The sequence below is a fragment of the Elaeis guineensis genome, chromosome 6 (assembly GCF_000442705.2).
Source record: "Elaeis guineensis isolate ETL-2024a chromosome 6, EG11, whole genome shotgun sequence".
NCBI lineage: Eukaryota > Viridiplantae > Streptophyta > Magnoliopsida > Arecales > Arecaceae > Elaeis > Elaeis guineensis.
The window spans coordinates 7,447,722-7,550,221 of record NC_025998.2 but is presented as its reverse complement, the minus strand read 5'-3'; the positions used below and the strand labels follow the sequence as shown (position 1 = coordinate 7,550,221).

At 37.9% G+C, this 102,500-nt stretch overlaps 7 protein-coding genes and 1 pseudogene across 8 annotated transcripts in view; 5 read left to right on the top strand and 3 right to left on the bottom strand.

Annotated features, from left to right (window-relative positions):
* Nucleotides 1-1,359: 1,359 nt before the first annotated feature.
* LOC140858708 (uncharacterized) lies at nt 1,360-6,386 on the bottom strand (annotated as a pseudogene).
* Nucleotides 6,387-16,112: 9,726 nt separating this feature from the next.
* On the top strand, nt 16,113-19,304 carry LOC105047435 (CASP-like protein 3A1). Its single transcript, XM_010926355.4, has 3 exons — nt 16,113-16,471; nt 16,681-16,816; nt 18,949-19,304. The coding sequence occupies exons 1-3, from the start codon at nt 16,158-16,160 to the stop codon at nt 19,162-19,164; spliced, it is 666 nt and encodes a 221-aa protein (XP_010924657.2). The 5' UTR covers nt 16,113-16,157; the 3' UTR covers nt 19,165-19,304.
* Nucleotides 19,305-22,198: 2,894 nt separating this feature from the next.
* LOC105047434 (nuclear pore complex protein NUP85) lies at nt 22,199-33,570 on the top strand. Of its 2 annotated transcripts, XM_010926350.4 has the most exons (18): nt 22,200-22,703; nt 23,487-23,589; nt 23,816-23,926; nt 24,060-24,137; nt 25,127-25,201; nt 25,323-25,379; nt 25,843-25,962; nt 26,037-26,237; nt 28,093-28,203; nt 28,315-28,352; nt 28,473-28,629; nt 30,310-30,411; nt 30,539-30,595; nt 30,773-30,919; nt 31,088-31,158; nt 31,276-31,363; nt 32,558-32,614; nt 33,025-33,570. In XM_010926350.4, the coding sequence occupies exons 1-18, from the start codon at nt 22,315-22,317 to the stop codon at nt 33,220-33,222; spliced, it is 2,160 nt and encodes a 719-aa protein (XP_010924652.1). In that variant the 5' UTR covers nt 22,200-22,314; the 3' UTR covers nt 33,223-33,570. The 2 variants fall into 2 exon arrangements, with proteins under 2 accessions (XP_010924653.1, XP_010924652.1); XM_010926351.4 differs by lacking the exon at nt 30,539-30,595 and having other exon boundaries at nt 22,199-22,703; nt 33,025-33,439.
* A 2,830-nt stretch (nt 33,571-36,400) lies between these two features.
* LOC105047433 (dolichyl-diphosphooligosaccharide--protein glycosyltransferase subunit STT3A) lies at nt 36,401-52,716 on the top strand. Its single transcript, XM_010926349.4, is given in 24 exon segments — nt 36,401-36,642; nt 36,800-36,862; nt 37,615-37,670; nt 37,763-37,834; nt 37,912-38,017; nt 38,118-38,168; nt 39,892-39,987; nt 40,076-40,135; nt 40,210-40,323; nt 40,428-40,514; nt 41,601-41,704; nt 41,878-41,973; nt 42,953-43,073; nt 44,272-44,352; nt 44,448-44,576; nt 44,703-44,766; nt 44,769-44,959; nt 47,713-47,856; nt 50,978-51,164; nt 51,248-51,345; nt 51,719-51,798; nt 51,881-51,968; nt 52,229-52,318; nt 52,401-52,716. Coding segments are annotated over 24 exon segments (2,364 nt in total). The 5' UTR covers nt 36,401-36,522; the 3' UTR covers nt 52,467-52,716.
* A 1,412-nt stretch (nt 52,717-54,128) lies between these two features.
* LOC105047432 (protein unc-13 homolog) lies at nt 54,129-65,368 on the bottom strand. Its single transcript, XM_010926348.4, has 5 exons — nt 64,730-65,368; nt 60,631-61,500; nt 59,751-60,206; nt 55,742-55,931; nt 54,129-55,660 (listed from the first exon to the last, which is right to left on the bottom strand). The coding sequence occupies exons 1-5, from the start codon at nt 65,225-65,227 to the stop codon at nt 54,738-54,740; spliced, it is 2,937 nt and encodes a 978-aa protein (XP_010924650.1). The 5' UTR covers nt 65,228-65,368; the 3' UTR covers nt 54,129-54,737.
* Nucleotides 65,369-72,000: 6,632 nt separating this feature from the next.
* On the top strand, nt 72,001-76,206 carry LOC105047431 (chaperone protein ClpB1). The gene is given in 8 exon segments (XM_073259040.1): nt 72,001-72,479; nt 72,481-73,402; nt 73,773-73,954; nt 74,090-74,374; nt 74,460-74,800; nt 74,885-75,164; nt 75,262-75,459; nt 75,558-76,206. Coding segments are annotated over 8 exon segments (2,748 nt in total). The 5' UTR covers nt 72,001-72,242; the 3' UTR covers nt 75,861-76,206.
* An 834-nt stretch (nt 76,207-77,040) lies between these two features.
* Nucleotides 77,041-82,042, bottom strand: LOC105047448 (carotenoid cleavage dioxygenase 8 homolog B, chloroplastic). Its single transcript, XM_010926372.4, has 6 exons — nt 81,691-82,042; nt 79,799-80,542; nt 79,499-79,692; nt 78,260-78,449; nt 78,060-78,162; nt 77,041-77,934 (listed from the first exon to the last, which is right to left on the bottom strand). Exons 1-6 carry the CDS (start codon nt 81,985-81,987, stop codon nt 77,783-77,785), a joined length of 1,680 nt encoding a protein of 559 aa, XP_010924674.2. The 5' UTR covers nt 81,988-82,042; the 3' UTR covers nt 77,041-77,782.
* A 17,303-nt stretch (nt 82,043-99,345) lies between these two features.
* LOC105047430 (periodic tryptophan protein 2) overlaps nt 99,346-102,500 on the top strand; it is a gene marked incomplete in the record, with an annotated part of 7,259 nt that continues 4,104 nt past the window's right edge. Inside the window, 1 exon segment of the mRNA XM_073259039.1 lies at nt 99,346-100,752. Within this exon segment, the coding sequence (XP_073115140.1) occupies nt 99,532-100,752 (1,221 nt within the window).

Here is a 102,500-nt window from a genome sequence, read left to right as displayed (position 1 = left end):
ACTAATCGTTGAGAAATGAGACTTTTTGAACTAATTTTGAGAAATCAGACATTTTGCACCTTATTCCTGGATAAAATTTTTTGAAGATGCTCGACTGTTATGGGTTAACTAAATCTTTCAATTACTGACTAAACTAATATTTGACATATCTTATCATTTGAACTTTATATTGGATTTATGATACTCAATGCTGCTCTTTGTTATTCCCTTTCCAGATTCTCCCCTGGTGATACCAACTTGGTACAATGTGAGTTTGAGAAATGTGGTCCAATATTAAAACATGTCCCTGGTCCAAGGGATGCTAACTGGATGCACATTTTATTTCAGGTAATTCTACTTTGTTCTTTTTTATGTATGATACTTGTGATATGTAGATAATATTTCTTAATATAATTTGTTCTCCACTGCTTGAAACGATTAGCTAATAATAATTATGTTTTCATGCAAATTGCTGATCATTATAAGCCACTATTTTATACCTGCAAAGCTGCTTTATTGCAGCAAAATAGAGTGCATTTGTTTCTTCAACTTGATTTAGTCACACCAGATGCATAATTGCTTGAGTATGTATCCATCCATGTATGCGCATGTATATAGAGTTAGCATTGTTCCTTTTTTCTGTGCAAAAACATGAATTCTTTCTGTATCTCCACACATGTTAGTAAATCATGCTTAAAGGTGTCCATCATCAGATCATCATTAACACTTCTTGTTTCTCCTTACAAAAGCTATTGAAAGAAAGAAATGATGTGATTACAGTATCTTATTGGTGCATCCTTGGCCTTTCTCAGTTCTTCCACCTTTCTCAGGACTGTCTTATGTTATATCTGGTTCTGTTCTGCATCAAACAATTTGCCGTGCAACTGTAGAATCGTCTTCATGTCTCTCAGGGAACAAGTGTTCCCACTTGTGAACCAGGATGTTGCGGTGAGCTAGAATATAGCAGTTGTTTTGTACTGACACAATGTCGTGTTCTAATTTATCCTTATAGTAGTTGGAACTCCCGATTTAGGTAATTCTACCATTTGCAGAATTCCCGGGTAGATCATAGGTTATTGTTAACTTACCATTTTATAATATGTTGCTGGCTTTTTGTTGTCATTCTCAATAAGGATTATGTATCGAGTTCAGATTAGCGTTTCCAATGAAAACGCGAATTCTCTCAGGAGTACCATTTTCAACATTGATTAAGTTTTTTGCTGTTCCTTCCACTTTTTCTTTCAGGAGCAGAACCCATATGATGCTAGAAAAGCTCTTGGAAAGAGTGGGACACAAATAAACAGCATTCTCTTGACATGGGCTGAAACTTGTGGAACATATGCACCAACAATGTCTGACTGAGAAGTGCAACAACATAAATCATGGTGGTTTCATGGTTTCATTTCCCTCAAAGTTGCCCAGTACAAGGAGCTCAGCTGCACCGAGTTTATCAGGAGCTCTCTCTTGCTCCTATTATCCAAAGACCAGCACAAATGCTGTCACTGACAGTGGGGGGCACACAACAGGAAACATTGCTTCACCAGCAGAATCAGTTGTATCAAAAGTCATGGATTTGATGTTTGGTGTATGAGTTAGATGGTTGACAATCCTTTGTTGTGGTCTGTTGTCCTCTCCTTCCAGGTCTTTTTCTTAGTGCAGCTATCATATTTCTGATTTCCTGGCAGCTCACCAAAAATTCTCTGCTTCAGGATGGGGGATGAGGATCATATAATCAAATTGACTAACCTTGATTGTGGCCATGTTATTTATGCTTATGACTGTCTTTTTGGTGTTTATCGAGTTCTAAGGAGTGGGGAACACTACAGTGAAAATGGTAAAAGGCGACGCTATAAAAGGCATTTTATGACGCTAATAAGCATCGGAAATAAGCTTTACGATGCTTCAAAAAGCATCGCAAAAGCGTCGCCTATGTAAGAGTGGAGACGAAAAATGCTGACGCTTTTTAAAAGCATCGCAATATTTTCTAACGACGCTTTAAAGCATCATAAAATTAAATTTTATCGGTATTTTTAGCGTCGTTAATGACAACGCGTCCTCCACTCTACCAAGACGTTTTTTGAAGCGTCGGCAGTTAAGTCACTAGCGACGCTTATAAGCGTCGTTATTCAGTCTATTAACGATGCTTATAAGCATCGTTAATTTTTTAAACAGAAAAAAATATATATATTTTATATACAAAAAAAAAATACATACATTCCTGTACAAAATTATATCAATTATTCAAACATAAACCTGTACAATCACCACCATTCACACCAAAAGCAAACTTCAATAGCAAATTTAACCAAACCAAAAGATATTATTTTATATAAATAAAAATAAAGTACTAATCGTTCATTACAATCAAGAGGTCAACCTAATTAAAAGCATACAGAAAATATAAGACTATAATAAAAATAAAATGATGTCAATCTGCAGGCGGATGATCGTCGCTGTCTCCATGTGACGTGCCGCCGTCTCGACGGGTGCCTGATGTGCCAGGAGCCTACAAAAAATATGAAAAGCTTGATTTGCATATCTATAAATAAAAATATATAGATCATTAAATTAATACAAAAATATATATTTAATAATATATGTTTATCTGAGATGGGCCATACATCTCTAATAAAGATGTAAGCCGATCAATCTGTCCCCTCATGGCCTGCATCTAGGCACGGCTCTGTCGCATCTCCTCCATCTCGGCATACGACTCTGTCTAATTTTCTGTATCTCCGCCTCGAGTCTGCGGACGCGTGAATCCTGAGCATCTACTGCAGTATGCTGCATATATCTACTAACCTCAGATAACTGAGTGGGGGTGACTCCTACTCCATAACCCCTCACTCGACCGTAGCGCTCTGGTCCCATCAACTCTGTGAACACCTCGACCTCGATACGGCTCTACTGCGTAGATGCTGCGGACTCGTCGTCACGCTCCGCAATGAGAGACGTAGCCCTCTCCTGTATTTATTTTGAAAACAAGAGTTATACATTAATAGCTAACAAAATTAAATTAAAATCATTGTAAAAAATAAAATATTAATAATACGTACATATAAATCTCTCGACTCATCTCGAATAAAAGTACCATCCTGATGAGTATGAGTCATCCGGTAAAACTCCACTTTACCGGTTCCCTCCCATGCTCATCCACCTACACAAATAATTTTAATTTTAAGCAAACAGTTATAACAATTTAAAAAAATATATGAGTATCATGATACAGACATGGTCCACGATACATAATGATATTAGTTATATAAATATTTCAACATAAAAATTAGAAGTTAATTATGAAAGTTTAAGGAACATACAAACTCCTGTCAGAGTCGTGCATAACTCTTCGACCCTAATGTATGAGGAACAGATTGAGCTGCTCGTGCAGCTCTACCAATAGCAGAATAAGTCTGTAAAATAAAGTAAAGAACTTGTTATATGTATAATATATAATATACAATATAAATCAATATTTTTATAAAATATTTAAAAGAAAAGATAATGAGCAGATAATATACCTGTACCCTCTCGGAGAACAATAATGAACCAACTCCATCCACTGATGAGGGGGTACATCAGGAGGATAATTTTTAGCAACTTCCTCCTCTGTCATACCCTATCTCATATAGTCCCTCTTCAATTGTGCTCTATATTCTTTCCATTTGCAGTTGAGAGACTTCATTACAAAATCATGAGTGGATGGAGGGAGAACAAACTTGCTCTATAAAAAATAAAGTTAAATAAAATAAATTATATAAGTGATTAACAATTAATATATAGTATGAACATCAATTCATTATCTCTATAACTCGAAGGAGCTCAACTTTAACGTTGGAAGCATGTTATTCCATTTTGCATAGCCCAACGGACATAGTTGAGGCCTCCGAGCAACAGTCCCAAAAATGAAGTCAATAAGTAGGCAGCTTTCTTAATTGGCTGACCTAGCTTTCTTAAATGTCTGGAACATAGAGCAATCAAATGTTTTTCACTTTTGAGGATGGTTGTTTAACTGAACTATTTGTCTACCATGCTAACATGGTTTTCATGTCAGTATCCAATCTGAATATGCTATGTCCTAGCAAAATAATGTGCTATATATTGTATGTATATGTGTATGTTTGTTATGATAAGTTAGCTAAACTAGCCACATCTGGTGAAGTGATGAAACATAAAATAATGGTCAATTAATTGGGAGGCTATGAGCATTATTCTCCCTTCCAATCTGTACATTCATCTCTTGGAGCCCCATGAAAATTCAATAGGAACTTTTGTATTCATGATGTTTATTCAACTAATGTATCTTTGTTATTTATATAAGTGATTTATATAAAATAAATCACTTATAACTTGCTCTATAAAAAAAAAATTAAATAAAATAAATTATATAAGTGATTAACAATTAATATATAGTATGAACATCAATTCATTATCTCTATAACTCGAAGGAGCTCAACTTTGTACGTTGGAAGCATGTCATTCCATTTTGCATAGCCCAACGGACATAGTTGAGGCCTCCGAGCAACAGTCCCCAAAAATGAAGTCAATAAGTAGGCAGCTTTCTTAATTGGCTGACCTAGCTATACACTCCACAACAATTCTCTCGCCCTCATGCATCTGCCACATATCTCGTACTACTGTGGATCCGCATCTAGGACGTATTCTCCCGGATCCATTTGTAAAAAATACATAAAAATAACGATATCATAAATATACATAAAATAAAATAAAAATAAATTACATGAAAGACAATATATACCTTGCACGTGTATCTCATCATCTGGCTGATGAATAGGAGGATCATGCTGTACTGATGATGAAGAAGGATAGGGCTCGAAATGCTGTGCAGCTAAACTGGCCTCAGGCTGCTGTGCTGAAGAAGACGTACCGACCTCTGTCTGTGAAAATTGGAACTGCACACTAGCATATCGTCCCCTGTGATGCATGATGTCACCTAGCATTTATATAAATAAAAGGTAGAATCAGTTAATATATAGAGTAAAATAACATAATAATTAATGCAAATTATATACATCATAAATAATTATTATCAGTAACAATCAAGCAGTAGTGTTTCCTTCAAATTCTATCCGAACCAATATCGTCGTAGTATTTAAATCATCAACTGGTATAAAATTATAGGGCATACATTGTGTATAAGTGTCATCGCCATCATCCTCCACTTGGTTTCTCATATCATATAAGTCTCTAGGTTTTATTTTGATGACAGTAAATCAATCTTTATCTTTTGCGTCTTGTACACAAAATATTTGATGAGCTTGAGATGAAAAAATGAATGGGTCATCCTTCAATAACACACCAGTGTGTATCAACCTTGAAAAATTTACAAGTGTAAATCCATTTGCATCTTGTTTCAAATATCTTGGTGAGTTTATGTCTACCCAATCACATCTAAACAATATTACTTTAAATTTTTCATAATAATCCAACTCATAGATATCTTTAAATGCATCATAATAGGATTTTTCATCGCTTCTATCATAACACAGCTATTCTGTATTTTTCTAAATTTCTTCCGTTCTCTAGTATGAAATTTAAAGCCATTAATTATGAAACCATTATATCTATTCACAATCTTGTTAGGTCATCGAGCAAGAGCTATTAGTTCATTTGAATTATTTCTCTCCATCATCTTTGATACCTAAAAAAATGATATGAAGTACTGTTGAGTTATCTGATATTAAATATGTATCAAAAATTAATGTATCTCATAATTAAATATAAATCACACCTGATTCGAAAGCCACATAGGGAATAACTCGACCAACCATCGCGGTTGAATCCTTACATTAGGATGAATGTTATGATTGGCTCATCTCTGATAAATTAAAAATTTATTGTATAAAATATAAATATATCATTTAGAACATTATATCTAATATAAAATTTAAATCTTGATATCATGCCTTAAATATACTAACCTGCGATGGTCAGATATTATGTCACTATGAAGTAACACATAACGATGTGCTTGTGCTAAGGATTTTTGATCAAGTACAATACTTTCAGTGCTTCCCAAGAATTTTTCAGCAGTTGAGAACTTATACAGTTCTGCATTCTCCATAAAGTCATTATGCCGTTGAGGTCAACTAAAAATAATCTCTACACCTTGAAGATATCTTGAACAAAATATCAAACATTCATCAGCAATATATCCTTCAACAATCGAGCCCTCGGGATAGGCTCTATTTCACACATAATCTTTAAGACGCACAAGATACCTTCAAGAATTAAATATTTATTAAAATATCAGTATGTTGTTGTTTCTAATAACATTATCAAAAGCTTTAAGGTTTGCAATAATATCTCTCAATAGAATACATCCATCTATAATGTACCGGTCCACCAACTTTAACTTCTGAAGCTAGGTGAATGAGCAGATGTACCATAATAGTGAAAAATCCAGGAGAAAAAATCTTTTTCATCTAGCAAAGTATAATTGCAATATCGGACTCTAACTGATCAAGTTTTCGAGGATCAATAACTTTTGAACATAATGCCTTAAAAAATAATGATAATCGAAGTACAATTGCAATAACTTATTTCGCAATGACGATCTTAAAGCTATTGGAAAGATATCTTGCATCAATATGTGACCATCATGACTTTTAAGATTTGAAAGTTTTCGATCTTTTAGATGCACACATCATGAAATATTTGATGCATATCCATCAGGAACCTTGATACTTTTCAAAACTCTCAAAAAATTATCTTTTTCTCGAGCAGACATTGTGTAACATGCAGGAGGCACATAAATTCTATTATTAGCAAGTATTTTAGGATGAAGCTCCTATCGGATACCCATTCTTTTAAATCAAGATGCGCCTTCATGTTATCTTTTGCTCTTTCCATCAAGATTTAAAAATATTCCAAGTAAATTATCATAAATATTCTTCTCTATATGCATGACATCAAGATTGTACCGAATAAGATTATGTTTCCAATAAGGTAAGTCAAAAAAGATACTTCATTTTTTCATAAATATTTACTGGACTGTTGTGTAGATGCTATCTGTGTGTCTTCCTCATTTTCATCCTCGAAATAATTATCTGGATCTTGAAACACCTCTGCATCTATAGTACTGATACTAACTTCCTCTGGTAACCTTTCGTGCATTGAGCTTTCAACATCATCCCTTCCTCTTTTTTTAGAGAACTTTGAGCACTTACCATAGCTGTAATTAATGCCATCCATTTGTCTATGAACATCAGTTCCAGAAGGTGAAATAGGGGCACATCCCAATTTTATAGTACCATCAAACAAATCTTTCTGAAATCAAAAGGATGATTTGCTTCCAACCATCGACGATGTCCTATGTAACAAAATTTACTCCATGTTTTAACCAAATTGAATGTGTTGAATCTCCACAACAAGGACATGCGACCCGTCCTTTTGTACTCCAGCCAGATAAATTGGCATATACTAAAAAATCATTAATAGTCCATAACAAAGCTGCCTGTAGTTTAAATGTTTGGCTGTTGGAAGCATCAAATGCACCAATACCCGCCCACAACTGTTTCAATTCCTCTATTAAAGGCTGTAGGAAAATATCAATATCATTGCCTGGACCTTTATCTCCTGAAATAATCATTGATAAGATAAGTGATGATTGTTTTATGCACATCCACGGTGGCAAATTGTAAGGTATCAAAACGACTGGTCAAGTACTGTAGATAAAACTCAGGGTTCGAAATGGATTGAAGCCATCAAAAGCTAAGTCAAACCTAACACTGCGAACATCAGAGGCAAAATCAGGATATCTATCATCAAATATTTTTCATTGAAGACTATCTGCTGGATGTCTCAACATTCCATCCTTTGTACGTCCTTCATCATGCCATCTTATTGATGAAGCTATTTTTGATGATGCATAAATCATTTTCAATCTAGGTATAAGAGGAAAGTAACGCAATACCTTCATCGATTTCTTTTTACTCCATATTGCATCCAATTCATTCAGTACATCGTTTCAATCTTCTTTTTGTGTTATCCATCTTGAAGATCCACATACATTGCATGACTCTTGATTAGCATTTTCATCTCGATATAACATACAATCTTTCGGACAACTATGAATCTTTTCGTATCCAAAATCTAATTCATTTACTACTTTCTTGGCTTCATAATACGATGATGGTAAACGAGTGCTTTCTGGAAATGCATCCTTTAATAACTTGAGCAGCATGGTAAAACTCTTTCCAGACCATCCATTCAAATATTTTAAATGGAATAAATATACAAGAAAAGAAATCTTAAAAAATTTCGTACAACCCGGATATAATTCTTCATCTGCATCTTTCATTAAGGTGTGATAACGAGCTGTCTCATCATTAGATGTATGTATAGGCTCCTCAACATGCATACGTTCCGTATGCGTACATCCATCAAACATTCCAACTGTTTCTTGTATACTACTGGATTCTTCAAATTTTGAACACCAAGTCCAAAAGCATCTGTGATCAAACCCCTTATATCATCATCTCTTGCAGAATTATCTTGTAGGCTAGTGGATCCAAAATGAGTCAGGGGTTGGTTACATGATGATGGCAATATAGATTTTCCATGAAAAATTCAGTCGGTATAATCTCTTAAAAAATCATTCCATACCAAATGTTCTTCAATAATTTGTAGATCTAAAGAAGAACTATTTATACATTTCCGATATGGACATAAAATCTTTCCATTCAAATTACTTTTCTCCATACCAAATTTAATGAAGTCATGAACTCCATCTAAATATTCTTTACTATTTCTTGATTTATTTATCCAACTTTTGTCCATTGTAGGATAAAAATGACCGAACTTGCAACTTATCTAAAAATAAAAAAATTATACAATCTATATTAATCCAATGAGTAAAAAATATCAGTCATTTCATAAAATCTAAAAAAATAACAGCTATTGTAGTTCATTATATAACTTGAAGACTCAAAAATATATCTAGATATGATATGGTTTACATAATAAATGCTTGCTATCATCAACTAATAGGTAAAGAAGGTCCTATCCCATTCAGAAAATATATTAATTCTATAGGTCAATTACAGTAATCAAATGATATGCAACAAGAGTCAAAAAAAATTTCGACAGTATTTTCTTAGTTCTCCGTATAGGGAGAACAAAAGAAAAATATCGTTTGAAATTTTTTTCGAACCATCAGCATACCATTTGATTATTGTAATGACCTATAGAATTACTCACATTTTTCAAACTGTCCATACTGGACAATCAATTGACCAATATACATAATTCTTTTACCCGTACAAAAATAAATAAATTACGGATACAATAGAATATATACATTAATCAAAAAATGGATCTATGGTTCTATGCAATGTAATTTTTTTTAAAATTAATTCATAATTAACATTGCCTGGCATCTTTCATAATTTGATTTAGGTTGAACAAGCTCAAGAAATGGGCTCTAGCTTAATTTGAGTCAAGCCCATTCCATCCAAGTCGGGTTTATTAGATTTAGGATGGATCTTAAATTTTGGTTGGGTTTAGACTAAAATTAACATAATTTTTCAAGCTTAGACCTAATTGGAAGGCTTTAAAAAATTATTTCGTGCCCAAGCAACTAACTGGCTTGGCCCAACCAGACTCATTTCCAGCCTTTTGAGTTACCATCTGGTATATTTTCTATAAGAGAGAGCTTCAGCTTTCTTTTGTTCTCCTTTGTACACGTATGTTCATATATTCATTAATTACTAAAGCTTGAATAATCGTTTATTTTTTTGATGAAACTAAAATAAATATCATAAGTGCTAGGGATGCAGTCCGATACCTCCCCGCATTGAGCTGTAGGGCACGTATTTGAGAAAGTCCAAATGCTTATGGAAAAATGTAATTGAATCACTAAAGATGCCGGGCCAGACCTCGTCGGCCCTTTACCTACAGGAGCTGCCAAACTAGATTTCTGGTGGAATTCTGGGATTAATTCAAAGAGTATTTCTAAGTTATCATTATGAAAAATAAAGATGAGATACAAATTAATATCGAGCTACTAATGTATAGGGGTTTAATATATCGGTCACCTATAGTAGCATGGCTTTTCTGATGATCAAATCTAACATCCATCATGCTTAATATTATTCTTAGTTCCTACTGCTAACAATACTCCACTTGCTTTCAATATCACTCATCTAAAGTAACCAAAATTAGTAATTTACTCCTACATGGTTCTAACAGATTAAACCTTACGTGTTATCATGAAGCAAAGCAGGGGTACTCAAGCTTTGACATGTCAATTTCCAAAAAATCCAAAAATAGTACACTTGTATACAGGAAATCAGGAAGTAATATTATGAATCGACCTATATGCATTTAGTAAGTAAAGTGTTTAAATGTGATGTAAAGATGTATGTTATTGTTAGTTGTATCTATAATAGATATTGAAGGATTCTTAGTCTTGAATCTGCAACAAGTCCATCCAAAACCATTCCAAGCAATTATTTATAAGATTATCGCTCGTAAGAACACATTAACACACAAAAAAATAGTGTAATAAAAGGAACGGAACATTAGAAACAGAATCATCCTGCCATGCATTACATGCCCAAGCCTTTGAACAACTCAGTTGCCAAAAAATCCAGTATAGGGACACTTCTGTGCCAAAAGGGAATAGTATGAATAGAACAATATTCATAACTAACAACTAGGTGTGATTCCATGCCCTGCAAACACCCAATTGTCAACAAGAATCAATACTTTGAAATTCTCAATACATGAAGTGCTTGGTTAAAAACATGAAAAACAATCCTTTGCAATGAGAAGGCTCGACTTATCCAGCTGTCTAACCACCTGCTTTCATTGGCTATTCCAAGTAAATTTATAGAATATAATGTATGATGACTAGCAAGATTTAAACAGAGCATAGCATCAAATTGTTGGCATTTTGACACCCTTTATCCCACAAAATTTCAGAGCTGATGTTAATGATCATGTAGCACATATACACTATATCCTCATCCAGTCCTTGAATATTGCCCCAAGAGTCTCAAGCATATTTTCAAGAACATATTTGCCCACAAAAACACCACAACCCTGTAAAAAGTAATTCAGAACTCTGCAGCAGCAAACCAGCTACCCGTGCTATTCTATATGCAAATCTTTATGTAAGGTAGCAGGACTGTGATGGCCATGAAAGGCTTATGACTAAAGATGATTATTTGTGGACACATGATATTAGAAATCTCAAGGAGCCCTGCAATAGAGGCAAAAGTACTACAAAGTTCTACCAGATGACCACGTAAATCATTTTGCAAATAAGCTTCACCTTATGCTCTTGGATGGTAGCATCTAGAGTCAGCTTGGTTTTCTGATATGCTTAACCCTAATAATTTCTTATTTCTTGGTTAATCAACAAGTTCCCACAGATGATCCTTCACTGTCATTCTCATCACTTCTTCCATGGTTTTCACCAAAACAATGCTTTTCTACCTCATCAATGATTTTGCTTGTCAATGAAAAATATTATGTTTTATAATTTTGATGTATACATTAGTAGCTCAATTTGATTCCTAGCCAAATTCAAAAATCAAAAGAAAGTAGAAAACTACAGTCAGTGGTTGTCGGTGAAGCAAAGAAGAAGAGGAAAAAAAGCAGGGGAGACACTGTTCCCGAACATCCAGCAGCTTGCCAGTCCAAAGCACAGGGCTATAGGGGCGAAAAAAAGGGAAGAGAAGGAGGCAGAGGGCGAACACCTCAGTCTGGCGAAGCCAAAAGGCGATTCTACGAGCCTTTCCGATGTAGATCCAAAAGTGTACGGCATCGGGGAGGGGGATGGTGGGATGCGGCCAGGTCAGGAGGGGGACCGGGGGGTCTTTTGGGCCTGCGAAGACGGCCGCCGGGAGGAGGAGGGAGGAGAGCGATGGGGGGCTTCGAGGAGGGTGGATGGCATACGGCGTGGACGGCGCGGGTGCGGCGTGACGATGGCAGCAGAGGGGAGCGGCGGACAGCGGTGCGGCGTGGACGGCGGGTGCGGTGCTGGCGGCGGAGATGGGGGCGGGAGGGGATTAGGGCACGGGGAAACGAGAGGAATATGGGTGAGAAGGGCGGCGGCAAATAGATTAGGGTACGGGAGAATGGAGGTTTAGCGAACCTAACGACGCTTTTTAGGTCGTTAAATAATGACGTAAAAAAGCATCGGTATTTTCTTTATTTAACGATGCTTTTGCTAAAAGCGTCGGCGTTGACAATGCTGAAATTTTATGACGCTTCAAAGAATCGTTGAAAATACGATGCTTTTTAAAAAGTCGGTAGATCTGCGCAATCTGCCGACGCTTTCAAAAAGCATCGGCAAAAAATGATGGTTAACTCATCTTTTTACTGGAGTGGAATATTTTTAACTTACATTGTTATCTTGAAGAATTATTGATCCGGATATTATGCTGGCTGGCAAACTGACCTAGTCTTATTGATGATAAGTTTGCTGTACATGGTATCGCTTTCCTGAGACTTTCTAGCGTAGAGGCCGGTGGAAATAATTATATATATCTGCAATACGTTGGTGCATGCATGCCTGTTTGCGCATATCGGTTTAGCTTTTTAGGGCAAATTAATAGGATTATCTATGAGCAATTATCTATCTACTTCACTGTATTTAGTTATTATTGCGGGGCCTCCATGGCTGTCAGTATTTTAATGCAAGAGTCACCACATCACTATTCTTATCTCCGGGACTTGCATGAAGCCATATTAGTCAAACATCAAGAACCGGTGCATGTGCAAACTACTAGTAAATATAAATGCAGTTTCATCTTGGTTCACCTCCGTCCTTGCATTTGGAATTCAACCCCAACTATGATCCGATGTCAGTCTAATCTGATATAGTTCTTTAAGTAGGGTCCCAAGTCAACTTCGACAATCTCAATTTACCATTTAATTCATTTTACAGCAATGGCATTCCATATGATTCCCAATTCATTCCAAGTCTGCAGTTGGATCATTAGGTCCAGCACAGTGGGGGCTTATTTTTGAAAGTCTTATCAGAGTGGCTGCCAGTCCTTAGTTTGAGGGAAGTTAGTCAACAACCGATCTCTATTACTACATTTAGTTATTTTAAGAGGATGCTTGGCTTTCGATCGAATCGGAATGAGAATGAAATCGAAATCAGAATGGTCAAATTTTGAAACGTTTGGTTTGTGGCAGAATCAAAATGGGATTTTAATTATGTTTCAAGCCCCAGGTCTCTCCAACCAAGCGTCTCCAAAATACAGCATAAATTTTGGATTTTGGTGTTGGGATATACCGGCTGACCCCTATATGCCGACTTATCCTCGAAACGGTCCGACCACGTCCGACTCTACCCATCGGGCGGACAGATGATTCCGACAATAACTACCGACAATATCCGATCGAAGATAGCCGGCCGAACAGACCAATACTGTTTCAACCGACCGAACGGCCGAACCCATATCACTGACTCATTGTCGGGGATGGCGGCCGACGTCGACTTTCACAAAGCACCAGATCAGCCGATGGTATTTTGATCATCATCCGACGTTCCGACAGCCGAATACCGATATATAGTCGCCAGTCCGTCCAAACGTCATACAACTGCTATGGCTATTGTCCTGTCAAGGACATGCTGTGCGACCGCTCTGGGGCATTGTCCTGTCAAAGACATGGATTAATTCCAATAACTTGACAACCCATGATGATTTGATAGCTTTCGACAATTTGACATCTTCGGTTAGTGAGGATTTTTTTTGTAGATACGCGTTCCGGCGATCAGACGACAAGGGGATTGGCCGCAACAGGTCAGCTTGCAATTAATATGCTCGCTGTATTTGTTTGGTGGCGTGTTCTTCGAATAACTTCTTGATACTTCGAGGGAGCCAATGGTTTGGAGTTAGTATAATGGTTCCCCTATTAACTTCATGACGAGAAAGCCGTTGGTTCGGAGTTAGTATAATGGTTCCCTATTAACTATCATTACAACCTTCAACTAATAAAATTTTCTTTAAATTTTTAATGACTTGCTTTATAATTGATGATCAGTGGGATTGCCATCTAGCGTGCTTGTCAATACTGGACTGCAATTTTACTTGTATTTGAGGTGCCACTCTTTGCCGATCACAGGTTTGGGACCTAATCATTGAGGATCACTTGTTCGGTGAACCTCTCATGATAATGGCTTCAAGATCTTGAGGATTAGCGCCTTTGGCTGTTTGCAAACTAGAAGTGCTAAATGAAACAATAGTCTGGTTTAGCTACCCAAAAGGAAAAAGAAACGATAATTTCATTATGCCCCTAGTTAAGAACTAAGCTTTGTCCGCTTTTTTGCATCTTAATACCATGTCAACTATCATATACTGCAATTTTGGATGGGAAAATTCATATTAGATTGCCATAGAAATATGCGTTATACCGAGCCACAATAGGTAAAATTCTTGGCATAAAACAAAAACTAGTTAAAAGGTTCTAGTTGCCTCCTTCTAACGTTTCGGGTATCATATTAGTAACCAGTTATTGCATAATTGAAATATAACATGTCGCTATATGATAGATCTTTAGCTACCTAGATTTCTTTTTATCATTAAAAGAGATTTGTAGTGTTCTTCTGAAATTAGGAGTTTCTACAATTTCAAAACTTGTTTATCAGACTGCTCGGTTTACGGTGGGAACATTTTCCAATGGGATAAAAGCAGGAGGTTTTCTGAAGAGAAGGCCACAGAGTGGAAACCGGTAATGTTGCTCTCTGCCCATAAGCACCGGCAGAGACGCCGACACAAATAGCTCCCAGTTTGATGAATACTGCCACACGAATGAACCATCCATTGAATGGGCCAAACATGGGCCTTCCCATGACGCGAATGTATTGCAGAATGGTGAGCCAGAACTCCAAAAATATATTCTGTTTTGGTGTTTGGTTGACAAATAAGTGTAGAAAATGGATGGAGAAAATAAATAATACACACACACACATACAGAACTTCGTGATTGTCCGAATTTTATGACAAACAAATTATTTTTATTTTTTGAATATTTATAAATTAGATAAGATAAAATGATAATTAAAAATAATACAAGCCAGCCTATTTTATAGTACAACTTTATTATGGATAAATTAATGACATATATACAAGCTTCAATTCTTTTCTATTTGTCAAGAATTTAGAAAAGAAAATTCTTATTTTCAAAATATTTTTATTTATTTTGCAATCAAGCATAATTTTAAAATTTCAAAAAAGGTAGACAGATGAATAATTCAAATGCATAAATTCTTGGATGTCTCATTAAGATGATTTTTTAAGGGACGTGCGGAGGCTAAGTCATGAGGCTCAGAGATATGCAATCAATGCGAGCATTCATGGAGGATTTAATTCATACATGGTGCTGGTGATGGTTGTTTCAGAGTGTGGACAGAGGCTCAGTTGAAAACTTTGAGTAAAGGGCATTGCCACCGCGCCCTCCCACAAGTAAAGGCACAGTATTAGGGGTGATAGTTTAGTTGATAATTTAGTTTATAAATTAAGCATTTATATTTTCTATTATAACAAATTTTTACCAATTAACGGAACCAGTTAGTGCCCTCAAAAATTCTTATTTAACTCATCTTATAAATTCAGAATTTGTTTCATATTAAAACAATCCTTATAATAAAAATCTTTACCATAGTAATATAACAAAAAATAACACACAATAAAAATAATATTATTATCTGAATTATTTTTTTCGGATGGTAGTAACTTTTTTAGATAAAATTGACAAAATATTTAAATTTTATAAAAAAATCATTTTATTAAAAGAATTGGGTAATTGTCAGGCATGCTTATGATCTCACGCTGCTCCTGGTGTCAGACTTCACTCCCACAAGCAGTACGCGGGCAGAAGCTACCGGAGTCTCCACTCAGCTCTTGTCGGTCATGAGTCATGACCTCCAATGGTAAATTAGATCATTATAGTAATAGATAATTAGATCAAATCATCTATAACCCGCTAGTGTTAGGATAACCATAAATTAAAGCAGCATTCCCGGGGTTCCGGCCTTTATCGTGTCACAGATCGGTCGTCCTCCCACCACTCTCCTCTCGACACGCGTCCCTTTCGTACGACAGTGCGGTACGGTCGCTCTTCCCTACATTTTTTTAAGTACGTCCCATCCTACCTCCCTCACCTCCCCATTAGCCTCCAAGAACTAGATTGAGAGGGAGATGGACGCGGCGGTGAAAGGGCGGAAGGCGCCGGCGGAGGTGGGGATCCAGATGCCGGAGGTGGCGAAGGTGGCGGCAGCGGCGGACTCCGGGACAATGAGCGGGCCGCTGGTACCGGCGACGGGAGGGACAGACAGCGCCGCCGAGGGCGGGCGGCGGTGGGAGGTGGCCGGAGCGGTGGTGCGGGCGGTGACAGTGGTCTCGTCGCTGCTGGCGTTGGCGCTGATGGTCTCGGCGGAGCAGCGCGGGGAGCTCTCGCTCTTGGGCTTCCAGCTCCCACTCTACTCCAAGTGGTCCTTCTCCGACTCCCTCGAGTAAGAAGCGATGAATCTGCCACCCTCTGTGCCGTCCATCCTAGAATTCCCCCCTTTTCTTTTTAAATTATTTTGATCTCCCAAAATACGCCTCCATGGCCGAGAAAATGGAATGGACGGTCGTGATTGATGGATGTTGTAGCGGTATTAGATTTGAACTTGAGTCGGTGTACCGCATGGTGTGGTTATCATTTCTGGTGTTTGGTCAGGTATCTGGTGGGGATCTCGGCGGCGGTGGCGGCGCATTCGCTGTTACAGCTCCTACTCACCATGAGGAAGCTGCTGAAGAAAGCGCTGGTCATCCCATCTCGTCGTCATGCGTGGGTTATATTTGCCGGCGATCAGGTACGTATTCTTTAACTACTGCTCTTTATTTAGCTTTGATATTAGTGCAACGAAGATCTATTGTGCTTTTTTTTTTTTTTTTTTGCTTCCTTTTTCTTTTTTAAAAAAAAAAAAAAAAACAAGGTAGCACCATTATGATTCTATCTTTTATATATTGTTCTCATTGTTTAAACGATTTGGGTGTGATGAATGATATGTATCTCTTAAACTATAGATTGCTATCTGTTAGTTTAATTTCTAAATTTTAGCAGACGCAGGTGAATGATTGAATCTAGTATGTAGCTTGTAGGTAATGTTTGCAAAGGTGTAGTATCATGTAACATATATGTTCCCATCTTCTATAATGCATCATGGAAGTTAAGAGGTTTGGAATAGGAAATGTATCTGTTCCTGCCTTTGAATAGTTATTGAATAGTTATGGCCGAACCCAGCATTTATGTTGGCTCATAAAAACCGACACTGTTTCATTATAGGGATCAGAACATTAAATAGCTTTAGTAAAGGTGGTAGATACACCTAACTTTGATAGAACAGGATTCCACAGTAGATTGTTCAGAAGCAGTAACTAGTAGTCTAGCAACAACTGTATGTAAGGGGATAAAATGATGCCAGGATGGCTCTAGTTTTATTTTTAACTGTGAATCTAGATGCATTTTGGGTCTAGTCATATTCAAATGGTGTATGTTGTTGGCTGTGTTATATTGGTAAGCTTTGCGGACGTAGAGATACTATGCTTTTGGTGGCATATAATTTCAGATCTGAAAATTAATGTCAAATTCTAATCATCATTTTAATTAACATAAATCGTGTGAGGCATCGGTCTGCAAAGAACCATTTTTCAGAAAATGATGTGTGGTGCGCAAAGCATTGTGAAAATTTGAAAATGAGGTTAAGGAAAAGGCCATGGATGAAAGGGACTAGGAGATGAGGGGTACAGTGGTTGGTGTCAAGTATAACTTGCCCGCTAAGAAAAAAAAGGGTGCACCATTCAGCCCCTTACTATTTTGGCATAACCTCAATCTGGGTGTATGTGGGATGCATTGCAGTTTGTGACTCCAAGCTAAGGATATGAAAGCAAATTAGAGTTTGTATATGAGAAAAGATATTTGGCTCAATATAAATTGCATGTACATTGTTGTGACTGCTTTTTTAAAGTACTTTTTAATAAGAGAAGCTTGTCAGTTTGAGCCTAGATACTAGTGGCAGAACAAAACGTTTCATGTGCTCATGCGAAAAGAATCTTCATCGTTGCAATCTATCTTTGGGAATTTGATCAGATATTTTGAGATTTGATCATCAACTCTGCCTGGTAATCAGCTTCACAAAATATATCGGATGCCCCATTTGTTGGGCACCTTATGGAAGCAAGATGTATGAGCTTGCGGAGGTTTGTTTCACGAACGGCCAATTGCAGGCCTTCTTTTCATGACTTTCAGATGCTTATCTTCCTCCAGTCCTTTCTTATTTAGATGCATACCATTCTTGGTTGCAATCACATCAGCAGGCTCAGCATCCTTTATAGTTTAGATTCATGACTATATATATGGTTGTCCATGACACCTTTTCAGGTCTTAAAGATTCCAAGTGTAATAGCCATGCTGATTTTCTCGTGAATGGCTTTCATTTTTTCAGTCTATTTATTTTAGTTTATATATGTGATTTTGCTAAGCTCCCTTATATGTAAAAAAAACTTGAGTTTTTTTTTTACATACATGAGTTTTTATCTGTAACCAATAGGAACAACCAAGTATACCATGTGATCTGCAAATTTATATGGTACTCGATGTCTATGTACAAAAATTGATCTATAATTATTTGCCTATGCTTTTTCATTTGTATGTGAGCATATATAGTTGTGAAGTAAACAAAATTAGCTATGCATATGATGTTTAGAATGTGGTTGCATATGTGTCTTGACAGGAAAACTCTGCAAGGTTGCATGCTATGCCACAGGGTATTTGCCCATTCATGCAAAATTTTTAATGAAGAACACTAATTAGCTGCCTAATAATTGCTAACTGTATAGATATGTGACTAAACAAATATGACCACATTTGTTTCTACTTGATGAAAATGGCAAAAGATATATAAGCTATGGCAAGATATGATATCGAAACTTTTGCATATGTCAGGCTTTTGCATATGCTATGATGAGTGCGGGCTCAGCTGCAGCTGGTGTGACCAACTTGAACCGCACAGGGATCCGGCACACTGCACTTCCAGACTTCTGTAAGCCTCTGCACCGGTTCTGTGACCGCATGGCTATCTCAATTACATTTGCTTTTATTAGCTGCCTCCTTCTAGCTATCTCTGCAATTCTGGACGTGCTTTGGTTGTCCAGGTCCTGAGTGCTTTAAAATCCCACTTGCTACCATACTATGTTCCATGTAAAGATAAACTAAAAATTAGAGTACATGACTTTGGATATTTTGTTCAGAATGGATGATCTGAAATGCCTCGAGATTTGCTCTTGTATGTGATTGTGTTGCCGGCATCGATGTGGAAATTGAACAAATTGCATCTTCTTAGCTGTGAAAGTGCTCTCCACAACACATTGGATGGTGAATTAGAAAGAAATCATCTTGGTAATGGCCTATAGTAATAATAGTGGGAAAACTGCTGTTAATTTAGAAAGTGACCTACCATGGGCAATATTTTCAGCGGTAAGTCCAGGGAATGTCCGCTCCCACTGCCGAGAACTTGGCGAGGAGAGGTGGTGTGCATGATCACAAGTGCCATATAGGCATATCAAACATATTTGAGTTGTTTGCCATCTAAATACGGCACGTACCATCACTGTTTTAACTAAATTCTCAATTATAAGGATGCAATCTAACACATTGTAGAACTGTTTCTCTAACTGAAAACCCGTCATGATTCATGTAATGATGAAAATTCTATACATCCAGACAGCAAATCTGACACAATTTTGCGGTATCAGTTATCTTTTCCCCGGTGGGAGAACAAGCTTATTGTTTTTACTCAGTCTGCATTATTATTTTAAAGACAGCCCTACTTTGTGTCTGGAACTCTTTATAGCATGCTGCCCTAATCGAATAAAACTTCTGGATGTACCAATGTGTAACATGAGATCAAAACATGTATTATCGTGATCCTATCTAAAGCTAGAAAAATAAATGAAGAACTGCAGGAAAAGTAAATCCAATTAATCTGAATTTTGTTATGCAGGTTCGCTTATCTACTAGATTCTTAGCAAAATCTGGTGAGAATTGGGTCTAGATGCTCGGAGGACAGCGGAAAAAAAAAAAAAGGAAAATGAGAGAAAAACCATCGCATAGGCCATAGAGTGCTCATTGTGCCATGGCCCACGGTGAGACATGAATCTTGTAAAGCGGCAATCGCATGGCCCACGATGAGACCTCCACATGATAAGGACATATTTGTGTGATGGTTCTCCACGAATTTTAAGAGCTCTATTGCCTCCGTGTGATAAGGCCATGAATTGCCCATTCCAACAGAGGAAAAGGCTGCTTTATGCTCTTTGACCACACCGGTTTCTTTCTTAAGTTGTCCGTCAGTAAACGAGGTGTCGCCCAAAGCAACGTGACATCAATTATGGTGTGGCTTGTCCTGAAATGATTTAAGGTTCTTTCGTGCAGGCTTGACCATAAAATAGATGATGCAGCGTGGACAACTTATCATTAAGCAACCATGCGCCCGAAGGATTCGCCATCAGCAGAATATGTTATCCGAGAATAATCCGATTAAGACTTGGCCAAGAAACATAAACAAATCTGTGTCCGTGCTAAATCGTATAAAGAAATCCTTACCTAGGATCGAATCAATGGGACTTTTGATATATTTATATTGTATTTACTAACTGAATATAAAAACACGTAATAACCTTTTGATGTCGATGTGTCCAGAGAATAGCATTTTCTCCATCTACCCATAAGGCAGATCCCCCGTCCTAAACTTTTCAAGCTTCTTGATAAACTAGCTAAACTTTATATAATTTTTGTTTTTAATATTTTTATTATTTTAATTATCATGATAAATGAAGCTGGCTAAATCTAGCCAGCCAGCATGATCAGAAAAGAAGTAGCAGAGATAATATATAGTCATGGTATTCTGTAGGAGCGTGCTTAGGTCGACTCAGTTTGGAGCTAAATTTGAAATTAAATTAATTTATATCAATTTTTTAAAATTTAAATTAAAACCGGACCAATTATCTAAAAAAAGTGCTTAAAATTGATTTTAAAAAAATAATTTGGTTCTATTTGATTTATTAGATTGATATTCAATGAGCTAAGTCTAAATATAAAAAAAATTGTTTGATATAGGATTGATATTCAATGGACTTGACAAAATGTGTTGGATTAAATCTACATACAAAAAAATATATTTTACATAAAAGTATAAAAAAAATAAAAAATTGAAAATATACATAGACATTTATGTGTTGGGCCGATCGGTTTGAATCAGTTTTCTGAAAACTCAAACCAAATTTAAATTGAAATTTTTTGCTTCAAAACTTTTCAAATCGGAGCCAAACCAATTATTTTTTAAAAGAATAAGATATAAAATGAACTGAAAATGCTGATTTGGTTTGGGTTTGCAGTTTAGCTGTTTTTTTGTACACCGTTCATCACTACTTTATACTTGCTCTTATCATTAACACTTGGAGATCTGGATGATGTACACTCCACGCTTCCCCTTCAGAGCACCACAACAGCAGCGCCTCACAATTGCTGTTAGGGAAGCCCAGTCCCTTGCTTTAACAGATATCCCAAGTCCTTCTCATAATTGGGGCAGAAAATGAAAGCTTATAGATGGGAAATGTTTGGGCGATGTCTAATGGAAAAGAACCCTTCCACGTCATGACCTCAACCATATAATTAGCACCTCTCAAGATCACAAAAAACCACTATTTATACCACTATATTTATGTCATTATTGCCACTTCTGCCTTCACCACTATTATTACTGTTATTATTATTATTGCTATTTCATCACCACCTACATTACTACTATCTCTGTTATCTCTATTGGCTGCCTGCTATCATCATCTCTACATCTTCATCATCATATTTATATTTTAAAAAATATTTAATTATATTAAATATATTTATATTTTTAAAAAAATTAAAAATTAAATTAAAAATAAATATGAAATCCTTACCAAACGACAGCTAGATTTTGTATTTTTCTGGAATCACAACATGAATGATAGGCTGTTGGGAATTTTCCTTGCTAGCTAACCAGGGATTTTTTCAAACATGTATCCTGACGCATAATGACTGGAAGTTTGGCTTACAAGGCAGTCGCGGCAATAGCTTTCGACGGGAAAGACGAAACATGTGTTGGAGGTCCATCGTCACGTTGCTATTAGACCATTAGACGAGGCGGTGTTACAGCGTGCACCGGAGATAACACCGGATGGGTCCAAGTCCGTCTATTCACTAAACGCTTTCAAAAACCCTAGGCCCTCAAATACCGCCCCTTCCCAAAACCCTAGACCCCTCCCGTTGGCCGAGATGCCCGGCCTAGCGTCGGATCCCGGCGATTCCCTTGTCCCCTTCCTGCCGGATGTCCGCGACCCGGTCGTCTACCCTGTCCGTCACGGTGTCAATCCCCCGATCTTCCGCGTTTATGTCTCCTGGACGAGGGGGAACTTCCTTCAAGTCGCGTGCCTTCGTCCCCCGGCGGCGGAACCCGCCGGCGGCGAAGAGGACGGAGTTTCGGATGAAGAAATCGGCGGGAAAGTAGTGGAGGTCAAGCTTGGCGCCGGCGACGAGGAGATCAGTGAGGCCCAGAGGCGGAGAATCGCGTATGGCTCTGTTCCTGCCTTTGCGTTGCTCCAGAGTCGGAAGAATTCCCTCGCGGCCATGTCAAGAATGTCTGCATCTTCGATTCGCACGGAATGGTATCCTTTTCTATCCAATCCCCCCCTCTCTCTCTCTTTTTCTCTCTGTATATTATGTAGTGGTATGCTTTTTGGAGTTCTTCCGAACTAGGGTTTGTATCTGGAACTATGGTGTTCAAGAATTGGGCATCATTATCTGTCAGTCAACCATCGCGCTATTTTTTGTTGGGGGGTAAACTTCTTCATGGAGTTTTTATTTGCAAGAAGTCTCCGACGTCTAGTATGGTATGTATGGGAAACTTTGGGTTATTTGACTTTGCCATGTTCCCATTTATTTGAATTAGTTACAAGGTTTTTGTTGAAATGATTCAGAAATCATATTCAGCCAAATTGCTTCTTTAATTGCATAGTCAATATCAATGTCCAAAGAGGATGATTGTAAGAAAGAACAAGGCTCGGTGGTTTCTTGGGTCTAGTATTCACCATTTATTTGGCACTTCAATTGGGCTTTCGGTCTTGTTCTATTCTTTCCAGATATCATACTGTTGCATTTATCTTAGAATATTTAGAGAAACTTGATGAGCTTTTGGAAACAGAATCCACGCATGGGTTGGTTGGGATACCAGATTGGCATCATTCTTCTAACTTTTACTGTTTATACCTGCCAAGGATAGGTTCTTTCAGTTAGTTTCTTGGATTGATAAACCCTTTCTTTGGTAACAGGGGGAAGCAGCCTTCTAAGGACTGCTATAAACTTTATATTCGTTATTGTGCTTGCTGGTTTGCAGAAAAAGGATTTGGGCTGTAAGTTGTCCTCTAATATGATGTTTGTGGCACATGCAGGTGGGAACATGTTTTGGAGTACAGTCGTCATATAAGTGATCTTCTTGGTAATCCCATGCTTCCTTCTAGCACAGTGATTGAGGACCCTAAGATGATTATGCAGGTGAGCCTGTTCTGTAAGTTGCTAATAAAATCATGTTTGATGGGAAGCAGTTGCTTCCGACTCAAACCATTTTTTCTGGTCCTTGTTTATCATTTCTGCTCTTTGATTTTTATAGCCTTTCTCTAACATCATATGTTGGATTTCTATTGGTTTCCAAATCTTTTTTTTCCTTTTTTTTTCCCTTTCTAATTGCCTCTATTGAAGTTAATGGACTCTTTTCCTACAGCCTCACGAGGAACCTACCACATTAAAGGCTGCATGGCAGCTAATGGAAATATTTTATGTGGATAAGCTGTCATCAACTTGGCTTCCAGAGCGCCTTGTCGATTGGTTAGCAGTAATGCTCTTTCTTTTTATTCTTCATCTTCTTTTTATTCTCATTTGTTGTGTACTGACGCAGCAATTTTCATTCTCCATTATGGGCATTTAAATGCTTGCTTCTGTTTTTATTTTATATTTTCCTTTCCTAGGATTATGACAGCCTCCTGACAGAGACTACAATCCACTCAAAGGTTGAGGGCCTGCAAAAAAGGCTTTCCAGTTTAAAGGTTTGATTTTCTTTGCAATCTATCCACCATCATTTTCTCCTGTTCTTATATATATATTTTTTAGATGATTTTGTTTTTGATTTGGCCTGTCATCGTTATTTTTATCTTTCTGATTTGAATTTACTTTTTGTGTAGAATAATCTTGTTGTGAAGTGAAATGGCATTCTTAGTTGCTTTAGTTGGAGTATCGTTCCTTGAATCCCACTCAATCTGTCTTTTACTATCTCCATGATTTCCCTTTTTTGTTGGTTCAATTACTCTTGACCATTACATATTATGATGGTCGATCATTCAATATTAGAGTTCTATGTTTTTAAAGACCTCGATAATCAGCATTACACTTTTTAAGTTTGTCACAAGTTGAACCCTCAATATTAAAATATTATATTCTGATTAGTTATTTATGTAGTTGGGCTTGCAAGACCAGAGGTTGCAACAGAGAATTCACCTGTAAACTGTGATTGTGTCGGCCCCCACCATCCTTTTTCTGTCAAATATACTCTTAAGTGTTTGTATTAATTGGTGACTTGGAAACTTTGTTGGAGAAAAACTCTTGAGACACATGGTTCTTCTGAGCAATGTAATTGTTGATACCTCTTAATTTGATTGTGCATTTAAAAATTGACCATTGATGTGTTTCATTATTCTATATCTTCTTGTACACTAATAAGACTAGACGGTGAGCCCTGGTGCAATAGTAAAGTTGCTTTATTGTGATATGGATGTCACGGGTCTGACATACGGATAGAGCCTCTCTACATGCAGGGGTAAGGTTTCACATATCTGACCCTTTCAAACCTCACGGTGGTGGCAGCCTCGTCCATGAGGCTGCCCCTTTTGCAAATGATAAGGCTACCACCATTCGTTGAAATATATGGCTTGAGATATATTTGGATTGCTTTGTACAAAATACATTCACGGTGAGGTTTATACTTTTAGGTTATTTTATCGAAAGAAGCAAAACTTTTACTTAAGCATATGCAGAACAGGTGGTAGTTGAGGATGATCCTGAGTACTGGGAAGGAATGTCAGGAGCACTTGCAGCTGGGTGGCTTGACGCTGTGGTAGGATTTTTTGAAGTTTGTCTATCTCAATGTATGCTGGCATCTGCATGCTGTATCATTACCGCATGTTCAGATCTTGTAATCGCCTCATGAGCTGAGAGTATGCTATTCCTTTTTGCAGGTGAAATTGTTGAGATTACATGGATCTTATCAACTGGAGCAACTTGGCAGCCGTGAGGTTGGTAAGCATACCAATGAAAGGTTGATTTAAGTGCATTTTTTCATCACTAATATTTACATGAGAAATCATATGCTACCGAGAAAAGACACCAACTTTTGTGATTTGGAAATTATCAATGTTTCTTCTTCTAAACAAAGAGAGGCTTTTGGAAGTGCCAAGTCACTAAGCTTTTTTTTTTTTTTTTTTCCTTTAGTTTCTATTATAGCATACCTAACTTTGGGAGGGTCAGAGAGTATGGCATTTCAGCTATTTTTATGTGGTAGTTCTCAGCATCTTTTTCTTGCTCTTATGACATGTTTTTCAATACTCTGATTTGAAAGGAGCACTCTGCCATAGTCTGATTTTCCTGTTAAAACAAAAGGAACTCATATTCAGTATGTTGAGAAGTTGATATCAACATTTGAGAAGATGGACTAGGTATTGTTTCATGCATTGCTTTGACTCCATATGCATGGTACAGACAGAAAATGGGCTGGTAGAGGCAGTTGCTGTTCTTGTCTCCACAATGCCACGCATGCGTCCTCATCTACCAGCTGGAAGATTAGGTCAATGCTATAAAACTAAACCAGATTTTATCAAGGTATGACTTCATAATGCATAACATCATTGTTTGTGTCATTGATGAGAGGCTAAGCATGTTATCTCCACTGCCAGGCATGGGAGAAATGGCGGCTCCATATAAGTAGATTAGATTCTAGTACTTTTTGGGTTCAGTGCAGCCATCACCAAACTCGAGAAGGTTTGAGGAACTTGTTACAGATCATGCTGGGAAACATTAGCAATCTTAGAGCTGCAACTTGTCACTGGATGGAGCTGTTTATTTCTCACTTCCTCTACATAAGGCCACTTACAATGGTCAGTACATATATTTTGTTTTCTAATATGGACAATAATGCTCTGTAGTGGTTTTTAGTATGTTAGTTATTTATTCTGATGTCATTCCTTGGTTAACTACTTAGGATAATTTAGTCATAATTTCACGTAGTAAAATGATTGTCATGCTTTACACCTAGAATTGAATAATAGGTTTACTTATGTAAAGTTTTGTGAGGCTTGACAGCTTGTTTATGGAAATTAATTAATTTAATTAATATTTTATGTTCAGAGTGATAGATGTACTAGAGGAATGTGAGGCAGATTGCAGATGCATTCTTTATTTAATCATTGCGGTCATCTCCTTCCACACACAGAAATGTTTCACAAAATCAGGAAGGGTAATATTGCTCAGCATTGTGATCAATTCTATACTCTCTTGTGAATTGACTGGATGAAGAAGTTTAAATTTGGCTTAGAGGTGTTTATGCCACTTGATGCTCGAAGCTCCTGGGTATTGTCATCCAGTTCATTGGGCAGTCATTGCATTAATGAGTGGATTCACAAAGATCTTCTCTACACTCTGCTTATCAAAATATAGTGCAATATTGAAGGGGACAACCAATTCGGCCAAGGGTTGCAAAATCAACTCGATTCAGCTAGCTGCTGGGAGAGCATTGTTTCCATCTACTACCTGATAGACCATAGTGTGTTTGTGTTTTGAGATTTCTCAAGTAGTTGAAAATTCTAGAGAATGCTACTAATGGATATGGATTGTTAAGAATGAGGAATGCTATTGCAATCTTTACTGGAAAAGTTATTGAATGCCCTGTATCATGCTGAAGGTTGCCAAGAAGATAGAACAAATTCTATGCGCCATCTAAATATAATAGTAACTAGGATCTGAAGATGTTGATGGAGCTGCCTTGCCACACATGTGACACCACTTGAGTAAATGTTGATGCTAAAGAGCTTCAACAACACTATGATACATAAATGGTGTAGTGAACCTGACATGAAACTGCCCTTGGATTGTGTTTATGACAGGAAGTGTCTTCATCTTAAGGATGGTTGTTTTAAAATTTTTAATGCAGTTTTGATCTTGTTTGTGCTCTGTGTGGGTCATGTCACTCATTTGTATGGCAGATGCTTAAATGTCTGGAACATAGAGCAATCAAATGTTTTTCACTTTTGAGGATGGTTGTTTAACTGAACTATTTGTCTACCATGCTAACATGGTTTTCATGTCAGTATCCAATCTGAATATGCTATGTCCTAGCAAAATAATGTGCTATATATTGTATGTATATGTGTATGTTTGTTATGATAAGTTAGCTAAACTAGCCACATCTGGTGAAGTGATGAAACATAAAATAATGGTCAATTAATTGGGAGGCTATGAGCATTATTCTCCCTTCCAATCTGTACATTCATCTCTTGGAGCCCCATGAAAATTCAATAGGAACTTTTGTATTCATGATGTTTATTCAACTCAATGTATCTTTGTTATTTTTACTCAGTACCTAATGTTTTTAGTAGTTATGATAAAATTACATCACTTTATTATGTTGTGGTGTCGTTAATTTTAGATAATGTTTTAAGGATTAGAATCTCGCCATTGTATTGTTATCCTACCTTATGTAATATATCTCAATCTAACCCAAAATGTAATTCCTATTCGAGAAAGTTGAAGTATCCATTCATACCAAAAATTGATAGGATAATCTCCTTTCCTTATCTGGTTAGAAATTCTATGGGATTGACTGCAAAATTTGATTGGAAGTGTCCTTCAGCCAGCTATAATCGATTTTTTTATTACCCAGTCTTTTCTATATCCCCAACTTTTTTTAGCTTTTTTTTAATTTTATGTACCAAGGACTTTATTACCATGTCTCAGGGCCTAGACGAGTTCCATAGCTTAGCTCAGAAATGCATGCAATTGAAATCATCCTCCAGTTCTAACGGGCTGATGGGCCTCTTCATTGGTATTCTTGGAGAAAATCCTGAGGTGAGAAAAGGATTACATACTCGTAAATATTTGGGCTTAAAAAGATGACAATATTTTTCTACAAGAGATATATTTAGTTTAATTGTGTAAATTTCTTACTCATTTTTTTAGGTTGTGTTAGCAGAATGCTCAAAGACATTGGGACCATGGTAAGCCATAAGACCTCCATAGAACTGCTATTTGGTTTTTAGTTGCAACAACTGTGATAATTAGGTTTGGATCTGGTATGTATGTCATCTAACAAGTAGCTCATGCTTCTGTTTAAGCAGGATGGTTGCCCATGCCATGGAATTGTTGACGGTCGATAATGGTCATGCTGACATTCTATTGCATGAGGAGAGGTACAGCTTGGGAGATATCAGCATAGAAGAACTCCACCGACTTGTGTATGCTCAAGTTTTGTCTTCTCATCCTTTGACTTGGCAAGTGAGTTCCTATCTTTTTGTACTGAATTTATCAATTATAAAACCTGATTTATTGAGGAAAATCTTACTCTATGTTTGGTGGGGGTTATGAGAGGGAGGATGGATGGGGTTAGAACCTCCATCCACTATTTGGTTCAAAAAATTGTAGGATGGATGGATGAAAATGAAAGACTATCCATCGACTCTAGCCCACCAATTTGCATCCTCCCAATTTGAGAGGATGCAAGGAAGGATGGATGGAGCATATGAGGGGTGAAATTCTACATTGACAAAATTATCCCTCATTATTTTTTAACAAACCTATAACATTTCTTTACTTTTTAATTCATTTTATTAGTATGTATTTTTATATTATGTATACTATTAAATTTTACTACTAATTATTTTAATTTTAGTACATAAATTCCATGATTATAAATAAATAATTAGAATTATCTTTTGTTTTTCTATTTATATATACTGTTCTTTTGTTGATTATTTGTATAAAATTAATTAACTACTTGGATTAAATTATAAAATAATTAGTTATTTATATAATCAATATATATAAAAATTAATTTATATATTTAATTTATAAATTATTTATTAAATTAAATTTAAAAATTAAATATTTATTTATTTTTATATAATTATAAATTATAAAGACTACAAGTTTATATTTTGCCTTACTTCTTTAGTATAAATAAGTGTTATAAATTGATAATTATTTTTTTTTTTAGTATAAATAAGTGTTATAAATTGATAATAATGATATTTTTTATCAAAGGATGGTTTAGTAAAAATGTTATATAAATATCATCCATTCTCCCTTTTGTTTCTCTTATACCAAATAGAGGAGGAAATCATTCCCATCCATCTTTTTGTGCTTCACCAAACACATGGGACAATGGATGGAATCCATCCATCCTCTCCTTCATCTATCCTTCTTTATCTATCCTTTATACCAAACATAGGGTTAATCTATCAAAGAAAATCTTGCTTATTAGGAGAGTGTGCTTAACATGAGCTTTATGAGTCTAGAGAGGACCAAGGAAATGCAATCTTTCCATAGTATGCTTCTGGAGGTTTATAGATTGACTTCTGTGCCTACATGATTAATTGTCAAGTAGTTGTTTGTTAAAGTAAATATACTGTTCTTAAATTAAGTTGTTTTAGAGAATTTTCTAACTTTTGTATTTATAGTGTGATATAATATTTCACATAGACAAAAAAGTAAACTTCATGTCTTATCCAAGTTTTTGATGTAAATGAAAAGCTGAATTGATGGAAGGGTGAGGAGCATCCTCAGGGCTACACATTTTCATATTATCTATTTTTAATATATTGGGCTTTTGAAAGCTACATAATTCAAGTGGTATGTGTTGTAGTATAAGCAGGCCTCTGCTGCCTGCCAAGCTCCCTTTAAATTCTGAGTTTAGTTTTCTAGTATTTATTCCTAGCACCTCATATTCTTGCTCCATGCTCAGAATTTTGAATATGTTGTCATTATTTTCTTTTTTGTTACATCTTCTTCTATTATAACAAATTTCCACCAAATAAATGGCTGAAGATCAGTTTTTAATGTGCATTATAACTAGCAGTCCTTTTTTAATCTGTAATCCATTTAACCTGCCATCTTATTGTTTGTTCTTAAAGCACTTCTTTTTGACTATGTTGCTAATACTATGTCATCACTTGTCAGATTGCACCAACATATCTAGCATCATGCCCAAAGCAAGGTTTGGGTCTGTTAGAGATTTTACTGTACAAACAGCCTGTGCAACATTATCAAATGATACTTAAGGTGATTAGGCTTGTCATTTGATTTGGTGACATTAATTTCCTAATTGCTATTTCCTTCTATTTGAATATGCTGATTTTTGTTGGATATATGATTTATGACCCAGATATTCTGTTTTTTATTCTGACAGAATCTTGAGATTTGCCGTTTATATGAACTGGAAAACATCAGTTCAAGTATTATGAAGGTAGCACTAGTGATCCAAGAATCTGTCATCTAGTTGTTAAGTTAAATATCAAAAAGTTTGCGGTGATTGCTTCAAATGCATTGTAGTGGAAAAGGCCTGAAAATTTTATGTGCCGGAATACTCAGATCTTAAATGAATAGAAAATTATATCGATTTTATCTGTCTTTTACTGGACAGATTGCTGGCACATACCACTGGAAGCATGGTAGGAAGGGTTCTGGTGTTTACTGGCTCCAACAAGCACGTGATGAAGTTCGGCTCAACAAAATTGCTCAACAGCTATTTGAATGTATTGGGAAGTCAATCTCTGATGACAGTTTCAAGGTTTGTATTTCTTTTCCTTGTGAAATGGTTCACGCACATAAGAAGTCCTATGACATGGATGGAAGGAAATTTGCAATAGTCACTTTAAATAATGTGGTAATTGATCACATGGAAACAACTATGTTAACTGCTTTCCTTTTTTTTTTTTTTTGACTTATATTTTCACAGCAATGGGAGGGATTAATTGAACTTCTTGGTTCACAAGTTGGGACTGCAGGAGGCCTCGAATTTCTCCACAAGTACTACTTTGTGCTTTCACTTCCTTTTCTTGCCATTTTACCATTCTATTTAGTAGTTTTTTTTCCCTTTTCTGTTATTTTTGTTCCATATTTTTAAGGTATGTACTTGCACAACAGGTATCGGGATTTTAAGAGGTCCCTTCAGCAGGTGCAAGATGGAAGTCCTGTTGATGCTGCTCGGCAGACTATGGAATCACTTATGCAGGTGGCTACATCTGAATTTTGCTTTATCTGAGATATGATTTTGGCTTCATTATTACTCTTGGCAATGCGATTGCTTTGTTTGATATGATGTGCTTATTTAGTTGTTTGCCTTAGTCCTTCTGTGCAAATTTGCTGGGCACTGTAAATACCACATTTTATCTATCTGATTTCTAAAATCAAATTTAGCATTTGGTCAAATGAATTTGTGTTCACTGAGATGTACGTATACAGATTGTAGAGGCTCTTTTGAATCATTTTCCAGATCCAACATACATTCAGACTCAGAAAGGTAAAACAGAGAACTGGACAAAGGGGGAAAGCAAAGAAGTCAACAGACTATCATTTCTCTCCCTTTTTCATGTGGATTTACAATGCAGAAATCTTATTATTATGGTAGTGATGTAAAACTTCTCAGGTCTTATATGAGGCCGAAGATTCTGATTATACAAATTTCAGCATTTTTGTTGCAAGCTTAGTTAACTTCTCACTTCTCCAATCTGGTTATTGGCCAGAAAATTGTAAATAAAATTTAAATATTGAAGAATGATATGATTCAGTTGAGTGACAATTTCTTGATGGTTGAATTGTAACCTTCAAACTATAGTCTTTTACATGGACCTTAATTGCTTTACTTAGAACAAGACTAGATTCCGTGCATATTTCTAGTAAGTGTTGAATGCCGACATATTAAGATGATCTTATGATGCATTGGTTAAAAGAAATTGTTGAGTTTCGTTTCATAGCCTGAAAAGTATTGTCAGGTACTGCTGGATCTTCACATTGTAAAATATCACTTCTGTTTATCTCTTGTTGTGATGACGTTGGTTGGTGACAATTTTAATTAGAAAATTTACTGGCCTGGAAGAGGGTCTGCTGATTGTTGAAGGCAGTGTAGTCTTGCTATATGGATTACAAAGATATACTCTTTTCTCCAATTTCTGAATGATTTAGTCGATAGATCAGCTAGACTTGCAGATTTTAGGATAATTTTACCTGCTGAACTGGCTCTTCACATGGTTCTCATGTGCTAATATGACTGTGCGAAGTTCATCTGTTACAATCAAAGATGGTGCCTATGAATGCTGTGTAAATTGACTTTGTTTTTTTGTAAATAGACAGTTACGATGTTTTTATTTTGTGCATCTAGTATCTAAACAACAGCACTGATGGAAAATGTCTATTTTAATATCTACAGCTTATGAAAAATTCATCAACACCACAACGTTTCTGGCTTCCTCTGCTGCATGATTCAGTAAGTAATATACGTAGTTAATATATCATTATTGATGCCATTTTATGTCATGTTTCTCCATTGTTGATGAGTTGTTTCTTTATCCGAAAATACCCTTTTTTTTAATAAAAGGGGAATTTAGTTGCCTGTGCAAAATATCCAGCCCTTTTTGCCTGTCAAGGGGGGGAAAAAATTCTATGAGTAATCAGATTATGTCATCATTTAGAGAAGTGACTTAAAAATATTCTTTATTGAATTGCTTGGTTTGCCCAACCAATGAGTGAGGAGGTTTCACCCTCCTTGACTCCAATTAGATTGGATGTGTGCCTGTTTATTTGCATTTCTGTGCATAATTTGCTTGTGTACATGTATCCATGGGTCTCTGTGGTTGTTCTGGTTTTAGATCTGAGACTTTTCCCCATTGAATCCAGGTTAAGTTGCTAAACTGGAAGGCTCAGCCGCTATTGACTGTATCTGAAACGAATCTATTATTGAACAAACTGCAAGAATTATCCATGGTGAAGCTGCACCCAGATTTCTGTGAATCCAACTTGCCGCCTCAGGCCTTGAGCTCTGTCAGATTGGCCCTGGCTACAAATCTGGGGCGTGCTGTTCTTGAAGAATGCTGAAACATTGGTTACCATCGTGGGTCCTGTGTATTCTCGTTTTAAAGAATGACAATTTTCAATAATCTGTTCACCTTTTGAAGTCCCATCAATTGCATCCAAAGTCCAAACTACCATCTAGCAGTTTGTCGTGGGGCTTTTGGACTGACTACTGCTCTACTTTCATTCTTATTTGTAACTAGTCTTGAGCATGAGCTGTAAGGTATCAATTTTGTATTCCCACTGGAACTCTTTGTACATGGGTGACATATTTGTGGTCTGAGACATGGATCTGATTTCACCTTTTAAGTTTGTAACAGCTAAATAGACATGGAATGATGTCAAAGTAAAATTTCATGAGCGTTATGGATTTATGCAAGTACCAAACATGCTTTTTAAACAACATTGACAACCACCTTTGCAATAGATTACGGCTTGAAAGAATTTAAAGTGTACATAAAGTGGAAACAGACTCGAATATTTTCTTCATGCAGCATGTCTATATGTATGCTTTGGGGTATTTATACTCTAATAATGGCCATCCACTAGTTAAAGTTCGTAGTCATGGTGTGAGGATCCGGTGGTAAAAAAATAAATTTCATTCAGTAATTGGCTAATTATATTTAGCCTGTTGGGACTTGATCTTTTTTAGGTCTGAATTAAATAGGATTTATGTCCAAGGTGTGTGGTATTAATCATTGTGATGTAATTATGCCTAGTGCTATCCATTGTGGCTTTGGGTGATGAGGATGATGAGTGTCTTGTTGATGATCTAAGCTTTTCGATGTGATTATACTATTTATACATTAAAAGTTATATGTTGTGGACATTTATATTCTATGCATTAAATGGACAATTTTTTTAATATTACTTAAATCTGATGAATAAGTATATGAAAAATTGATCATGGGATATATAAAAATTTTCAAATCACATAAATTTGGGTATATATATAGGTTAGAGGTAATGTGTCACATTCACGAGCTTAAATTATCGATTTGGAACTTCCCTCGTACAATTCCAAAAAGGATGTATTTTCCTAAGAGTTATAATATATATAACACTTGATTTATGTAGGTCCTGAATTGTCATTGTGCATGTTTGCCTCAAGCGCTTGAGGTTTCCTTGTTACCGAAAAAGGGTGTTGAGATTAGTTTGTAACCGTAACAGACACCCCTTTTATATGATATTTGAAAAAAATCTTGGGCGTATATCTTTGTTAACATATGAACTGAGCAGTAGATGAGGGTTCACACCCTTTGCTTGCAGCAAGCAAGGAGCCTAAATTTTGGGTCTTGAGTTGCGCTGCTCTTCAAGTATTTCGATTTCTAGTACACTTTCATGAAAAACCAAGTTCAAATCTTTCATCCCAAAAAAAAGTGGTAGATGAGGGTTCACACCTCTTGCTTGGAAGCAAGGAGCCTAGATTTTGGGTCTTGAGTTGCGCTGGCCTTCAAATATTTTGATTTCTAGTACTGTTTCATAAATAACCTAAGTTCAAATCCTTAATCCCAAAAAAAAAGTTTGATATGAGCAAATAAATTTTGAAATCTTAGTTTATATGATGTAAAAATATCTAATCATAGTGATCGATGTTTTTCAATCAACTTATCATTTTTTGAATAAATTTTTTAATTAATGAATTGCAAGCCCAATGTCCTAACTGTTAGTTATTGATGAATTATAATACTTGAGATCTCAAAAAATCTAGCTTCCTTTCAAAATTTTCCTACTTTTTTCCACTTTTTAATAAATCTTGGTAATAACCTAATAATAATATAGTTTATATGACCTAAGGTTGAAAAAGTATTCTATTTGAATGGAATTTGGATAGAGATCCTTGGATTCGACTCAATTAGTACATATTTATAAATTTTATCAGATTTAGATTTTAAGAAATTTTTTGGATATAGTATTTGATAAAAAAATATCTAAAAAAATAAATATATAAATAGCTCTTATATCTTGGATCAAACCTGATCTTTTTACCTTGATAAGTATTATTTAATCATTTGAACAAAATTAATTTGACGATTTATTATATTTATTCATATTACTATATGGCATCTTTTTGATGTATGTTGTGATTGTGATGTTTTATATTTAATAATTAAATTTTTTCATAAAATCAATAAAATTTTCTTTATTAGACATAAAAGAAAATATATTTTATTTTATTCTTTATCATGTTTTTAAAATTCCTTTAAAATGTCAATAATTTTTAGATATTTCAAAATTTATACACATTTTTATTACAAGCTTTCTAAAAATTAAATAATTTATCACTATTTCAATTAAAGAGTATTGGCGTATCTAATATAAAGTTTTATTAATATTTATATGTTATATATTTTTAGTTTAAATAATTTTGTACTCATAATATTTTCAACATAAATTGATAAGATAATAGTTTGAACCCTTGATTTTGTCGGTCCTATTCAAGTTTAATATTTATATTTCTGCTTCTCTAGTTATTTATATGCCAAATGTTATGCGGATCTAGATAGTAGATTTCTAATTTTTATTATTAAATTTTGCTCATATCTAATTTATTTTTAAATAATATCCATATGTTTGTGCTTAGATAGAAAAAAATAAATATAATTAAATATCTGTCATGAATAGATTTAATATCTGATTTGATATCCGAATTCATTTAGAAAATACCGATATCTATTTAGGTACTATTTAATGTCTGGATCCATATTCATACTTACTGGAAAATGGATACAAATATGAATTAATCAATACTTAATCTATATGCCACCAATTTTCAGCCTTGATATGGAACCAAAAATAATATAATAATTTTCTTTTATTTTAGGTGATAGAATATTTTATTATAGACAAAGACAGATTATCTCTTTCTTGAGAGTGGCAACCTTTGTTTATATTCTGTTAGATTTTTGGTTGGATTTATGTCTAGCATAAACTTTGTTTTTATTTTTAACGAACGGTGATCCACAGCTGTAAAGTTTATATAACCTTGTTTTTTTTTTTTTTTTTCCCCAACACGCGCCTTCTTCGGATCCTTTGATTGGTTTGCTCTTTCGCAATGACGTCACCAGCTAATCATATTAGCACACCTAGTTAATCGATAAGTTTTTTTCCTGAAAGCTTTTATTCTCAACCAACCAGATAAATGGACGGTCAAGATTTTAGTCGTAGCAAGAAGGGAGTTTGGAATAAGACCTTGAGTCCGGAATTACGAATGAAAGAAGAATCCTGTCCGGAGTGGTCGCTCCTAAACCCCTTCCCACAAGTCCAGGTCTCCGCCCTCTTTCTGCGTCTCTCTCTTATCTCGTGTGTTTCCGACCGCCGGCAATGGCGGCGACCGCGGAGACCAAAGGGCCGAGCACTCTCAGGAACGCCTTCGGGGGCGTCCTTGGCGTCTTCATCCTCCTCCTCATCGGGGTTCTTGCCTTCTCGATCCGCCTCTTTTCCGTAAGTTCTTCGTGCTCTGGATCTCTCGAGGATGCCCTCGAAACCCTAGATCTAATCACCAGTTTTTCGCTGCGAACGGGAACGTGATTGGATCCTGGTATCTGGATCGGTGCCGATTCGTTGAGGCATTTTTTCTTTGGATTGATTGGCGTTTCAGGTTATCAAGTACGAGAGCGTGATCCACGAGTTCGATCCATACTTCAATTACCGAGTCACTCAGGTTTGATCCGTTTGATGATCTTTTCTCATTTTCCCTTTGTAATATTTTGTTTTAGTAACAAAGTGAGCTCCGGACAAGTTCCAGAATTAGGCTGTGTGCTGAACCCTTTCCTTTTGTTTTCTTGGTTTGGATGGTATGTTTACCTGTCTGTCATGATATTCTTGCAAGAAAATTGACTTTGATTTTTCTGCTAACCCTGTGAATGTATGAACCCCTCTTTTACTTGTCGCTAATTCTTTTCATATGGAGCAGGGTTGATCTTTAATGTCAAAGGAGAGAAATTGTTGCTCGGTATTTGATTAGCGGAGCAGTTAGTTTGAAATAGCATTTCAATATATGCAGATCTTTTTAACAAGATAAGACCTTTTTGTAACTTTCATATAACAAACTAACATGATTCAAAGAAAATTTGTTGCGTATTTAGAGCATAATGATGTGCTAAAAGGATAGGGTAAGATTATCAGGTGTCTTTTCTTGCCAAATGGTAGACCTGAGTCCCTTGGGCAATTCCATGTCATTTTTTTTCTCTTTCATTTCCTTTGAGCTAACCATAGTAATCTTTGGCGTTAGCAATGCAATAAATGAGATGAACAGACAGAATAAAACTGCAAAGTCACAAAGTTGATTTGTAGTTTACAATACTGGCTTGGGGATGCTCCGCTGGTTCAAATTTTATTTGGTTGTTTGAAAACCTTTCTTCTGCGTTCCACTTATGCTTACTGTATTCTTGCTGACTGAATCACTTGTTTCAGTATCTTACAAAGAATGGAATTTATGACTTCTGGAACTGGTTTGATGATCGAACCTGGTATTGGATCCACAAACTTATTTACTTATGCTACATCAGTAATATCTGATTCAATCTAAATTTGGAGTAATTCTCTTCTTACATGTCTCTAGGTATCCTCTTGGTCGTGTGATCGGTGGAACTGTTTATCCAGGGTTGACATTAACAGCAGGTTCCATGTGGTGGTATGTGCTTGATATGGATATTCTAATTTTGTATGTCTCAAATTGAACTACACAGAACACTTGCTTGTTGATTTCAGGTTACTGAATTCTCTGAACATTCCTCTATCAGTGGAGACTGTCTGTGTATTCACTGCTCCCATTTTCTCTGCTAATGCAGCTTGGGCTACATTCCTTCTTACAAAGGTAGTGTTTCTTGGAAAATTTAAAAGCATCTGGCATTCTGGTACTGTTGCGTTTATGCACATTCTCCATAGCCATTCCTTTACAATGGTTCTGTCTGCAGGAAGTTAAGGGCACTGGGGCTGGATTGACGGCAGCAGTTCTATTAGCAATGGTAACTTACATACTCTATTCTGCACTTATGGGGAGAGGGAAAAAAACCTGGTGGATATGGGAATCTGAGATTGCTGCTCTAGCTATAAAATTGGAAAAAAGTAGCTACAATTTTATATGAACAATACATTGACTTAATGGGGTTCTAAGTTCCTCTAAGTTATGGATTTTGAAAGTCAGTTGAAGTGTGGTCAGAACAAGAGCAGGAGTTTGAGTTTGTCTTTGTGCTGCATTTGTGTTCAGAAAGCTTAGAATTTCTTTGATCAATAAGTTTGTAACTTGGGCCATATATGTAGAATAGAACTAACACTTGGAATCTAGCAACTACCTTTTTTTGTAACCAATTTAATTATATTTTGATATTGAAATCTAGCTGGTCACAAACAGGTTGTTTAAATCAGATTCAAGTTGTTCAAACTCAAGCTTTATTGAAGGAAAATGAGATCCAAATTTTTGTCCTACATAAGTGGTTTAGGTCTCAAACCTAGCTTTGAAACTGACTAGTAATTAGCTCTAACTCTACTATTTGATTGTAAGCAAGGATTCAAGTATCATATTCATCATTATGGCCCATACCTGCTTGTGCATATTAACCTGCATCAACCCACATTGATGCCGATCCACAAAGTTCTAGAACATCTTACGGTCAGCTCTCAACATGATATCGACCTCTAAGTTTGTTTAAACTCCTGGCCAATGCAACTTCTTGCAGGAGACTGAAAAGCACAATCTAGATGGTCAGAAACCTACCTAGTTGGTTACTTTTCTTTCTTTCTTCTTCTTCTTCTTCTTCTTCCTTTTTTTTTATTTTTTATTTTTTTAAATCTCATGCAACTTGGAAGCCAGCCTCCAATTTTTTTCTTAGACATTGGAAAGAGTTTACATAAGGCTAGGCAAAGTCATTGCTTGATGTGGGGAATTGCATTCATATCTGAAAAAAGTATGAGCCAACAAGCCAAATTGACATGCAATCCCTATATAAATTATTAATGCAATAAGTGAAATTATTATTGAAGAGAAACCATCACAAATATTTCTAGGATGGATATATGTTCATTGGCATGTTAAAATGGCAGATGAATCTGATAGGTAAATCCTAAGAAAGGAAACTTAAATATCATAAAGAACATAAATTCCTCAGCTTAGGTGTTTCCTGCTTCCATAATCCTGTAAACCCAAAGTGTGAGGTGGCCTGAGGCTGTATGTTATCATTTTCAGTCATTATTAACAGACTAGTATTTTGTGTGTTTGACTGAATTGAATAGCATTTTGATTATGCTCGCCCATTATAACAATCTCTTTTGTCTGTTAATATGTCATGTGTCATGAAAAACATCTGGACTTTACAGGATTTTGTGTTTTTGCAGTGTGTATTTGGTTGCCTGTGAGTTTTACCAGAACAAATTCCTATAAAATGTAGTTCTTTGTAAAAACTGGTTCTATGAAAAAAGGGGAGACCTGTTTTTCTTAAAACTTGTTGTCCAAGTTCTACGACATTAATTTTGACAAAATGGATTGTGGAAAACATACATCCATTTTTACAAAACTAATCAATTTGTAGTGTTGCTTGGCCAATCAGGTTTCAGAATCATCTATGCATATGCATTTGTTATTCTTAGATGCTATATATGATTGTTGCTTTGATCATTAAATGTCTCATTGTGGCTTTCACTTGAAAATCTGCTATAATTTTAAGCACTCGTCCGTTGTTTCTCTACTTGCAGGTGCCTTCTTATATTTCAAGATCTGTGGCTGGCAGTTATGACAATGAAGCTGTAGCAATTTTTGCTCTAGTATTTACATTTTATCTTTATATAAAGGTAAAAGTTGAGCTGAATATCAACAAAGAAAAGATCTGTTTTATTCAGTATATTAACCAACCTGCTGCTTTCTTTAAATTATGTACAGACACTGAATACAGGATCACTCTTCTATGCTACCTTAAATGCTCTGTCATACTTCTACATGGTAAGCATAGTATGCTGAAGCTACAGGTTTCTTTCTTGTAAGTAAATCCATTGGTAAAAATTTACTTTTTCCAGGTGTGCTCTTGGGGAGGCTATACATTCATCATTAACCTTATTCCTATGCACGTTCTGCTGTGTATTTTGACTGGTCGCTACTCCTCACGATTGTACATTGCTTATGCCCCTCTTGTGAGTGTTTACATGTTACAGCAAGAGGATATGAATTCGGCAAGTTCCCTATTATAAGGATGGTTAGATTGTTAAATTTCCTACTGAAGTCTTGTTCAATGCAGGTTGTCTTGGGAACACTTCTAGCTTCCTTGGTGCCCGTGGTTGGTTTTAATGCAGTGATGACGTCAGAGCATTTTGCATCATTTTTGGTCTGTATGTTTATGTTAGTTGAGCTCATTAATGATGCATAGGTTTTTGTCATGCTAGCTCTCATTTCATAGTTAGAGATTCTTCCCATTTTCTAATCTTTTTGTCTGACTTATTAATTAGATGAGAAACTTTTCAAGCAGTCAATACTCGTATTTGTGATTTAAGTTTAATGCCCCAAGTTAGTACAGAAGGTGCCAACTCTGCACTTCTGGGGACTCTGTTATGCTGATACTCTTTCATTAAAAACTGATGGAGTCCTGCACATGATCCACATGGAGAAACATGGTTGGCTGAGATCTTCTGAATGTATAGAACCTCCCATCAAGGATCCATCAAAACTCTAATGAGAAAAGAAACTGCATAAGCAACAAAAGCAAGAAGAGAATGTTGTTATCTTGGGTCATGTTTAACCAAAATAATCCATTAAGAAGACACTGCTATCAGAATTATCCCCACTTTTAGAATCCAGAAGAGGATGAAAGAGCTTAGGAGGATGAGTCTTCTGCTTCCCCAACTGAATAGCTCCCCCAATTTTCATGCAAACTCCTCACCTCCTTAAATTGCAAGCCATATATAACTTAAAAATGGAAAATAGCAAACGTTACTGAGTCTGCCTACAAAAAGAGTCCAGTTACAAAGTGGTCAGTCCTATCATTGAAGGTTCTCCCATTAAATATGGTAGATATATTTATTTGCATCAGAACAGATGTGTTAGTCAATTGACAGGTTAGATTTGATGGATGCTTCTGGTGTGGAGGCTATATGATTCTCAAGGACCAGATGCAGTATGGTTGCCCAAATCTAGTAGAGGTCTAGTCATCTAGGAGATATTTTCAAACATTGGGCATGGTGTATCTTTACAATTTCCTGTTTGCTTTCGAAAGAACTAGTCAACTTGTAAATTATCCAAATTTACTCCGAAGTTTTACATATCATATTTACTATTTTGCTGAGTTTATCTGTACTGAATGTGAACTGCAAGGGAGAATTATTGTTATGTAATGTTATTTTATTGATTTGGCATGTTATTTTGCAATTTGTGTGCGTCATACTCTCCTTTTTCTGACTTTCAACTAAATTTGCAGGTTTTCATAATCATTCATGTGGTTGCTTTTATTTATTATATCAAAGGGATTCTATCTCCAAAGATGTTTAAAGTGGCTATGACACTTGTTGTAACAATTGGCTTGTAAGCTCTGGCCCTCCATAACATTTTGCATGTTTTGTGCTTGAAACCATGATTAAAATATTAGGTTTTCTAAAGCTTGTTTATTTTCAATTCTACCAAGTGAAGCATGTAAAAAATAGTTGCATGAATTACACAATATTTTCTGTTAATATACTAATAGTATTTTCTTTCAGGGCTGTTTCTTGTGCGGTTATAGCTATATTTATAGCATTGGTGGCTTCCAGCCCCACAAAAGGATGGAGTGGGCGTAGTTTGAGTCTTCTTGATCCGTAAGCACCTGTTCTTAAAGTTATGACTACTATAGTACCTTTTCCGTTGGTGTACATATTAAAGCTTTTAGGACTGTATAATGCAGCCAACTCCAAGATGTTATGTGATTGTTGTCATGGTTATGGACATATTCTGAAATCAAATGGTTGCAGTTATGGAAAATGCAATGTTAAAACACAACGATCATTACAATTTTGAGGAAGCATTTAGCTGGCATTATGTGCAATTGGAATGTTGTTTTAGGAGGCATGCCCTTTGACATGAGGTTAGCCAATGCCTTGAGACACTAGTTGCAGAACCCAGAAGAATTAGTTTACAACTTATTGATCCAAAGCACATGCCTTTATCTTTAGGAATGAGGTTGTGAAGAGGATCAAGCCTCTATACATTGGATCTGCACAAAAAGTAATTTATTAAAGAGTACATAATTCCAATGCTTGTACTTGCAAGCTTTATCAATCGTCATTTGTCTAGAGAAACCAATCAACTTTCTTTTGTAATGAATTCTTACAATCTGAAGCAAATTTGGAAAAAGAACTACCATACCATCATAATGAGTGGATTTACTCAAGTTATACAAAGAAATCACTTCCTTCTTATCCCTAAGCTTAATTCCAGAACTGCATTTTGTTCCTGGGCAACACGAACAAATAGATTGACTCCAAAGATTGTGAAGATCATGCATGCTACTGGAAAAGATACTAATAAGGAAGATGGGCATATGTTGGGGTTGTATGTGCCCCGGGAATCTAAGCACTGCGAAGGTGAATTTCTCTATGGATTAAAAAGTGCAGAGGGAGGGATGAAGATGCAGAGTCATTTCTAAAGCAACATAAAACTTGAACTTAAAATGTATTTTGCTTCACCGTGTAATCATTGATCTTAGAATGATTACATGCATTGAGAAGTCCTCTTTTTATTTGGGGTGGATTTATTACAATTTAGCATCTTGATCTTCCTCCTTTGTTGATGTGGCAGAACTTATGCAAGCAAGTACATACCCATCATCGCTAGTGTTAGTGAACATCAGCCACCAACATGGCCTTCATATTTTATGGACATCAATGTTTTGGCATTCTTGGTTCCAGCTGGTATCATAGTAAGTACTGGGCTTATCACCAAATTTTGAATGTTGATCTTCAATTCTGTACATGTTGATGTTTCCTTAAATTATATGTAATTTTGTGTTAAGATCATGACTAAGGGATTTGTTTTCCTTTGGGCAACAATGATCATGGGTGTTGCTTCTTACAAGGTGTCCAAGCAACTCTAGACCGAATTAAAGCTGAATGCCATATTCTTTGTTTATTTTATTTGGTATAATAATATATCCTCGACATTCTTTGATTATCTTAACCATTTTCAGATGAATAAGCTCAAGATCCTTCCCACATATATTGATTTTGTTGGCAACTTGAATATTAATCATTGAAGCTTTCTTTTTAAATCAACGCAGAGTCCATCCATAGGCCATAATAGCAACAAGGGTAACTGTAGTTGTCATGTTGGATACTAAGATTGAAGACTCCTGGTTAATATGCAACTTCTACGGGAAGAAGCGAGCAGCAGGACCTTGGCTTGAAGCACTTAATATTTTCAGCAACATGTATATTAACTTCACAGATGCACTTGTGGCCTAGCTAGAAGACTTGGTTAAGTCATAGATGCCAACTTGAGCTGTCTCGTAAGTTAATGACTGGGTACCATGGATTCTGTTATACAACTTCCTTTCTCATTCCTCTACCTTCTTCCTTTAGCAATAACAGCCATCACAAGTGGCAACTAAAGCACTTCTAGATGCAGTCTTTAAAATAAAAACATTGGGTGGGAGTGGAGGAGGAAGAGGAGATTGGGACAAATATGAAAACTAGAATGATCAAGAGGTTCTAAAGGGCCAACACTTATTTTTGGATATATTTTATTATCTTCTAAATTTTGTCATATATGTTTTTTTCTTATTTTATTGAATTTTCTCTGATTTTTGTTTTGCTAAATATATCCTTGTTGGCTTGTGGATTAAACCTTACTTTTGCAACCCAATGGACTGCTAAGAGTGCTTGCCTTTAAGAGCATTTGACTGCAATATTCCTGTTGATTTTATTTATTTTAAAATGAAAAGACTTACACATTCCATGATATCAAATCATCTCCCACTTTATGTTTAAATTTCAGTTGGGGACATTGATGGTTGAATATTGATATATTTCTCTTGTATTATGAGACCTATCACAGATCAGAAAATCTGCAAGAATTTGATATGGTTACGATAACTGACAACTTTCCTAAATGTTCTGCAGGCATGCTTTTTGCCTTTATCTGATGCTAGCTCATTTGTGGTCCTGTACTTAGTAACATCAGTCTATTTTTCTGGAGTAATGGTGAGGAAGTAGCAGAAAAATTCAACTTAGTCACCTTTTTACAAGCTACAATTTTTTTGTTACCCTTATGATCATAAGTGCATATCGATTCCCAGGTGCGTCTTATGCTTGTTTTGGCTCCAGCTGCATGCATCATGTCTGGAATTGCTCTTTCTGAAGCCTTTGATGTTTTTACACGGTCAATCAAACTTCAGCTGCCTAACATACTCGACAATCCACCTGATGTATGTGCTCCATGCATTTCCTTGTGTTTGTTCCCTCGGTTTCAGTTTTGTGATGTTATGCTTGTTATTTTATGCATGATCTTTGAGCATCCTACTAATGTTTGCTGTTATGATATAACTTTCAAGGCAGGAGATATGAATTCTGTGAGTTCAATAGCTCAAAATGATGCATCAAAGATTGATAGCCATGCACAACTAAATCTGAAACAGTATCAAAAGAAAGACCATCAAGGAAGAACCGGAAGAAGGAAAAGGAAAAAGAAAAAGAAAATGTGGAAAAAGTTCCTAGTCATTCTGAAAATAAAAAAAGGCTGCTGGTATTGCCCTTGGAAGCATCTGCAGTTGCCATTCTTCTCCTCATCGTACTTGGTGGTTTTTATGTGGTATGCCATTTATACTCATTCCAAATTTTGCCAAATATTGACTTCTTGAACTTATGTCATGTCTTTCACTTTAGTTAGTAGTGAAAACAGCTAAATATGCAAAGGGTACAGTTATATGTTGAAGCTTGATTGAGCATTGGTATCCATGTACAACCCAGATCATCCTCAATTTTGGTAGCTTCCTGAATGGGTCTCTCACTTGGAAAATAAATAATATCTGATCAAGTCTCCCTATGTGCAAAATTATTGGCTCCTTACGTGCCACATAACATGTTCAAGGGTCATGCTACTATGAAAAGAAAATATTCAGACACCCCTAGCACCATGAAAACATGTAAAAGCTTATTCAACGTATTGCATTTTGTACAATAATCTTGCAGTTCAGAATTACTTACATTTACTGGAAGTATCTTAGTTCCCCAAAATAGTGTACAACCCTCATCCTCATTAAATAACATATTCCACAAAATTCCTGAGTAAGTCTTCGCTTCGATTACCATCAGTGACTAGTAGTCATGAATTACATCCTCTATGACAGCTCTAGTGGTAGGCCTGGATTCCCTGACACTTCTAACAATCCAAGATTCTTTGGTGCATGTTATCTTGATTGTGAATCGCAAATATGACCACTAAATTGCCTATAAAGGTCAAATTGTCATAGTATTTCTATTCTATTGGCCTCTCTCATCAGTGTTGATTTCAATACAAGCATGAATTGTACACTGTTTTGCTTTATGCACCATTGTGATGTTTACTGGTGAACTTTCCAGTATGTAGTTGTCATTTATCTCTTCCAAGAAATCAAAGAAATAGGTCAATCTAAAGTGGTAATAGATAATCATTGATTTTTGACACTTTGAAGTTAAACCAATAAAAAAGATTTTTTTATCTGGACCACAGTGACACTTACATGAAAGGGAGATAAGGTGAATGCTCTTGAGCTATGCACTCAAGACCCAAAGGAAATGGCCTCTAACCTCATCCTTGACCCAGTCAAAGGTCTCTCTTTCTTCCCCTTGGACTAGAGCTGTTATGCACTTAAGACTGGAAAGAAATAGCATCTTAATAATTATAGAATACAGGTATATTGAGCCATATTCACCAACCAGGTGATACAGTGTTTTGAAGATAACAATGTATTTCTGATTTTTGAGGATATTTACAAGCTGTGGAATGAATCCTTGCTGTCATTTCACATGGTTAACTCTGATATGATCTAAGATGAAAAGTTTTGGAGCTTCACATTACTTTTGTTAATTTATCCAAACACGATGTCGGATACCTTCTTGATATTTGGCCTTCTCAACTCAAAAAAGAAATCTAAAAAATAGGTTTTTTTATTCAAAACACATATTGTCAATTATAACTGCTTGAATCTTGGTTTATGAATGCACATTAGATCCAAGTTGTAGGTTGTGCTACTTATGGCTTGGTTTATATCATTTTTTATTGTCCATATTTCATTTCAGATGGTACATTCTGTCTTTTAATATTCTGGGTCCCCATGTTACCTCAATTATGACAGCATTACTTGAACCAGTGTTCGTTGAACCATGAGTGCCAAACTATACCGGCCACCGACCAACACAGTTCCAATGTCAAAAATGGTATATTGGTGAGGAGGAAGAAGAAAAGAGAGGGGGGAGGGAAGGAGAAGAAATGCTAGAGAGGCCATTGGAGGCCCACTGAAGTCATCGGAGGGCTGCTGAGGCCTTCAGAGCTCTGTCCTCCTCCGTAGAGAGGAAAATACAGAGAGGAGGAGGGAAAGAGAGGAATGAAAGGAGGGAGAGTGGGCGGGGAGGCCAATGGTGGCCATTAGAGAGCTACGAAGGCACCGGATTTTCCTCCCTACCCTCCATCAGGTCGAAATAGGGGTGACCATCCTTGTTTCGATTGCAATCCGTTTTATTTTTTTCTGATCCATGGTGAAGCTAGCATCGCAATTAAAAAAAAAAATAGAATCGCGATCGAAATAGAGGCGGTTGCCCCTGTGGTCCACCCTGTTTCAACCCGACGGAGGGCTAGGAGGAAGATCCTGCCCTCCGAGGGCCTCCGCAGCCCTCCGATGGCCACTATCAGCCTCCCTCCCCATTCTCCTTCCTTCCATTCCTCTCTCTCTCGCTCTCTCTCTCCGGTTCTCCCTCCCTCGCTTACTTTGCCATGTTGGGTGGGCCCGGTACGGAGGCTACCGAACTATACTGCCGGCCAATTGGCATGGGGCCCAGTTCTGGCGTGGTGAACCTTGACCTTAACCAAAGAGTGATCACATCAATTTGCTGGAGGCTCTATGAATTGGGAAAAAGTTAAAGAGAAGATACATTAAAACGAATTCTTTTCCATACTCATGTAGAAACAATATAGTCATGTGAATTTGATGTCTATGAGTGTCAAAAAGCTAAGGCATGGATCTGCTATTTTGTGTTGGTTGTATATGGAGGCTTCCTTTAGTTGTTCAGTTTTACTTTCCACCAAAAATGATCTTAAAAGTTTATATATGATTAAAAGAATACTCTTCGTAAAAAGCTTGCATTCAGTAATGCCCCAGGCCCCAGCCCCTTTGCTTGGCTACCTCACAAAAGCCTGGTATTTAACTGAACTCAAAAGCTGATGACGATGTAGTGAATACTTGTAGGACATTTTTGTGTGCTTTTACAGGATTTGTGAGCTTGTTTCACACAATTTGTTGATAAAGTCATTTTATCTTATGGTTCGACTTGTAGACCATTCAAATTTCATGTATCTTCTTATTGTAGGTTCATTGTGTATGGGCAGCAGCAGAAGCTTACTCTGCCCCTTCAATTGTTCTAACATCGTATGCCCATGATGGGTTGCATGTGTTTGATGATTTTCGTGAAGCCTATGCATGGTTGCGGCATAATACTGATGTGGATGATAAGGTGAGTCCTCCTCTCCTTTTATGACTTCTTTTGTATGGTATGTACAATAACTTTGTTTGTATGCCAAGGTTTATATTTTTTGGAAAAATGATGGTCATTCTAGGCCTACTTCTATAAGAGACTAATTCTATTTGTGTCTATGTTGTTTAGCAGTTTGTTTTTTATTAGTTTTCTTTTACAGCTTTTAAAATGAAGATAGAGATGGTGACTTGCAATGGTGATGTTAATATTTTGATGAAGGAATAATTAGAGGGACTAGCCTTTTCTCAAAAACTCAGATTTTCTTTTATTTCTATTATAAGTTATGGAAACTGACCAACTATATACTTGCATGAGATTCTGTTTCTTCCCTTGATGTTTTGAATCATATTAAATATATCTTAATTCACTCAGTGATGATATAATCTTTCTTATTAGTAATTTTTGTATCAGTTCATCTTGTTCTGACATTCTTATTGTGATGACATAGCCTGAAAATACTTGAACCTGGCAAATGTCGTGCTACTAATTTGTAGGGAATATTTGATGGATAGTTCTGATCGTATGATTTAGTGATATGTTCAGAATTTTATTGAACTTGATTTGCATTTCTTCTTCTCATCTTTTTCTTTTTTCCTTTTCTTTTTTCCTCCTGCGGGAAGGGGGGGTTGCTGTGGGAGGGAGGGAGCATATAACCAAATAAGAAATGTGTATTTATCCCATTCTCTTTTTACCACACCAGTCAAATGGCTGCTGCAGAGAATGCCTGGACCTGAGTGTTTGTTTTACATATAAAAGATTGATCGAGATTCAATTGGCAAGCAACTTTTCATTTTGCTGGATGGGATGGTAAGAACCACAAGGTTTTTGTGGATACAATTATGTGAAAATACGAAGATAAGCTTGCTGGATATGGTATGTAATTTCCTCACAGCAAGTTAGTTCTCAATCAGTGCAACTGTTTTTGGACTATCATAGCAGAGGTTAATTATTCTAACTGGAGAGCCATCATATTCCTGGGACATCTCCATTACTGATCTTGTTTCATTTTAAGTGAATAGAAATGTCCCTGCTACTTTGTATTTGTTTAAGCAAAGCGTTCACTATGTGAAGGTTTCTTCATCATCTGCTAAACAGTCTGATATTTTGAAGTTTTCCTTCAAAATTTCCTGGTTCATATGGTTATTCTAACAGAGATAGGATTCTTGAATTGTTATTCCTTGTAATTAGAATAGTAAGTGGATAGGTTTTTCTCTGGGATTGCCATCTAGACTCAAGTTATTGACCAAGTTAAAATAATTTTATTCTTTTTATTTTATTTTTAATGTGTTTCAGGGTCTAAAGTTTTGTTCAAAAAAATTCCTTATATTTAGCTATTTCAACCTCTTACTAGCAAAACTGAAATTGGGCAACAAAATGTGAATTTGCATATGAGCTGTATGAAGGGTGGGAAATTATGTCCCAGCCCACAACCAACTCAACTTAAGCAGGTTTAAGTTTGGCAGAAATGGATCCACATCATGTAAATGTTTCACCCAATGTAACCTATTTATTAAACTGGTCAGGTTTAGGTTTAAGGTCTGTTTGGGTTGCTGTAGTTTTTAGCCAAAAAGTAATTTTGATAAAAGCGGCATCTTGATATCAAAACTTGCTTTGGGATAAAGCAGTACTTTGTTTGGTCGTCAATATCCTAAAGCTATTCGGGAGCTGTAGAAGTAATTTGCTGTTTGTTTGATTAACAAGTCCAAAAGCCACTTTTGAATGATAAAATGATCAAAATAGATAAATATCTAAAATGATTTTAAAATTCTTTAGAATTTTATATCTAAAGAATTTTATTTTTCTCATCTTTCTTTCTATACTTTTTTTAATCTTAATAAATATAGGGTGGGTCTCCCCTCCATTTTCATCAAAAAAACATAATGTCTATTATATTTTTGCCTAAAAGTTATCCATTGACTTTTATTTCTTTGGAACTTGCCTTCGTGTTGTTAGGCGGGAATGGAGATGAGAGGAGGTTAATCTAAAGAAAGAAAGAGTTCTGATATACAAGTCGGGAAAAAGGGGATGTAGATGGAGATTTGAGGAGATTAATGTGATGAAATAAAGAGTCAAAGTTGGGAAAAAGGGGATGTGGATAGAGATGAGAGGAGATTGATGTGAAGAAAAAGAGTCACGATACACAAAAAAGTTGAACAAAAGGGGACATACATGGAGATGAGAGGAGATTAATAATTCTAAAAGTCAAAAAAAAAAAGGGATGTGGATGGAGATGAGAAGAGATTAATCAGCGATGTGGATGGAGATGAGAGGAGATTAATCTGAAGAAAGAAACAGTCCTGATGGATAAGGAAGTGGAAAAATGGATATGTGAATGGTATTGAGAGAGTAACATATATAATTTTTCTTAAAAAAACTAACTTCTCATAAATGTGATATTTAGCTTGCGGTGCTGCATCCATGGGAAGTGGGAGGAGGTTAGCTTTACCTAAACCATAGTTTGAGAGATCTTAAACGTGATCCAAAATTACTTTTGCAATTGTAATCAAAAGCTCAAAATTCTGTTTTTAGATCTGGAATCACTTTTGACATGTACAAATGCACCCCCAAACATGCACTTAGAGTCTTTATCCATTTAACCTGCTTTTGATTTGTTTAATTAGTGGGTTGGGGTCATGACTCAACACATTTAAGACCCATTTAACTTGTTTATCCAACCTGTTGAAGCTTGTTTAAGCCATTTTAAAACTTATGTAACTTGATCCAACCTGTTTATTGAATAGGTTATGCAATAAGGTCGGACTCAGTTTTGGATATTTATTTTGTTCAATAAACTTGTCATTTCAAGTTGATAAATATTTGATCCGGCCCATATCTGACCCAAATCAAACCCGACCTGATTGCCACCCCTGGCCGTATATCGCCCCATTTCATACAGAATTAGTTTGAACTTTGAAGCATATTGTTTTGAGCTAATTCCACTTGAATCTCTGTTCAAAATCTATGTGGTGTTACTAAACATGCTCTAATGCTTTCTCCCCATCCGTAGAAAGATTGTCAAAGAGCTATCTTTTGTTTTGCTTGCTTGGCCTGAGTCTCACATCATCATAAATTTCTTTAATGAGAAGATCACATCTTGCAGGTGGCATCTTGGTGGGACTATGGTTACCAAACAACTGCAATGGCTAATCGTACTGTCATAGTTGATAATAATACCTGGAATAACACTCATATTGCAACTGTTGGTACTGCCATGTCATCCCCAGAGAAAGCAGCTTGGGAGATTTTTAACTCCTTGGATGTCAAATATGTCTTGGTTGTCTTTGGAGGTTGGCACTCATAAGAAATCACTATTACACCTCTAATTTGGGAACTGATTGTTTGACTTTCTAAATTTTCTTTCAATTTTCAGGTCTTGTTGGCTACCCAAGTGATGATATCAATAAGTTCCTGTGGATGGTTCGCATTGGCGGTGGTGTATTTCCACACATCAGGGAACCTGATTATCTTGTGAGTTCTCTAAATCAATTACTGCATTTAAGGCTTTGGCTATTTCTAACTGTTGGTATGCTTTCTGGTTAAATAAGTTTTTCAGTTATTAACTAACTGTAGTATTAACGTTGAATGAATAAATATGACCAACTAGTTTATGATACATATTCTACACCCTGGTGTTGCTGAGGCACTCTCTCTCTGTCTGGGCCGATATAAATTTTCTATGCATTTTCCTGTGTGATGAGTGGTTGTTTGGATGATTATTGCACCATGTATTTATCTGTTTGCATATGCACTAGTTAGCTATTACAGCTTTTCTTGTACTGGCTCATAAAACATCGATGTCCTTAAACATAACTATTTCATTTTGGTGCTCTCCTTAATTTAGAGGGATGGGCAATATCGTATTGATGCTCAAGCGACTCCAACAATGCTGAATTGCCTCATGTACAAGCTCTCTTATTACAGGTTTGTGAATCTTTCCGTAGGTTTTGACTTGATCTACAGTTGCAGTACACATGCTGCTTCTAATTTTATTCTGTATTTCTAGATTTGTGGAGACAGATGGAAAAGCCTTTGATCGTGTGAGGAGGACAGAAATAGGAAAGAAATATTTCAAGCTGACACATTTTGAGGAGGTGAAATAATTTCAAATCTTTAATAGCTTTTTAATGTTCTATGTTTTGTCCAGTGCTTCACCAAAAAGTTGAATTCTCTTTTTCTTATTTTTATCCAGCTTTGATAATCTGAACTAAAGCATCCTTTCCTCCACTTCCATTGGCTTTTGTTTTGTATTTGTCTGAATATGCCTGGATTAACAAGCAATATATTTTCCTCTTCACATGCTGAATTTTTTCATGGCTGCTGAGTAGCTTTTACTATTGTATTTTTGCTTTAGGTATTCACTACACATCATTGGATGGTTCGTATTTATAAGCTGAAACCTCCAAAGAATAGGATCCGAGGAAAGTTGAAGAAGCCTAAATCGGTACGTCAAACGATACAAGCATCCAATGTATACTTTAATACTGACATGGAGTCCCATAACACCATCTTGTTCTTATTTGCAGAGTTCTAAATCTTCTTCAAGCAATCACAAAAGGGCTGGAAATACACAAAAGAACCCGTGGCAGTGAACCGATTCCAAGGAGAATGCCTAGAGGATTCCATTATATATGCGTGACCCTTGGAAAGAGTTTTAGGGATAGTGCATCTTTGATAGTTTTTGCAGGCTCAAACGACTAGAAATTTGATTAAGAAATTTTCAGTGGCCTCCCATATTGTATGCTATCCCCTTTTCAGTTGCATTATTATCAGAGGACCATTGTTAACAAATTTTTGACGGGTTGCAGACAAGTAATATAGAAATTCGAGCCGTTTGCATTATTTTTTTTATGCATTCAAAGAGTCAGTTTACTTTTTACAACAATTACATACAGAAGATGGCAGGACTGTTGATGGGACTGGAATGTGTGTGCTTGTTGTCTTATTATCAGTCTCGCTTTTTTCGTTCCCTAAAAATTCACAAGGTGCATCCAAGCACAACGATAAAAAATGGGTCCCCCCCGATTGCCGATAAGGATGGCCGATATCGATAGAAAGTTTAAAAAATTGCCGTCAAAGAAGCGGAGAAGAGAAGCTTTACAATTTTCGAACAAAAAGGATTTAGGTAAGCATGTACAGATGGTTAGTGCTCGGTAAACTACCTTAAATGTTTGACTTGCAGAATGTGGATAAATTTTGCAAGAAATGTGTACCTCATTTTCTTAGATGGCAGGTAGTGTTGTTCTTTGAGAACCACCCCTGTGCTCAGGGATATCTTCCACCGGATCTGTGTTTGTTCCTGGTTTGCAAAACATGGTGTTATCAAAACCAGGAAAGCATCGTTAGTGGCGCACTAAGTTTTCTCTTTCTACCCTTGTGTATCTATCCATTTGTCTGGCCTCGCAAAACAATCCAAATGAAGTACAGAACCTGTATTTCATATCATTTGACTAGAGTGATCGCAAGGGCTCGTGTTATATCCATACAAACAATTCTCGCCATGCCATAAAAGGAGATCGGTGCAACTCGTGAGATTTGTAGCCAAAAATGTCGTTGGTTGATTTCAATGCGTGCTAAATTAGTAATCATGGATCCGACCAGATTTTCATGTATGCATACTCCTGAAGCACTATCCTCTGATAGAGGCATACTTTTGAATCTGAGGATAATGCCATCAGATAGCGGAAGATCAATTAATCTACCCCGATCTAGTGTTTCATCAGTCCCATGTGCACAGGTTGATAAATAGACCAACCTCCCAGAGTAAGGTATGCTTAAATTCCTATATATTGCCACTTCACTAATTTGCATAATTGCATGTAATTGGAGGAAATATGAAAAAAGAGCGGAGGACCAACCTCTAAAGGACACCGAAGACGTTTGGACACTGATGATAGTGTGCGTGTTCTCTAAGCTACAAAAACTACGCTGCATCTTCTGGCCCCTCCAGAGAACCGTGATTTGCCAAATACAAGGATAATTTGAAGATATCTGGATGAAAACTTCGTTGCCACGATCTCATGGAGACAACAGAGGAAGGGCAACGTTTGCAGGTCACGGCTTTAACATGGGTAATTGATCAAGCGACATACGGCACTACCACCAACCAAGAATTACCTCGACAAATAATAGTCAGATCAACATATGCCAACAGGAAACTCGTGCTCAACTTGAAAAGCTAGGTTCCAAACATCAAGGATGCTCGGAGAACTCTGCACCCAGCACAAAAAATATATGGTCGTAGCTCCAGCACGTCGCACAAACTGAAAAAAGAGGATATAGTAAATTTACACCCAATACAAACCATAAATCTCTCGATACATTAGACATACGATGCATAAGCAGTAAAAGAGCTATCAAGTAACTACTTCACAATAGATCAACTTCTCACAGGAATACAATATTCAGCGAAGGACCAGATTAGAAACAGAAGAATATAATGAGAAACTGAAAAGCTCCAACTAAACAAAAGAATGCTTCTAAATGTGGCAAGTGTAACATCTTAACCTCCATCAGATTGTGATTCTATCAAAGAACGGTACGATGCTCATCCACCTTCCACCTGACATTTCTACTCAAACCACACTGATGCTCATTTGGTAAGTCAAATTACACTGAATGAAGCCTGCCTCAGAAAGTCCTGAGAGCAATGTGGCATTGCAAGCATTAGCCGAGAAGGCAATTCTGCTAAACTGCTTTAAATATTTGTAATATGCTACACAAGGTGCAATCAGAACCACCACAGAGCTTGAGAATATTCTCTTATCAAGGCTGATAACATAGATATAGAGAGCGACTACAAGCAAGTCTTCCAGACCATCACTGACTGATCTGCCACGGATGTTATGGACCAATCCAAGATGTCACAGCTTTTTGGGGAGGTTATAAGTTTTCTTAAGAAACCTTGTGGCAGCTTCATCATTCCTATAGCACAAAACACGCAAAATTGTATTGGCCTCAGTCGGGCTCCAATGCCCCGAAGTAGGTGGTAATGGATACCTGGATTTGGCTGCTGAACCATATGTCTCTGCCATCATACATTTGAACCGCTCGATAAGGCTTTCTGTATTTGTGCGGAATAGAGGTAGCACATTTCTCACGTGGGTTGAAGCCTTCTCAACCAACTCCCCTGGCAACCCATCACCATCAGCCAAGTACAAGTCTTTGAGAGACCTGAAATCCTCCTCTATTATCCGAGAATCTTGGCAAGAGAAAGCACGGGATGGACCACCTGCAAGAAGCACTAGCAAAAACCCATCAAAAGAAGCTTTCATTAGTGCAGTTATCACACGATTTCGCACTCTGTCATGCACAGTGCTCGATATCATCTCCAGAGTAGGGTCAAGTTCTTTCAGTAAAGGATCTATTCTTGAAGCAGCAGTCTCACCAACATATAAGCCATCCCACAGAACATGACTTAGATCATGGAAGATCACCTTGTATGCCGTTACCTCACACAGTTGCTGAATCCCTTCTTGACAAGCAGCTAGAGAAATCTCAAACTTGATGCCTGACCCATTTGATGCATCTGCCTGGGCAGATTCAACATTCCTTAAACAAGTTGTTATTTTCTTCTCCAGATTATCCAGCTCTTTTCGGATATGATGAAGCGTATTCATACGTACGCATAGCTGTGGCAAACCAAAAGAATTATCTCCATTCATTGATCCAACTTGTGATCTCCTTTTCTGTAAGGTGTGTGATTTCTCTTTTTTCTTCCACAATTTTGAACCAACCTCACATCTGGTTAATGATGGCAGTGCAGGGATAAAAGTATTTCGTGTTCCTAGAAATAGAAAGTTGATTAGTGACAAAATTAAAATGACATCTCATAAAGTAATCCAGTTTCAGGTTTCTTTGAACTTACCACAGCCGGACTTTGCCTTGGAAATGTAATGTTGCAGAGTTCTGTCAAGTCCAATCGTCAAGTCTGGAAGCAAGGCCGGGTGCATTGGTATAGGCAGTTGAAAGAAGGCATCTAAGGTCTCATCAACTATTCTTAGAACTTCAATTGCAGAAGGAGCACAATTCTCTCTATTTGCCCTGGGGTTCCAAACCTATAGAAAGTGATAAAAAAATATTGGCAACTGAATACAGGAAAATTTACTTTTTGCAGAATTGGTGGTTCTTAGAAGGATATGAAGGATTCGTAAGTATATTGATGTGTGAATGTTAGTTACAGAGTTATATTGAGATTCAGAATAGGTAGCACACCATATTCGAATTACAAAAAGAAAAAGATTTGCATGGGGCTTATGAAATGCATGGTTGCATACATTCAAAAACACAAATTTGACAGATAAAATATACATAGTGCACCTTTACATTCATTACAATGTGCATGCCTGACAGTTGTTTGGATATAAGTATGAATTTTGGTGTCAATCCAGAATAAAACTAGCAGATTGTTCAAATTCCAAAAACAGTAGTTGGTGGAATATACGCATACTTACAAAGTCATAATTAAAAAGACCTATATTTATAAAGTTATAAATGAAAAGTTCTTAGATCCATGAAATGTCATTCACATAGGGAACTGAAAAACAGCATATTCAAGTCAGAACAGAAGACATACTTTATAATGGGTTCCAGGCAATTGATCTGTCAAGATCTATACTATAAGCCTAAAGGTGGAATCATGACTACATTCCTTGTAATACTTAAGTTCAATTAATGTTTGTTAAATATGTCTTAGTAGTTTTGCCAGTTAGGCATAGCAGTAAGAATAGGTGCATTTCATTCAAGACTTGTTTATAGTGCATTCGAGTGATTCCCCAAAAGATTTAAAGAATTCGACAATCTCTTCTAAAGAACACTAGCCTTGGCCGTCTAGAAAACTCAAACACAGGTGTCTGATCCCAGTGGGAGCAATCAAAGTTAAGATCATAGTCATTTCTTTGAGACAATATACTCCGAGAATTAAAACCAGAGTTCTATTCCAAAGAATCTTGAACAAATCAATAACAAATGGGATTCATAGGTCTAACACCAGTACCTCCACAAGATAATATAAACCATGTAAATGACGCCACCAAAAGAATATCAGTGAACATGCATACATTTCTAGCGTAAATCCTGGTCAAGGTTCTGCGCCCGTGACTGCACAGCATGTGGCCTAGTTTTACATCTAAGTTGATGCAATAAAAAGAAGACAAGCTTTCACTATTTAGTTTCCATGAGCTATTCCTAAACAAATGATAACAAAAGGAAAGCCAATCCGCTCGCCAAGCCTCAGAACTAGTTTTACTTGGGTCCTCCAAAGACAAACATGATTATAGCGCAACAGTCTTGAAACAAGACTAGGAAAATCAAGCAAAACAACTGAACAAACAAAAGAACCAAGCAATCTTGACCTTGGCCCAAGGCATGCCTGCTAAAAGAATCACTTTTAATAAGATATAAGATTCAACAATCTCACACGTTTTATCATCAAGAACCCGATAGGATTGAAACCAACATCCTCAAAAGAAATGTGTTCGTTGTTCCCTAGTTCAGCATTAACTTTTTCCTTCTAAAAATAATGGTGGCAGTACCACCTTTCCAGAGTCAAAGTCAGAGCCTCTCCCAAATTGAGGCACCAAGGACAGAGATGCCAATAAGCAAAAAGAACCATCAGCTTTAACTCGGCATTAAAAAAAAAAAAAGCAGATGTTCTTAAGAACACTTGAACCAAGGAAATGCTTAATAAGCATGCACGAGTTTGAATTTTGGAAGGGTTTCCAAAGCATCAACATTACCGTGGGTAGAAGTCTCCCACTACAAAGAGTCTAAGATCAATGCATTGACCCAATACTAGCGACTGCATTACTGTGCAAGAGAATTAACAAACAACATAGAGGATCTAAATTAGTAGCCATAGATGTGAGTATCTGACACTTGGCCATGAAGATAAGCTGGTGGTAGTCATATCAAGCCTAGCCTACGAAGCAAACTGCCAAACAACAATAGATCATGTAAGCCTCTAATACAGTGTCCTTGGCAACCCAAAATTATTTCTCCTAAAGGAAATGATGCGAGCTAGCAGCAGGAATTGCTACCCCACAAGGTTACCTATCACCGAAGATGGCATAGTGGCATAGGGAATGGCAAATAAAGCCACAAGGTGATGCCAAAGGCCCAAGTACAAGCAAAATTTATTGGAGACAACACACTCATAGATGTCTCTTATAGGGTGAAACATAGATCAAGTTTCATGACAAATATCTCAAGACAATGATGCGAATTGGATACAAAGAAGAAGTTAGCTGAATCACAAGTCAATGAAAATACGAGCTGCTACCATGAACAGGAAATTATTTTGCATGTGTTCGCTATAAAGGATGGATACAAACATAGTGCCAAGGAATCCAATAAGCAGGCAATAGAACTGAATAAACTAGTATTACCATTAAAAGATTCTTTCCGCATGCAAGGGGGCCAGGGTGGGTTTAATAAAATTTCAATCTATAAAAATAAAACAAGAGGCAGCACCACAACATATCAGGCAACGTGCAATCCGAAGTCTTTTTTGTAATTTATTTATAAAGGCAGAACTAGGAAAAATCATTATAGTGAAAATCTTGAAACTGTAGCTGCCCACAGCAGCAAACCAAACAAACACCTCTCTTTCCATCCTCAGTCATCATCAACATCTAAGTCATGCTGATGCTAATTTCACTTTCTCCCTCCTTCAAACTCTAACAGCCATTTTTTAACTTAGTCATACACCACAGCCAAGTGACTAGACTAGCTGGATCAGCACAATCATATAGTTGTTGGCTAAATGGCTATCAATCTTAGACACAAGGCTGGGAAAAATTAAGGATGGAGTTTTTGTCAGTGTCAAAACTTATGTTCTGAGCACAGGTTAGGCGTTGGGCTTGACCTATGCTCGTGATGGTGTAATAAACATGAGACCAATTAGCTTTCCTAGTTAATTCTCTTATTGACTACTTCAAAACAATCATTTACATGGAACTTTAATGGATACAAGCCAGACAGCTTATTTCATTATAGGTTCATTCCAAAGTGGTATCTGTTAATATTGGCGAGACTAAGACCATAGTTTGATGGGAGCTCTCTTTGCAAGGTAGGCTTTCTGGATGAAGAGGATACTAGAAAATCTCAACATGATCTTGACATCAGTTTAAAGCAAAAGCAAGATCATTGAGTTTTTGCCATACACCACCATTCTATTTTGCGATTCCATGATATGTACAAAAGGAGATGGCTAAAATACCTTCTTTCGGGGTCACGAAGCCATGCCATTTGCTGCAAATTATAAAAGTAATCATACATACATCTCAGAGTGCAATAAAAGCCTTTACAAATTACCATGCAAACATGGAGCCCTTCCAAAAGGCCATATGAGAACTCATAAAAGACGATGTTGATAGTCACATACAAGACCCAATTCACCTTCATTTATATTTTATGCTGACTAATAAGATCTAAGATATCACAAATAATTTATCCAGTAATAGTTTTTTATATTATAAAAATACTGATTCTTTTTAGAGATAATTATGAAATAAACTCAAGCATATAATCTGAAACTTCCTACATTTTAATCATTCTAAAGCATAAGTAATATGAAATAAATAGCATTGCAAGGATTATTCATGCTGTTATATTGCATGCCTAATGGATAATCGTGGGAACATTGGGAATTCTGTAATTAAGTTTAAAGGCAACAATCTGGGATTAAGTTTAAAGGCAACCACCAATCAAAAGTCATGTATAGCCATATTGCTTTCCATGTGTGAAACAAGTAACGAAGGAATAGAGGCAGAAGATTTTGAAGGCAACTAGCGGGTCAGATGATATGTATAAAAAGTATGCATTATGCAAATGTCTACTAAGTCGAGAAAGTACAAATATAGGCAACAGAATCAAACCTCTTGCTGCAAGTTCCGGTCACCCCACTCCTTCAGTCTGTCTACTCTTGTCTTTATCCACATTTTCACAAGATTGGCAATCGCAGATTCAGCCTCATAAGGAGGCATCTCACGGATTAATGACTTACCACCATCATCACTATCAACGGAATCTTCAACAGCAATATGTACAAGATCTTTCTCTAATTTGTCTGCAGCTTTAAGCACTTGGACTGTGTCTGGTGTCAGTTCCATGACACCAGATATAAACTGCTTAAGTTCATTACCGTAACATGAATGAAGGGTAGCAACAGCAACACCTGCAGCTAGAGGATGCCATTTCTTCAATATAGGACTGAATAGTGTTTTTTCCTTGCTTGCTAGATCACCAATGTCCTTTGCAAGGATGGCAAGAACTGGAGTGGGAGCCATCTGGTTTTTTGATGATCGCCTGCTTGAGTCTGCTTGTTCCATTCTCTGCATCAAGAAAATGTTCATCGCCAAATAGGTCAGCTACGATATAAAAACATCCAATATAATATAACCCATTCAAAGGAATAAAGTGTATCCAACAAATGGCAAAAAGGGCCATTTCCATATATGTAGAGTATGCAGTCCACAATCAATAAATATAAATAATTCCACAAATATTTAAGTACCAATACTACTCCAGGGACTAATATCTATGACCTAGTCGATATAATTCAGTTTTTATTATTGATTTGAAATAAAATAATCTTAAGCTTTAACAAGATGATGAACATAAAATTTTCTTTGGTTTAAAAAAAGTTGACTGGTAAAATTTTAATCCACCCTCCTTAGAATCAAGAAAACATGTATAAATAGTAAAATAGATGGAACTAAACAGGGCCATTAGGAGTCGCACTAAAAGGTGACTTACCTGAGCAAAAGCAGTACGGAGTGAGGATCGAATATAGGTATCAATCCTGCTGCGAGCTACATCAGTTTCTTCTCTCCTCTTACGACGATACTCTTGTGAAATATCTTCCATTAATATCTTGGCAGCTGATACTCCTAAAGAAACAATACTTTGCATAGATTCAATATTACTAGGATTAAAGGTATCATGGTAAGCAAGAAGTCTCTTCTCTGTCCATCCCATTATTGAGCTCAATGTTGAGCTCAATATCTTAGAATAAGCTGAATCTTTTGTTGCTTTGGCATCCTTTGCAACTTCAGCTAACTGAGTATCAGCTGCAAACAGTAGATCAATGTCTACTTGGCCAGTTGTAACAAAACGGTGAAATAAAGCCCAGGTAAAGCAGAGATTATGATGCATCTGATTTATCCCCAGTATAGTCCAAGTCTTCTTTATCAACTCTAGAACCTCATCGATTTCATCGATTATTGATCCTTCCTCACTGTTATCAAAACAAGCTTCTAGCAGCATTTGGTACAGATGGAGATTCAGTGGAAAACCATCTGCCCAGTGGCATGTATCTGAGATAGATACATCAGAAGTCCGGCAAGCAAGGGCCATTACAGCACTGCGTAGAACCTGCATTGACTCTGAATTTCTTCCTGTTTCGAGCAGCCTCTCTGAAGCTCCACGTATGATCTGTCTTAGTCGCTGTGCTGCAACATCTGATTTTTCTAATGGACGAAAAGGGTGTACAAGTAATCCAGCCTCAAGAATCTTCAAGTTTCTAAGCTGCCAGGCTTCATATTCTTGTTGATCAGCAAAGTCTGAAACCTTAAACTGCTGCAATAACTCTAATGGCAAAACCATGGACTCCATGCGTCTCCCAAGCTGTTATTAGGGGAAGAGAAGTAAATGCCACAATCAAAACCCAATATCTTTTTCCTTTTTCTGTGTTATGTAAATATATTAAAAAACAACAATTTGTTATAATACTTGCATTGACGCTCCATGCAAGTAATGCAGTTCTTTAAATATGAAAACCAGATTCCATGATCCAACGATGATACCCAGAATTGTCATGGCAATTAGTGTTGCATTACCACACCCAGGGGTCTCAATATTTCCTAAAAAAACAAGTCTACATAATGGAAGTGACATTTTATTACAAAGAATTAGACAGATGTTAAACTTGAGTTATGACAAGGGACCAAACTTGAGTGGAACAAACTCAGTATTAGCATCTCTATCTGTAGACTAATGGAATAACACATTATTTTGATGGCAACACTGGACCAAGCTGTAGAAATCTTTAACAGCATAGCATCACAAGATTCTGTTTGCAGTTCACAAGCCCGATTACCACTCAACTGTAAGTCAGCTGCAAGGAATGTGATATAAACTCAGTTAAGACTCACTACGCTAATATGACTGATGGGGGAGATACATCAACACTAGGATTTCAAAAAAAATGGAAAATCGGTGATTAACAGGATATTTATTTATAGTAAAAAATTAGAGGGGGACTCCCGAAAAGGATATGCACTTTGACCACCACAGATAAGATTAATCAAAGCCTACCAATAGTTAATTTGTCTTGGATAAGAACATAATTATAACTATAACCATCTAGCCTTTTCCTAACTATTTGGGTCAACTTTATGGATCCTTATTCGCCATGTACACATCCGATGTTATTCCAAGTTTATTATATCCTTCCTCACACTTTCATCTATGTTACCTTAGATCTTCTCCTCCTTGTTTTTACCACCTTCAACCCTAACCAAGATACCTCTCCTAACCAAAGACTCCTCAAATCTTCATTGTATAAGTACATACCATCTCGATTGATCTTCCATTACGTTATCTTTCAGTTGTGTAACTCCTATAGCTACTCTAATATGTTCATGTTTTAAAAATCTTTTCTAAATTTACCGTACATCCATCTTAATATTTCCATTTCTGTTATGCTCAACTTGTTTTCATGTTTTTGCTTTATTACCTAGCACTCTAAGCCATACAACATGGCAGGCCTTATAGTTGTTCTATAATTTTTTTAGTTCTCAAAATATGCATCTATCATATAATATTCTCGATACATCTCAACACTTCATCAAACCAGCACTAACTCTATTACATTTATCTTTAGTTATCTTCTTTTTTCTTTTAATATAATAGATCCTCAATAATGAAATAGTCACTTTGAAATATCTCTTGATCATCAATCCTAGTATGTCTTCATTTCCATTCTCATTGAATTTATACTCCATATAATTTGTCTCTTTTCTACTAATCTTTAAACAACTATCATCTAAAGTTTTACTCCACAAGTGCAATTTAGTATTTAATATAGTTTTCTTTTCACCAATCAACACTATATTGTCCGCAAATAATATACACCACAGTACATCTTCTTGAATATTAGCAATAAGTTCATCCATAATTAATGGAAAAAATATATGAGCTCAGTACTGATCCTTGATGCAAGCCTATAGTAAAATGGAAATACACATGTTGGACTGTGGCAACTTCTAAAACTTGTCAATATTCTAGCATAGATATCCTCAGTTATTTCAATCCATCATTTATATACACTTTTCCTTCTTAAAGCCCACCAAATTACTATCAGTACACTATCATAAGCTTTTTCTAAGTCAATGAAGACATATGTAGAGTTTTCCTTTTTGTCTATATTTTTCTAGCCATCATTTAAGTACAAAAAAAAGGCTTTTGTTCTAGCCAAACAATCATTATTTTTCTTAATCTTTGTTCAATTACCATTTCCCATAATTTTATATCGTGGCCCATAAGCTTAATTGCTCGATGATTAAAACAATTTTGTACATCATCTTTATTCTTGTAGATAGATACTACAATATGTCTTGTCCTATCATTTGATATTTTCCTGGTTTTTAAGATGTTATTAAATCATATAGTAAGTCAATATAAGCAATATCTCCTATGACTTTTCAAACTTCAATAGATATTTCATCTAACCCTCATATCTTACCTTTTCTTATACTTTTCAAAAAAAATTATCTCCTCTTTGCTTTCAGGAATCATACAAATAGAACCTTAACTCCTTCCTAATTTTACTTCTTCAATTTTCAATAGAATATTTTTTTAACAATTCTTCAAAACAATATCTCCATCTTTCATCAATGTCCTATTATCCTTATTTTTCATGCACCTAGCTTCGTTGACATCATTGGGTTTCCTCTCTCTAGCTTTATCTAGAAAAGATTGCCCACTACACAAGGCTCCCATCATTGCATGATCTGGGAAGGGTTGATACATCCAGGCTTATCCCTGCATGCAGAAAGTTTGTTTCCATGTTATGAACTTTGACCTTCAGGTTATAATTAAGCAACCTTACCACTGTGCTATGGCTCATCCTTCTTCTCTAGCTTTAGCTATTTTATGAATTTTATTCTTACATTTTGAATCAATCTATCATTCAAATTATCATGCACCACATACTTGGTCTTATTAACATTTTCGCATCTTTTTTAGCCTCCTCATAACATATAAAATTTCCTTGAATTTTTATTTTTGACATTGTTTAAAGCGCATCAATTTTATTCTAATTGCCCCTTGTATCTCATTATTGCAACACCAGGTTTCTAACTTCTACATTCTTTCCCTTTTGACTCTCCTAAAACAGATTTTGCTACCTTTTCAATACAATGCATCATTTGGTCCCACATTTTATTTGAACCAGTCCTTAAATTCCAATTATCTTCTTTAGTAATTTATCCCTAAAAGATATAACATGAAGAAGAATGGATACTTGCGAGTGAAGGAATAACTAATCGGTGGCTCAAACTTAACTGCAACGCGAAGAATATAACTTGGAGTGTCAATAAAATAAAATATATATTCATATATTATCAAGACTGGTAATAACTCCACAGATTAAACTCGTCAACAAAGCTAGTTAGGAAATTTAATGAAAAACAAGAAAAAAGATCCCTTTTTTTTTATTAGTGATCTTCTTAATTAAAGAATGCAGATAACTTTCTCCTAGATATCAAGCATTATTTTACATAATTAGACAAACGAAACGGATGAATGGAAAAGAATAACTGAACCATAAACCCGAAAAACTTCAGGAGCTGACCTGACTCGCGGCAACCCGGAGCAGCCCCCGACGGATCCGGCTGTCCGCCTGCTCGGAGATCCCCATCTGGATCCTCATCAGCTCGCCGACAGTCACCGGGCGCTTGGAGCCCTTGGCCGGGCTGACCTCCTTGCCGGGGCTCTTCTTCGAGGACTTGATCCCCAGGGCCTTCTTCATCTTGCTGGCCGCCGTCGAGGTGAGCGAGCGCTGGAGTGGCGACGAGGACGCCGGCGAGGACTGCGCGCGGTCGGCGGAGGGCGGGGTTCGCTCGGACTGGGGAATGTAGGTAAGGGGCTTGCTGCCGGTGGAACGGCAGGCGCCGACGAAGATCTCGTAGGCGGTGTCGCGGAGCTCCGGATCGGAGACGGCGCAGCCCAATTGGCCGAAGGGGGAGGGGAGATCGGCGGTGGTCATCGAGGCGGAGGACGAGAACCGCAGGAAGTTGCCGTCCGTCTCCCGCTTGGTGTCCCCCAGGGTCCCCCGTTCTCTCCGAGCCATCTGCTCCGGTATATGGGGGGTCTTTGAGATTCTCTCTTTTTCTTTTTTTCCTTCGGTTCTCTACGCTTTGCTCAGAGAAAGAGAGAGAGAGAGAGAGATTTTCCAAATATATTAGAATGTGAAAAAAAGAATTAGGAGGAGTAGAATAAGAGGAAAGGATGGGTCATGGTGTCATGGAGGATGGTGGTGGGGCTGAGAGAGAGAAGGGGGCTCTAGAAGTTTAGAGAGAGAGAGGAGAGAGAAGCAGAGGGTCGGGGATGAGAGAGAGAAGGAAAAAGACAACAAAGGGGAGAATTGGATGACAGCGGAACAGGATCATGATTTTTTTTTTTTTTTCTTTTCCTTTTCCCTTTTTACTTTCCCGTGATTGTTACTGTAGCGGACTTGCTTTGTTTCATAGCAAAGCGTTTTGCGTAAGCTTAGATGAGAGTGTGTGGACATCTACATGCCGATAATAACCTTGCAGTGTTAGAGATGCGTGTCTATCTATGGAGGCAGAGGTAAGTTATAAGTAGGGGTAATTGGGGGAAAGGATTAGAACTCAAGGTTGTGGAATTGGTAAGAGGTGTTTTCACCATTACCAAGTCATGGTCGACGCTCAAGTTTACAAAGAAGCCTTCTCCCAGCAAATCTAAGGAACGGGTAAAACTTATTGGTCTCAGATGCTAATCTAGTAGTCAATTGGTATAAATTATAATGCCACAGCATTTCCCTAGATTGTCATAAACTTAAAAGGAAAAAAATCCATCAGACCTTATCGAAGTTTTTTCTTTATCCAATCTAAATTTGTGTTGTTTAAAATAGCTTGAACCAAGAATGTCAACCTCTTAAGAAAGATTCATGCGCAAACGTTTAATGGATTTAAAGAAATATGAAATTCAATAGATGACTTCCAGGTGCAAATAAGATAGCTTGATTATGACTAAAATTGATTCCATTTTCTTCTCTAAATATTACTATAAGATTCAGATATTTAGTGGAATCTATCATCAAATGCTTAAAAAAATCCTATGAATCCTCAAACTTTCTAGATTAAATCAGATTTTGACTGAAAAATTTTCTTATATGTAGCCTCTTCTCTTGACCACACCTGTTTCCCAAATAAGTATTAAACACGGCAAGAAGGCGATAGAGAGCCTTAAATGCCGGCTTTTGCCGAAATGATCTGATACAGCAAACCTGTAAATGATTATTGGAAAGCTATAGTTCCGTTATTATAAATGATTATTATAGTTATATTATTATTACAAAGCTGTAGTTCCCTCGTTGTAAATGATTATTTATCAATTGAGATATAAAGAAGCCTGCTGAATCTAAGACTTTTGAAGGCATGATTGGCTGTCGGCCTCCGAAACTTCAGAGAGTTGGTTCTTGTGCCCCCAGCCGTTTGCAGCGTCCATTGAAGCACAGATTGCAGCAGTTGGTTCTTGTGCCCCCAGCCGTTTGCAGCGTCCATTGAAGCACAGATTGCAGCAGTGTGAGGTTGTCTCTTTCTCTGTGGTAAGGTTATGGTGTGGACAAAGACTGGATGCCCTTTGATGGTGATTTGGGTAGTGGACTCGCTCAAAGGCAAGGAACGTGGGAGCTCAAAGCCAAAGGTGGGTAAAATATCAAACCTCTGGCCTTGGCTGGCGGTGGCTGTTGATGCTTAAATTATTCCATACCATGCTATCATTGGATGATACACGACAACAGCTATGAATGGATGCTAAACAAATATAAAAAATGGATCCCGTGGTATAGTCATATTAGTCAATTCTAGTGAAACCCGACAAATTAATTCTATTGCTTTGCCTTCCTCATTCCTTATCTCTTCCTTTTTTTTTTTTTTCTTTTTTTTTTCTTTTTTTGATACTTATCTCTTCCTTTCAATACTTTGTATAATTACAATCAGGACAAAGAGGCCAGAGTTTGATCGAGATGCAAGGGGTCAAACTAGAGCCCCGCAATAATATGACATGTAATCAAGGAGAAGCGAGTAACTAGGCCAAAATGACCCTTACAGATAATTTAAAAGGGGAGAAGATTCTGCTCAAAATTTATCATTTCAGCATCGGATTTCATATCCATATCATTCTATTATAATACCGGAATATCCAGTACGAACGCCAGTTCAGTTTATCAAGTGTATATCCTCCGCATGGTATTATCAATTCGATACCGATATGGTCAATATGCATCAGTATCAATAGATATGGCAAATCTTGAACCTGTTGCTCTGAAATCGGAGGAGAGACGATGGATACCAAGAGGATGCATTTAATGGTGCACGCTCGGCTAATGAGCATCTTAAATTAGGTGAATGGGCATCTCACATATGATTCTATGTTCTGATGTTTTATAACTCATTTGCGACTTGATCATATAAGCGTTACACTGCTAGATGGCTATTAGAAGTAGCCAATACTGGTTCACACTTGTGCCCAAAAGGAAAAGAAGAATGGTATCGTGGGAATTTTTTTTAATGCAATGTTAAGAAGAGGATAATATTATTTTGGAGCTGGTGAAGTATATAAAGCAGAGGTGCAAAGTGGAATGGCTTGGTTGCATCATTACCTTTTTGATCTGTAAAGGCCGTCCAACGTATTGACTTTTTATCCTTGTGGCGACCGTTGTCCACTCAATTCCTGATTGCAACGTGACCATGGACATCCTTGTCGTTGTGGACTCACTTCACGAAAATTTCAACTTCCTTGCTTGAAGTTCGAAGGTTTCCACCGTGGGTGAGGGAATTGGGATCCCCTGCGGTTCCTTTGAGCTTGAAGGTATATCTCAATCACCCATGGTCTGTGTATCCAAAGGCAATAAATCATGGTAGGTACTAGGTACAGAAGGTGGGGAGCATGGGATCCACTTGAACCATTCGGATTGGGACTCTTGCCACTAGACTGAATCACGGTTGGTGGTGAGTAATTGAACTTGGCCATCCCAGTTCAAGATAACAAGGACATATATTTAAATTAGATTGATAAATTTTTTGGTGAAGTTTGTGATAATTATGTTGGGAAGTGGACGGCCTTGACATTTGTTTCTTTTACTAATTTTTTTACACTAATGTTTATGAGTCAATACAAATCTATCGTATAATCCAATGATCCAGTCCGGCATCTTCCAATGAGACCAATTGGCAGATAGACTATCAGTGCATTTCTAGAGACGAGCTAGATTAATATCCAATGACACATTGCACTCTTTATTCTTCTCTGTTTTCTGCATAAAAACAATGTGGGAAAACACAGAAAGAAAGAAACAGGGCAAGCCAAGTTACAGGAATTTCACTTCAATATAAGTAATTGGAAGAAGAAGAAGAAGAAGAAGAATAACAAAAAGTGCAAGCTTACCAAGCTAATAAATTATGAGCAGTTGTACCAAACTGCTGGATTCAAATCTTAGCTTCACTGGATTTAGTGGTAATTGGAGGAAGGCAATCCCCAATGATTATTGCTTACATGCCTTGTCTACCAGATAAATAAATAGATAGATGATCATTTAAAGTATATAATTATATATGATTGACAGGGTTGGTTTATCTGTTATACAAAAAGTTTATCAGTCCAAGCATAGGCTATGTATTGCACCCTCAAAGCATAGATGCTTGGTAGGTGACACTAAACCAAACCTCAACAAGTTCTCTCTGCGTATCGTGTCTTTTTGGACAACGCATAGGCAGTGCTTTGAATTATCCAACACTATCCCTTAAGGTCCTTAAATATATTTTTTTTTTGGGTACCAGGTCCTTAAATTTTTGAACAGATTTGCAGTAAAGATGTAGGAGAAATCCTGAATCAAATAGCATCAAATTGATGAAGGTACGACTATTGTGCAATCCAAGATGGCAGAGTTGGGACTGAGAAGAACAGGAAGTTATGCCAAAGCAAATGAATAATTACATGATCAATTATATGAGTTATAAACAAACAACAGGTACGTACTTTTGTTGTAGGAAAATTCGATTAGCCCAGGCAAGAACCCTTAGATATTGATGCTTCACATTTGAAACTAACCCAGCCTCCTAATTCCTCAAGTTCTTACTTTGCATGCTATGCATTATAAGCTTTCTGGATCATTTTGCATCCCATGCTGCATTAGATGAATTACCCAAAGATCTTCTATGCTCGATCCTAACAACTCTAGGTGGATGTCATTTCAGATTGCAAAAGACCAAGCTGAGCCAAGCTTTGCATTAATTTGGGCCATCTCAGTATTAACAAGATATTAGAGTTTGTCTTCAGGTCGACTATATGCGTTTAACTGGTTTCGGGTTATCTAGACGAGCCAAGTCTTTAAGCTATCCAAAAAAGTATGTACTTATTTTTGCAAGCCCACTTTAATTTGGGTAAGTCTGTCTGTCAGACAAAAATCCTAGAATAAGCAAATCTAGATCCACATGAATTTTAATTAGATAACTTGAAAGAGATATGTAGCAAGTTCAGGTTCAGTGTTTTGAATAGTTTGGTAGGTTGGTTTGTTGCTGTGTATATATCTACTTGCATCATCCTATTTGAATCTTTTGTGTCTTCTAAACTGTCTCACTAGTTCATGCCATTGTATTAACGGAACTGAGTTAGATCATAGATCCAGCAAACGTTTTCCCTTTTGCTTGCAGGAAGGGAAAAGCGGTTTCTTACTAACACTATTCAAGAGAAGGTATCTAATTGAATCATCGGATGACCTAACATTTGGTATATTAAGTTTTCTCAATTCATTATAAATTGATGTATGATGCACACTAATCAATCCATAAATATATTTATTCATCATATACTATTCATACAAATAAAAAAAAAAAACAAATCAGGTCATCATGAATCACAACCATCCATCAGAATAACATATTCAGGTTAATTAACTTCTTGCGAGGCAAATTTATGGCAACATGCAAATCAACCTTGTGATCACAAAAAAGGGAGAATGGATTCGGAGGGCTGTTTGATGCAATATTACTATACTTACGTCTTTGATTATTGAACTCTACATGCTCCTCGTTATCTTAGCATCCAAGAATCGGTTATTGAACTCCCTTATTTTAGCGCGCGCGCGCTCTCTCTCCTCTCTCTCTTTCCATAAGCATGCATGTATGCATGGGTTGCTTCGATTTAATCTGAATTTATTTTTTAAGAAACTTGAATCGGAGGCAAAATGAATCTTTTAATTCAAATTTTTCTTAAATTGTCACCCAATCAGATTTGAAAAAAATAGTGATATAAATCGAAGATATTTGTTGAAATTGGATTGACAAATTTTTTTTTTTTTTATGGTATATACGGACTATTTTATCTAAATAATATTAAATTTAAAAATATAAAAATAATATTTTTTAAAATATTTATTAAAATATTATCTAAAATGTGCTTACCGCCATAATTTATGTCATGTGGAAGATAAAACTAGCAACTAGTAAGTCATCATATAATAGAGTGATTTTATAAGTCGTCCTATCGTATAGCAACTTATAGAGTCGCTCTTTGATAGAGCGACTTTATGATAAAAGGAGCAGAGAAATGGAGAAGGATTGGATCGTGGGGGCTTGTAGATAGAAAAAACACAAAATCGCTCTATCATGGAGTCACTTTATAAGTCGCTCTATGATATGATGATTTATAGAGTCCACCTCACTCTCCACATAGAGTGAATGGTGATGAGCCGGCACATAAAATCATTCTTTATTTTGGATACTCTTTGGATAAGGCAAATGCTATGGTACTTCTTTATAATATTTTATTATAAAGGGTACTATAGAAATTTTTTTTTCTTCTTTCTTCTCTGCGCTGTGGTCACATTCCCGCCCTCGACACCATTGGTCCTCCTCCCTCCATCCGCAAACCCCGAACCGCCCCTCTCCCTCCACGGTGCCCCCTTGCATGCAAGCCCGAACCCCACGTGCCTGTGGGTTCTCCGCCTGCAGCCAACCCCCTGACACCCATAGCTCATCCGCCCTCGGCCACCCGCGAGTCATCCGCCCCCCACCTTGCCTACGATCATCCCTCGTGCCCCCTGGCCACCAACAACTTGTTCGTCATCCACCCACGCACGGTCTCTCCCCCCGATGGTCTTCCCTCCTGCTCGTACTGCCGCCCCCCACCCTCCTTTGGCGATCGCACCGCCTCCCCTTCTTACTTCTTCCCTGCCGCAGCCCCTCCTCCCTCGTGCTCATGCTGTCATCAACCTCCCCACTCCCACCCTCCGACTCCGATCCGTAGCTTCTTCTTTATACGCTCCAACACACCGGTGACGGCCCACGATCTTCCCCCTCCTGGCCGGCCGGCCATAGCTTTTTTGTGATCTTTTTTTCTCTCGACCTCCGATGCAACACCTATCCCAAGACAGAGAACTGTTTTGAAAAAATTTATTGTATAAATAAATTTTAATTTTTAAAATAATTACGACATTGATCATGTACAGAAATATTTATTTATTTTAAATTTAAATTATTTATATTTAATTTGATAATTTAAAATAAATAAAAAATAAAAATATTAAAACACCTCTGGAGCACCGTAGCTAAATTCATTTGGATAAATATTTTGAGTAGGACATTAATTTTATAATTTTTTTAATTAATTATTTAAATAAAATTTTGGACATGTGCCCCTACATCACCCCAAAAGCTGCGATTGGATGATGCAAAACACCCCCCACTCTCCTGAGTCCCGAGGGCCACCCCCACGAACCCGCGCTAAAACGGAACAAATCAATCGCATCTAATATAACTACCACTGCACGTGGCACCATCACATGATCACAATGAAGGACCGCCGCACCAAGAAGTGCCCTCCCGTCTTCCGAGGCCCAGAACTCTCTCGCCTTCTAATGCACTCTGAAGAACCTTCCAGTGTCCTAAACCGTCTTTCCTTTCCAGATGCATGGCGAACCTTCTCCCTCCTTTATACGCCCTCTCTTCCCCTTCCTCCGCTCAACAAAAGAAGAAGAAGAATACTAACACAGCTATTCCTGACCCGGATCTCAGAGCAAAGAAAACTTACCATCGCTAGCAGTCCATTATTCTTTCGAAGCCATGAATCCGGATAAGTTCACCCACAAGACCAACGAGGCGATCGTCGCCGCCCACGAGCTCGCCATCAACAACGGCCACGCCCAGATCACCCCCCTCCACCTCGCCGTCGCCCTCATCGGCGACCCCGCCGGCCTCTTCCGGCAGGCCATCTCCAACGCGTCCGGCGGTGCCGGCGACTCCACCGTCGCCTCGGTAGAGAACGTCTTCAACCGAGCCCTCAAGAAGATCCCCTCCCAACACCCCGCTGCCGGATGAGGTCCCGGCCTCCACCTCGCTCATCAAGGTCATCCGCCGCGCCCAGTCCTCCAAGAAGTCTCGCGGCGACACCCACCTTGCCGTCGACCAGCTCATTCTCGGCCTCCTCGAGGATTCCCAGATCTCCGACTGCCTCAAGGAGGCTGGCATCAGCACCGCCCGTGTACGCTCCGAGGTCGAAAAGATGCGGGGCAAGGAGGGCAAGAAGGTGGAGAGCGCCTCTGGCGACACCAACTTTCAGGCGCTGAAGACCTACGGCCGCGATTTGGTCGAACAGGCGGGGAAGCTTGACCCGGTGATCGGTCGGGACGAGGAGATACGCCGCGTAATCCGGATTCTCTCGCGCCGGACCAAGAACAACCCCGTCCTCATCGGCGAGCCCGGCGTCGGCAAGACGGCTGTCGTGGAGGGCCTCGCCCAGAGGATTGTGAGGGGTGACGTCCCAAGTAACCTACTAGATGTTCGAGTCGTGGCTCTTGACATGGGCGCCCTCGTTGCGGGCGCCAAGTATCGGGGTGAATTCGAGGAGCGAGTCAAGGCTGTGCTCAAGGAGGTTGAGGAGGCTGAAGGCAAGGTCATCCTCTTCATTGATGAGATTCACCTCGTGCTTGGTGCTGGACGCACTGAGGGCTCCATGGATGCTGCGAATCTATTCAAGCCGATGCTTGCTAGGGGGCAGCTTCGGTGCATTGGAGCGACGACTCTGGAGGAGCATAGGAAGTACGTGGAGAAAGATGCCGCCTTTGAACGAAGGTTCCAGCAAGTCTATGTGGCTGAGCCAAGTGTGGCGGACACCATCAGCATACTTCGAGGGTTGAAGGAGAAGTATGAGGGGCACCATGGTGTTCGGATTCAGGACCGGGCTCTTGTGGTCGCCGCCCAGCTTTCTGCCCGATATATTACTGGTAAGCTGAGTATTTCTTCTAGTTTATGGCATTGCAACAAATTAGTCTTTCTGTATAATATATCAAAGTCGTTCTCATTATGACTTCGATTTTGAGGATCAACAACCCCCCCCCCCCCACAAATTCTAGTCCTTTTTTGTCTTCTAGATATAGTATTCTGGTGTTGCAAAAATGTAATCTTTCAAATTCATTGGAAGCAGAATTATTCTCATCGTGAATTTAGTTGGAAGGATCGTTTTCTTCTGCTGGTTTTTCTGCCTTCTAGTCTCGCTTAAGATTTGCAAAAATTTAGTCTTTTGAATGCATAAGAGTTCGATTATGGTGGCTATGACTTTGGTTTTGAAGATTGCTTTCTCATTGCTCTGTGAAGGCCGACACCTGCCTGATAAGGCCATTGATTTGGTTGATGAGGCTTGTGCTAATGTGAGGGTGCAGCTTGATAGCCAACCAGAGGAAATTGATAACTTGGAAAGGAAGAGAATTCAATTGGAAGTCGAATTGCATGCGCTTGAGAAGGAGAAGGATAAAGCAAGCAAAGCCAGGCTGTTAGAGGTGGGTGATTCTTTCTACAGAGCTAATTCTATTGTTAACTCTGCATACTTTTTTTCTGCCTCTCTCGAGATATGTCTGTTTAGATGGTATTGATAAGTCCCCTAACAAGGTGGATGTGTTGATGGCTAACTTCAGGTTAGGAAGGAACTGGATGATCTGAGGGATAAGCTGCAACCACTGATGATGAAGTACAGGAAGGAGAAGGAAAGAATTGATGAGATTCGAAGATTGAAGCAACGCCGTGAGGAGCTTCTCTTTTCTCTGCAGGAGGCAGAGCGGAGAATGGATTTGGCCCGTGTTGCGGACATACGATATGGAGCCTTGCAAGAGATTGATGCAGCTATTGCAAAGCTTGAAGGGGATACTGGTGAGAACTTGATGTTAACCGAAACAGTTGGGCCGAACAAATTGCAGAGGTACGTGTATCGAGATTACATTGATGGCTCTGAAATGAGAGTACTCATGGTATTTTTGTATTGTTTGCTAACTATGAGTTATGGTTCAGGTTGTGAGCCGATGGACTGGCATTCCAGTAACCAGGCTGGGCCAAAATGAGAAGGAAAGGCTGATTGGCCTTGCAGAGAGGTTGCACAAGAGAGTTGTTGGCCAGGACCAAGCAGTTGATGCGGTGGCAGAGGCTGTATTGAGGTCAAGGGCTGGTCTAGGTCGCCCACAGCAACCGACAGGCTCCTTCCTCTTCTTAGGTCCCACTGGTGTTGGTAAAACAGAGCTTGCCAAAGCTCTGGCCGAGCAACTCTTTGATGATGAGAACCTCCTGATTCGCATTGATATGTCGGAGTACATGGAGCGGCATTCGGTTGCCAGGCTCATTGGTGCACCCCCAGGGTATTTTTTTTTTTTTTTTTTTTTTTTTAAATGTCTTCATTATCGTTGTTACTATAATTCGATATTGACATTGTGGATTTTCAGATATGTTGGTCATGAGGAGGGTGGACAGCTGACAGAGGCTGCCCGGAGGAGGCCATACAGTGTCGTCTTGTTCGATGAGGTGGAGAAGGCACATGTTGCTGTGTTCAATACCCTTCTTCAGGTCCTTGATGATGGTAGATTAACTGATGGCCAAGGACGGACTGTCGACTTCACCAACACAGTCATTATCATGACCTCAAATCTTGGAGCAGAGCACCTTCTTGCAGGAATGGTGGGCCAGTCTTCGATGCAGATTGCCCGAGAAAGAGTCATGCTTGAGGTTCGCAATTGAGTCATCCTGATTCCTGTTTGAGCTGTGATGCTTGATATTGATTTCAATGCTAATGCTTGAGAGATTGTTTGACCATCTTTTGCAGGTGAAGAGACATTTCAGGCCTGAGCTGCTGAATCGGTTAGATGAGATAGTGATCTTTGACCCCCTATCACATGAGCAACTTAGGAAGGTTGCCAGGCTTCAGATGAGGGATGTTGCTGTCCGTCTTGCGGAAAGGGGCATTGCTCTAGCTGTATCAGATGCTGCTTTGGATGTTGTTCTAGCTGAATCATACGATCCGGTAAATAGGCATTTCAATTCTTTCATCCATTGACTTTTAGATGCTGTTTTATAGGGGAATCGGGTAACTGATGGTTTGTGGTGTCTTTGGCTTTTCAGGTATATGGTGCCAGACCGATCAGGAGATGGCTAGAGAAGAGAGTGGTGACCCAACTGTCCAAGATGCTCATACAAGAAGAGATTGATGAGAACTCCACTGTGTACATTGATGCAGCTGTGGGGAAGAAAGAGCTGACGTATAGGGTGGAGAAAAATGGTGGGCTTGTGAATGCTGCTACGGGGCAGAAGTCTGACATCCTGATTGAAATCCCTCATGGGGTGGTCAGGAGTGATGCAGCCCAGGCAGTGAAGAAGATGAAAATAATGGCTGATGAGGAGGATGTTGACATGGGGGACGAGTAGGTGCGAGCTATGTGGATGTGAATGGTGTCCTGGTTTTTTGAGTGTCTTAGAGACGGACCTAATGGTTTTTGTTTTTTCGTTGTGCGCTGTGACTGTCTTGAGAGTCTGGTTCTTGATCAAACCGGACAGAAGAGGTTTTGTCCCCTCATGATAAACCTCTTTGCTTTGTGATGACAAGTCGAGGTAAGAAGTAGCACGTTTTGTTTGCGTATAGTTTGGAAAGAAAATTCTGTACGCTTACCAGCGTGTCATCTTGTTTGTCTACATTGCCTGCTCGAGTTCCTTCTCATCATAGGGTTTAGATTTTTATTCATTTGGAGATTTTATAGCCCGCTTGTCTCTTTAATTTCTTGGTCTTGTAAGCTTGTTCATTTATGAGCTGTACCGTGAATAGAACAGGTTACACTGGAGAGATCTTCAGACTTTGCTGAAGAAAGGTTAATGGGTTTTATGGAGCGATTTTGGCCTGGAACTTCCTGGATTGTGCTAACTATCGGCTATCGGCTATCGGCATGTCTAATCTTGTATTTGGCAAGAAATTGACATTGTGCAAACCGTATAGCAGCCTGGACCGGAGACTGACCTTGTCATCCGTTTTCTTTTCACGAAGCGGCTGCCTCATGGTTGAACCTGTGCAAATATGCTCGTCGGTCCAAGAAGTGTCTTAAGTTTTCAGGGAGGGAAACTTGGTTCCTGTTGGCGGCAAATGACGTTATCAAGCTATTGGATAATTGGAGTGAGACGGGTGTTTTAAAACATGAGCGGAAAACGTCAGGTGAATAGTTTAGAAGCTGAGCTGACACATTTATTCTGTTTTTGCGAGATACATGACGGAATGGTACTCTTTATCATCTCTAGCAAAATGACGAGCGATTAAAATACAAAGTTGGTTTCCTATAGTTTTATTTGATGTCCATCATAACCTTGCTATTTGAAAGTTCCCATTCAAGTGGACCGACAAGGAAGTATAAATGCCTGATCCTTCTCCTGGTAGGAGAGCTACAGCAGCGGGTCTATCTCAATGAAGTAGAGTTGAGGCATCTTTTATTCGAAAATTCTATCAAGTTGGAAGATGGCCAATGGAACGCTATTTGTTGAGACCACGTAGCTCTTTTACCAAATTTTCTTCCGTCTGATTGTATTCCTTATGAGAATGGATATATATATATATATATATTCCTTTTGTCATGTTATATATGTGGGAGCTGTGACGTTGTTTTTCCCTCAACTATAGAATCTGCTTACTTGTTTCAACCCCATTGGACCTTGCATCTTTTTAAGTATTCAATCTTCTACAAGCCAATGCTTCGGAACTTCCTCAATGTGCCCAATAAGTTTTACCAGCCAACGAACATTCTGCATGGGGGTCTTTCCCTCAATATCATACACACTAAACGCTACTCTGTATCTAGTGAAGGCCGGCGGTGACCTAGCCAATGATGCATGTGCCCTGCAATCAAACCATTGGGATTTTCTTTTGGGTTGATTATTTGAACAAATATTAATAAATTACTTTTTTTTTTTTTTGGAGTAAATGTTTCTCTAGTATTATCAAACTATTGAACAAGAAAAGGTATTTTTCTTTTATAACATAAGGAAAAATGATTGTGAAATTTTAATGCAGTTTATCTATGGCACCATAAACGATACTTTCTCCTTCATTGAGATACATCTGCAGATTACACATCTTACACATAAAAACAACTAACCCCTATATTAACTTCTATAATAATCAAGGTGTTCCAAAAAAAAACATTCTCCATAAAAGTGATCCCTCGACCATCATGAAGTAGTGCACGAGTAGAAGGCCTATAGTACAATACATGTTAGTTAATTCCTATTTACATGTTATATGAGCTTAATTACTAGGCTAACACCCCCCTATGAACCATCGTCTACGTAGATGCTTTGGTGACACCACATTATGAGGCATTCTTTGGAATCCAACACCCATGCAGTCCATAAGGAAGTCCATATGGGAATTTGGCACGTGCGATTTCCTCGAAGGTGGATCCATCGAGGACCAGTGCATAACCTTCCCCATTTTTAGCACTGACCATTGATATTGCCACACCTGTGAGTTGATCCAATCCTTGTTACTACCAGACTTTGGTGTAATTTTTTTCAGAAGCCAGTTGAATTAGCTAATAATAGGGTAATGAGTAACTACCGCAACTAGATGCATAACATTTAACTCACCATCATCCTCCACAGTAGCTCCAGGTCTGGCTACAAAAAAGGGCTCTGAAGGCACTCCACCCTCATCATGCCAGTTCTTGGCCTTCTTCTTCACCAAATCGATCTAAAATTAAACCCAGAATCAGCTAAGATTAGCCACATAACCAAGCATGACAAATTTTTTAACTGGGCCTTATTCGTGGTAAGACAAAAAAGCAAACCTTTGTGAGGGTGTTGGGAAAGTTGCACGGCCTTTGGGCACCACAGGCATAGGCGTATCTATACTTCTTGCCCAGATAAGCCTGGTTGATGCTGCACATGTCCATCCCCCTTCCGTGCTCATCTGGGTCCAGTGCTGCCTCCAGCTCCCCTACTGGGCTCCCATCCAAAGGTATCCGAAAACGGCCCACCCTGTTATTCCATTACAGCATATCTTTATATTAACATTATGATAAAGAAAAATAATCTCCTTTGTTCTTTTTTACTTTTTTTTTTTTTCTTGCCTAATCCAAACTATGACTATGTTTTTTGAAATAAGCAATGGCTGTTGTGGTGACCACAAATCATTACGAGTAGCGGTTTACTCAGTTGTCACATATGCTTGACCATAGAGCAATGTGTGTCATGTGGGTTGTGCAGCAAAATTTAATGTTTCAATGGATTACGATGTTCTAAGTGTTTTATATACCAAAATATCGTGGATCATAAGTGCTGGCAACTTGATCTTTTCTTATGACCCACTTGATGTGTGTAAAAAAGTGAGTTGCCTTGAGTATTATTAGTTTTGTAGTGACAAATGAGTTCTTGTCGTAACAAAATTATTGTGATATTGGAGAAAAATAATTTGTTATCTTTTTTGAGCAAATGATTGAAAATCACATTGCAATTATTTATTGAGCAAAATTCATATATTATATATATGGTTAATCCTTCTGCTTATTTCTGAAGAAGTATTGATATTAAAGTGTCACTTTTACACTTTATCGTGATAATTTTTAATGAAGTGGAATTACTATATAACTGCATTATATATAATAAAATAAGAACTATATAATGGTCACTATGGCATCAAAAAAAATTATTTTGAAGAAATTAAATAATTATATATATTCCTAGAAAATCCTCACAGACAATGCTAAAGAAATCGCAGGCGTGTCTTCGTATGCTAGCTTTCTCACACTAACTCAGGATTTTTGTGAGGGTTATACGTTATTTTAGGATCGTTCCATGAGTGAACCATGAGTAGATATATATACCTTCATACATATCCTTTTTCTTCTTACGACCGAAGAAATGTTTTATATAAAAAGGGTTAAGACGGCGGATGGCTAATTAGCTATACTCTCTCTCTCTCTCTCGATTATTATTATTATTATTATTTTGATAATTAGTCAGCAACTCTTGGAATGTTCTAGTTATTTATATAGAGAAGACGATGACTTAATCGCGTGGAAATATACCTAGCATCCGGCAGGACGTCTTGACCAGAGAATGACCTCAAATTCTGCAGGCGAAGCTTGTCAAGAATGGTGGTGTCGGCGTTGTGCTCGCAGCAGTCGGCAATGATGGACGTGACCCTACCCTCCTCATCCCTCTCCTCATATGCATTGATGAAATGGAACGTAACGTAGTGCGGCACCTCCACACTTGCCACCTAAAACATCAATTACCAAATCAAATCATTCCATTAGCATTAAACCGGACCTGTGGTCCACTAATCCAAGTCAACAAAATTAAAGGAGTCGGTCAGAAGTGCTCACAACTTTTCCACTAGCTTTACACATGACATGCACGTAGCTTCCGGATTCTGGGTGCCACTCGAACTTGTACAGCGGTGTGGGCTCGGCCCTGAGAAGATTTTGGGCGCAGTACCTCAGCGGCATCTCCGGCACCACTACGTAGTGCTCCGTCACCGGAAAAGAGTGCACCCACCCCGGCGCCGGGCCTCCCCGGCAGTTCACCCTGCCGATGACCTTCCTCTCGTTGGTCCCCGGCTCCATCCTCGCCACCGTGTACCCAGGCCTCACGAGGTCGGGCAGCAGAGTCAAGAACTCCGTCTCGGTCACGATGGGATGCGCCGAGTGGATCAAACCTCCCAAGTCGTCGGTGTACTCGAACTTCCCGATGGTCTCGAGCGTGTGGGGATCGATCTGGATGGAGCCCTTGATGGTCTCGGTGAGGCAGACGACCCGGCCGTCGGCGAGCTTGATGACCCCGGTGTTGGCGTTGTCGGTGAGGGAGGCGCCGGAGAAGAGGCTGGCGAGCTCGCCAACGTAGGAGAGGAAGCTGTCGGGTCTCGGGACTTCGGAGAATTCGCGGTAGCATACGCGCTTGTTCTTCATGGCAGCTTTGTATGCCTCCGACTGGATTTGGCGGTGACCGAAGAAGAGCCGACCGTGGTCGAAGTGGAGGCGGACGATGGTGGCGTAGCCATCGAAGAGGTGGCGGAAGTTGTAGTCTTCTATGTTCCAGAGTCCGGGCCCATTCCTTATGTACGTACCGTTCTGCATGGCATGGAGCCAATTTGGTTATATATATATAGCCTAAGAAATCCTGGTTTCATTATCTTTTCGCATAAGCGTAGTTTTAATGAAGAATCCTATGACTTTGCTAAATTCCAACCATGTTTCAGGGGTGTCTTTTGTTATTTGTATATATGAGCTGGAAAATTGTGTCATGGGCGGCCATCATTGGTGGTATCTGGTTGAAATAGACAAGAAATGGCCTCGGTTTGATTCCACGTCAGGTCTGCCAATATAAAAGAAAGAAATTTTGGAGGTTTCTATGTGAATTATATTCACATAATTTGGACATTATGGTTGGTGTATGGCACCTTGTCATCGTTTTGCTTAATGTCTTTTTGCAAAACTGTGGACTATGAACGCCGAATAAGTTGATTGCCAGCATGGTGCGGGCTATGGTGTTGCCCCTTTTTCTAATCTGATCTTTACCTAGATTATGTACCAAGGGAAACCAAGCTGGATGGTTTAGCTCCTACTTTTATGCCAGCTATTGGCTTGGAGTAAGGATTATCTTTATGAGAGATTAATTTAAATCATCTCAAGGTAACATTAATACTGTTCCAAGATAAATACAGCTCAGCAACAAAGGAATTTAAATGTTACAGGGTACTTCTTTATAAAATAGCTTCCTCCTTCCATATTTACTACTCAACTCCGCTGCGGTGCATGCGATAGACGGCTCCATGCTCCAATATTTAATGTCAAAGGCACTATTTTATTTTTGTAAACTATTGGTTAAGTCGGCATTAATTAGTGTCATTTATTAATGATGTAGTTTGCAATTAGGATGGGTATGTTAAACATGCCAACGTCTTGACTTGCCCATCCCTCTTATCTCCTTAATTTGCTGGCCCTTTTAGCGGAAGATGATGTCAAACTAGTGCAAGGGTCGTGCGACCAAGAAGGTATTGAATCGATTATCTCTTAGAGGGTGTGTCCGCCTCTAAACAGAAAATGATAGGTATGTAATTTTGTCCATTTATCTTATTACTTTTAGAGCTAAAAACTTCAACGTAGGTGTCAACAATCTGTCCAACTCAAGAAGTGGCATTAAAATGAACAAAATATAATTATCTAGTTTCTGAACCATAGAGATGATTGAAGAGGATCATGTTATATATATCTCATACCAGCCAAAGTGGGATCTCTCCCTCTACCACCAGCTCCCCTTCCCACCGCTCCCGCCGGATGCTGGTCCACGCCGCGAGCTTCCCATCACCATCACCTTCGGTCTCGACCGACTGCCATGGGACAGTGACTCGTGGCTCGGTTGCGACGCTCACCCTAAGGGATTCTAAATCTTTCCGTCGGCCCTTCGAAAGGATCGAACCAGCAAGTTTTGATGGACTGGACCTCTTCGACTCATACCAGGTGGAAGGGAAGATAGCAGTGGCTTGAAGAGCAGGAGAGAATAAAGCAGCAGCCATGGAGACTTGGGTGGTGCCCTGCTGTACCAAAAGGGATCGATGTAGAAGCGTAAAGTACAAGGATCTAGCTAGTATGCGTTTGAAGTAGAGGTTTGGAGATATATATATATAGATCCTTGGCCGTCATGGGAATCTTCTTTGGTAGAATTCTCGTTGCTAGAGGACGAGATCGTTTAAAACAAGTCATTGGAAGAAGTACCGACGGACCGGAGTTTTCCATGAACTGTTGTTAACCATTCATAGTAGACACGTCAGCTACCGATATGCCCTGAACCAAGTCAGAATTGGGCGCGGATCCTCTACGGTGCATCGCGCACAGATGGATGGCCGCTCACGAATCGTTTACAGATGTGAATCATGTGATGCACACCACATGCAGCTGTCTACCATATGATGGACAGTGCATGCGACGCACCATAGCGAGAATGGCAAAAAATTAATTAGATATAATATTACACATAGAAGATTCAGTTTTGAAGAATATTCTAATAGATAGTGCGAATATTGCAGTCAAAATCTTCATTAAAGTTATCATCGTGATCCTTAGGGCACCTGTGCATGTGGACACCGAAGTCAACGGATGTTAAGGGTTTCATTGACACAAAGGTCCATGACGTAAGGTGGGTTAGGTCTAGGACACCTGGATTAGATATCAACTTAGGCACGTGGATGCCATGTGTGTATCTTTAACAAGTAACAAAAAAATTGCTAGAGATGGCATCTTAATCTCTTGTAAAGCACATTGCCTATAAATTTTGTTGTTTTGATCATATAATACACACCTATAAATATAAACTGATTGCAGACAACTACTCTTTGCCAACTAGAATAGAGAAACATCAAGTCCTAGCTAGAAGATGCAACAGAGAATCAAACGTACGTGGTTCCCTGAGACTGACAAAACCATCAGATATGAACCCATACTATTTCTCATCATCCAACATTTTTCTTTTTTTTTTTTTTGCTAAATAGAGAAGCTGACGGATATATATTGTTTAGTCAAGCGCAAGTCGATAACAAAACTTCTAGGCTTAAATTTGAAGACATATCGTAAATATTGTAGACATATTAATTACTAATATAACTACGTTATGATCCTTGCAGGTAGCATGGAGCAACAACCTTGCCAATCTAGGCCAAGGATATTGAATCAAGTTGTTATACAATTTTGAAATATTATTGTATAGACCGATCTAATTTAAGGCTTAATTACAAAAATATAAATATCAAGCATATCAACCTTTGAAGCATTTATATGAATTTCAAAATCAATTTCTGGCACAGAATAGGTTTATCATGCCTGATCTAATTACACTATTTGCTTTCATGGTGGTATGGTAATTGACTCGTGAGACGTTTCAAATCAAAAAGCTTCGTAGGGAGCGGTGAAAGTTAGTGGCGGAAGGAATCTTCCTTGGATTCTTTACCGCCCAAAGTGGGTCGGGTTGGGAAAAGTTAGTGGCGGAAGGAATCTTCCTTCGATTATGGCACGCCATTTCCGTTAGTTTAATTTATTTGAAGTCAGAATTCGTAGTTGCCGTCGCCGACCTTTGGGGAATGACTTGCATTACGGTAGACAAACCAAGCATCAAACCAATGTTAATGTAATGATATTCCGAACCTCTCGGAAAGGCCACCAAGATCACCACCCGGATGTTTGTAGTATGATCACCTCCTGTTACGCATGTTGTTGGAATTTAGGAGGATATACCGGAACCTTATGAATAAGGTTGTGGCCGTTATCTCCCCTGACTTCAAATAGAAACGTTGGGAAAATGTTAGCTTTGTTTCCTCTATAAAGAATTTAGAATGTGTGTACTTCACTTCTAAAATCAGAATCATAATAGATTGGAATTGAAATCGAAATTGACTATATCGTCCGATATTTTTGGTTCATGATCTGAATTAAAAATGAAATTAGAATAAAATTTGAATACTATGATAGTGGGGATTGAATTTTCAAAGATTGAGACTTTTTATTTTTCATTCTTGATACGGATGAAAAATTCTGTCTTGAATGAACTCGATGTACCTATCTTTATTCGAACCGAAGATACAAACAGCCTCTGCCATGGCCGATCCAATGTACTCTAACAGATCTTATCTGACATAACTGAAAGGTTTGATCTCGGGCTCTCATACGGATTTTCAAATCCCACAACCACCGAGAATAGGTGGCGACAAAACAGATAAAACAATGGATAACCACCAAATCTTAGAAGATCGAGCCTGAAATATCGAGGACGATGTGTCCAAAACGGTCAAGATGACCTCCTACACTGATTCTTACCTCCATCTATGAATAGAGACTAACAGGGGATGGTAGTCATAGTATGCAATCTATCTTTTGTACTTCTTTCGATCTGTTTTGAGTTTTTGATTTGAGAATCGGAAGATCTTCATCGGAGCCAATTCCGATCAAAAATTTCTTTTGCATGTCCGGTCATTATTGTTCTGCTGTCATCGCTCAATTTCTATTATGCTGATCTCTGAAACAGAAATTCATAGCGATAATTCTCATTTCAGAGTCCAATTTTCTCTAATTAAACATACCCTTAGTTTAGTAATGCATAACGATGCCTGCTTTGTAAAAAAAAATTGTGTGCGGCTTTTGTTTGAAGCATGTAAAAGTGGACCCTTTTTTGCAATAAACAATCATGATCAACAAAACTTGTCCCATTTCTACGAACGGCTATATGGAAACTTGTATTTTTCAACCATATTGTAAAATGCAAATTACAAACGACCGCTTGCATTTGTCAATATCGATGACTGCTGGAACGGTAATCTTTATACAAGTTAACATCCGCTGATGAAATAGATCTCCTAAAGGTCAAATGTACCCGACATGTTTGTATATTCTATATCTCTTGAGTCTTGACCTCTATTTTAGAAAACTACAATCATTACTGCCAAATTACCCTTGCGCAATAAGATGGATAATGCATCATTGATTATTTAGAGCTATACAACCATAAGTAACCATCACATTTGGAGCTAATTTTATGTAACTACTTTTTTCTAATGCATAATAGTCTACTTTTGTACTGCCATTAACAAGGACATTCTAAATTAGTTTCCCACCATTGTATTTTATATTTTCTTGTCCTCCTTTAGTTTCCCCCTCGTACAAATTTAAGTTATAGTGCATAACCTTATACACTCTCTCAAAACAAGCTAGGTTCTCAACTACTTGCAAATGATTGAACTATCTTGACTAATTTCCTTGAGCTTTTATCTCTTATTCATTTCGTACCATAGTCTCTAGTTTGTTCTTATTCTTTTAATTTGCTCCAAATTAATGTTAATTTAGACAACATGGTCTTATGATGCTCCAAGAAATCTGCGAGAGTAACTCTTCATGAAAAATCCCATTTATTCTCCAATCATGTAATTATTAAAAAATTGTTAAAATCATCCTAATTGTAATATGGCAATTGCACTTGTCTCATAGTACAAAAGTATCTTCCATAGGAGAATCAACTAACACATGATGAAGATGATACCGCAATTGCAACATATTTCCACATGTTCTCTTTTACAGTGACTCTTCCAGAAAGATATCATTTCAACTCTAGTCCTCGCGATTATTATTATTATTTTTTAAAAGTTTAAATACAATTTCATGCAATCATTGCACTTGTCCCTTTGTTAACACCTTGCACAAGGAATCAACTAGCCCATAATCAGGCTGACAATTAGCTGATTTAAAATTGGAATCCATGTCTTCGGTTTCAAACATGGAACTTGTTAGGATTTGACGCCTCGAGATTCAGCCCACATTGAGCCCACAGTGAGGTTCGCGGCAAAAAACGGAGTCCAACGAGACCAAGATCACCTGAATCGGAGCTCGGATGGAGGAGATACGAGCTTTTGAAGTCGGCACGAGAATCGAGGCGGCGGAGGACCGCCGGCGACCGGCGGCGGACGGCAGCGGCGCGGCCGCAGGCGGCGGCGCGCGGGACGCGCGTCCCAGGCCCGCGTGGGACGCGGGACCCAGGCCCGCGCGGGACGCGCGTCCCAGGCCCAGGCCCGCGCGGGACGCGCGACCCAGGCCCAGGCCCGTGCGGGACGCGCGACCCAGCAGCCTGCTGGCCCATCCCCGGTCCACCGTGGACCGGGTGGTCCACGGCGCGGCCTGTGGACCGCGTGGACGTTTCCCACTCGATTCTCGCGGTCCACGGCCCTATTCCGTGGACCGGAGCGCGATCGGATGGCCCAGAGAGCTCCCGGTCTTGATCGGACGGCTTGGGACGTGATTTGGCTTGATTAAGGATTCCTAATCACCCTCTAACCTATGTTTAAGGCTTTAAAAGGCCTGAGACACAACAGAGATTCAGGGGCTCGGGTTTTCTCGCCGCCGTACGAACCGTGGAGAGAGAGAGACGCGGGTGTGCTGTGAGAGAAGGAGCAGGAGGCTCCTGGACAGCGGTCGCCAGGCTCTTCAGGGGTTCAGGGGGGTCTCCAAGAGAGAGAGAGCTTTTGTGAGGGGAACTTCATGTGAGAGAGAATTGGGTGTACAAGGGTTGAGGGTGAGGTCTCCTCTTGTAAAATTTTCTTTTCATAGTGAAGTTTGCATGCCCCGTGGAGGCGAGCCCTTTTGTGGCTGATCCACGTATTTTGATTGTTTTTCCTTTTGTTTTGTTTCTTCTTTCTTCCTGCTGCATCGCGTGGTACTGAAAGGATCTTGGGAGGTGGTGTCCTGGCCAGACATCCACCCAACAAGTGGTATCAGAGCAAGGCGGTACAAGGACGCAGATTGCAGTGGTGGTGAGCAAGACTGAAGATGGAGAAAACAGGAACAATCAGGATGGAGATCAACAAGTTTGATGGTAAGAGCAATTTCTCCTTGTGGCAGGCAAGGGTGAAGGACGTGCTCATCCAACAGGGGTTGATCGATGCTCTCTTGTGCGATGAGAAACCGACCACCATGGAGGTGCGAGATTGGAAACGGCTACAGATGCAGGCGGTGAGTACCATCCGCATGTACCTGGCGGATGAGGTGGTGATCCATGTGCTGAGCGAGACTTCCCCGACGGTGCTGTGGTCGAAGCTCGAGGAGTTGTACATGGCGAAGTCTCTCACCAACACTCTTTTCCTCTGGAGGCAGTTTTACCAACTGCGGATGACTGAGGGACAGAGCGTGCAGGAGCATCTGAGCCACTTCCAGAAGATCCTCACCGACCTTCTCAGCGTTGGCGAGAACGTTGAGGAGAAGACCAGGGCGCTGGTTTTGCTGGCGTCGTTTCCTTCTTCGTACGAGTCCTTGGTGACTGCTCTTCTAGTGGGGAAGAGCACTATCAAGATGGACGAGGTCACCGCGGCGATACTCCAGAACGAGGTTCTCAGGAGGGAGAACCCAGCTTCGAGCTCAGGTGGCGATAGCTCAGCTTTGATGACTTCTGGAGGAGCAGGAGGCGGTAGACGGAGCGACAGGAGATCGCATCGAGGGCGGTCTAAGTCCAGGAGGGACTTGAGCAAAACCAGGTGTTACCGGTGTGAGGAGTTGGGGCATCTAGCCAGAGATTGCCCTCAACTGAAAAATCGGACGGTGGCTGCTGTAGCGACGGCCGGCAGCGATTCAGATGGAGATGTCCTGGAGATATCTGACGAGGTATCTACTTCTTCCCAGCAGTGGATATTAGATTCTGCATGCCCCTATCATGTGTGTTGCAGAGAGGAGCAGTTTGACTCCCTGGAGAACAGTGAGAGCACTGTATATCTGCCGAATGGATCGAGCTGTGCGATCAGAGGCATTGGGACGGTCAGCTGGAGGACACATGACGGTGCAGTGAGGAGATTGGGGGAGGTCCGATACATACCCGATTTCAGGCGGAATCTTATCTCACTTAGCAGACTGGATTCGAGAGGCTACAGGACGGTAGCTGGTGGAGGAATCCTGAGGGTGCTACGCGGCGATAGGATTGTGCTGGAGGGGGGAAGAAGGGGAGCAGAGGACATTATTACCTGGCAGGGAGCCCAGTGCGAGGTGGAGCTCCAGGAGGCGGATCGGGCACGAGACAAGAGACTCGGGAGGACGAGAGGCGACGTCGCAAGGTAAGATTCCTATTGCCGCAGGATGATGCCCCGAGCAGGTCTCAGGTCAGGAGGAGCACAGCATACGACGGAGATGGGATCGAGCAGCCTGGCTCGACTCCCATGTTTGCCCATCCATGATCAGCAGGCGATTGCCCCAGGGCATGGGGGCGAGGAGATCCAGAAGCTCTCGGAGTTTGGAGGAGGCCGAATATCGAGTCGAGGTGGAGATTGTTAGGATTTGACGCCTCGAGATTCAGCCCACATTGAGCCCACAGTGAGGTTCGCGGCAAAAAACGGAGTCCAACGAGACCAAGATCACCTGAATCGGAGCTCGGATGGAGGAGATACGAGCTTTTGAAGTCGGCACGAGAATCGAGGCGGCGGAGGACCGCCGGCGACCGGCGGCGGACGGCAGCGGCGCGGCCGCAGGCGGCGGCGCGCGGGACGCGCGTCCCAGGCCCGCGTGGGACGCGGGACCCAGGCCCGCGCGGGACGCGCGTCCCAGGCCCAGGCCCGCGCGGGACGCGCGACCCAGGCCCAGGCCCGTGCGGGACGCGCGACCCAGCAGCCTGCTGGCCCATCCCCGGTCCACCGTGGACCGGGTGGTCCACGGCGCGGCCTGTGGACCGCGTGGACGTTTCCCACTCGATTCTCGCGGTCCACGGCCCTATTCCGTGGACCGGAGCGCGATCGGATGGCCCAGAGAGCTCCCGGTCTTGATCGGACGGCTTGGGACGTGATTTGGCTTGATTAAGGATTCCTAATCACCCTCTAACCTATGTTTAAGGCTTTAAAAGGCCTGAGACACAACAGAGATTCAGGGGCTCGGGTTTTCTCGCCGCCGTACGAACCGTGGAGAGAGAGAGACGCGGGTGTGCTGTGAGAGAAGGAGCAGGAGGCTCCTGGACAGCGGTCGCCAGGCTCTTCAGGGGTTCAGGGGGGTCTCCAAGAGAGAGAGAGCTTTTGTGAGGGGAACTTCATGTGAGAGAGAATTGGGTGTACAAGGGTTGAGGGTGAGGTCTCCTCTTGTAAAATTTTCTTTTCATAGTGAAGTTTGCATGCCCCGTGGAGGCGAGCCCTTTTGTGGCTGATCCACGTATTTTGATTGTTTTTCCTTTTGTTTTGTTTCTTCTTTCTTCCTGCTGCATCGCGTGGTACTGAAAGGATCTTGGGAGGTGGTGTCCTGGCCAGACATCCACCCAACAGAACTTATGATATATGAGAAGTGGATTGTCCTAGATGCATGTTTCTTCTCTCTTAGTTGCATTATTGCCTTTGAGCTACTAATCTTTGCTATAAATCAAGTAATAGCTCATAATTTGAAAAACTAATGGATGGGAGAGAGCGGATGGAGGGAGAGAGGACAAGGGAGTCGCAGGGCCAAATCATTGTGGGATAAACTTCAGCCTGTCCTACCAATTTTTCCCAAAGAAGCCCTCCTCTTTTTTTTTTTTTTTTTCTTTTATAGAACCTAGTAAATGATGTTGTATCCTATCATCATTAGATTTATATCTAACCCTTGAAGGAAAGATCCCTATACATCATCAACTCTTCATTAATAATGCTAGCTCTAATTAGACCAAGCAAATCTCTAAGCAACATCCTTCCATCATAATCCTTACGTTGCCGATATAGAAAAAATATTCATTGCAACGGTGATATCATGTCAAATTTATAACAAACTAATGAAAATCTTCATATTATATCGATTATCGTGTATTTCATCAATTTTTATAGATAATATCCCATACTATCCTCTTGTATTTCATCCATTTCTGACTGTTTATTGGTTTGTTACAACGGTGACATGATATCACCATTGCAACGAAAATTTACCCGCGGATGGGCTCCAAGCTTCCCTGCCCCATGGTTCGCGTTACCAAATGAGGAAAGATCACGTACGTCCCAAAGTCTCCAAAGCATAGTTTGCCGACAAATGCCGCACTGCCGTGTTAAACAATTACTTTGTTCTGGTGGGCATCGCTTTTGGCCCCAACCACCGAGCTCTTTTCTCGAATAATACAAAAAAAAATCTTTTTTACCAAAATATATTCAAACCAAACTTATTTACCAAAATGATGTAAGAGGAAAAAACGCCATTCAAAATGGCGTTTTTCCCCCTGCCACGTCACTCCCCATTTCCACGATGGCATCGTCCCCCAAAAAAAAAAAAAAAAAAAAAAAAAAGAAAGAAACGCCATTTGGAATGGCGCTTTTAAAAACGCCATTCCAAATGGCGCTTTTAAAAACGCCATTTTGAATGGCGTTTTTAAAAACGCCATTCAAAATGGCGTTTTTCAATTTTTCCACCCAAAAATAAAGGAAAAAATCGTGGGAAAATGAAAAATTTTGTTTTTTAAAATTTGAAATTAGTAAATAAATTAAAAATTTTAATTTTGATTGAATTTTAAAATATAAAGATTTGAATTTGTAATTCATTAAAAAAATTAATTTAGATTTTTTATTTCAAATTTTTTTTAAAAGATGTCCAAAAAAATCTTAAGAAATTAAAAAAAATTTATCATAGAAAATAAAAAAAGAGAAAAAAATATGAAAAAAATAAAAATTTGAAATTAAATTGAAAAACATCATTCGAAATACTTGTCTTCAAAATTTTTAAGAAAATTAAAAATTATAAAATTTTTAAAAAATAAAAAAAAAGAATTATAATGTAAAAATAAAAAAGAATAAAATTTTAAAGATAAATTGAAATTAAAATATTATTTCAAATTACTTTCTCAAATAAAAAATAATAAATTAAAAAAAGATTCAAAAAAAATTTAAAAATAGGCTAAAAAAATTTTATAAAAATAAAATAAGTCTTTAAAAATGCCATTTTGTAAATTGAACTTTAGAAAAAATAATAATTTTTTAATTAAAGAAAAAGAATACGTAATAGAATGCTAAAAAGAAAAAAATGGAAGAGAAATGAAATTATAATTTCAAATGATAACTATTTTAAAATAAATAAAAAAAAGTATCATAGGAAAATAAAAAAATAACAATAAAATAAGAATTATAATTATAAATTTTAAAGAAATTTAATTTTAATTTAAATTAAAAATTATCATTTAAATTATTATTTTCATTATTTCATTTAATTTATTTATTAAAAGATTACAAATACATAATATAAAAAATTGTAAGAAAAGTAGATTTATATTTTTTAGTCGACCCCATGAATCGACTCATGGCTAAAAGAGTTTAACGGCACGCAAAATTTTTGACTGCGACACTCTGTGAGTCGATCCCTTGACTTTCTTTCTGGTAATTTTTATTTTTTAAATTTTTTAAATAGAGGAAGAGAGAGGAAGAGGGAGAGAGGAGGCAGCTCACCGTCGTGCTGTCGGAGAAACGCCGGAGTAGGGAGAAAGAAGAAGAGGGAGAAGGAGAGAAGAAGGGGGGAAAGGAGAAAACGTCGTTTCCTTCGGTGTTTTTTTATTCTTTTTCTTTTTTCTAAATTTTTTAAATTTTTTTTCATAATTTGTTTAATTATTTTTTTTAATTTATTAAATTTTTTAATGAGGATAGTAATTTGAATGATAATTTTTAATTAAAATTAAAGATAATTTTTTGTTTTAAATTATAATTTCTATTTTATTACCATTTTTTATCTTTTATTTACTTTTTTTATGATATATTTTTTAATTTAATTTGTAATTTTTATAATTTAAAAATATAATATTAGTTTTCTTTCATTTTTATGATATATTATGTATTCTTTTCCTTTACTTAAATTTGTAAAGGAAGAAGGAGAAGATCGAGAAGGGAGAAGGAGAAGGGAGAAGGAGGGGAAAAAGGGGTTTGGGGAGGGGAGAGAATGGCGTTTTCTCTTTTTTTTTATTTTTTATTTTTTTTAATATCTTTATTTATCTATTTGTAATTTTTTAATAAATAAATTTAATTAAATAATAAAAATAATAATTTAAATGATATTTTCTAATTTAAATTAAATTAAAATTTAGAAAAAAGAAAAAGAATTAATTTAGACATGTCTCTTTTTTTATTTTCTATGATAATTTTTTTTTAATTTCTTAAGATTTTTTTGGACATCTTTTAAAAAAAATTTGAAATAAAAAATCTAAATTAATTTTTTTAATGAATTACAAATTCAAATCTTTATATTTTAAAATTCAATCAAAATTAAAATTTTTAATTTATTTACTAATTTTAAATTTTAAAAAACAAAATTTTCTATTTTCCCACGATTTTTTCCTTTATTTTTGGGTGGGAAAATTGAAAAACGCCATTTGGAATGGCGTTTCTTCCTTTTTTTTTTTTTTTTTTTTTTTTTTGGGACGATGCCACCGTGGAAATGGGGAGTGACGTGGCAGGGGGAAAAACGCCATTCAAAATGGCGTTTTTCCCTCTTACATCATTTTGGTAAATAAGTTTGGTTTGAATATATTTTGGTAAAAAAGATTTTTTTTTGTATTATTCGAGAAAAGAGCTCCCAACCACCCATAAGTGAAGTGCAATCACCCAAGTAGAATATCCAGAGATGCCATTGTGTGGCAGACAAGGCCAGGCTCCCCACATCCCAGCATCTCCCCTTATAGGCTCCTGCTTTGATACGCCTAAGAAGGGTGGCGAATCCTGATGGCCCCTCTACCATTTCCATTCCCAACCAACGAATGGATCCACTGATCGAGTGATTATTTTTCGAGAATGCTACCATTTTCAGTCCCCACAGACAAAGAGATCCACTGATTGTTGTCGCATGCCACTACCGAATGTTTTCATCCAGATACCGCGAATTAGCACATCGGGACTCACCGATCCGACTTATGAATCACCTACCTAACTCGGTTGAATTCTTAGTTGTTATCTTCAGTTGAACAATCCAACTTGCGGTTCCGGTTGCATCTTCTGCACGAAAGAATGTTTGATCTTCTTTCGGGACATCGCCCATTGAATCTTGAATCGCACCCCTCGTAGCTATCAAAGCACTCCTAACTAGACTGTTCATCAAGTCGCATGGATTTCAAAGCAATGTTTGCACGATCCATCGGTGGATTCGAGGAAGGATTGGATCGAAGTATACAGAAGGAGCACATCGACGAGGACGTCGATCTGATCAAGTGGGAAAGTTTATCAGGACCTTTTTCCTTGCATTTTTGTTTGGCAATGGCCTCTGACACAGTCTTGTACATACCTTGTAACTAGATGGCATGAACAACCGCCGCTACACCATTTTTTCTTGTTTTGGATGGGTTTTGGGGTGTTTTCATCGTGTCGGGACTTCTGAAGATGAGCCATGAAAATGCAATGCTGCTCGATCATTTGGAACCTCCGGGGTGGGATTTAGGTGGATGCCCTGCTTGTATAGTGTTGGGAGGATGGGCGAGAACAATCCAATGGACCGGTTTCCTTGCGGATTCTTGCTGTGTCCATTATTGCCTCCCCTGCCTCCTGAGCCCCTAATTGTAGTCTGAGTAGCGGTTGTATAGGCTTGTATTCCTTTGATTTCATTAATGAAAATACTGTTCTTACAGTGCCATATCTGAGCGTGTTGCAATATCTTTTTCTTGTATTTTTTGTGTATCTGGGTGCATTTTGGCTGGCTCCTTTGTGCAGGTGACATCGGGGCACCGCACGGGTTTGCTAGTCCAAGAAGCGAAGTCCGTAACAAAGTGGAAGGTGAATATATAAACCCTAGTGTCTAACTTGAATGTTTGTCTATAATTTTAAATTGATCGAAGCAAGAGTTAGCTTCTTCTTCATTAGTTTTTATAAAATGAATCAATATGGATCTACCGTATTTTTGATCAAAAATATGAATCATCAAATATACTGTAACAATCCAGGATCTCTTTCAAAAAAGCTAATCCAAAGATATTTGTTGACTTTTTTGACTTTGTATATATATTTATAAATTTTCTAGTATAAACTACTGATGTGGGATTAATACACATCCATACGGATTCTTACTATAGGAATCAAGTTTTCAAACTCCAGGATCAATTATTCATATTGTTGGCCATGACCGGTAATGTTGCTCGGCCTTTGTGCTCCTGTTCCCACCCGGAGAAGCTGAGTCCATTGATCTGGTCCCGATGTGTCATGCGTTTCAACGGTTGACTTCTTATAGGGTGCCGCTGGGGACACCGGGAGGTTGCGGACCTATTCGTAGCATTTAGTTTTGTTTCATTAGTGGGAGATCAGGATTCTCAACGGTAAAAAAATATCCAAGCGCCTTTTAGACTTTGGACCAAGGCATTCATGGCCATGAGACCCGGTGATTAGAATCACTTCATAGATTTTTCAAACCTCGATTTGAACTTCACCACCATGTTAATTTCAACGAAAGATGATTGCATACCTAAAGACCTCCCATTCAAACAGCCAGATGTTAAGCTACCCACTTGGTATTGTGAGTGCAAGGTGCAAGAAAGATTTCAGAGTGTATTGCGGACTGCAGAAGGGTTTGGATTGCATCTTTCCTGTGAAAGAATGACCGATCTTATTTTGCCATGAGAGCTATTGAATCATGTACTGCACAGTTCTTAAGCCACTCCAACCTCTTTGTTCTATTTGTCTTGAAGCAGTTATTATGTGGATATCATGAAAGAAGATAAATAATTTTTTCGCATAAAAGATACAACCCGTTGCAGAACCATGACAATTTTTTTAATTTTACATATTGTAGAAGTCCATCAAAGATCATACATGCATGAATGGGGTGTTCAATCAAGATGTCAACCGATTGGCAGTTGGGACCCATGACCTTGATATGTTTCAAATTTACACTTCATGGTTGATTGTATCTTGCTAGATACTCTCACCTTTTCTTGTCGCACAATTATCTTTTAAATAAGGGTACGTGTTTGAAATTAGAATTATAGCCAATACTTTCCAAACTAAAAGCACATTTGATGTTGTTTTTGCTTCTTAAAAAATTCTTCTCATAAAAAAAGTTAGATTTTCCAACTTCTCTTTTTCCTAGTGAAAGCATTTTTTTTAAAAAAAAAAAAATTTAGAAGTTACAAAAAATACTTTATTTAAGCAATACATCCTCAAAGATGCGGTTAAGAGTGGGCAGTCCATAAGTTCTTCTTTTGTCATTAGTTAGTCAAGGAAGTTGCACTGCTTTCATCATTAGTGTTATATCTAGCCTTTCATAGGCAAGTATCAAGCCAATAGCTGAAAAGTGGATCTTAGATAGATGGTAATAAATTAGGATGCTGGGGGGAGAATAAATAGTGGATGATCCATAATCCTTTCTATATTATTGCAAGTTTGGCCAAGATGTCATATCATTGACATCGTTTGATTTGTTTCTAACAATGAATATTAAATTGGTATTAACAAAGTCTCCCCAATAGACAGTGATAAGCTTGTTCTTTGCTTTTGGAGCTGCAACATGATCACAATATTGAAAGAGAGGCAAAGGCAATAGGATGTTAAGGAAAGGAAAAAAATGATGTGCTGCTTAAAGATGTACTTGAATCACGTTACCGATATTTGTATACAAGCATTTGGATCTTTGGGAGGATTCTTCTAGTGAATCAGCAAGTTAGTAATTGTATCATACTGAAGTTACCTAAAAAAATTTATAATCTTTTATGACATACACCTATCTATATATTTTTCTTCTTGTTTTGATCGTGAGATCCCATCCAAAAGAATCGATAAATTTCTTGGATGAAGGTGCTGATAATTAAAGATTAATAGGTTGATTTTAGTGATTGTGAAATCAAAAACTTGGTTTGATAAAAGGGATGGTTGCCGAGATGTCTAAGAAAGACTTGAAAAGGGCAAAATTGTTGTAAATGGATTATTTAGCTTGTTGCAAGAGTCCAAATACTGATAGCCTAAGATCATTCAAAGAGTGATTGCGAAAGATTAGAAGGTATGTGGAAATCGCAGGCATTGCTAGTTTTGATATTCATTATTTTTTTTAGTAATAAGTATTTTATCCTTTGTGACTTTATACCGTTAATATATTTTATACCATTAGTTCTTATTCAAATACCAATTCCACCCTTTTATGACTTTTATGTTTTTTTTATAGTTTAATAATATTGTGGTATACCATTAATATATTTTATACCATTAGTTCTTATTCAAATACCAATTCCACCCTTTTATGACTTTTATGTTTTTTTTTATAAGTTAATGATATTGTGGTTTTTAGTGCTTATTAAGAAAAGATTAGGTGTCTTTATAATCGTTTTGAGGCAATGAAAGAAGAAAAAAAAAAGAAGGAAAGATCAAAATGTTACATGTTTTTAGCTATTAGATTTCAAAATCAAAAATTGCATCAATATGACAAGTAATTTCAAGTTTTGTATATGTGTAAAGCCACAAATACATAGATTAGCAACCTCAAAATCTATAGTTCTGATATTATATAAAATGACACACTATATAGAGTAGAATGACCATACCGATTAAAACAAAATCTTTATCGACTGAAATTTAAATAATTCACACCATCTTTCTAAATTTTAGATTCTATTTTTTTTTTTTATAATCACATTATTGAGATCATATATAGTTTTGACTTCTAGCTTCATCTTTATTGTATGATTTTATACTAACATTATGTCTATTTTTATTTTAAACTAGCTTAGAACCCCATGCGATGTACAGCATGTAATTATTTTCTCAAATAATAATTTTAAAATAAGTACATAATTATTTTCTTCCAACCATTAATCAATAATACATACGTGCATACATACCTAGCATACACAATTACATAAACGGCACACATATTTTTTATTTAATAAATATATTATTTTAAAATTATATTTTTATTTATTATATTTTATTATTATAGTATATATATACATATATAGAGTTTTGCAATAGTGCTTTTTTATAATGTTTTATTATAAAATATAGTTAAGATATTACATAATATTATTTTAATATATTATATTTTATTTAAAAAAATATTTTTTTCTTTCTTCTTTCTTCCTCTTGGCTCCACCGCCTCCCTCTCCGCTTGTAAAATAATTGGAAAAAGATCATTATATAATAAATTCTTCATCAGAGGCTACATCGTAAAATAATCCCAAACTATATCAAACCAATTCAATATGGTCTGGTCAAATCAATTATTAACAGGCTGATAGATTAATGGATTTAAATTTTTAAAATTCGAAAATCCAAATCCACCCACTTTTAAAGTAAATTGGTCAACTGGATTTTGGGTTTCGGGTGTGAACCCAAAACCCCAAACTTGTTAGGCCCTCTCCTTCTCCCTTCTTTCTTTCCCACTCACCGTCCAAAACCCCCATGACCATCGATCGAGAGTTTATTATATAATATATATATATAGAGAGAGAGTTGGGTAACTTAGCGAAAACTCCTCAATTGAGTTTAAACTTAAAAGTAGCTCTTCAATTGAGTTTCACTTAAAAGCAGCTTCCTAATTGGTATAAATGATCGAATTGCTCCTGCAGTTATAAACCAATACTAAAATAATATTATGATATTAAAAAACAGTACTATCTTATTGTAATATAATACTATCTTATTGTAAAACAGTACTATCTTATTATGATGTAAGGATATTACGAAATAGTACTTTCTTATTATAATACAGTACAATCTTATTATAAAATAGTACCACCTTATTGTAATATAATACCATTATAAAATAGTACTATCTTATTATAAAATAGTAGTGCCATATTATAAAATAATACTACGATATTAGAAAATAGTACTGTCTTATTATAAATCAGTACTGCATTACGTATTATAAAATAATACTGTGATATTAAAAAATAGTACTGCCTTATTATAGATCAGTACTGTGTTATTGTAAAACAATACTATCTTATTGTATAACCGTATGAGAGTATAAGAATATAACAGTGATTTCAGTTAGAAATGGAGAGCTACTTTTAATTTATGTTTGAAATAGAGAGCTATTTTTAATTTAAATTCAAGTGGGGAGCTGCTTTTAATTTAAAACATAAAATAGAGATTTTTGTCTAGTTTATCATATAGAGTTTTGCAATAGTGCTTTTTTATAATATTTTATTATAAAATATAGTTAAAATATTATACCATATTATTTTTATATATTATATTTTATTTTTAAAAAATAATTTATTTTTTTTCTCCTTTCTTCCTCTAGCTCCACTGCCTCCCTCTCTACTCGCAAAATAATTGAAAAAAAATTATTATATAATAAATTCTTCATCAGAGGCTAAATCATAAAATAACCCCAAACCAAATCAATCCAACTCAATGTGGTCTAATCAAGTCAATTATTAATGGGCTAATGGATTAATGAATCCAAATTTTTAAAATCCGAAAATCTGAATCCACCTCCTTTTAAAGCAAATGGGTCAACTGAATTTTGGATTTTGAGTGTGAACCCAAAACCCCAAACCCGTTAGGCTCTTCTCCTCCTCCTTTCTTTCTTTCTCATCACCACCCAAAACCCCCATGGCCGCCGATCAAACTCTTGATTAACCTCCATTGGTGGGTCATCGGGTCGTCCCAACTACGAGCGGTCTTCTCCTAACCGTTGGCGTCTTGATGATTGTCGGTCTTGAGGACGATCGGTTGAAGAAGGCTGTCCAAAATATCGTTCCACTCCACCGCATCTCAACTGACGATCATCTGAAATACGCAATCGACGGAATACAGTCCTCTTACCGAGGCTCTCAGCTAGTTTCCTGATGGATGTGCTTGCGATCTATTGATCATCAGGAGATCAATGGAGAGAGGCGTTAAACTGTGGCTCCTTCTCTCAAAAATACGATGGACGATCGTGGAAAAAAGTTTGGATCGACAAATCGCTGCCATCTCTTCGAGGCTCCGACATATATTCCCTGACGATCAATAAGGAGGATCATCGATTTACCTAGATCCGATGGGTCTTTCTTCTCATCTTTCTTATTATTATTATTATTATTATTATTTATTTAAGATGGAATGGTTGCCAACGAAGAAGCTTGCCGTCGACAAGTTTATATATATATATATATATATATATATGATTCAGTTTTTTGATTACCATATTATTTTGTCGTCAACTAGTTACGTGCATTCACCAAAGTATTTTTCAGAAAAAAATGCATGCAGTTAAACTCTAATCTAGTTTAATAGAAATAACATCTTTTTGTGTAATCAAATCCTTTTATCATGGCTTTTAATTTTCATTGATGGGTCGCTCGGATTTGGGCCCGATGTTGTACTCATCAAGTTCAAATCCAGGCCAGAAACATAGACATCAGTATTTGTCATGTCTCAAAGGATCCGCTTAGCCGTATTTTCAGCGTGTCAACGGGTCGGGGCTGAAGACCTCAGTTCTTCCGGTCCAGCTTCGGCCTAACTGACTTGGTCCGACCGACCATCTTCCACACCACCCCAACCGCTTCGGCCCAAATCCCCCACCGCCACCGGCTTTTTCTCCTTGCGTTCTAGGGTTTAAGCGCCCACCGATCTATAGCTAGGGTTTAGACCTAGCTCCCGTCTCCCTCTCACGTCCCTATCGCCGGGAAACCCAGAAGCCTTAGGAGGGGATCCTTTTCCACCATGAATTTCCGGTTCCAGAACCTCCTTGGCGCCCCGTACCGTGGCGGCAACGCCGTGGTCGCGGAGAACGCCATCCTCTACTCCCCTGTCGGCAACCGCGTCGCCGCCACTGACCTTGCCAAGTCCCAAACCGTAACGCTTCCGTTCGAGGCCTCGTCCAATATCGCCCGCATCGCTGTCTCCCCAGACGGCAACTTCCTCCTCGCCGTCGACGACGTCGCCCGTGCCCTCTTCGTCAACCTCCGCTGCCGCGCTGTCCTTCACCGGATGACCTTCAAGAGGCCCGTCAGCGCCATCCGCTTCAGCCCCGACGGCGCCCTGATCGCCGTCGGCCTCGGCAAGCTCGTCCAGATCTGGCGGTCCCCGGGCTTCCGGAAGGAGTTCTTCCCCTTCCACCTCAAGCGGACGCTGCCGGACTGCGCCGCCGCCGTGACGGCGCTGGAATGGAGCCCGGATTCCAAGTACCTCCTCGCCGGCTCGAAGGATCTGACTGTGAGGCTCTTCTGCTTGCACAGATCGAGGGGTTCTCATAAACCCTTTCTGTTTCTAGGGCACAGGGAAGCCATTGTTGGCGCCTTCTTTGGTACCGAGAAGAAAACCAATAGGGTTTGCAAGGTGTACACTATATCAAGAGATGGAGCCATTTTCACCTGGAATTTAGATGAAAGCCAAAATTTTGATGGCTCTAGAGGGGACATTTCAGATCCTCCTTCTCCCGGTACACCGGAGCAAAGGCCTTCTGGAAGAAATCTCATTGAAAATTCGGTCGAATTTGAAAATGATGACATAAAACCAATGAATTTGGATGGTATTCATGCCGAAGAATCAGAAATCCCGCTCCATAGAGCAAAATGGGAATTGTTAAAGAAGGATTTCTTCATGCAGGCACCAGAAAAGTTAACAGCTTGTGATTACCACCGGGAGCTTGATATGGTTGTGGTTGGGTTTTCCCATGGGGTTTTCGGGCTGTATCAGATGCCAGACTTTGTCTGCATTCATTTGCTTTCTATATCTAGGGAGAAGATCACCACGGCAGTATTTAACAAACTTGGAAACTGGTTAACATTTGGTTGTGCGAAGCTTGGGCAGCTGCTTGTGTGGGAGTGGCGATCAGAGAGCTATATTTTAAAGCAACAGGGTCATTATTATGATGTGAATTGCGTAGCATACTCGCCTGACTCCCAGATGCTGGCTACAGGAGCTGATGATAACAAAGTCAAGGTAATTGCAACTTCCAGTGGTCATGAACATCTTCTCTTTGTTTCTCTCAGTTATCTTAATTATCTATTTTCTTTTCTTGAGTCGACACTTTTTATTTTGTCCTTAATAACCTTATATTCTCAGATTCTCTAGTCTGGCATAAATTGACTTGATATGCTAATGACCTCTCTAATCTACTGTCTCAAGTATACTTCAAGGCTTTATATTCATATAATTTTAACTGCGAGCTGCATTTCACTGTGTACAACGACATATATTTCAAGCCTAAACTCAATTTCCCATCAGGAAGTAGCATTTTTTTTAAAAAAACATTTAAATGATTCTTTTAATGAATATTATCAATAATTAATGAATCACCATCCGGTCAAGACTTGTTGATTGCTCATCAAGTTTGAGCTGCACATTTTAATTTATTATACTGTCTTATCTTTTCTGTTATCTCACTTTTGTTCAACCATGTTAAACTGTACTAAGGAGCCCTAAGAAAAAAATTGTATACACGTTTTGGGTCATGGAGTCATTTCTATCTGGGGCTTGGATGTAAAGTTTGATGTGCCTGTCCAATGTTTGTATCCCTCCAGTAATCCAGTTTCTATCTGGCACTTCAGAAGGATTTACGTCAATCAAGGACATAATGTTAGAAAACCTATGCTGACAGAATGGGCATGTGTAGCATAGATTTAAGGGAGCCCCCTGCAAGAGGAGGTATCTGAATATATGTTGAAGGCCTTAGAAAAGGACAGAGACGAGTATGCTAAATTTGACATGATCATGAGAAAAAAAATCATGAATACTTGTAATGATGCAGGAAATAGACCTTAATATTTACAATTGCGTGATGAGAATTGACGAAACTTATCCCAAATATCTGAGACAAAGTTTGACGGCATGATTGTGGTAATGTAATTCATGTTTACCACCCATAATTTTGCAAAAAAAAAAAAAAAAAAGGAAAAAAATACTGATGATAAACACTGACCAGAGTTAAGTATTCTTGTTCTGTCCTTGCTATGGACATGAATTTTTTTCACGTGGCAGAATAATTTGGACAATGGCAATGTCACAGCTCTGGAATGTTGGGGTTTGTTTTAGTGAAATTCATGTAACCAAGATTGGTGACTTGTTCTTTGGGGTTATGTTTTGAAAGATGAAATGTTACAGTTATTTTAACTAAGATATATTTGTGGCAATGAAATGGTGATAACTTTACTATTAATTTGGGTTGTGATTGTGGTAGTGCATGGCTTGTCAAGTGATGTAGTAACTATATGAAGTTAAACAAAATATGATGAAGAAATTGCAGTTGGAGTCACTCACATGTTAGTTCACGATACAAATGAATAGGGGCTTGGTACTATGATACTGTCATTAACTTATAAAGTATTTATAATTATAGTTAGTTCTAGTTATGGCATACGATGTGCAAATTTCTGCATTACCATAATTATATAATGTAAATTTTTAAATTTTTAACTACATATACTGGCATGACCCGAACTTATTTAGGATGTAACGTAGCAGCTTCATTAAAATTAACATTCTTAATTCTATAAAGCTTGAATTTTAGCATAATCATTACTTGAGAATCGTTGCAAAACTTGTCTGTTTAATATGGGGCAGCTTCATAGATCTTAAAATGAGGCAACAAAGTTTGAGAACTCTTTCCTGAGTTTTTATACCAGGTGTCAGTCTTTTGTGAGATGTGGATTTGGCCAAGTCAAAATTTGGCAAATAGACTTACCATGGAT

Coding starts and splice junctions, on each gene's coding strand:
- LOC105047448 (XM_010926372.4), bottom strand. CDS start 81,987: ATGGCTGCTGCTTTATTCTCTCCTGCTCTTCAAGCCACTGCTATCTTC. Junction 80,543..81,690: donor GAGAGATCCCACTTTGGCTG/GTATGAGATATA, acceptor CATGCCATGCAG/AACGGTACGTACATAAGGAA. Junction 77,935..78,059: donor AGCTACTGTGGAGGATGATG/GTGAGTTAAATG, acceptor ATCAACTCACAG/GTGTGGCAATATCAATGGTC.
- LOC105047432 (XM_010926348.4), bottom strand. CDS start 65,227: ATGGCTCGGAGAGAACGGGGGACCCTGGGGGACACCAAGCGGGAGACG. Junction 60,207..60,630: donor TCCGTACTGCTTTTGCTCAG/GTAAGTCACCTT, acceptor TTCTTGATGCAG/AGAATGGAACAAGCAGACTC. Junction 55,932..59,750: donor ACCGGAACTTGCAGCAAGAG/GTTTGATTCTGT, acceptor CACTTTCTATAG/GTTTGGAACCCCAGGGCAAA.
- LOC105047434 (XM_010926350.4), top strand. CDS start 22,315: ATGCCCGGCCTAGCGTCGGATCCCGGCGATTCCCTTGTCCCCTTCCTG. Junction 25,380..25,842: donor AGCAACTTGGCAGCCGTGAG/GTTGGTAAGCAT, acceptor TGCATGGTACAG/ACAGAAAATGGGCTGGTAGA. Junction 30,412..30,538: donor ATTATCAAATGATACTTAAG/GTGATTAGGCTT, acceptor TTATTCTGACAG/AATCTTGAGATTTGCCGTTT.
- LOC105047435 (XM_010926355.4), top strand. CDS start 16,158: ATGGACGCGGCGGTGAAAGGGCGGAAGGCGCCGGCGGAGGTGGGGATC. Junction 16,472..16,680: donor TCCTTCTCCGACTCCCTCGA/GTAAGAAGCGAT, acceptor GTGTTTGGTCAG/GTATCTGGTGGGGATCTCGG. Junction 16,817..18,948: donor TTATATTTGCCGGCGATCAG/GTACGTATTCTT, acceptor TGCATATGTCAG/GCTTTTGCATATGCTATGAT.